Source organism: Cupressus sempervirens, chromosome 7, assembly GCF_028749045.1.
Source record: "Cupressus sempervirens isolate cs-2001-9-10 chromosome 7, ASM2874904v1, whole genome shotgun sequence".
In the NCBI taxonomy this organism is placed as follows: Eukaryota; Viridiplantae; Streptophyta; class Pinopsida; order Cupressales; family Cupressaceae; genus Cupressus; species Cupressus sempervirens.
In genome coordinates this window covers 220,130,246-220,274,424 of record NC_143124.1, presented here as the reverse complement: position 1 = coordinate 220,274,424, position 144,179 = coordinate 220,130,246, and the positions used below count along the sequence as shown (strand labels likewise).

The 144,179-nt window shown below is 35.2% G+C and overlaps 1 protein-coding gene across 2 annotated transcripts; it reads right to left on the bottom strand.

Annotated features, from left to right (window-relative positions):
* Positions 1 to 48,371: 48,371 nt before the first annotated feature.
* Positions 48,372 to 105,855, bottom strand: LOC149546288 (uncharacterized). Of its 2 annotated transcripts, none has more exons than XM_089791134.1 (4): positions 105,679 to 105,855; positions 79,005 to 79,075; positions 65,183 to 65,272; positions 48,372 to 48,783 (listed from the first exon to the last, which is right to left on the bottom strand). In XM_089791134.1, exons 1-4 carry the CDS (start codon positions 105,797 to 105,799, stop codon positions 48,763 to 48,765), a joined length of 303 nt encoding a protein of 100 aa, XP_089647260.1. In that variant the 5' UTR covers positions 105,800 to 105,855; the 3' UTR covers positions 48,372 to 48,762. The 2 variants fall into 2 exon arrangements, with proteins under 2 accessions (XP_089647260.1, XP_089647261.1); XM_089791135.1 differs by lacking the exon at positions 48,372 to 48,783 and adding an exon at positions 50,499 to 50,910.
* Positions 105,856 to 144,179: the final 38,324 nt, after the last annotated feature.

The following is a 144,179-nucleotide window of genomic DNA, read 5'->3' as shown; positions in this document are numbered from 1 at the left end:
AGGTGTTTAATCATCAATAGCTTTCATTTTATCATTCAAGTTTTTTAAGATTGGTCAACACTCTCACTTGCAGACCTCTCATGTCAAGCACTTTCTGTGTTGTTTCAAGACCATGTCCTTGCTTCTGAGCTAATAGTTCTTCAAGTGCATTATCTTGTAAAATATTAATTTATTTGAATAATTATAACCCTTAGAAAATGCATTGTTGTTTTTATGTACCTATGTATCTATGTATATATGTATATATGTATGTATGTATATATATGTATGTATGTATATATGTCTGTATGTGTATGTGTGCATGTGTGTATGTATGTATATATATGTATGTATGTATGTATGTATGTATATATACAGAGAGATCTTTTCGATTTTGGATTATGGACTATAAACAAAAATGAAAAGAAAACATAACATTAATCATTCTCCATTTGTTTGGATTGATTGTCAAGAGTTGTGTGCAAAAGAGGGCGGAGAGCTTTGAACATTGGTGGAGATGAGTGGAGATCTAGGATTTTGTTGTCATTCCCTTGTGATCATTTCTTTTCATTTCTATGCTGTGCCCTTATTATCTATGTTCCCTTGCTCTACAATTTCCTTCAAAGGAAGAAGAGGTCCCTTTGTAAATGTTTTTTTTTTCCTTCTAAACATGTACTCTTGTTCATATATAATAGCTTTGGTCAGATTCAAGGATAATTAATTATGATGATTGTATGCATATGTGCATGTATGTACATATATCAATTCACAATGTGAACTACTTTACATGTATACATACACACTTGCATAGTACATGTGCTAAATTAATTAATCATTCATGTCTTGATTCACACAAGCAATTATCCGTGCATTCAATCAAAATTATTCATACCAAACTAAGTATGTAGAAATCTGTACTTACAGATTATATTATCTCTTGGTGATTGAGTAAAGATCTCATGCATAATATCATCTAGGTAATGATCGGATGCATTCACATTAAGTCATAATAGGATTGAGTAGATGATCCATTTATGTTACTTCATACTTGTTTTATTGAACATTTTTTTAACATAATCAGTAATATTAGAATTATACAGCTATAGCTAGTACTCATGTTTATTTTATTTAATCATATACATTTAAGTCTATTATTTTTCTTAAAATTAGACTGTATGTTTTTTATCACGAAAACAAAAATATAGATATTTGTTAGTTATCTTTTTTAATTTCAAGATCTTCATATTTAATGTGAAGAGTTCCACTACTGGATAGTGGAATAGCCACAATGTGGATCCACATAGCTCATGGATTTTTTCACCAAATTATATTTTTATTATATTTTTGTCCTTCAAAAATATTATAAGTGAATGTTCTTCTAATTTTCCATACATTTAATAATTTTTCACTTATCATTTGAGGTAATGTTCTATTATGAGATAAAGACATCTATCATCAAGATGGACATGTCGATTTTGATCATCCTACTTTCAAAGTTGATTCCCTTATCAAATTAATGAAACTACTTGCAACTAACACCCTGATTTTCTACAACTTACCATATCATCCATTCACACAACCATCTTCCTCCTCCCCCACCATAGCACGCAACCCTTGTTTGAAGTTTATATCTTAGTCCCTCTTGAGTTTTCAACCTTATTGAACCTATTTCAAAATGGTTCCATTGGTTCAAGGAGGTTCATATGTTTGATAAGTTCAGTGTCCTAGGCAGTTTAGTTGTTTCAATGTTCAGAAGGCTCTTAGCTTGGATCATAGTACTCAAATTCAAAGACTATAATTTAGATTGAATGGTTCATATCACTTTGTGCAGATTCTTTCAAATGTCTCAAAGAACATTTAGGTGTATTTTGGTTCATAACAGTCCATGGTCCACAAATCAAAATCAAAGTTCACATTTCAAAGGCCAAAGGTTCTAAACATGAAACTAGTGATTCAAAGTGTTGGTTCATCAATCTGAATGTACAGTTCAACGATTCAAGTTTGACGATTCTAAGTAGCTCATATCATTTCAGTAGACCAAGTCTAGTGATTTGTATTGAGCAATTTGATGATATAGAAATTCAATATGGAGGACAATATTTTGGCATCATAAATGAATCATCCCATATCCATATACATAAAGAGAAGCTTCTATGTATATACATGCATACATAGAGACACATATGTGTGTGTGTATATATACACATACATATACATAAAGAGAAGCTTTTCTAATCACCTGGTGGGAAAAATATAAAGAGATACATGTTTAGAAAAAAAAAAAAAGAACATTTACATAGGTATCTATTCTCCCCTTGAAGAAAATCATAGAGCACTACTACATTTGGGCCCGACTATACCATAAATTACATCATCATCGTAATTTGACCTCAAATGTTGTAGTTCAAAGGGCACATAGATCACAAGGGCAAGGCATGAAAATGAAACCATGGAGCAAGGGCATGGAGATCACAAGGGCATGACAATGAAATGTAGAGGTCACAAGGGCATGGCAATGAAATGCAGCAATCATAAGGGCACAACAAAGAACTAATAGATCTCCACTATTCTCCACCAAGGGCATGGCAAAAAAATGAAGAGATCATAAGGGCATAGAAACAAAATGCAGCAATCACAAGGGCATGGCAATGAAATCTCCACCAACATTCAGAGCTCTCCACCCTTGTTCAGAGCTCTACACCCTCTTTCACATGAAACTCTCCACAATCAAGACAAATGGGGAATGATTTATGTCATATTTTATTTTTTTTGTTTATATCTAAAATCAACTTCACATTGTGTTGCTCTGGCATAGGTGTTTGATCCTCAATATCTTTCATTCAACATTTCAGCATTCAATTTTTCAAGTTTTCTCTTCATTATATAGTCCTTTCCACCCTAAAAACCACTTTGTTACTTCATTAAAAATAGGACCTAAACAAAGCCAATGATACAAAACCTATTGCCACTATGAAAAAAATGTGTCCTCCAACATTGCAACCATATGATAAATTGAAATAGCACATGCTCAATCCATAACCTAGTTAAATTGGTCTAGTTTTTTATTAGTTGGGTTGATTACAAATTCTTGTAAAATAGTTATTAGATTAGGTATGATAAAATGAACAATCAGTTGTTCCTAGCTAGCAAGATCAAATACAGTTTTCCAAGGTGATAAAATTGCATATGCAAAGAATTGAAGAATAAATTCAATGAAGAATTTAGTGTAAGGAGTTGAAGAAGCTATAAATTTAGTGAAGAATAAATTCAGTGTAAGAATTGAGTCTATGTATGTTTGTATGTATATAGAGAGAAAGAGATCTTGTGGATTGTGGAGATTAGTGGAGATCTAAGATTTTATTGTCATGCCCTTGTAGTCACTGCATTTCATTGTCGTGCTCTTGTGATCTCTGCATCTCATTGTTGTACCCTTGTGATCTTTGTATACGTATGTATGTATGTATGTATGTATGTATGTACGTGTATATATATATATATATATGTATGTGTGTATATGTATACATATGTATACATATGTATACATATGTATACATATGTATACATATGTATATATCTATATACATATGTATGTGTATATATATGTGTGTGTGTGTGTATTTATATGTATGTATGTATATAAATAGAGAGACCTTGGCACAACAGAAAAGTAATAAAATTCACTCAATAGGTAGCATGGCCACAAATGCAATGGAAATGCCTATTGGTAAGTAGATTCCTCTTTTTCTCTCTCATTTTTCATGTGTTTATTTCACTTGAATTATTATTTCTTAAAGGGTCATTTTGTAATATTAGATTCATTTTATGTAGGAGGCGATGAGGACATTCCTGGATGTACCCATGTGATGAATTTCTCATGAGCAATGAAGATGGACTTCCCCTGAGAGTAGCAGGAGGTGATGAGGACATTCTAGGTATTTTAAAGATTGATCTCATGACATTCTAGGTATCTTACCATGCTTATACACGTATGGATGTTTAGGTAATCAACCTTAGATTTAATAAAAGAAATATGTGCTTCAAAACCAACTTTTAAACATAATTATATAAGGAGTGAGTTAGGACGTATATAGGTTAACCTTACATTAACTTTAAACTACAACATAAAGGTTTCACAATGGTATTAAGGTATTGTAATTATACAAAACTACTTGATGTGTCCAAGTAGGTGCATGATGGCGAAGAGTTGTATTAGGTGAGTAAAGCTCACAAGTGCCTATAGGAATAAATCTACATCAAAACCATTAGAAACCAGAACTACATATTCATTAGAGTGAGTAGTTCAAGGGTCTTGATCCCATGGATATAGGTATGTAGGCATCTTGGTAGGCAAAGTATGCCTCCAGTGTGTAGAAACCTTGGACATAGTTGGGTAGCACTTAACTATTTTAAGACATTATATGTTAACTCATGAGGCTCACTCACTTGCAGAAGTATCTGCCATAATGACATTACCTCTAAACCATGCAAAGGATGTTGAAGTGGTTCCCAACCTTGAAACATAGTTAAGAGCATACACAAGTTCTTCAAGGTTGATTACAAATTCCTATATAACTATCATCAGATTAGGTATGATAAAATGAACAACAAGTTGTTCCTAGCTAGGTAGGATCAAATACTTTTTACAAGGTGATAAAATTACATATGAAGATGCATCACTTGAATGCCATGCATGAAGCACATTCCCTAACTTATAACGAATGGTTGGATATAATGGCTTCATATGCTATCCCAACAATGGAAGCCAATTATTTAACCGTGCATGTATTGGCATGCTCTCCCTACAAGGATCCCAAGTATCTACTATTTTTGTTAATTTTGGCATCACTATATGATCCAAAATTTTATGAAGTACTAAAGTTGGTAGTAACTTCTCCCATGTCTCCAGAAAATGTAGCATAGGTTCAGGGTCCCTTGGCTCTGCGAAATTTGTAGCAGTAATTCTCACTGCTAAAAGAATAACTTTAGTGAAGAGTTGAGTGTAAACCATGCAAAGGATGTTGAAGTGGCTCCCAACCTTGAAACATTCTTATAAGTAATGGAAAATCAAATGCATATGTAATACATATATTACTATTATTTATGTAAATATTTGTATGCATGTATACATGTATGTATGTATGTATATACATATATATACAAGACATAACCTAGTTAAATGTGTATAGTTGTTGATTAGTTGGGTTGATTAAAAATTCTTGTAGAACTATCATCACATTAGGTACAATAAAACAAACAATTAGTTGTTCCCAGCTAGTAGGATCAAATACAGTTTTTGAAGGTGATAAAATTGCATATGCAAATGCATCACTTGAATTTTAGGCATGAAGTGCATTCCCCAATTTATAATGAATGGTTTGATACAAAGGCTCCATATGTTGGCCCAACAATGGAAGCCAATGATGTAACCATGCATGTATTGGCATGCTCTCCCTACGAGGATCCCAAGTATCTACTATTGTTGCAATGGAAAAGAAAATGCAAATGCAATATATATATTGCTATAGGCCATATGGAGGACTGCATAAAATAAACAAAAAATAAAACATGACATTAATCATTCCCTATTTGTTTTGTGTAAATGTCATAATTACAAGGCTCATTCCCTTGCAAAAGCCTCTACCATAATGAAATTACCTCTAAACTATGCAAAGGATGTAGATGTATGTATGTATGTATGTATATGTATGTGTATGTATGTATGTATGTATACGAACCAGAAAAAATGGGCAAAGTTAATATCATTGTTAATGGGCATTATATTTCCCCTACATACATACATTATATATATATATATATATATATATATATATATATATATATATATATATATATATATATATATATATATATATATATATACACACACACACATATATACATATTATCCATTAACTTTGCATTATTTGTGTGCAAAATTTTGAGGTAAGTCACTTAGCACAGGTTGAGTGAGTTTTATTATTTTATTATTTGGATTCTAGAATATGTATGCACCAAGATCAATTATTCTATTGTGCTAAGATGTAATAAGCACCTTAAAAAAGATCTCTCAATATATACATACATACATACATACATGTGTATGTATGTATATATTTATTCATGTATGTATGCATGTATATGTATGTGTGTATGTATCTATATATGTATATATGTATGTATACATGTATGTATGTATCAGTGGAGATCTAGGATTTTGTTGTCGTGCCCTTGTGATCACTATATTTTGTTGTTGTGCCCTTGTGATCTCTACATTTTGTTGTTGTGCCCTTCTAATCTTTTGATCTTGTTGATTTTGTTGTACCTAATATGATGAAGGTTCTACAAGAATTTGTAATCAACCCAGCTAATCAACAACTAGACCCATTTAACTGGATTATGGCTTGTTTCTTTCTAAAAATATTTGCTATGATATGTTTCTATAAAATTTCTTACGAGCTCTTACCCATTTTTCCTAGTCTGCATTATTTTTGTAGAGGATCTTGAGGTAAGTCACTTAACACCTTTAAAAAAATCTCTTTGTATACATATGTACATGCGTACATATATTTATGTATGTATGTATGTGTGTGCCCTTGTGATCGCTACATTTTTTTGTTGTGCCCTTGTGATCTCTACCTCTCATTGTTGTGCCCTTGTGATCTCTGTATATGTATGTAGGTAGGTAGGTATGTATGTATATACATTTATTTATGTATATATGTAGGTAGGTATGTATGTATGTATATAAAAAAAGAGATTTTGGCACAACAAAATAATAATAAAACTCACTCAACACGTAGCATGGCCACAGATGAGATGGGAATGCCTATTGATAAGTATATTCCTCTTTTTCTCTCTCATTTTTCATGTGTTAATTTAACTTGAACTATTATTTCTTAGGGGGCATTTTTTAATATTGGATTCATTTTATGTAGGAGGAGAAAAGGACATTCCTAGATGTACCCTTGTTAGATATATAGGAATCAATAAAGAATTGTGATGAATTGCTTGTGAGCAATAAAGATGGACTTCCCCTAAGAGTAGTAGGAGGTGATGAGGGCATTATAGGTACTTTAAAGATTGATCTTTTGTTAAATATTTTAGATGTTAACAAGGAATTTAGATGTTAGGGGGAGATGGGGCCAAATGAGCTTTCACCTTCATGTGGTTGGCCTTACTTAGTAGAGATTATTAAACTATTCTCAAAACCAAGTGAGACTCAACATTAACCTTATATGATTGCATGACAACTAACTGTGTGAATCTCTTCATTTTAGACAATATAGAAGGAGGTCATAGTTCAATATGCAGTCTCAATTCATATGCATACGACGTCAGGTGCAACTAAAAAATGCAACCAGTTTACATTTTTTCTTAGAGGTCTTTAATTAGGTATTTTAAGTTATAGACTATCACGAACATTCTGTTGGCCATAGAAACTAGAGTTATAATGTTCATGATGGTCTATCATTATAAAAACTTACTAGATCAATTAAAGAAATGCAGCAAAAATACTTGTATAAAAGGGCTTAAGGTTAGGGACTATTTCATAATGTGTGATGCAAAAATTATTTCTTGTGGCAGTATTGAGTTGTAAGGGATTACGAATTGTAATTAGGTTGTAACCATTGGAACGTAATAATATTCAACATGTTTTTTGGTGGATGTAGCCAAGGAGTTTGGGTGAACCACATTAAATCCTGGTGTCTTGTGTTTTGTGTTCTCTTCTATGTAATCTAATATTTTCTAATAGTGTTTATATTTGCATATAATTGTTATTTATGTCCAAGGTTTAATCCTAATAAGTGGTATTAGAGAAATGTTGTTTTTTCTCAGTTATCATCTACAAGAATGTCTCACGGTTGAGTGGGAGTCTCACAGTTGAGTGGGAGCGATGCTAGATGAGGGTAAGCTACAAGTTGACAAGTTCAATAAGAAAAACTTTTAGTTAAGGAAGATGCAAATGGAGGACTATCTTTATCAGAAGGATTTATGGAAGTTGTTGGAAGGAAAAACTAAGAACTAGGGAACTATGACAAATGAGGAATGGGCAATTTGAGACATAAAGGCACTTGGAAGCATTTGATTATGCTTGGCACCATCAGTGACATTTAATATTATAAAAGTGAAGACAATGGAAGAGTTGATGGAAACCCTAGCAAAATTGTATGAAAAGCCCTCTACTTCAAATAAGGCATTTCTCATGAAGTGTTTATTTAATATAAAAATGGTAGAAGGTGGATCTATTGCAAATCATTTAGATGAGTTTAATATTGTAACTAGTTAGTTATCTTTTGTGGGTATTAATTATGATGAAGAAATTAAGGCTCTCTTGATTTTGTGTTCTTTGCCTAAAACCTGGAATGGCTTGGTAATAGATGTTAGTAATTCCATTTATACTTCTCATACCCTAAAATATGATGATGTGATTGGTGTTATTTTGAGTGGAGAAACTCATAGGAAAATCTCAGGTGGATCTACATCAAGAAGTGCCTTGAATGCACAAAGCAGAGGCAAAACAACTAAGAGAGAAAATATTTTCACAAATTATGGGAAATCAAAAGGAAAGTCAAAGGAGAAAATGTCTCAATCGAGAGGACCAAACGATTGTTGGAACTGTGAGAAACTAGGGCATAAGAAGAAAGATTGTTGGACTCACAAGAAAAATGAAGGAGATAAACCAGAAGGGAACAAGGAGGAAAATGTGGTAAGTACCAAATCTGAAGAGGATGTTTTGCTTTTATCTTTAGAAAGTGTTGATGATTCATGGGTTTTAGATTCTGGTGCTTCATTTCATGCTACACCTCATAGAGGTTATTTCATCGATTATGTCCAAGGGGATTTTGGGCTTGTTTATTTGGGAGATAATGAACCCTGTTAGATTGTTGGAAAAGGAAAAGTTAAGATTAAGTTGCAGAATGGGAATCATTGGCTACTACACAAGGTAAGACATGTTCTATGGCTAAGTAGGAATTTGATTTTAGTAGAGAAACTCGATGATGAGGGTTGTGTAGTAACTTTTAATGATAAAAATTGAAAGGTTTCAAAAGGTTTTCTTGTAGTAGCAAAAGGTGTGAAAGTAGGCACCTTATATCTTTGTACAGGTTATATTGTTCCTTCTACATTGATTGTTTCAGCAAAAAATGAATGTTCAGAAATAGTTGCTACAATTGAGCTGGGAGAACAAATAGTTGTTGTAGATTTTGATATAGCACTACAGCACAAAAAACTTGGGCACATGAGTGAGAAAGGTATAAAAGTGCTTCATTCAAAGCAAGTTTTATGAGGTATAAAATGTGTTAATATGGATTTTTGTGAAAGTTTTTGTTGACAATTGGCTAATAGTGATATGTAATTATTTTCATTTATGGAAACATATGATGTACATGTTTACAAGGAACCTCATAAATAAAGATACTTAGTGTTTGGTAATCAGAAAATTGTCTAAGTATAGAATTTGGTTTATAGCAGTGTATTATTTTTTTTATAATTTTTTGCTAACAACATATTATGACTAGCGAAGTTACATGGAGATAGTATACATGTAGGTGATGATGTGTATAACCTTAGAAGTCAATACCGACTATACGAAACATAGATATTCATGTTTTGATGAAGTAGGACAGCGGAATTGAAAGAAATAATTATTTTGTTTACAAAACAATTACTTGTCCAATTAGGGCCGACATCCTAGATATTTACTCTAACTTGGAAAAGTGAATTGTGGTCTTAGTAGACCTAGTGGTAATTTGTGTAAAGGAATGGCATTTATGCAAAGGACATTTTGTGATAAGATGAGTAAAAGTGTTATCTTGATTGGAAATACAAGTTGTGTGAATATTGTGCTATATGCAAACTTTTGTGAAAGTGATATATGTGAAGTTTTATATGAATTGTTTGGTGATCTAAGATCAAGCTAAAGATCAAAGATCAGTAAAGGAAGAAGATAACAGTAAATTATTTGTTTTAGCAATGAGCTCTTCTTGTAGTTGAAATTGCATGTTTGGGCAGTGGGTTCTTCTTGCATACATTATACCACAACTCCTAACAGGGTTAGAATCTCCTAATAGGGATTCAAAGTTTCCTAACAAGGACTACTTATACTAAATTTTCTTATTGACTCCTAACAAGGTCCATCTTCTAACAAAAATATATATATATATTAGTATATTACCTAGTGGGTATCATCCCCACCAGGGTTTTCCCTTGGTCAGGGTTTTCCTAGTTAACAAAATATGGTGTTATGATTTATCTTTGTGCATTGTTACTATTACTATTTAGATTTACTTTATTGCTTTGTTATGCATGGTTTAAAGTAAGTAATAATATCTAGTTAGCAACTAAAGTTTGTAGATTACTAATTCACCCCCTTCCCCCCTCTCAATAATCCCTATTTCTAACAATTGGTATCAGAGCATAGTTACTTTGAAGAGGCTTAACAACTTAGTAAAATCCCTATGGATATGGAACAGTTGATGAAGAACCTTGAAGAAGCTCTTGAAAAAATTGATCTTCTTACTGAAGAAAGAGATAAGCTAAAGGACATATATGAAAACTAAAAAGTATATATTGGTCAATTGAAGGAAAAGATTGAACATCTGAAATCCAAGCCTGAATCCACTAAATCTAGAACTAGTGATGATGACTATTCAAAATTGAAAATAGAGTAGAAGATCTTGAAGTATGAGTTGAAGATTATAAATCTAAAGTTGACTTTGAGAAATGATCCTAGCAAAGTTGAATCTAATTTGAAGACTAAAAATGCAGATCTGAGAGCAAGTCGAGCAAAGAGAACATCTAAGTTTGAAACATTAAAAAAAGATCATGAACTCCATAAGTACAATACTATTATGAAAGGTGAATTGACACAGTGCAAATAGTAGCTTGAGAGGCTTTATTCTAGTAGAGAAAATCTTGATGATTCTATGTCAATATAGAGACCTACTTATGATAAAATTGGCCTTGGTTATCTAGTTAACATGTCTGCAAAGAAACCTAAGATTAGATCATATTTGAAAGATAAAGACAAATTTGATGATAAGATTGAATCCAGTCAATCTTCTGAGAAACTTAAAGAAGTTAGACAAGACAAGAAAGTTGAAATCTTGGATGAACCAAAGCATGTGGAGACTCCTAAGAAAACCAGGTATGAATTTAGAGGTAAAAGATTTTTATGTAATGAAATAGGTCATATGAAAAGAGATTGTACTAATAAGTCATGTAATCATGTTAAGGACTTTTATTGTCATAATTTTCATGGTATGGGTCATAATGCAATTGATTGTAGGAAACCTAAGTATGATAATGATAGAAGAAATAGTAGAATGTCTAGAAATACTAACCCTATAGATAGAAGAAGATCTAATAAAAGGACATTGAGAGAAAGAAGATCTTATGAAGACAAAAGATAGATTTTTTTTATAAGTGTAACAACTTAGGACACATTATTTAAAATTATCATGCATCTAATGATTAGAAAAATCCTAGAAGTAGAGCACATGTATGTCAGTTATACAACAACTTCAAACACATAGTGTAGTATTGTAGAATGGATAGAAACTTGGGAGATAGAAGGAATAATGGAAGAAACTTCAAGAATAGAAGGAATGATAGAAGAAACCAGGAAAGGAAATTTGGAACTAATAGAGACAATGAAGAACAAAGAAACAATATGAGTGAACTTCAAGAAGAAATTAATGAAGCATTTGTGAAAGGAGTAGATATCTCAAAAGAAAAGTTAGATGATAATGAGACAGGAAGATCAAAGTCAATTGTTGAGTTTGATTCTATTAAGTTGAATTAAGCTTGTTCACAGCATTAAAATTTGAAAACTTTAGTTAGAGACCAAATTAGAGGTAGCAAAGTTGGAAAAAGGTTTATCCAGTTATGAGTAGATGGTACCTAAGCTTGCTTGTAATTTAGAGCTTATCTAAACAAGTTATGAAGAAATTCAGAGTTACTAGTATTATAGTAAAGGTTAATTTTGTACCATAAGATGAAAAGTATGTTTTTGCAGAGAATTTTGTGAAGCAAAGTCTTGAGGATGTTTTTCATGATGAAAGGAGGCTATAGTAAACCTCAGGTGACATCTGAAGATCAGATAGATGATTCTGAATAGTTATTTGATTACCAGAATGTGCTTGACATCTTTTTCATATTTGCAAAGTATGCAATTTATGAAAGTTCAAGTTGATGGAATAAATGGAGTATAGAATTGATTTTCACTTCATTATGAACACATCCAAAGTGGATGGCATTCAAAAGCATCTTGTCAGAGTGATTCTGAAGCAAACCCTATTTTTAGAAATGGGTACTTTATCATTTTTTGAAAAATTTGTTTGGTAAAAGTTCATAATTGATAAGAAACATGGATATGTCAATAGTACACAGTGTTGAGAATGAGGATAGACCTAAGTTAAAGATCATTTCCATAAAACCTACTGAAGGAAACCCTAACGTAGCATTATCTATCACTTTGAACAATGTAGTTTACTTTGAAGATGTAGGAAGTTATTTGAATAGCAAGTTTGAGTCTATTGGTAGTGAATTCATGAACAAAGATATGAAATTGGTTTTCAACCATGACATGACTGTGAAGCCCTGATTTGAACATATAAGGGAATTAGACTTGTTTAAGTATCACTTCTACCATGAGTTAGACATAGATGAATGGACACAAATCATATTGAGTAGGATACATGATGGTAAATTATGGATGCAAGATAATGTAGCTGACATTTTTGCCAACCTTATTCATGAGGTAACTAGTCTTAGTAAACAAGGCACTGTACCTATAGGAGAGAAAATGGTCAAGAAGAAAGTTGAAAGTTATACTAAAGCAATGTATAATGGAAAGACTATGGTGATCAACACCATTAAGCAAGATTATGTGAATTTTTTAAGTAGAATTACTACTTATTCTATTTGTGCAAGTTCTAATATCGATGAACTTTTAGTAGGATTCATTTATGCAACATATAAGATATGTATAAAGAAAGAACAAGTGAATCTTAGTAAAATACAGAGAATGCAACTCCTAGAAAGCCTAGAAAAGGTCAAGAGAACAATGAATGGTGTGTTTAGATTCCATTCATTGATCAATCACATATTCTTTCATGTACTTAAGATATTTCCTTACTTATCAATCATAGACATAATGAGTAGTGATAGATGCACAATGGAGAAGATTTCAAAGATATGTAGAAGGCACCCTTCAGACAAGATATTAGATAATGGCAACCCAATAATGAGAACATTTCAGAATGAGATGAAATAGAAATTTAGAATTGCACCTGCAATTGTGGATAGATTCAAGGAGGACATTTGTATTTTGGTTGATACAGACCATACATATATTCAAGCAATGGAACCTTGGGAGACATTTCTTGATCCCTTGAGCTATGAATTGAATGATGATATAGCAGTTGGTTGTATTGATTTGTTGTTGAATTTAGATAGAGACAAAAGTAGAGTATAGATTTAGTACTTATGATGAGATCACACAGACAACTCATTAAGTAACCTTAGAGAAGCATCACATAAGAAAGTATAATCTATAATGAAGAAGGCACTATTAGAGGCTAGAATGACAGAGAGTGAATCTAAGGCTGTTAGATAGAAAATGAAGCAAGGTATACAAAATATACAACCATTGAACAGAGCATTTTGTATGCAACAGTGTCTAATGTTCAGCCTAGTCAACCTAAAAGAAAGTCTAAGAGATTGGTGGAAGCAGTGTCTACTAAGATAAAGAGAGTCAAATGACAGGCCACTGGACTAGGTAAAAGATAGAAAATATTGTTGACAATTAATTCTAGTGATGAAGAAGATGAGGAACAAGAAACCAAGCCAGTAGAAAAGGTGACTCCTCCTAAGAAAGCAGTAGGAAAAGCATGACAACCTTGGAAACTGAAGATAGAAAAGAACAACACAACTATTGCAAATGAAGGTAACTTTGTTTAGATGAACAAGTGTAATGATTTATACAATAATTTTGAGAAGGATCAGATTGATATATCTACTGTGAGATATATTGTGGCAAACAATATGAAACTAAAGGATATTGAGAGCATTATTAACCAAAAATTCTATGAGAGACACATTAAGAAGAAGGCTCCTACAAGGGAAGAAGACCTTGAACTTTGGAAGTCTATTCTTAGGACTATTTACAAGACTGATGATGAAGATGAAATTAAAAGATTGTTGAATAACCTTGCTCCATACTTAAGAAATAAACTGAGACCATTTCTATTTATGATTGGTGAAAAGGATAAGTTAAGAAGTGAGACTGCAATAGCAATTAGTCAAATGTTGACAGAGTCATAGCTCCTAAAACCTCGAAAGTGTCAGTAAGTGGTGACACTATGCAGATTGATCAAACCAATTTTACCATTAACATTGATGATATCGATCTATTTCATGGTTCTAAACCAAATGAAGCACACATAAAAGATATTGAGGATAAGTTGAGACAAACTGAAGAAGAGAAAAGGCTATTGGAAGAAGAAAAGATAAAAATAGAGGAAGCCAAGAAGAAATTGCTTGAGGAAGATAAGAAAAGAAAGGAAGAGGAAGAAAAGAGAAGAATTGTAGAAGAAGAGAAGAAAAAGAAAACTAAGGAAGATGAAAAGAAAAGATTGGAAGAGAAGAGAGAGAGTAAAAGGAAAAGAGAGAAGAAGAAGAGAGAAGAAAAAAGAAGCAGCAAAGAAACAGAGAGACGATGGGACTAAACCATCTAGTTCATCCACTCTGCTCTCTCTTGCCAATTTATCTACTGATCATGATGATCAAACAAATCTAATCTCATTCCTAACCAAGATGATTGAGAAGAATAAGAAAGTAAAGAGTTTACAGAGAACACTAGTGGAAGTGACAGATAGACTACACAGTACATTGGTAGTTCAACACATAGAATTAGACCCTTACTAGAGAGCACAAATAGTGCTAAAATCATTTGATGAAGAGTTTACAAATTTGTTGAATGTTGCAGAGGCAAAGGTACAAATTTCCCATGATGCTAACTTGTTTAGCACCATCTGTCAGAATATCAAGAATGACTTAGTTAATCTTGATACTTGTATAAAAGAACTCTGGAAATGCTAGCAAGAAGGGAAAACTTTGTATGTTAAGTGTACCTTATCATACAAGCTAAATAAAGATATTGGTAGTTAGATAGAGATAAATATGAGTGAACTCAAGGCTTTGTCCATACAGATCTAGCATCCATCTTGTAAAGTAGATGATTTTAAAGGAAAAGTTGCTAGTATTCACAGTGACATCAGGAAACTAGAACTTCAGAAAGAATAGATTTTGAAGAGGGTATCTAATTTTAGAGAATCTATTGCTGTGAAATTATCTTTTTTTGAGAAATAGTTAGAGGAATGTGTCAAGGACAAAGACACATATTTCTCATCTCAACCGAGTCTACCAAGGAAACATGGACCAAAGGTATGGATATTCTAAAGGCTAATTTTGATGATTGTATGAAAATCATATCAGCATAAGGAAAGATGGCAGTTTTGGATAGTTTTTGGATAGAATCTTGACATTTTGACCTTTTTCATTGATGTCAAAAGGGGAGAGATACAATGCGAAAATTGAATTATCAAAAAAGGGAGTAATAGTTGGAAAGCAGAAAATTTAGATAGTAAAGGGGAGAGATACAATTGGGAGTAGAAGTTGGAAAGAAGAAAATATTCTAAAGTATATTGTAAGGGTGAGCATATGTAAAGTTGTAATAGATGTAATGTTTTATATGTTATTTATGTTTTTTTTTGTCACTTAGCCAATTTTTCCTATTTTGTTGCCACCAATGCCAAAGGGGGAGATTGTTGACAATTGGCTAATAGTGATATGTAATTGTTGTCATTTATGAAAACATGATATACATGTTCATAGGAAACAATAGAAATAAAGATACTTAGTGTTTGGTAATCAAAAAATTGTCTAAGTATAGAATTTGGTTTACAGCAGTGTATTGTTTTGTTTATAACTTGTTGTTGACATCATATTATGACTAGAAAAGTTACATGGAGATATTATACATATTGGTGATGATGTGTATAACCTTAGAAGTTAGTGTAGACTGTATAGAACATAGATATTTTTGTTTTGATAAAGTAGGACAGCGGAATTGAAGGAAATAATTAATTTTTTTTACAAAACAATTACTTGTCCAATTAGGACCGACATCTTAGATGTTTACTCTAACTTGAAAAAGTGAATTATGGTCTTAGCCACCCCATCAGTAATATTTGTAAAGGTGTGGTATATATGCAAAGGAAATTTTGTGATAAGATGAGTAAGATTGTTATCTTGATTGGAAATGCAAGTTGTGTGAATATTGTGTTATATGAAAACTTTTGTGATAGCAATATATGCGAAGTTTTATATGAGCTATTTGGTGATCCGAGATTGAGCTGAAGATTAGAGATCAATGAAGGAAGAAGATAACAGTAAATTATTATTTTGAGCAGTGAGCTCTTCTTGTAGTTGAAATTTCATGTTTGGATAGTGGGCTCTTCTTGCATACATTATACAACAACTCCTAACAGGGTTGGAATCTCCTAACATAGATTCAAAGTCTCCTAACAGGGACTACTTATATTGAATTTGATCATTGACTCCTAATAGGGTCCATCCTCTAACAAGGAACATGTATATCAGTATATTATCTAGTGGGTATCATCCCCACCGAGGTTTTCCCTTGGCCAATGTTTCCCTAGTTAACAAAATATGATGTTATGAGTTATCTTTGTGCATTGTTACTATTATTGTTTAGCATTACTTTATTGTTTTTTTATGCATGGTTTAAAGTAAGTAATAATATCCAATTGGCGACTAAAGTTTGTAGATTACTAGTTCACGCCCCCCCCCCCCCCCTTCCAGTAATCCCTATTTCTAATAGTTGTGTGTATGGAAAAAAAAAAGAGTGAGGTTTGTGAAGACTAGGAAGGAAAATAAAAGTGAAAAATTAGAGCTTGTGCATACAGATGTATGGGGACCAACTCAAGTATCTTCCCTTGGTGGCTCTCATTATTATGTTACATTTATTGATGATTCAACTAGAAAAGTATAGGCTTATTTTCTTAGACATAAATTCAATGTATTTCAAACTTTTAAGAAATGTAAATCCTTGATTGAAAATGAGACTGGTAGGAAATTAAAATGTCTCAGATCTAATAATGGTGGTGAGTATTGTAGTCATGAATTTGAAGATTATTTCTCCACTAATGCTATTCGTAGACAAAAAATTGTTCAATGACTCAACAGAAAAAGGAGTGGTTGAACGTATGAACAGGACTATAATAGACTGTGCAAGGAGCATGAGGTTGTATGCAGGGTTTCCCTTTCACATGTGGGTAGAGAATGTCAATACTAATGTATATTTGATTAATAGAGGTCCCTCTACTCCTTTGGGTTGTGGTATTCCAAAGGAAGCATGGACTAGTAAGAAGAGTTATTCTTTTCTCAAAACCTTAGGTTTTGAAGCATTTGCTCATATAAATTTTGAAAATAGAACAAAGCTGGAAGCTAAGTCAAAAAAATGTGTATTTGTTGGATATGGCATTGATGAATTTGGTTATAGGCTTTGGGATTTTGAAAATCATAAAATTGTAAGAAGCAAGGATGTCATATTCAATGAGAAAGTGTTGTACAAATATTTGTTGCAGCAACATGAGAAGAAAGAAGATGATTATGTAGTGTTGGATGATACTTCAAAAGATGATGTTCTAGCAATTCTTCATGATGTGCAACAATCGTAAAAACAAATGCCACACACAGCAGTGAATGTTAGATGATCAACAAAGCTAAGTAGACCTCCAGAAAGATTTTCTCCTTCTTTGTACTCTATTTTACTAACAGATCTAGTGAACTTAAACATTATGATGAAGTTGTGCAAGTGGATACTAAGATTCAGTGGGAGTCTGCAATGAAAGACGAAATGAACTCTTTGTTGAAAAATAAGACTTGGAATTTATTCAAGTTGCTTGTAGGTAAAAGGGCTTTACAGAATAAATGGGTTTACAGGCTTAAGGAAGAGGATGGAGGTAAGAAAAGATTTAAAGACAGGTTAGTTGTAAAAGGATTTGCACAGAAAAAGGGCATTGATTTTGATGAGATATTCTCTCATGTTGTTAAAATAACTTCTATTTGCATTGTTTTAAGTATTTTGGCTATTGAAGTTTTTCATTTGGAGCAGTTTGATGTTAAAATAGCCATCCTTCATGGTGATTTGGATGAAGAGATATATATGGCTTAGCCACAAGGATTTGAGGTCAAAGGTAAGGCAAACTTAGTGTGCAAATTAAAGAAAAGTTTAAATGGCTTGAAACAAGCACCTTGGCAATGGTATCTAAAATTTGATAGTTTTATGCATGAGAATGGATATAGTAGGTGTCATTTAGATCATTTGTTTACTTTAAGAGTTTGGATGATGATAGCTACATTATTTTATGTTTATATGTTGATAATATGCTTATAGTCGAGTCGAACATGGATCACATTAAGGGGCTGAAATGCTAGTTAGCACATGTATTTTCTATGAAGGATTTGGAGAAAGCAAAACAAATCCTTGCTATGAAGATTTTCAAAGATAGGAAGAACAAGAAATTGACATTATCTCAGGTTGATTATATTGTGAAGGTGTTATAACATTTCTCTATGGAGAATGTTAAAGTTGTCAGCACACCTTTACATAGTTATTTGAAATTGACTAAGGAGATGTGTCCCAAGACATAAGAAGAGGAGGATAAGATGTCTAAGGTACTTATGCTTCAGTTGTAGGAAGCTTGATGTATGCCATGGTCTATACTAGGCCAGATATTGCACATGCAGTAGGATTTGTTAGCATGTATATGAGTCATCCAAGAATTGAGCAATGGAATGCAGTCAAATAGATTCTTAGATATTTGAGAGGAACATCCAGTAAGTGTTTACACTTTGGGGGCTCTACTACATATTTAAAAAGATATGTTGACTTAGATTTGGTAGAGGATATTGATACTAGGCAGAGTACTACAGGTTATGTATTTATTGTTGGTGGGGCAATCGTGAGCTGGGTTTCTAGGTTACAGAAGGTTAATGCTTTATCTACTACAGAGTAGATGTTGTTGCTACAGAGGCAGCCAAGGAGATGATATGTCTTCAATTCTTCCTGAAAGAACTGGGGCACCCTTAGAAGGATAATTATTTTTTTATAGATAGTTAGAGTGTCATTCATCTTGCAAAGAATTCAGCTCTGCATTCAAAGACAAAACACATTCAATTGTAGTACCATTTTTTTTTATCTATTTTAAGTGATGGACATTTAAAGTTGGACAAGATACATACAGATGACAATCTAGTGAATATGTTTACAAAGGTAGTGATAAGGGAGAAGTTGAATTCCTCTTCAACTTCATTTGATCTTCTAGACTGAATATAAGAAAAGAACAAAATGGTTCAAGGTGGTTTGATCTAGTAGGTGACCCTCCTCACAATAGGTGTATAATAATCATGCCCAAGGCCATACTTAGGAATAGTATATTCAATCTAAGGACTATTTTCCCCACCATGAGGTGCATTTAATTTGTCAACCTAAGGATGTATACTTGAAATGGTTGGCATAGTATGTGCACTAGGGTTCTTAATGAGTGATTATGCTTATGTTGTAGGAAAGTAAAATGCAAGGAAAGAACCTACACTAGTATTGCAGGAAATTAACACACTTAAATCTTCACTAAAATGAATGTTGGAAATGCAATTGAATACTAAGTTATATTCCAACTCAAGTCATCTACTATAACTGTTCTTACAAATGCTACAAGAACACTCACAAAGTATGATGCTATAGGACGAAACTTTTAACTTCTACCTACAATATTAGAAATACTAAAAACAAATTTATACTATTCTAATCTAATCCACCTCCCAAGTGGGCCCTCTTGGTTGCCTTCTGCTAATCTACTAACATAGTGTAAGAATTTGCCTAATGGAAAAATTCACCCAGAAACTAAGAACTCAAACACAAGCACACAGTAGACCAAAGAGAGAGAGAGTATGATCAGAATGACAATGTATTCAATACGCCATAATTAAGAGTACACTAGGAGTGCCTGTATATAAAGTCCTCTCAGAAAGCACCTAGAATGTCTCTAGAAACAACTAGAAGATAAGACAACTAAGCACATTATCCAACATTCTAGATGAATGGATAAGAATGACAAAGTGTCATATGTGTGTAGAAGATTCTTGTGTTGTAGACAACATGTGCTTAAAAGAGGTGCGGACCCCTATGATGTCATCATGACAACTCACAAGAGTGCATATACTCCTAAGTGTCTCATAAAATAAAATAATGCAAAATAATTAAATAATGCATTAACCTAAGTAAACTTAAGTAAGTGTAATAAGTAAATACTTATTTACACCAACACCCCCCCTTAAGTGCAACTTGGGGGAATGCCCTTAAGCTTACAAAACTAGGATGAAGATGCATAATGGGTCCCAACTACTAGGCCATGTTAGTTACCCATGTACATAATGAAATGTGAATCTCTCATAAAGCGGGGAAAGAGGGAAAGCCTCATGGGAAACCCCCCCCCCCAAAAAAAAGAGATAAATAAGGATGCATCGATGGATGGAGTAATCAAGACCCCCCCATTATGACATACATCCAATATATACAAAAGAGAATGAGAGAAGGAAGAGAGATAGAATAGGCTCCACCACCCCCCCCCCCAAAAGAAGAATGCCTACAAGTGAAAGCCGCTCTGATGAAGAAGTTGGACCATGAATGTAGAATGGTGTTCCTCCCCTTAGGAAGAAACAAAGGCAAAGGTAGACTCCTGAAGATGTATGGTGGCCCTGAAACCTACACAAGTATCCCTGTATTGATGCTAAAGTTCACCCCTTGCAACTGTGCTGAAAAGAATGAATGCAAATCTATCAAGGATGTCTGTTGAACCTGTTCCATTGAACCATCTCTCTCCTCAACTGACAAAGAGACCTCCACTAATTATTGTTCATAAGGATCCACAATCATGCCAACCTATGAAGATTGATCATGTAGAGAATGAACATGAGGTTCAAAGTAAGCCCTCACAACAACTATAGAAGGATCACCTTCATCAATGAGAAGATGCATGTCCTCAAGTCTGTCTCCCAAGTCAACTAAAGCTGGAGCTAGAAGATGAAATGTACCATTTTGTGATGGACCTTTCACTATGGAAATATAAGCATGTGGACTAGAATGATGTGACCTCTCACTGCAACTGTCGATAGAACTCCACATGTCTGAACCTGTTGAAGCACTATCGTTGGTGTTACTATGAGTTTCCACTATGTATGAAGTGGAGAGAGGAGTAGAGGATAAATTGGGTGAACTCTCTTCAAAATGAACATCCTTCTCCACAAAGATCCCATGTGTCTCTAGATCCATAAGTCTATAAGCCTTCACATTGTCTTCATAACCGATAAAGGTACAAGGCCTAGGTCTCAGTACCTTGAAACTCCTAAAAGAAAGGTTTTTCCATGCTGGACAACTGAAGACTCTAAGGTGACTCACAACTAGTTTTCTGCCAAACCATGCCTCAAAAGGAGTCTTGCCATCTAAGGTTGGATGAGGAGACCTATTAAGTATGTGAGTAGAACTGCTAATGGCTTCAACTTCAAGTGTAGGATTGAGAGACTTGGCCTTTATCATGCAACTTTCCATGGTCTTGAGAGTCCTAATCCTCATAGCTGCAACATCTGTCTTATGTGAACTAAATTTTGGTGAGTTTTGAAGATCAATCCCCTCAATTCTACAAAAGTTCTTAAGTCTACTGTCAACATATTTGTTCTCCTTGTCCACCCTTAGTACTTTGATGGCTTTCCTTAACTTGTGTTCAACATGAGTCTTGAAATCTTGAAGCTTATGAACCAATTCATTATTATGATGAAGGAAGAAGACCCAAGTGAATCTTGAAAAGTTATCAACAAATGTGAGTATGTAGCGGCCTTAGCTAATTGAAGTCACTGCAAAGGGTCCTGCTAATACCATGTGAACTAGCTGAAGAACAACTGGAGCTCGAGAAGACTTCCTTTTATCATACTTCTCCTTGAGATTCATATCCACTAAACAAGATGAACACTCTCCCTTAGAAAAGTTGATATTAGGTAGACCTTTGACCATATGTTTGGAGCAAAGTTGCTAAAGAGAGTGAAAGTCAAGGTGACCAAACCACTCATGCCATAAGTTAATTTTTGAAGTAGAGTGAGTTAACAAGGCTTGGGAAGGAATCTTAGTCACAAAGTGGGAGAAGGAGTATAACCTCTTGTCATCACTGACTTTCCCAAATGCAACCAATGAATCATCTCTTAGACTTCGCACCATCACTGAATCTAGAAGGAACTCAACCTTATGACCATCTCCAAGGTGAGCGATTTGGTAAACTGATAGAAGATTGGAACTTAGATTTGGAATGTAGAGAACATCCTTGAATTCCCCATTTTCCATTTCCACATGTCCTTTCCCTTGAACTTCCATCTTAGTATCATCTCCCATGAACATGTGGGGTACCTTTGACTACTTCAATGAAGAAAAGTCTTCCTTTGAAGAACCCATGTGGTAAGAGGCACCTAAGTCAAGTATCCATTCCAAAGAAGAACTTGAGTTTTCCATAAGTGCTTGACCTTTACCTTTTGAAGAGGTTGGAGTAGAATCCTTGGAAGTACCTGGCACTTGAATCTTGTTCTTCTTGAGTAGATTTTCTAACTCATTGATTCTTTTTGTCTTGCAATGATGCTCATCATGATTTGGCTTTTTGCAATATGCACAAAAAAAAATTTCCTTCTTTTCATTACTTCTCTTCTTGTTTGAAAAAGAACCACCTTGTTGAGAGGAGGATTGTTGTGTCCTAGATTGTGTTTTCTGCTTCCACTACTTCTTCTTCTTGTTTATTTTCCCTCCTTGACTAGGTTTTTGATCATCACTAGCCACCAAGGCTTTGGTCTTAGATGACTTGAGAAGTCCAAAATCCACCAATTGAGATTGTTCAACAATCAACATGTCTGCAAATCCATCAAAGGAAGGCTTCTGGTAAGTAGATCCCATGGTCAACCTGTGAGTATTAAAACTTGAAACAAAATTGGCGTACGCAGAAGGTAGCCTCTTCAAGATGTGATGAATCAACCTGTCGTCCTTCATAGGATTTCCACAATCTTTAAGAAGTGTGCTATACTCATTGACTTTGATGATGTAATCTTGAATTGTGTCATAATTCTTAGGATCCAAGAGAAGTAGATCATCCTCAATCTGAAATCCCTTTTCTTCATCAACTTTACCATACAACTGTTCAAGTTTATCCCAAGCTTCTTTAGAGTTTGAACAATTTTTAATGTGAAAGAGAAGATCCCCATGTACACAACTCCTAATTACTCCTAAAGCCTATTGGTCTTGAATTTTCCAATCAATGAGTTCTTTAGCATCAGTAGGTTTGGTAATTGTACCATGAACATACAAACTATATCCTTTTTCCATTAATCTACTCCATGCAATATCTTTCCATGTAGAATAATTGCATGAAGTTAGAGGACATTTAAAACCCATGACGCAAAAATGAAAAGAGCACAAATAGAGATAGAAGGACACAGTACACGCCCCCCCTTTTCACTTAATCAAAAGACCCCCCCAAAAAAGATGTTGTTGGCACTTTATAAGTAGTGCATTTACAATGGGCCACTTGTCAAATTGAACAAAGTGGACTTTCTAATTTTGCTTTTATAACTACCTTATGAGGCTGAAATTTGTAACTTAAGCACTGTAGCTTAGTTTTACAACAATTTTGAAAAAGAACCAAAGCTTTACAATGTCGAAAAAGGCCTAATTTTGAAAGTGAGATTTTGATCCACATAACCTTAGAATCTAACTTCAGATCTTGAAAGTAGACCAAAAAAATATGCATTTTCAAAAAAAATCTGGGCCTCCAAGTTTCGATTTGCAAAAAAAAATTGCCTCAAGATCGACTTTGGGCCAAGGTAGGCATGTTTATAGTTGATTTTCACCGGTTCAGCATTCGACACGCAATGGCGAGGTCAGATTTGGCTCTAGACTCTCCCAATTTCTACAGTACTCTAGATTTGGGCTGATGTGATGAAGCAAGCGTGGTCTCGAATGGCTATGTGATGAGAAAATCTCTAAGTTGCTCTGATACCATGTAAGAATTTGTTTAAGGGAAAAATTCACCCAAGAACTAAGAACTCAAACACAAGAACACAATAGACCAAAGAGAGAGAGAGTATGATCAGAATGACAATGTATTCAATATGCCATAATTAAGAGTACATCAGAAGTGCTTGTATATAAAGGCCTCTCAAGAAGCACCTAGAATGTCTCTAGAAACAACCAGAAGATAAGACAACTAAGCACCTTATCCAACATTCTAGATGAATGGATAAAAATGGCAAAGTGTCATATGTGTGTAGAAGATTCTTATGTTGTAGACATGTGCTTAAAAGAGGTGCAGACCCCTGTGATGTCATCATGACAACTCACAAGAGTGCACATACTCCTAAGTGTCTCACAAAATAAAATAATGCAAAATAATTAAATAATGTATTAACCTAAGTAAACTTAAGTAAGTATAATAAGTAAATACTTATTTACACCAACACATAGAGTGTAAACCAAGAGCTATTTCATTATGTTCCAAAAATTTCTTACATGAGAACAATACATAAAACTGTAAAAAAAATTCACTGCAAGAGTCAACAGTTTCTTTCCGTAAACTTTCTTCTAACCCCCTAAGACCATTGATCTGATCCCTATAAATAAAGGATCGACACTTATTCAAAAAATAGGAAAGCAAACAAACTAAATAAAAAATCATATTTTTATACAAGTATTTTTTCGCTTTTGGGTTAAAATTAGTTACAACATATCTGCCATAATTTGGTAAATATTGGGTCATAAACTGTCGATTAATAGCCAAAAAAATTGGCTATTATTCTCAGTATGTATAGTATGTATGACATATTGCACATATTGTATGAAGTATGCATAGTACTTCCTAATCATTCACCACAAACTAACAATGTGCAGCTGAAAAATGCAATAGGTATGCATTTTTTCTTAGATGTCTTTAATTAGGTATTTTAAGTTATAGACTATCACAAACATACTCTTGGCCATAGAAACTAGAGTTCTAGTGTTCATGATGGTCTATAATTTTAAAAACTTAATAGACCTATTGAATAAATGTAATCATGTTGCAATTTTTCAACTACACTTGTTGTCCATGCATGTGCATTCTTGATTTAGAGTGGCAAATTCTTATTTTGGATGCGACAAAAAAATAACATGCACCAAAAGATGGAAAAATGATGTCACTTTTGTAAGTCTAGAACCCTTTTTAGAATTTAAATATTGATCATTTCTTAAATATTTTAAATTTTAATGGAAAATTTAGATGTTGGGTGGGGCCAAATAAGCTTCCACCTTCACATGGTTGGCCCTACTTAGTAGAGATTATTAAACTATTCTCGAAACCAAGTGAAGCTCAACATTAACCTATGATTGTATGACAACTAATTGTGTGAATCTATTGGTTTTAGGCAATATAGAAGGACACCATAATTCAATATGCAATATCAATTCATATGCATATGACATCAGGTGGAGCTGAAAAAACCCAATTAGTTTTCATTTTTGTTAAAAGTTTGCACAGACCTATTAAATAAATGTAAATGTGTTGGGCTTTTTCAACTCCTTCTATTGTCCATGTATACAAAATGCAATTGCACAAGCATTCTCTATTCAAAGTGGAAAAATCTTATTTTGGAAGTGATAGAAAAATGACATACACCAGAAGATGGGAAAATGATGTCACTTTTGCAAGTCTGGAACCTTTCCTTGTACTTTAAAGATTGATCATTTCTTAAATATTTTAAATGTTAATGGGGAATTTAGATGTTTGGGGGGGTGGGGCCAAATGAGCTTTCACCTTCACATGGTTGGTCATGATTAGTAGAAAATATTAAACTATTCTCGAAACAAAGTGAAGATCAATATTAACCTATGATTGTATGAAAACTAACTGTGTGAATCTCTTGCTTTCAAGCAATGCAAAAGGATGCCTTAGTCAAACTCATTGATTTATGAAATTCAGTTGTAGTGTATGAAGTTGGTAATTATTGTTTGATTAATTACTATATAGCTGAAATTATTTCAACTTTTATCAGGGCTTTAATGGAGCATATCTTCGTAACATTTGTATAGAAGTTGGTATGGCAGTCATCTGTGCACAGTGTGATCATGTAATCTGTGTAGAGCTTTTCAAATTTTAAAAAAAAATGATAATACAGCAATCTGTCACAATTGCAAAAGCTTGTCCAACGAGCAATTGTCGCTCTAACAACATTATCATTGCATGTCATCGCCACTACGATGACAACAACTAACAAATGGGCATCGCTCTAACAACGTTGTCACCATTTTTATGATGCCCCTTTGGTTGGATACCCATCAAACTTGTAGCAATGTTGCTGGACTTGCGAGGGCTGGCTGAAACTATAGGTCATCATAGTTGTGATGGTATACCATCGAACATCTGACAACGTAAAGAGGGACTCTTCACCTTATTTTTTTCCAAATTGTGATGGATTTTGTCTGTCGTAACTACAAAGGAAGCCCATGTCATTGCAATTTTTGATAGAAAAAGTCTAACTCTCATCCGACAGGGGCCAATTCCTATTACTATCACTCATCTGATGGGTGGTCATCGCAATAAGAGCCCAAATGTAGTAGAGTAAGTTAAGTATAGGAACAACTTCTTATGCTAATCTTGAGAGGAGGGTTATGCAAAACAATTATAGATCTTTGCAATACTTACAAAAACTCAACAAAAATAAAACTAAATCTGAGACATTGTGAATAATGTGGGTTGGGAGAAAAATATCACACTTTAAAAGTCACCCAATAAATTATTTTAAAATGAATAACATATTAAAATATTCCTAAAAAATAAGATTCTCTCAAGAGTATCACCTATCATGGATGTTGGATACAATTGTGTATTGTGTATTGTCTTTGATGTTACACAAATGTCATATCAGCTATCAGACAGAGTCTACCGAACTCAGATGGTTAGCAAAGCAATTTATAGTGACTACCAAGCATTCCTGAACATTACACAGGAAAGTTAACTTTTATCGAGCTCACTTGGTAAGCAAAGGCAAGTTAACTTTTACCGAGCTCACTCGGTAAGCAAAGGCAAGTTAACTTTTACCGAGCTCACTAGGTAAGCAAAGGCATGTTAGCTTTTACTGAGCTCACTCGGTAAGCAAAGGCATGTTATCTTTTACCGAGCTCACTTGATAAACAAGGGATGGTTAGTATTTACCGAATTAACTCGATCTCCGAAGGAAGTTGCAAGATTTGCAGTGTTTACCAAGTTTCACTTGGTTAACACTAGGAAACCATTTTGAAGCAGTGGTCACTGAGCTGGGTCGGGCAGTAAAGAATTTGATGATTCCAAAGAATTAAGTTTAATTGTTTTGTGTAGCCGACTGATTTATTTAGTTTTGTGTTGTTGTAAACTTGTAATTAAGCCAACTTAAACAATCTGTAAGGTACATATGAAAAGTCAAGTTGTGAATTCAAATGAAAGGAAGTGAATGGATGCAAAAAGTGTGAATGTATAAGCAAATACATGAGCGAATGTTGAGGAAGAATTTGTCATCCCTATGAAGCTGCAAAGTTGCATTTGATCAATGAGGATTTAATGAAGCAGAACATAGATCTGTATTCAGCAAAGATAAGTTGCATATATCTCAGATCACTTCATTGTTATTTTCTAATCATTGTAACATTGATTCAAAATCTCTTAACAGAGTTGGTTTGACATCCATTTTGTAAATCCTCTAACAAGGTGACAATTCAGTTGAATTGTTTTAAAGACCTCTCACAAGGCCACTTCTAACAAGGTGATCAAATCCTCTAACAGGATCACACCTAACAGTGTGTTTTATAACCTTTAACAGGGTTGGCTCCTAACAGGGCTCACTTCAGAAGAGTGAAAATTGGTAACTAGTTACTTGGTGGTTTTTCCCAAATTGGGTTTCCACGTTAAATCTGGTGTCTCTTGTGTTCATGTTATTTCTTTATGCATGCATGTTAATCACTTTAAATGCTTAATAAAGTTAACAGAACATCTATCAAGTTTCAGCATTTATTTGTGTGGTTACCAAGTGTCAGCAGCAGCTGTATTTTAAGACATCCAAGGATCTATAGAAATAATTTTTGAAGTAACTAATTCACCCCTCCCATCTCAGTTACTCCATCTCTATTTCCAACAATGGATTCATATGTAATAGAATGGCTATATGGATCTTACACCTTACCTTCCATATCACACTTCTAAAATATATGAGATACAATATATGAAACTGTCAAATAATATTATGAAACTATAGGTTAAACCCCACCTATAAAGTGACACTCATCTCTAATGAAAGATGTTGTATGATGTGTAAAATCACACACCAAAACATGTAATTCCCTTTCATGATCATTTGTGTGTTAAACATGTTTTTGCATATCATATTTCAAGAAATGCCACTTTTGAAGGTCATAAATTTTGAACTATTTGTTCAATTAACAAATTATTTGAAATGATAAAAATATCATAATGTACTTTATCACCATGTAACTCTTCTACACTAGTTATTGATATTTTTAGGCCACTGCATAACTAAATTCATAAAATTTCTTTGACAACTTCAAAAAAAAAAAAACTTTGAAACAAGGCATAAGATTGCAACAAAGTTTTTTGGTATTTTCTTATCCAACCAATTCAAAGATTTTGGGAAAATCCAGGGAAAATTTGTTGTCTAATTAAAATTTACTATAAATAAAAAGTATATGTAAATACAAGGTTGAAACATATTTTCCTAACAATCTCCGTTTTTTGAACATCTTGCAAGAGAAAAAGAAGTATATATGTAATACTTTAGTTGCTAGGGATCATCATGCCCATTGACTCTTAAAACTATCTAAACTTCTCTTTGTTCATAACCTTAATTAAAAAATCTGCATTGTCATTCATCAAAATCTCTACCTTGACCAACTTAACCTTGTCATCCTCAACCACATATCTGACAAAACAACACAAAACATATGTGTTTGGTCCTAGAAGTATCTTAAGTCAAATGGATTTTTTACAAGATTAAGTAGCTACCATATACTCATCTTTAGTAGTAGAAAAAGAAACTATAGGGTTTCACTTCCTCATCCAATCGATTACACCATTAAATAATGTAGACCCATAAGCACAATCTCATGTTATCCATATCACCTTCCCAATACGAATCTACATAATAATGAATATCAAGGGTAATTTTGTTTCCATAATATTAACATGATATTACGAAGAATACTTTGAGATACCCTTCAAATATGGGAAGACTCTTTTAAATGTGTCTCATTAAACTTAACCAAGTTCAGACGTATATCTTAAAAGAATTCATTTCTTGGGCAATGTCTGGTTAAGTACAAATTGTAGCGTACATCAAACTTCCAACTTCATTCTAGTAAAGGTACTTTGGTCATGCATTCCATCTTTGATGGGAATGTAGGACAACATGAAATAGATAACTTTGTTTCAACTATAAAAGGAACACATAATGGTCTACAATCCTAGATGTTGAACCTATATAAAATTGAGTTCACATACATACTTTGGCCTACCCATAGCTTTAAGTTCAATATATCTCTTCTAATTTCTATCCCGAGATTGAGAAAAGTTTTTCTACCATTCATATAATTCAATAGACACCAAATAATGAAAACATTACCTCCCCTATCAGGAGATAAAAATAGGATCTATTTGTGTCATATATCTCAATAAGAATCATAAGCATAGTTATATATAACTAAATATTTGGCATCTCATAAACCTGCCAAATTTTAACATTATGTAGTGTTGGTAAATAGATTTGTCACTGTAAAAATTGTCCAACGGAGCATATGTGGAAAACCGTTCACAATAGTTGGATAGGCCCTTGGTATGTGGCCTTCCTCTGCATTTAGAGGGGCAGCTCCCTTATATGATATATTTTTTAAAGATTTTCAAATAAGGAATCTAAAATTATAAAGATCGAGAGAAAGTCGCTCAGAATGAATGCACCACATGAACTCACAACTTTCTTGAGTCAACATAGAATGATAACAAAGGCAATCAAGAACTACGCTTGAAAATGACCATTATTACCATGTTTATTCATGATTCATAAACATTCGCACAATACCGTGAGAATGCTCACTACAAAAGAATCAGTAGTTTATCCTGCAACAATCTTGATTTTAGAACAAGAAACCAAAAGCGTATCTCATTTCATTTTCTTGCACCAAGAACATAATAGAGATTTTCAATATTAGAGACAAAAGTTGTACATACTTTCCAAAATTTGTCTCTTGATCAAAATTTCAGCATAGTGTTCCCTTATTCTAAAATCCAAAAAGTCCCCCTTTACAAAGCCAAAAAGAGCCCTTATATAGATACAGAGGTTAATAACTACCTCTTCATGGTTAATAACCACCTCCAAAATATGTAATTTTGGAGAGGTTAATTAACCTCAATAAAATTAACCTATACAAGGAAAAATTTCAAAAATAAAACTTTAGCTAGAATTTCTAAGGGTGTATACATATCCAATCGCTGGTCTTTTAGCTATGAACTCTATCTATCTAGACATGACTGACTTATCCCAGGAAAGCCCTATAAGCATCAAGGATGATCATCATTGAATCATAATTTGGAATGAACATGTTCTCCATCCTAAGTTTGGTTGTGAAGTATTTATCTTGGATCTCTTCTAACTCTTGTCGATAGGCTGAAATGTTGCAATCTTCTAGAGTGACTATGACTAGACTGAGCTTCATCATAGTTTCGGCATCTGATACTCGATTCTCTATTTTTGAATGAATTTGGATACCAAAAGAATCAAGAAGAAATTGGTAATTAATATGTTGAAGATCACCTACTGTTGCGACTAATTCATCTGTAACTTTCATTTTCAACTAGTCCCAAGAAGCTATTAGTTTTTCAAACTTAGTGATCCCTTTACTGATATTTATCATTTTCCAATTAACACTTTTACTCCAGATACGTGTCTGATTCTCACTTGGATCAGCAATAATTTTCTCAAGAACTAGGGTGCTTGTGTCTAACTTGGCCATTTCTTGTAATTCATCAGCTATTTTTTTTGGTTGGTGACTTTTTGTTCTTTGCTACTTTCTAGCTCTTTAGAAATTTCATGTATTTGTTCGATGGCTTTTCCATATATTTCCTTCACTCCAATTATTAGTTTTGAAGCATCTTCTATCATTCTTTTTATCCAAGCTTCGATCATCATACTATGTGACTTGTGTTTGTTTACTTTTTTTAACAATAGCATGATCAAGAATGCCATCAGGACCTACGCATTAAAGGAATTGCTAATCGAATTGATGTAAGACACCAGCATCTAAACTTGCTCTTTGAGTTGCTCCTTGGATATGTTCTCTTTCTTTGCTCTTTGTAACATTTGGGCAGCAATCACTTCAAAATTTTGAAAGTCTCTTTTTGCAGTAGATGGACCAAGATCAACCTTATCCAAAATGAAATCTAACTCGGATGCTTCATCAACATTCTTTTCAATTATGGGCTTGGCTATTTCTATGCATAGATTGCCTGAATTTTTATCAATAGCTAACCTAGACATCACTTTAGTCTTTTTCACTTTAGGAGGCTTCTGAAAGAAACTAGAGATCACATCAAATAAAGGCAGGATCATTTGAACAACTTTCTTCTTCTTCTGAAGACTGGTCTGGAACCATGAATGCGTAGTATCTAAAACTTTCATGTCACCTATTATATTTTCAGAAATCATCATTAAATATTCTAAATTAGATAATTGATTATCCAACTGTGTAATGTCTATTAATGATATCTCAAGAGGAGAGAGGCTCGAATGAGGAATTACTACATCATGAGAGGATGTAATGGGAATGTGTGGTTCAAAATTTTGAGGAGTTCTTTGATTCTTCTCATTAGGTTCATTTCCTTTTTTATTCACTCTAGTAGATTTGCCTTTCATTTTTGTCCTTCTTCTTTTGACTATAAACTTAGCCGGCTAATTTAGATCTTCATCTTGATCTAGAACACTTGTATCTAATTGTTGTATTTTCTCACTAGAAGTTGCTTTTAATGCCATTCGAGATGATTCTCCTTGATTACCTCTCCTCTCTTTACTTTGAAATTCACCAGTCACTTTTTCTACTCCAATTTTACTGACCTAATCTCTTGTTCTTTTAAGGACACAGGCAGTTCTTTCTTTCAAGCTTTTTAACTCCTGAACTGACCAATTGATAGGAGGAAGATCTAGTAATTTGCTTTTCTCATAGCAGAAGGGATCGACCAAGGAAATTTCATCATCATCTACATCTGTCACATCAATATCCACCTTGAAGTCTATTACCTGCCTTACTGTAAGCCGCATCCAATCTCTCTTCCTGACTTCGAAATCATTTTCACAATCCTCCTAGAAGTCCTCTAGAGTCGAAAAGTGACCGAAGCTGGGGTTTTGCTTTAAGTCATTAACTGCATAGCCTTTACTAAATTCATAGTATAAGGATGCAAATTTATTGTGGCAATGGATCTCTCTATATTCCTCACATCTGATGTTGTATCACAGCTATAATATCTGATGCCAATAGAAAAAGGTATTTCATCTATCCTCCTGTTCTTGCAAAGTTTATTGATTTGACTAATCTACCTGCACATTTCAATCAAGAGCAATTTATCATCAATGAATCTACGTAGCATTACGGGACACCCATCATAGGCAACTAACCTAATATTAGTGAACTTTGGGAGCTATATGAAAACACTTCCATATTTTTGTACTTTCATCATTGCTTCTGGTGAAATTATGAGTCCCATGTTTCCCTGAATTTCTCTTACAGTCAACATTGTGAATGCATCATTCACTCTTCTAAAATGGTGCAAGCTATTGTCATATTGTAGCTAAGGAAGGTGATTGTAAATAATAGTCATATCATCATATATACCCTGTCAGTTAAGCCCTGGACAACTTTTGGTACTTGCAATATCATAGAAAACGTATGAAGTCATGTAGAAGCAATCATTTTCCTGAAGTTCCATGAGTTGCGTATGCAATGAATCATTGATAATTTCCACCCAATCAATGTGTTGCTTCCCTTTGTAGACCATGTTAATAAATAGGAACATCCAACCTTCGAACTCATGTGAATCCCGAAGTCCTATTAACCTACTTAATAGAGTTACCATGTTTGCTACATCTTCCTTTAACAATGATTTGTGGATGGATTTGGCTAGTTGAGATTTCCCTTTCCTTGGTTGCAAGAGCCATGACTTAGAAACAGTGTTTAAACACTGAGTTTGATTCACCATATAGTACTCCTTAGCAGTTCTTAGATTGATGTTGACATATTGCACTTTGGTAGATAGTCGAAAGGTAATGGCAATAGAAACAAGGTCCAAATGGACAATAACATTATCATTTGATGAAATGACTTCCTTGGTATTCAGATGATAGGCTTTCATGCATTCCAATACTAGATCGAGGTACTATGCCAAAATGGGATGCCCTCCTACTTGAGCTAGGTTGCTTTCCAATATCTTTCCAGCCAAAGGGGTCCTCTCCTCACTCTCAAGAGATGACCAAAAATCTTGAAGGAAAAAACTTCCTAAAATGGTATCACCAATGTCTAGAAGTGTACTTTTTAAAATGGAACCATAGTCTAGCCTTTGATATTTGTATTTCATGGTTTGATTATTGATCTTTTTCTCAATTACACCAAATGTCTTCAACCTCGCATTGCCTCTTTATTTTCGGCTTCAAAGTGATAAACCAGACATTCTATCAAATAGATGTGTCAACATTATTGCATAATATCTTAATTAATCCTTGACTATCATTTGATCAAACAATTTGGTGACATTCTCTACAGTTCCACATTTTGCATATATGCAGCTTGCCACTATGCATTTGACTGAGAATCACCATGTTTTGGAGCTCGTATTAGGCATTCATATGGTTATCGATGAAGATCATTCAGTCACATCCACTAGTTGTATAGGACTTGGTTCACATTCCAATAGTGCATTTCATCAAACAGGTCAAGTTCAGTCCCATGTATTGCCTATGCTCTCCATTACATGTCATGGATTAGAAAATGAATCCCTTTCTGCGCATGGAGTTGAAGAGGTTGTTCTTAATGCATTTGCATTAACTATTGCAAGCTGGAAAATGCAAGAAGACTGCAGGTAAGAGTAAAGGCATTTATCCAAAATGTTTACATGCTAGTTTCTTCACTCCACGTCTGTCCAAACTCAAGGAGTAGGTGTTTGGATGACTCAAGACTTGAACTTTGATGGCGCAGAGTTGCAATATCTCTAATTTTTATTGGGAGTTACGGGCCTTCCAAACAGTTTGCATGTAGTGCCTTGCTTACAAATCTGATTCGCTTGCTTTATGCTGCTCCTCTGCACTCCATAAAACTTGAGTTATTTTGCATATTATAGGGCTCCTTTATTATGTTTATGCCCACATTTAAATCGACTTCTTTCTCTTCAAAACCTGAGCAAGCTTCAAGAGAAAACTCTAGTCCATAATACAGCTCCAATGGGACCACTTGTCTCCACGACACTTTGAAATTTCATCATCACAACCAAACTGCAATACATTATTACATAAATTGTGTACATACACCAAACGTGTGTTGCACAGCTTTGACTGTATGAAGGAATTCTTATAGACTTCTTAAATTATTGCCTTGGAAATTTTCACTAGCGTTCTTTGATTCCCACGTTCATGCAAATGGTGAATTTGATTCATGTGGAGAGTTGGTGATTGTTGGTAAGTTTCCTTTAGGCACAAAAAATCCTCTATCAATCTATAACATCTGTTGCTTTACTGGATTTGAAAACCCCATGTTGCTACAAATAAACTATTAGAGTGTTATTCCCATGTAGAGCTATGACAACGTATTGGTCAATCACCTTATTATTTCAGGTTGCATCTCTAGATTGAGTATCCTATAAATTTATGAGTTTTCATTATGAATGATCATGGACCACCCATATACCCAATCCTTCATCAAGAAATTCAAGACGTTAATAACCACCTCAAAAATGCATATTTTGAACTTGAATATTAACCTCTTTTTAAGAGGTTAATGGTTAATGATTTGTTTCAAAATACGTGTTTTGACCCATGAACCTTAACCTTTTGAGAGGTTAAAGATGGGGGAGAGAATACGTAATTTTGGAGAGGTTAATTAACCACTTCCAAAATACGTAATTTGAAGCTTAACCTTAACCTTTTGAGAGGTTAATGGTTAATGATAAAATTGAAAATACATATTTTTGGGTCTCTCCATTAACCTGTGATAACTTTGGACTTAGAAGCTGGATTTTAAAAATTCAAAGTGTTGGGCGGAGCTGGGAACAAGCTGGAGATATTGAAAGGCATAGTTTCTTAAAAACTCTAAGAGTAAGTGACCAATTTAATGCTTTAAATGAGGCAAATTTAAAAAACAACCATAGCTCAGAAATTGAGACAATTTTGATAACTGGGCAACATGTAGGAATCCATACTTAGCATCTATGCTCTCATATCTACAACTTTGCAACAAAGATAACTTACCTAAACTAGCATGCTTGCAAATATCTAAAAAGTCTTACAAAAATCGATCTCTTCCATGAAAATGGATCTAGATATTAAATTATATATTTTCCACTAACTACATGTTTGTGTGAAACTAAAAACACCAATGCATCCAATAGATACTAGCAGACTTATTGGATGACAATGTGCATGATAGAAACTAGGGTATCAACTAGACACTTAAATAAAACATATCCATCTAACCTAAAAAATGTACAAAATGAACACAAAATTAAATTATTTGTGGTATACTTGTTCTAGTGCCTCAGGATTCTCTATTGGAGATCATAGCTCCTCCATTTGTAATAGATGAAAATCTTTTCTATGAGATATATTTGTTTCTCTTTGTGACAAACACAACAAATACCCTCATCCCGAATAGGCTTATTTTTTAAGTATAAAGTCAATATTTCTCCCATTTTTCAAATGATTTGTGGAAAACTTATTTTAAACTCTTGTACCTTTCTATTTTAAACCTAGGAGAAAACTCATGATACCAGCAGGCTTATTAGATTACAATGTGCATGATAGATACTAGTGTATCAACTAGACACTTAAACAAAACATATAGGCCTAACCTAAAAAAATGTAAAAAATGAACACAAAATCAAATAATTTGTGTTGTACCTATTCTAGTGGTTCATAATTATCTATTGGAGATCATAGCTCCTCCATTTATAGTGGATTCAAATCTTGTCTATGAGGCATATTCATTTATCTTTGTGATAAACACAATAAATACCCTCATCGTGAATAGGCTTATTTTTTAAGTGTAAAGTCAATCTTTGCCCATTTTTAAAGTTGTGATGTGCATGAATTTGTGTAGCATGCTAACATCCCAATATCTTGTGAGATTCAAACAAGAATTGCTCATAAAATGTTCACTTGCTATGCACCTTGTGGCCAATAGTGTTTTTAACATATCTTTTCACCCATTCCAAGTAGCAAGAACCTTTTCCTTACTCATCTTTTGAATTCAAGGAGAATCTCTCTCTCTCTCTCTCTCTCTCTCTCGCTCTCTCTCTCTCTCTCTCTCTCACACACACACACACACACATGGTAATACTCTCCTGCACTGCATATCACTAAATGATCATGTCATGATAAGGGTTCTCATCCACCTAGTTTGTGACTATCTATGGAAGTGGGAACACCATAACAATGTTTTGACGAAGGCAAGACCCTTTGGAGCCCCCCAGCACTTTTATGTCTTTTTATGTCTCTATGTGTGCAGAAAAACTAGTTGAGCGAACTATAATCTTCGATATGGAAATTTGCTACATCTTTCTATAAAGACAAAAATATAGACATGCAAATTTCCTTGCAATTTGTTTGCATTTTGGGCTATAGGTAAGTTGTCTAGTATAATAATGTTTTTTTTTTTTAACTTTTTCATTTTCCTAATCTCAACCATTTTAATTGTATTGTATTTCTATATTCTAAAGCATTTTCAATTTTATGCTATATTAATTTTAGTATAAAATCAAGTTTTTAGCATTTCGTTACTAACTCACTTGTGCATTTTAACATTGAGATAATAAAGGGCTATTTGTGTTAGAAATATTTAGAATAATTAAGGGGGGTTGAATCAGTTATTCTAAACATTTCTAACAATTGGTATCAGAGTTGAATGAAGGAGAGTAGGCAAGAATGTGTGTGAGGTGCGTACAGAAGAAGGTTGATCAAAAATGCACAAGTGTGAGAGAGTGAATGCAAAGCTAAAGGAGATTGCTTATGTAGATGTTATTGATATTAATAAGTGAAATCTGAGAAGATGGAAAAAGTGTTGTTAAAAGGAGAGGATTGATTACTTAAAGGGTTGTCAAGCTAATCAGAAACAAAGATGACTATGGAGAGCTTATCAGTGAATCAGCACATGAACCGAACAGAGATCTAAACTTGCAAAGTGAGTTGTAATCATACAGATCAAAACCCTATTGTTTTCTTTCTAATCATTGTAAACAGTTTATATTGAAGTCCTTTTAAAAGAGGTTGACCTAAAAGCCATTTGAAGGACTTAACAATCTTTGTAAATCCTTGAACAAGGTGACATTCTAAATGGAATGATCAAAGTCCTCTGACAAGGCCACTCCTAACATGGTGATTAAATCATCTAACCCAAGTCACATTTCACATTGTGTATTGTAAGCCTTTAATGGGGTTGGCTCCTAACAGAGCTCACTTCGAAAGAGTGAAAATTGGTGACATGATGCTGGCGATTTTTCCCAAATTGGGTTTCCACATAAAATCCTAGTGTCAAACTTGTGTTGAATTCTTTAAATGTTTTACATTTGGTAAAGTTTATATTCAACAAAGTATGTTATGTTTGAGACAGTAATTTTGTTTATCAATACAGTAAGACCAAGCAACAGCAAGATAAGTAGAACAATGAGTATTTTATATTTAATTGTTCAAATGGTACTTTTGGACATTGAGTAACTAAGGGCTGACACAAATACTCGTACCTTGCTTATCATTCCTTTTTGGACATTACCAACTTGGCAAGGATGACTAAGGTTCGTTCCTGGTATACCCAAGCCACTATCTTACTGAGCCTGATCGAGATTGACATCGATCATCTTCCGCCATAACAATTCTCCTTGGATGCTCCCTCTCATCTCCTCCCTTCTTGACAAGAGTTGAATGGACACGTTAGACTCAACATTTACCAACAATACATCTCCATGACTTGGATCAACCCTCCTGGTGGTTTACGCCCTCATATGGCCTTCTACACACGGCACTTTCTAGAGACACATGATGGTATTATTGTTCGTCCCTCATACTTGAGTCAAAATTTGTGTCATGCCCTCTACATAGCCCTAAGGTCTTTTAGAGTTGGATCACACCGACTTCGTTGCCAGACTGATCACTAGCTGACCAGAGAGGAATGAGTGTGTGGCCTTTGCACCATATTTGAGACTGAGACTGAGACCCACTTTATCTTCTAGTGCCCCATCTACTATGAGATCAGAAGTAGGTTCCACTTCCTATTCAGAGATTGCATATCCCTATCAGTTTTTTTTAGCTACTCTAACCAATAGTGCTTAGCACTCTACCTCCGGGAGACCTCCTAGCTCAAAGAACACACTTTACAGATCTTGTTTCCTCAGGGCCAAAACTCGAATCAGCTCATCACTTACTTCTTTCCTTCCATCCCACTTCCAGGGACATGAAATGACCACATACACTCATCTCTGAACACACCAGATCAATCAGACCACAGCGTGGGATCCTCAGACAACAACACCCTATCCCCTCTACTACATAGAGATAGAGACGAAGTCAAGCCTTGACCCTTGGTCATCTTGGGCCTTATCCCTTTGTGTGATATTTCTTTGTATTAAGAAAGGATTGATGATCTTTCTCTCTCTCTTCTTGTTGTTTCCTTTTTTCTTGCTTTCCTATTTGGTGTTATTTCTCTGGATGCCTTTTGGCGCTCCTACTGTTTCATTCTTCTATGCATTTTTGTATCTTTTAGTCCCTTAGACCCGTGTTGGTCTCTTGCTGGATATTAATATCATTATCTTATCTTATTTTAATAAGGGAATTGCTTCTAAAGACTTCTCCATATAAATATTCTCTTCTGAGATGACCTAGTAGAGTTTCTTGTACTCTTATGTTGTAGATTTGTGCCTCTTTGTAATAGCTAGTTTAAGCTCATGGAGAGGTTGAATCTTCACATGAAAAATCCACATTAAGGCAATTCACTTTCATAGCTCCATACAATTTTCATACTCTATATTTTAGAGGTCTACACCTTGTATCTTACTAATTACCATCATAAAATTAATGAAACTTAGATTATTAAAAACTAGATTTAAGTTTTTATCTTTTTTAACAGCATTTGGTGCTAGACTTAGGTTTGTTTAAAAAGTTTTTGGAGGCTTGCGAATTGTGGATGTTGTCTATTAACACGGTTTTACAAATGTGCAAGATGTTTTGTGTTAATATTTTGCAAACTTGTGAGATTGAAAGCAATATCTACTAATTCTCATATGGACATTATCTATGAGATTTATAGTTCACTCTAAAAGCTTGTGGTACAAATATTTTATTTTGTGGAGTCATTCATGTGTTTATTCCTTGCATGCTAGTGACTAGAGCTACAATTTGGTATGTGTATGTTGATGAATAGGTGTTCATGGTGGGTGGGTGATTTATTCTCCTTTACATGGGGAAACACATTGTTTGAATTGTTAAGTTTGTGACTTCAATATCTAGTTATGTGAAAGAGTGAGATGACTCATATGGGTTTCTTATTGATTGTGAAGCTTAGTATGGTTTATACTATGTAAGATTGTAGACAACATCTTTCCTCTATTTCATTGCGAGTTGTAGAATGTCATATAACCTAAATGCTCTTGGAAAAATCAATAACATTATTGGTTTTGTTATTTTCCTTTTTTTTAAATTAGTGACTCATAGATCTATGAAAATATTGTGTTTACAATCCTAAAGCTTTTTGGCCAAAAGAAATTATAGATATTTTAAATTTTATTAGTGGGATCTTATTGATCTCTTAGTAGTTTTATACATATTTAGGCAAATTAGATATAGTGTTGATGGTAGTGCTCAAGTCTTTTATTGCTTGGTGTTATATACACCTGACAATCTTGCTTCTAACCATTCATCTACTTAGCAAGTAAATGATCATAGAGCCTCTATCAACTTGAATATTAACTGTGTTTTTTAAATAGTATCGAGTTATCATTTGTATTACTCTTGAATATTGAAGGCTTAAAGTCTTGAGAAGTGGATGCATCATTTTTATCCCCTACATGAATGTAACCAAAATAATTATTTTGCAGCAAATAGTTATAGGAGCAAGAAAAATATCAATTTAATAAGATAAGATATGATATGATAAGATATCAATTTACCAAACCATGGACTACATCATGACATTACAAGCTATTATTGAGGAGGGTCGGCACCGCTCTGCGAAAATTTGTTGTTGTTTCATAGACATTCGTAAGGCCTTTGACACCATCCCGCTAGGGGCTCTTTTCCAGTAGCTTAGAGACATCAGGATTTCAAAGATCTTATTGACGGTTATTATTAGGTTATATGAGAACGTTTTGGGTAGATTCAAGACCCCTGAGGGTTTCTCAGCTCCTATCTAGAGCACTATTGGGGTGACACAGGGATGCCCTCTTTCCCCCACACTGTTTGGCATTTATGTTGATGAGCTCAAGACTTTCCTTAGAGAGGCTTTGCTCCCAAGTGATGGTTGCTACTTACACCAGGTATTGATCTGTATTCTCCTTTATGCTGACGATGTGGTCCTTTTAGCATCTTCTCTCGAGAGTCTTCAGAGGCTCCTTGATGGCCTGGGCTCCTTTTGTGACTTACGACAACTGACTGTGAACCTAAGTAAGACCCAAGTTATGGTATTCAACCGTTTGAAGAGCTCTAATGTGCACTTTTATTTTCAGGAACAAGAGATTGAGATCGCCTCTTCTTACACATATCTCAGTGTCAAGTTTTCGGCACATCACTTCAGTATGAGACCGGTCATCCAACCTAGAGTTAACAAGGGGATGTGCTCCCTAGCTATGCTAGAAAGACAACGGTTCAAACACCACTTTCAAAACATGATGTCCAAGTTGTCCCTTCTAGGCTCCTTGGTTAGGTTGACAGTGCTTTATGGTTCAATGGTTTGGGGACCATCTCTTCTTGACTCAAATTGGGCCTCTATTGAGTGTTTTTAGACCTTGCTTCTCAGACACATTATCAGATGTCATAGATTCATTCCTCATGACATTATTTTGACAGAATTTGGAGCTCATCCTTTTAGACTTAGTGCCATTTTTAATCTAGTCTGGTTTCTTCATCGTCTTCGTGGCTTTGTGAACTCAGTGGCTGGTTGTCACTAATATTCTTACTTGGCCTATTACTCCTCTGTTGTTAATTGCTACCTCGGATCCCTCCCCTAGGGGTCGATGTTGGTACGCTTGAGCAAGCTCTTTGTTGAGCTCTATTGGGATTTATATTGACCACCTCCCTCCCTTCCAATTTTCATTAGATGCTCATACCCATCTCCTCCCATCACCACAAGAGTTGAATGGGCATGTCAAGACAGATATTTATAGACAGTATATCACCATGACCTCGAATAACCTAGTTGGGGGGTTATGTTTGAGAATGGCCTTCTATGCTGAGCACTTCTTGGGTATCACTGATGGGGTTATTACATGACCTAGCTACTTATCGCGGCATGGGTGCCATGCCTTACACATCTCCCTTGGATCTTTCAAAGTCGGCTCCCACTAGTTACGGATACATACTAATCATCATATGAGCATAGAGGACCGAATCTGGCATTTATGCTCCTTGTCTGAGGCAGAGACAGAGACACATTTCATCTTCCGCTGCCCATCATACTATGAGATCAGGGAAAGGTTCTATTGCCTATTTAGAGAGTGTAATTCCCTCACAGCTTTCTTCATGTATATGGATCAAAGATGCCTGGCACTCTTCTCAGGGAGGCGATGCAGCTCCAGGACTCCACTTTGTAGCAATTGACCCCCCAAAAGGTCACAGATCAACCCCTCATCACCACCTTGTTCTTCTCCCCCTTGTCTTTGACAAGGTGGGTGAAGCGGACCTCCAACACCAACAATACCCCTGTGGCTGGCCACTCTCGATCTATGAGACCCCAGACCAAATTTAGTACTGCTACTACTCACTCCTCAGCAGCACCACTCCAGCAAGTCACAACGACAAACCAGAGGTCCTTTATGCCCAAATTCATCTCGTTCGGTGTTGGAGTTCTTTCAGCGGAAGAAGGGTCCCTAGTTCTTGCCTCCTTGTTGGTCCCTTTGTTGTTTTACTTATTTTAATCTCACTTGCTCTTTCCCAAACACCATGTCTTGTAGTCTGCTACTTCCTTGCTTGTATGCTTTCAATCCCTTAGACCCTTGGTGATCTTTTGTTGGACATTAATAGATTTATCTTTTCTATTTTATTTGTTTTGGTCTTGATCTAAGGAGCTCATTTGAACACATTTTTCAAGATACAAGAAATAGTATGTGGCTTGTGGCAATGATTGGTTATCATATCAATTTGGGTATGTTGGAGGAGATCTTATTTTGCACATTTGGCACATATGAATGTGTTTGAATGATATTCATTGAGTTGCATGTTCTCCCTTTGCTAATATAGTGTTTAATTCCTAGAGTTTGTGGTGTCTAAAAAGTAAGAGCTTTGTATAGATCTAACATTGATGTGTACATCATCATTGGCTACAATTTGGTCAATTCTTGATATTGTTCTTCATTTTATTAGAAGGATTCAAAGTTTTATTTGGAGATTGGATATTAGAGATGATGTATGTATATCATTATATGTTTACTCAACATTATGGGATAAAAGACTTGATTGGATCCTCTTCTTATAAGTAGACTTCATTAGCCTTTATTCAATTTTGGAATTGACAATACCCATATAGTGCCCTTGAATATGTATGCTCATAAAAAAGTATAATTTTGGTTATCTATACATTACGAAAGTGATGATAAGCTTCTACTTTAATTGTTAGGGATTTAGAGATGTGTAATTTACTAGATTGTCTTTTACCTGTTGATTGTAATGACTCGAGCAAAGACTATTAATATTTGACAAATTAGTTTTTTTATCAAGTGTCTTTTATATGAGCAAGGACACAAGTTTGTATGATTATTTTGGTTCTTACTGCATCTATTTTTAAAAAATAGAAGAGCATATTGAAGAACCAAGCAATATAAGGTTGGCTAGATGGGATGTTTATGGATCTACATGATGTAAAGTAGAAGAAATATATGATTGAAGTGACATCAACCGTCTAAATCAAATATATTTAAACATTATATTATTTAAAATAAGGGATTGAGTTTTTTGAACGATGATAAACTTTTAATAAGAAGATTATAATTAAGTGATAATTTTATATTCTACAACAACAAAAATCAATTCTTAACAATTATTTAAAAGTCCTTAATATCCTCAGAACTAATAACAAAGTAGATGCCCAAATGAAGTTAGTTAATAATGTCATTGCAACCTATATCAACTTAAGATAGGCAAATGTGTGGATTTCTAATGAAGGTTCTAAGAAACTTGAAATTACAATTGCCTAAGCAATTTTGTGATACCCAATAAAGAATTTTCTACATGTCTTCAAAATGAAGAAACAAAACAACAAAACTTATTGTTGTGAAATAAAGATTTCTCCATTGCAACCCCATGTTGGGAGATGATCTAAAGTTCCTTGCAATCTTATAGTGCTAATTTGTGCCTTGATATATTATGTTGTTTTTTATTAAGGAAAACAGATTTTGGAGGGTGCCTGAAACCCTTTACACAAAAGATTTTCAATGGAGCCCTAACAAAGAGACTGCGAACAAAAGAAGAAACAAGTCCCCAACCAATAAAGGGGGACAAGGCAACCCTACAAATAACACAGTGCATTTCTGCCACCAATTACAACTTAACACAGTTAAGATCCCCTACCCCTAAAAGAGTGGGATCTAAGAAGATAGTCTGAGGAATGTTGGCAATGTTTGTATTTCTTTCCTTTAACCTTGTCCAACCTTCCTCCACCCGAGAAGCCTCCTTCTCCCAAACCAAAGCCTCACCAACTGACCCAACCGAAGAAACAGGTGAGATCTCATCTGAACTATTGACCAACGGAACCCAAACCATAGAGGAAGGGGAGCCCGCTACCACCATATCCCCCAACGAATCAAGACCTGGACCAGCCAAAGCAGGGCAACTATCACCTGTTGCCGCCTAGTCCTCCAATGAATCAAGATCTGGACCAACCAAAGTTGGGCAACTATAGCCCTCAGCACCCACAGACTGGGTAACATCCTTAAGGGCAACATCTTTAAGGACTGAGTAATGTTGAACCAAAGCCCCAGACCACCAAGACAGTATTTTCTTTGATTTCCTAACGTTCACAAGGCAACACGCTGCAACATGACCAGTCCCAGAGCAAACCCTACAACGGAAAGGAATTCCTTCATAGTCTAGGGTCTAAATCCAAGAACCATTAGGGACCTCAAGTTTGATCTTCTCAGGTAATCCATGTGACATATCCACCACCACAAGGATGTGAGCGTAAGTAGAATGCAGGATATCAAAAGGTGGAACATACCCACCACCACAAGGATGCAAGCGTAAGTAGAATGCAAGATATCGACAGATTTGGAGTCCACCATTTGGCAATCACCAATGGCATCTCCCACAACTTCAAGAACCAAATCTAGCCACAGGTGAAGGGGGAGATTAGGGAGTCTAACCCAAAGAGGCATATGAGCAAAAGATTATGTTGCAGGATCGAAACACTCATACTAGGGTTTGGCCAACAGAGGGTAACGATCCCCCCAACTGAAGTGGCTGCATAAAATAGACCTCCTCTCCTCAGCATCATTGAATTTAACGATGAAGAAACCCCTGGCCGCAAGGAAAATATGGACAGATCCCGAAATCAAAGGGTTCCCAATGCTTGGAAATCCAAGTGTGAAGCACCGAAAGTGAAGGCCAAAATCTTATGTTGTTGTTATCTTAATTGTGTAGTCACTTTAAATTCATCTAAAATGATCATATTAAGCATTATGCTACATATTTTGGAATCCATTGTGTAATTTTTATTTGCATCAACGTTTTAGATCGTAAAGATTCATCTTCATACAATTCTCTTACATCTTGATGATCATTGAGTATGATCTGAAACATTGATGCAAATAAAAATCAGCACAATAGAATCCAAAATTGCTCATTAAGCATATTAAATTGGCTAATTTAAACATTAGCATCACCTAGGTCCAATGAGTGCTAAGTGTTCCATTTATTCTCATGAGAGATGGACTCCTGTGTTAATCACTACTCATCAAACATGGATAAATGAGTTTGATGCAAAAACTACAAAGTTCAATCCTGAGAGCAATATCATCATAACATATTAAGCATGTTAAATTAGCTAATTCTTAAATTGTGGTAGCCTAAGCCTTAGATCTCACTAGTTGGTATCACGAAATGAATGTAGCTTTTACTATTGGCAATCACATTAAAGATTGTTCTTTTCACCGACAACAAAAACATTAAACCCCTGAAAGCCCGTCAAAGAAGCCATGACAATCCAACTACGACTTCATATCCAACTTAATAATATTCAACTTGTGCCAAGAAAACATAAAGATAACCATGTAAAATGCCAACCGATCATATCTCTAAAAACTACACATCGCCCAAAAAAGTTGGATTACAAAATTCAGCGTGTGAAACCCTTTCCCATATTTCTACCAAACAGTAGTTTTCTTCTTACCTCAATGACTCCTCTTCCTTTCTCAATAACTCCTCTTCCTCGGGTGACGGTTGTCATCTACACCAAGTATTGATTTCCGTCCTTTTTGTTGATGATGTGGCTCTTTTAGCTTCTTCTCTTGAGGGGCTTCAAAGGCTCCTTGATAGACTTGCATCTTTTTGTGACTTGAGACAAACGATTGTGAACCTTGAGAAGACCCGTGTTATGGTCTTCAACGATCTGAAGACCTCACATCTCCATTTCCACTTCCAAGGTCAGGAAGTTGAGATTGCTTCATCTTACACATGCCTTGGGGTTAAGTTTTTTGGGCCATGTTTCAGCTTGCGACCAACCATTTAGCCTTGAATTTGTAGAGCGTTGGGTTCCCTTGCCATGCTTGAGAAACAGTGCTTTACACATCACTTCCAGGACACCTCGACTAAGTTATCCCTTCTGCATTCCTTAGTCAAACCCATAGTGCTCTATGGTACGATGGTATGGGGGCCTTCCCTTTTGGACTTGGATTGGGCCTCGATTGAGTGTATCTAGATTTTGCTCCTCTATCGAATTATCAGATGCTAGAGATCCACCCCCCACAATGTTATTTTGGCTGAGTTTGGTGCCCACCCTTTTAGACTAGCGGCCATTTTTGACCTGATATGATTCTTCCACCACCTTCATGGCTTTGCCGACTCTGCTGAAGGCTAACACAAATACCCTCACTTGTCATATTGCTCTTCAGTTGCTATTACAGACTCTGATCCTGCCTCTAGTGTCGATTGTTGGTACACTCAAGCTACTATCCTACTAAGATCAATCGAGATAGACATCAACCTTCTCCCTCCCTACCAATTTTCATTAGACGCTCTGGCTCACCTCCTCCCCTCTCGGCAGGAGCTGAACAGATATGTCAAACTTGACATCTACAAACAGTATATTATACGAACTTGGGTTGATCCTCCAAGGGGTTCACACCCGAGGATGGCATTCTATGCCAAACACTTCTTGGATATTCAAGATGGGATCATTTGGCACCCAAACTACTTAAATAGACAGTGGACCCATGCCCTAGGTATCTCTCTTGGCTCCTTCAAGGTGGGCTCTCACCAACTCTAGATTCAGATCGACCACCATATTGATAGACAAGTTCTGATTTGTAGACTTTGTACCATGTCAGAGGCAGAATTTAAGACCCATTTCATTTTTCAGATGCCCCATAAACTGCGAGATCAAAGGGAGATTTTATTGCTTGTTTAGAGCATGTAGATCCCTCTCAGACTTCCAAGTCCATAGATCCGTGTTGCCTTGCGCTTTATCTTCATGAAGCCATACAGCTTCGCGACCACACTTTGCAGCTATCTTTTCCCACGAGTCAAACCCAAGAACAGTGTATCACATCCTCCTCGCCCTCATCCCCTGCCCGAGGTATGAAGCGATCATATAGTTTCCCCGACACCGGCCACTCCAAATCAGTGAAACCTCGTAGTGTTCCTCTCCAACAATGACACTCCTCTTGCAACACTCGACACAAAACAGAGCCCTTGGTCGCCCCCAACCTCCTCATTCATTGTTGTCCTTCCCTTTGAAGAAGGATCCCTAAACCCTAATCGTGTTCAAGATTACTCTTGCTCTCTTCTTCATCTTCTATTTTAAGTTTTGTGTTTGCTCTTTTATCGACACCATTTGGTGTTCCGTTTGGTGCTATCTTCTTGGTTGTAATCTTTCAATCCCATAGACCTCTTTTTGGTCTTTTGTTGGACATTAATATCATTATCTTATCTTATCTTACTAGCTAAATAACAAATATTTTATTAACATCTCGTTACATTCAATATCATTAGGCAAATAAAACTAATGATGTCATATGATTGCTAGCTTTTTAAAGATTTAATTTAACAATTCTCTTCTACTATTTGTACTTACCCATCTAGTAATCCACGTTGTCTCTTCTATTATAAAAAGGAAATTGAAATATGATGTACACACGCATCCATGGTTCTTGGACCAAAAAAACAATCATATTTTATGTTTATTGCCTACACAAGTTGTGACTTGTAAATTGTCTACACCCTAGATCCAATGTCTTTTGGGTCTCAATTTCATGGTTTAAATCCATTCTATCACAAAATTCATGAACTTGCAATTTACAGGCTTGAATCTATTTCAAAAGGGTTGAAGTCAAGGTTTTTTTTTATAAGCATTAAACTTGCTGTAGAAAATTATCCGAAAGATTTTGAATGACACCCTCCAAATGAAGTGTATTTTCCCATTTCTTCTAAATTCTCCTCGAGCCGTAACAAATTTTACAACATGCATGATTTAGAATATTTCATTTTCTTGATTTTTATCCCCTACATGAATGTAACCAAAATAATTATTTTGCAGTAAACAGTTATAGGAGCAAGAAAATATCAATTTAATAACAGAAATCAAATAATGAAATGTATCCACTGGCAAATCACAGAGGCAACTTGAATCATGGAAGTTTGATGCGAAAATCAACCTAACTCCCTCATCACTGTTCCAACAATGCGCCTCATAAATACAAGCATGCATTTAACATCCAACAGTCTAATTTAATTGAAGCTGAATTGATAACTCATCAAGGGAAAATACCATTCCAAAAGTCAAATATTATCAATAACATATGAGAAACAAAAATGCGAAATGGCTATCCCTCAAGGACATGAAGATCTATAAAAGAAATGTATTCTAGTTTGTCATCATCACGACATTTATTTCCACTTGCTTGCCTGCACGTCCCCCTCATAAACATATGAAATTCAGTGAGATCCTTCTTGTTTCTGTAGAGAATTAAAGAAACAAAATTTAGATCCCCTCAACAGTGATCAAATAAAATATGAAGCTACACAGACTTGTACACCAATAAATGATCCTTCTAAAAAGGTAAATTTGCCCTCAAACTAGCTGTCAACAAGAAAATGTGCCCAAAGCAAGATACGTTCATCATATTTCACGAATTAAAGATCGCTAACAGTCAAAACATCACTCAACATTTTAATAACATGGGGTAGTTCAGACCCCAGTTTCCAAGATTTTGTGTTGACAGGTTATGCTCTTAATCATCTTTTCGCGTGGATTACCTTCAAGGTTAAGAGTTGAGAAATTAAAGTTCAAATTAAGAAAGCAATTGGAAATTATGCAGAGGTTCAAGTTAAAAGAGCTTTGTCCAGAAACATAAAAAGGATTTAATAAAATAATACAATTCTTCAAGACGAAGGAATTAGGCTATAAGCAGACCTGCAAGCACCAAACACCACTCTAATGAAGCTCATAAGATGCATTACTATTGACAGATAGTTACAAGAGGATTTTTTAAACACTAAGACAACCAAAGTCCAAAGAATACAGGTGTAACATATTGCTCATTATATTAGGCTGCTAACAAATTTGGGTCTAATTGATCATTCCAAACCAATGCTCATTATGTTTTGAATGTCTTAAAAACAATTCTCTCTCTGGGTTTTGAAACTTCAGAATCCTACTGCACTTTGATATCAGGGCTTGTAGAATGCAATACTCAAAAAACCTCAGCCTAACCTAGAAATAACGGCATCATACTCAATCCCATAACAATACAGCAGTCCAAGCAAGCTACACAAAAATGGCAGCACTAAATATGTTGACCAAATCAAGCATTTAGAACTCACTAATTTACTCAGACATTCATTCAACCTTGCTTCTTTCCGGATAACGTGCATAGCAGCCAAGTAAATTTCAGTACTCGAACAATATGTAAACCACCTTGTTGATGTCACTATGTTTCATTGATATCACAGCTCAGTTTTCCCATGCATATACATTTTCCTCATGCCCTTCACAATCTAGCAAGTGCATTAAAAGAAGCTTGACTGGCAGATAGCCTAACCAACAGAAATTATTTGTTATATGCTGAATTTAATTAACCAAATTCCGTCTTTACAGAAGTGTTAATATTTTGTAAACATAATATCAAATATTGATGCTTTAAAAAGATTTGGTGACATCCTTATTGATAATTAGGTTCATCGTGGCATCTTCCCTTGTATCTGGTTTTAAGCTGTCCATAATCTTTAAAATGCAAGTCATGGCTTCTCAATGAACTATAGGCTTGGTTTGGGATGACAAATAGGCGAATAATCCATGTCTGCATAAGTAAAACCCCAGTATTAACCAGGGGCAAATTTCTCTTATTCTTAACTGGCATTCAAGGAAGAAATTTGATGGCAGTAAGGGCATACCTTATATACCCATAATGTTATGTTCAGCTACAAACTTACAAAGTGAATTGCTTTGTGAAGTTTGTGTCAGATATTACTCTTACCCACAACTGGTTTAGCAGGCATGTTAATTTACACAGACTAGGTTTAGCTTTATATTTTACAAAATACTTTTATATTATAACATTATGATGTAAAGCATTTCATTGTACTATGGCTTCAATTTACCAGCCCTCAAATATGAAGTTATGGAAAATTAGCATGGAAAATAATGCAAAAAACTTAATCAAACAAGAAAATTTCAGTGAAATCTAAGCACATTCATTAGGTGCCATAATTATAGTCCAACTTGTTTCAATTTTGAGGGACCACCAATAATACACTAGCCTCCTTGGATTCAATCTCAATATTTCATGCTGCTTGAGTATGAATGAAAACATCAAGACCCATATCATTAAAGCAATGCCACAAAAACTTGTCAAACTACGTTGTTATGATGTTATTTCTTATTGAAGCAATTCTCGTGGAAGCACCATAGTGGAAGAGATTTAAAACATAGTTTCTCTATAATAAATGTCAAAGCTTCATTAAACTCAAGGACCAGACTTCGAATGTAAGAGGTGGATTTGCAATAGTTTCATCATCATCCCCACTGATGAATTTGCAAAAAATTGTGATCCATTGCATACTCAGCCATTAACGCAAAAGCACCTACAAAAGTAACTCAGTAAGTGTTAATATTCTTTAAGTGCAGCAGTAACATAGCACAACTGAAGCATTCAAGAGATATTGTGGAATATTGGAAATAAACATTATTTATGCAACACAAACATAAATGGGCAGGACCGGGGTCATTAATGTAAGGTAGTTCTAACTTCTGAATACATTGGTTGTGATCGCTTGTAACATACGAGGGAGTCATCTTACAATTTCTCTTCTATAATACAATATAGCATCTAGGAGATTTATAGCGACAAGTGACTCTACATACTTAGCTGCTACTATGCGAAGGAACAAAGGGTAAGCAGAGTTAGGTTTATCCCTGATAAGGCAGGCACAAGACAAAGTTATCTCTGTGGGTTTAACACTAACTGAATCCTGTTGTCTCCTATGCTTTAAATCCAACAATACTCTATATATCAAATTTTGAGGTACTTACCTTCAAGGTGCTAACTTACAGCACTTACAAGTTGCACCATTACCTGCAGATGAGAATTCCAATTCCCTACAGAGCAACACACGTCATACCTGGCACTCAATCCCAGTATAGCTGGATACACAAACCAATGTTATCAGTGCATGGGTACTACAGCACATCCATAAGCTCAAGCAAGGGCCGCATCACCAAGCTGCTTTTTGTGCACCCATGCATAAATTTCTCATAGAACTGGGTGCAACAACTAATACCTCAGATGCAGCTTTAGTTGGCATCAGAAATGTCCCCACTGCATTACATACAATTAACCTCTACCACCAGTAATGCCTCCTGAGGATCCTTCGGTGTAAGACCCTCTGACATACTCCCTTTATATTTTCATTGCTAATGCGACCCTGTATGGATTACCAAGACAGATTTGCCTAACCCAGAGACTTCTCAGAAGGACAGACTTTAGCCAAATTCCTTGGAGCAAGAGATGGCATACCCCTTGAGAACCATAGAGCTGGTTTTGCTATTGAACTTAGAAGTGCTGCATACTTTAAATAAGTCAAGCCTTCGAGTCACAAAAACGTAAAAATAGTAAATAGGTCTTTTAGTCAGAACTGCATTACAATGCTTTTAGAGCCTGAAAAAGTAAAAATAAAAATACAACTCAAAGGTGAAAACCTCCTTCAGGTGCTTAGACCACATGTAATGAGAGATCACCTGTGGTACCTGAGAAAACAAGATGAATTATATTGGGCACCAAATATCATTATCTTGGTACAGTTCTTGACAGGAGAGATCCACAATTATCCAGAATGACAAATCAAGTTTGCTTGGTCCTACAGACATGCCTTGGTTCAATCCTGACCGTGTTATGCATCATTTGAGCATCACACGAGGAGCTAAGCCGCTAAAACAGAAATTAAGAAAGATGCATCCACAGATTGCACTTTTGGTAAAAGTTGGGCTTCGGAGACTTTTGGTTGCAGGTTTCATAAGACCTGTTGTCTATGCCATTTGCATCCCCAACCTTGTCTTAGTTAGAAAACACATGTGCATACTTCAAAAACTTAAACAAAGTTAGCCCCATTGATGACTTTCCTTTGTTGAACATTGATATAAAGGTTACAAGAAATGCTCTCTCATAGATCAATTTTCTGGATACAATTTGTGGCAAAGGACCAACACAAAACAGCTTTTGCTGTCCTTGAAGTACGAATGACATGTCCTTTGCTCTAAAGAGTGAAAGAGCAACTTATCAAGAAGCAATGACCACTGCACTCCATAACATAATGTTGATGACCTTATGAGAAAATCATTTTCTAGAGGACACCTAGAAGTTTTCAGCAACATTTTAACAACTTGAAAAGTATGAAAGTAAGGCTAAATCCAAAGAAATGTGTCTCTGGAGTAACCTCAGGGAAGCTCTTGTGATACATTGTCTCTCACAAAGGACTTTAAGCAAACCCCACGAAAAATAAAGGATTTACTTGAAATGCCGCCTCCCAAGAATATCAGTCAACTGCAGTCTATACAGACAAGTTACAGTAAATACACAAATTCAGCCCTTTTTCATAGAAATTGGATATTCACCTTTCTAATCTATAAGTTGCCAAGGTGCAGGATACACAACCTGCAATGAGATACATTGAATTTGATATGCTTTGATTCCAAGGAGCATTGGGAACTGACACAGAACTGCTTGGGGAAACAGCAAGTACATATGATAGAGTACTCTAATGATGTGAGAGAGCTTGAATTACCTATAAAGGCACTGTAAGTCAGCTGACCTTTTTTTTCACCTTATTTTGTATTGCTTGATGGCAAGCAGATTTAATCAAGAACTTTTAATTCCTCCCTTGCATGATTTGTCTTGCAGACGTAGCATAGATGGGTGTGTTTCTAGTTAATGTTAGATGGTTGAGGCTGAAATAAAATATTAAAATGGGTACACGATCCATTAATTATGTCTGCAGTGACTTGGGAAAAGGTGGTTTAACTGTTTGGTTCCTACATTGATTGAGGTGTGGCTTTGACAGTTGTCTGTTTAGAAATTAAAATAGATTAAGGAACTAAGTGCTGAAATTGAGCAAAGGATTCTGCTCGTTTAGTAACTAACATCAATTGAGGAGAACGCTCCATCAAGTGCTGAAATAGACAAAAAGAACTGCTATATTAACCTCTGAAATTGAGGAAAGCAGTTCTTAGCTAAGAGCTGAAATTGCTTTTGATTTGTGAGTGCAAAGAGGGCATGGGTTATTAGAGGCATTTAGGAAATACTACTACGATAATAGATAATTGTCTATTATTAGTTAATGGTTATCTATTGTAAATATTTAGTTACCTTTAGTTTGCTTTCGTTTTTTAGCTTTCTCTGTTAGAATAGAATGTTTCTATTCTTTATGATCGTTTCCTTAGGAAACATCATTTTATTCTTTTGTATAAATTGACCTTTGGTCTTTGATAATAACAAACAAGCATTTAACCAATTACTTGCATAATATGGTATCAAAGGCAATACTTCAATTTTTTCGACAAAATTTATAATTTCTTCTTGATATTATTTGTTTAAATTTTTTGAAATTATTTGAGTCAATTTCTCTACAACCCACCTAGGGTTTCTGCTTTGAGAAATTTGAATGCTAAGAAACACATCTACATTTTCGGATGTGCTTTCCTCTTCTACAGTATGCGGTTTTCTCTTCTGTATGGTCTGACCAGGTCTGCAAACCACTGGCAGCATTCAAACACAGAAAAAAACCTGCGTTTTGCTCTCCAAATTTGCGATTTTCGGAGGTCCAACATTCACTGTTTCATGATGTTTTCTGGGTGTAGAAACCTGTCTCTGTGCATCATTTCCTGCAGCCTCAAATAGATGCCTCTCTCTGCCAAGAAAAGCGTCCAGTTTTTTTGCCTCCAAAACTCCATTTTTCTGCAAATCTGAGCTTTCATGGCTGCCAACTGTTTTTTTTCGAAACCCTAGTTTTTGACCTTGGAAAAAAAATTTGATCACAGATTCTTGGTGAGTTTTTCAAGAGCTCAACTGGGTTGTAAAAAAAATTTGGGTGCCTCGAGTTTCAAGCCAGTGGATCCAGAAAACAACATATTCCTTCTGGGTTTTTCAAGCTCTCTTTTGGGTCACTCTTCATTTTTTCTAAGTCTTCCATTTTGTTGCTTTGAAGAATATGCCTTCACAGATTTTCACAATTTTTCATTGAAAAATGTGCCATGGCATCTCTGAAAAACATTCTGCTCGACCACAACTCCAAATTCAATGGGCAAATTTATGGCACTTGGAAGCAACGGATCATCGCAATTTTTTAATATCGGAACACCGATCAACTTGTTCTAGGTGTTACGAAACGTCCCACTACTCCTAGTTCTAATCAAGATACATGTGATCTAAATAATCGGGAGGCAGTGATGCTTCTTAAATTATCCGTGGCTAATGATCACCTTTCTTAGATTCCATCCGACAAGACAGCTACCGAGATCTAGACACATCTCAAAAGTCTTCATGAGACTTCTAACAAAAGCAAAGCCTTCTTTCAAAAAAAACACTCTATTTTCTATTGTCATGGAAGAGCGCACCTCGTTCTAGGCACACCTGAATCGGATTCAGGAAATCCGTGATCAGTTACTTACCATCGGTCGCAAGATGGAGGAAGAGGATATTGTGGTAATCACTATTCGAAGTTTACCAAAGTCTTATGAGTATATTATCGAGACTCTCAACATCACATCTTCTAGTGTTGATTTGAAGTTCACTGATCTCTACACCCTGCTGCTTCAACAAGATCGGTGGAAACAACAATTTGGTAGTAGCTCCAGTTCCACCTCCACAGAGCAAGCCTTTGCTACAAAATCCTTTCCAAAGGATAAAGGCAAGTTTTAGCAGCCTTCTCAACAAAAGTTTTCTGCTCTAGCATCAGATGGAGCTTGAAAGAACATTCAATGCAACTACTGCCACAAGTTTGGACACATGAAGGTTGAATGTCAAAAACACTTAGTTGCACAGTCTAAGCAATTAGGTTCACAGCACAAAGCGAAATCTTCCTTTTACGCCTTCATGGCTAAAAGACCTGCAGATCATGTCATCTGCCTAGTACATTGATTCAGGTGCCTCTCGTCATTTCACTCACCGCAGGGACTGGTTTACTGACTACCAGCCTTATTTAGACTGTTCTTTTTGGTGGCGGAGAAGAGTACACAGCTGTTGGCAAAGGCAACATTCAAATTCAATCTGTTGGGAGGAATCTCATATTCCTTGATGTGTACTACGTTTCAAGGATGGAACTAAATCTACTCTCAGTCAGTTAGTTGTTGCGACATTCTCCACACTTGGCAGTCACCTTCGGTTCACATCAGTGCACCATCACTGATCATGCGACTAAGTCTACTGTTGTAGTGGGTCTTGAGGATCATGGTCTTTTCAAACTTACTAATTCTGATGATTCCCAGGACTTACTATGGCTGCTCAGCGGTATTCTATTAGCACACTTTGGCATCAGTGATATGGGCACTTAACTATGCATTATCTCTCATAGCTTGCTCGGAATGCGCTTATTCTTGGATTGCCAAAGATTCAAACTCAATAGCTTGGAGTTTGTGACACATGCTAAGTTGGGAAGCAACATCGCACACTTTTCACCAGTGGCGATTCATGGCGAGCTTCTCAGATACTTCAACTTATTCATGCCGGTATCTGTGGCCCTATGGCAACTCCTATTCTTGGGTCCAAGTATTTCCTACTGTTTGTTGATGATTTCAGTAGAAAAATGTGGGTGTATTTCCTTGAAAAGAAATCAGATGCATTACCTATATTTCAGAAGTTTAAACCTTTAGTTGAAAAGGAGTCTAGGAAATTTAGATCAAAATCAGTCACCTGAAGGTTTTTGGCTCCCCTGCTTTTGTTTGGATCCTTGATGCGTCACGCACCAAGTTGAATGCCAAGAGTCAAAAACTCATGCTTACTAGATATAGCAGTCTTCACAAAGCCTACCGCCTGATCGATGTTGAGACATCTTGTCTTATCTACAGTCCAGATGTAGTCTTTGATAAGCAACGAGGACCATTCATGTCTATTTCTCTAATTCCTGATCCAACAGACCAACCTATGACGGCTCATGATTTGGGAGTTCGCCTTCCATTAGGTCTACCTGATAAGAGGGCTCCAGTAGCTCCTGTAGCTCCAATTATACCAGTGATATTTGTACAGACACCTCCGGCTTTTCCTGTAGGATCACCTCGTTTTGTACATGCTTCACCTGAGTTTGATCTAGATTCTTCTAATGAAAAACTTGATCACCATGCATCTCCCGATACTCATGTTGGGCGTTCTCCTACCCAACCCAAGTGGTGGGCTAAGACACTTGCTGATCTTCCTGATGATGAGCTCATTGATGGGAGAACTACTCAGAAAAAGGGAAAAACTACAGATTTTGTTAACTTTGCTCTCTTGGCCAACATTCACAGTGTGTTTGAACCTCAAAACATATTTTGATGCTAAAGGAATTCCAGAGTGGGAATAGGCCATGACATTTGAGCACCAGAGCCTGCTGAAGAATAACACCTGTGTCTTTTCTGATCTTCCACCAAGAAGAAACCCATTGGCTACAAATGGGTTTACAAAATCAGATACAAATTGGATGGTACTTTGGACAAGTACAAAGCTCGTTTAGTGGTGAAGGGCTTTTCTCAACGTCAGGGCATTGATTATGAGGAGACTTTTGCTCCTAGCGCAAAGATGAGCACCATCAGATTAGTCCTAGCCATGGCAGCACAATTTGGCTGGAAAATCTATCAGATGGACATCAAGAGTGCTTTCCTGAATAGTGATCTCCATGAAGAGGTCTACATGACACAACCTCTGGGTTTCAAGGTTGCTAGTAAAGACCATCAAGTTCTCAGATTGGTGTTGATGCGAGTTTTGTATCACTTACATAACATATTAGTAATTGGATATCCGATATAAAGTTTCAAACATACAATTCCTCTCTTGAAAAGTCATTGCTCATGGGATATGAGAATAATTCCAATGTTCCTTACACTTGTGGATACTCAGTTTTATCGATGTGATTCGCTGGTAATCACGTAGGCAGCCTTACGCTATTCATTCGAGGATGACTTGGACTTTGGTGGAATGATGGTGATGGTGATGTGTTTGTGAAATATGCAGGTGGCAGATAATGTTGATGGTGGTGATGATGGAGGATGTGTCTACTGATGATGATGTTGATGGGAAAGCGATGGTGGTGGAAGGTGAATGGATGTGTTCTGATACCTGACTTACTTCTCTAACTTCCTTATCTAAACTTCGACTATCTCGCTACTCACTACTCTACTTCTACTCCTATGAATGGAAGGTTAGCAAATGGATGGGGATCAAACCTAATGATGCCTAACCAGCGGCCTCACCTTCACAGATGCAATGATTCAAAGGAAAATGCACTAGTTTACCACACAAGGCTTCCCAACTAGCCGCTAGGATGCTAGTGGTCTAGTATTGATCTCTATCAAACATCTACCAATGCTACCATACAGCTATCCATCTACTTTACTCTTGCTTAAACAACTTGAAAAGAAATTTAACTATGTGGAAGTAGAAACCATGCAATAACACCCAATGTTCTTAATCACCATGCAAGTCACACCAATGAAAAAGAGAGTTATTTTGGTATTATCTTAGCAACAATTCCTCCGACCCTTTACAAATGAGAGCAAATGGCCTTATATAGGGGCCAAAAATACAACGGATGGTGGAGATCAAAATAAGATCAACGATCCAGATTGGATACTACAAACCCTAATTAGGGTTGCCACCCCATTGGCCAATGAAAAGCTGCCACCTCATCAATGGACCAATGAAAAAAGTGCAAAAAGTGGCAACCAATGAGAAGGCACCAAAATGGTGACCAATCAAAAATAGACACTTGTCCTATTCTAGAAGAAAGAGAAATTTGCCACTTGGGCTTACATTAAATGATCTTCTAATATAACTCTTCCCTTTTCTTTCATTTTCTTAACTAAGGCAATGAAGTTAGCTAGCCTTTCGTTAACTTCTTCCATAGGAGGACAAGGTGTGTGCTTCGCCTTGAGTTCCGCTGACTAACCACGCTACTTGCTGCTTGTAGTATCCTTTCATGGTCCTTCTCATATTCCTTCACAAATCCAATAAAAGCATTGAGAGAGGAAAGGGTGCCCAAATGCCTCTTCTTGATTGCAACCTTCCCTAACTCATCCAACCTCAATCCAAAATCTGTCTCGTTGATATCCTCTTCTCTGTTATCCTCAAAATCAAGTGCCATCCCAACGTCGCTAATCATGGTTGAAATAGAAGTGTCAACGCTTGGACTGTGCCATGCAATCTCATTATGTATTTCTTCAAGTGTTCTAAATCTGGTAGTTAATGCAACAAACTAAGATTCAACTGTACTCAATCCTTTCTCATCACCCAACTTGGCCCTCTCCAAATATACTTCTGGTAGCCCAATGAATGCCTCTAGCCTAGAAATAGCCAAATCTTTGATAGGAAGGAAACCTTTCCACTCCTCTTCGAATAATCTGATCTTGTCTCTAACAGTCACTAATCACTGGAATGTCGAGATGAAGGAAGGCAAGAAATTTTGCCCATGTTGGATTGTATCATGGATCCAATCCCTGACTTCATGTAGCTGAGTTGATCTCTTCTGAATTGCTCCCGCTATCTTGAGGAAGGGTCACTAGGTGCAACCGTTAGATGGACTGGCAATCTCTCCAATATTTGTTCTTGGCCTCCAACTTTACTATTCTTTCATTTGCCTTCCTCAAACTTTCTCTGATTGATGCTATACTTTCCTGGATCTCCTCACATTCCATATCGTTTGTATTCCTTCCCAAGTTATGTTCTACTATCTCATATTCGTGGGCCGCAATCTCATCCACTGCCTTATTAACTGTTGGTATAACAATCTGAACCTTTCGGTGACCATCATTGACATTCCTAATTACCTTTGTCACCGTTTTTGCCATTTGTTTTTGGTTCTCACTATCACCTTTTTCTATTAATCCTTGGATGTCTTCAACTGTATGGGCAATTACCACCTCGCTTCTTGGCATAAGTATTTGCCTTAACCATAGTGGTGCAGTGCGTCTCCCCAAATCTGTATTCGGTTCGACTAACAAAGCATCACCAACAGCCTCGGGTGCCTGACTTGTTGCCTCAATGTCAATTGGCCCATCTTCTTCTCTACTAGTTTATGCCATATCATTTCCTTGTTGGTTTTCTAAGAGGGGAGTATTCGGCGCTTTCACTATAACCACTTGATTCTAAATCAAAGCTCACCTCTATCGCGACCCCTGTATAACTTGAATTGACCTCTTGGCTTCTAGCCTCAATTATGCTCCCTCTTGATGGCGTTGCGTGTTGTTTCTTGGTTGGAAGTTCCGAATGTTCTTTGCCCTTCTCTACCTCCAAAACATTCTTCTTGCCGTTTCTAACCATTTCCTATTGCTGGCTACTTCCTTCATTCCTCTATCCAACCGATTTTGTTCATCTCTCCCTTGGCTTCATCATCTCATAGGTGAGGGGAATCCTTTACCTTTGCAACTTCCTTAGTCTTTCATTATACCACGACTCAGTATGTAAATCTATTGCCCTTGTCACTGCTTCCAAGGAAGGATCCTGATGGTCATCCCAATCCACTAGATTCAATTTTGTTCCTTCTACTGTAGCATAATCTTCTCTCAGCACATTTCCATCATCCTCCAGTTGATCCGGAGTATCGAGGGCTCTCTGTTTGATAGCTCTCATCATGTTCACCAACACCCTTGAGAAAGCTAGCATTCTCACATGAAAGTCATCCCTGGCATTGGCCCAAAAATCTTCTATAGTGGGAAGATGCTTGAATTCATTTCCACGAGATACCTTGATAAAACCATTAGGATCAAATCCTTGCCTTGCTTTGTACCATCCTAGATGATACCATTCCAATTCCTTCTCCGCAGCTTCAAAGGAGGCCCGATTTGGGCAACTATCATTGCCAATTATGATTGAGAATGTAACGCCTGTTCTTCCTTCATTTCTCATTATTCTATCATAGTGCTCAAGTTGCCTAGCCAATTCCATTAAAACTACCTTGTCAGGAGGGTACCTTGGAAGTCTCTTGGGACAAACTGTGCTTCCTGCCACTCTAATGTATGTAAATTGCAGAAATTAGATGAACCAACTCCCATACTTCCTAATTCTTGCTTCTGCTTCCGATGAAAGTCTCTTAGCAGGTGTCCCTTGTAATACCCCTACTGTCTTCATGGTGAAGGCATCACAAAATGTCTTGTAATCCTTGTTGTTGTGCAAACGGAGCTGCAGATAGCATTCCTGTACCAAATATTGCCCCGGCCCACAACCAATTTCTCCTAAAGCCTTAAGTCCCAGATTTTTATACAATCTAACAATCAAGTAAAACAGATAGGATCCCATGTAGAATTGTCTTTGATTTTGTACCGTTCTAAGTTGCAATTATAAGTTCTCGCTTATGATCCTAGCCCAATTAAATCTTTCTTTTCCCTTTTCAATTTCATCAATGAAGAAGTACATCTAGTTTTCGAATTGCATACCTTGAGCTAGGCCCATGATCCGGCTGAGAAGAATGACGAGATCACCATATTCCGGTTTGAAATCTGCCATTGTGAACCTTGATGATCGGTTAACTCCCTTCTTTCCTTCGTGAATCCAATTCCGCTTTAGGTGCGTAAAATAGGCCTCTTGGTTATCTTCACTGCTTGTTTGCCAATGTTGGCCAACACTCTCTTCCCTTCATCAAAAATGATGGATTTACTGTTTAGATCAAATCTGGATGCACATTCCATAATCAATTTCGGACACAGCAATGTAGGAGAAAAAGTTGTTGCGTGTACAATCCCGCTTTTGTAAATCTTCTTTGCCAAGGGGGATTGTCCTTTAGTCTATCCTTCATCCGTATCATGTCCACTGTACTAATATTGGTGTCGGTTATTCACTTCATTTTTAAGAAGAAAGGTGTTTTGGGCATCATATCCTCTTTGTCTTTCTTAGTGTTTGTCCGCTTGGGATTCTTACTTGCACTAACATCCTCCATCTCGTCACCCTATTACCAGATGGTAGAGTGGTGGACCAAAAGACAAGTAGAACCAAGGGAAACAATCCTTAGACTAGAACGAAAAAAGGATGTTAGCTTAAGGACCCCTTTCAACTCTAAATGATTAAAATTCACCTTAACCAATAACCGGACAATGACTTTTCGGAATTTAGGATCAGACCTCAAGAACTTCAAATCCTTTGCAAATCAAAATTTTATCATGTAATTCACCTCCAAATAAAATACCCAACCTAAGGCCAAAATCGCATCTCCTTGCACAAATCAGAATTTGCATAAAATCGCCAACACCATGAAAAATCTGCCTTCCAATAAAAATTGCCAACAAGGAAGGGCCAAATCTGCCCAATGAAGAAATCTTAATGGAAGAGAAATCTGCCCTCAAGACAAAATCGCCCAAAATGGAGGAAAATCTGCCATGCAAGGAAAATTGCCCAACACTAAACGCTGCTCCAAGAAGAAAATTCGCCCAACAATGGAGAAATCTGCCCTCAAATAAAAATCACCCAAAAGCAAGGAGGAGAAAATGTGAAGTGAGGAAAGAAGAGGAAGGAGTTTCCTCTTATAGCCAACTCCACAAACCCTCCCTAGCTGGCCGACTTGGACCCTAGGAGAAAGAAAAACAAATAATTAATGCAAAATTATGGCCCACAATTAAATACTTAAACCAAAATTAATTTTGCCATGATGAAAATTAACTTTTTTAATTGCCATTTGGACCAAAATTGCAAAAAGAAAATAAATAATGCTTTAGAGGTGTTAAATATTTCCATTTAATGAAGATTTAGTAATTAATACGTCATTAAAATTAGATTTTGGCTAGCCAAAAGCCATTTTCAATATTAAATTACTAAATTCATTAAAAGGCTAAAAAGTTTTCAAGGCAATTTAATCCATTTAAAACCAAATTTTGCAATTTAAATCCCAATCAATTTAGCTAAGCAATTTTAGCATTTTAACACAAAATTATTTCTCTAGAGCCTAAAAATCGATTTTGCAATTTGACTTCACCATCACAAAAATTAATTTTCTTCACCAAAAAATAATTAAGATTTTCCAAAAGACCAAATTTAACAAAAAATTTATTTTTTGAAAATTATCCAAATTTATACAATTATATCCAAATTTTCAAAAATGTCTAAATAAAAAATTTACAATTTTATCCTGCCAAGTTGAAATTAACTTTGAAATTTGTTCGGCCTTAGGATAGAATTGGTGGCTCTGGAAAATCAAGTTAAAAAACCGAGTGAAAAAAAGCTGAATCTCTCCCACTGGCCTAAAGGTGTCCAAGGCTCAAAATTTTCAAAACTCAAAAAAACTTTTGGACAACTTCAAAAACTATTGCCGAGGCGATCAAAGAAGGGGGTCCCCAAAAAATTTTGGGGCGATGGTGTGAAAACCTCACAACAATTGGTAAAAGCCCTCTATGGCTTGAAGCAGGCCCCTCGGGCATGGGACATAAAAATTGATAAAGTACCTCAGTGATCAAGGCTTCAAGAGGAGTTCTTTAGACTCAAATCTGTACATCAAGACTACTAATAGTGACATCATCCTTTTGGTTATTTGTGGATGATTTGATCATCACTGGCAGTTCAGCATCTTTGATTCAAGGAATCAATCAGAATTTATGCCAGTCTTTTGATATGACTGACCTTGGGCACATGCATTATTGCCTAGGTGTTGAAGTTTGGCAACAGTCTTCTGGTATATTCATCTCTCAGTCCAAATATGCCAAGGCCCTATTAGACAAATTCCGTATGCAAGATTGCAAGCCTGCATCTACACCTATGGAGAAAGGTCTCAAGTTATCCGCAAAGTCTGATTCTCCTTCCGTTGATGATACTACATACAGGCAACTGGTAAACAACCTTATCTACCTCTTTGCTACTAGGCCTGATATCAGCTTCGTCGTCAGCTATATCTCATACTTTATGATAGCTCCTAAGGTTGATCTTTAGATGGCAGCAAAGCGTGTGCTTCATTATATGAAGGGCACTTCCGATTATGGACTTTTGTACTCTTGAAGTTCTAATCCTAAACTCAGTGGGTTCACAGATTCAGATTGGGCATGCTATGTTGATGATAAAAAGTCAACTTCTGGATGTGCTCAATTTGGAATCTGGTGCAATCAAATGGACCAATAAGAAGCAGGAGATAGTTTCTCTCTCCTCTACAAAGGCTGAACACAAAGGGACTGTTAAGGCAAAATGTGAAGCTGTTTGGCTTCGTTGGATGCTTGGGGATATGCAGATGTCACCAGCAGGACCAACTACTCTATTTGTTGATAACGAAGTCGTTATCAAGTTAGCACAAAATCCAATCTTCCATGAACAAACCAAGCATGTAGATGTTCACAGTCATTACATACGACAGCTGGTTGAAGACGGAACTATAGATTTGCAATATGTTCCTACGACCGATCAAACTGCAGACATTCTCACCAAGCCTCTTGGTCCTGATAAGTTTGTCAAATCAGAGGACAGTGTGGTGTTCTAGATAGATTAACCATTACGGGAGGGTATTACGATAATAGATAATTGTCTATTATTAGTTAATGGTTATCTATTGTAAATATCTAATTAGCTTTAGTTTGCTTTCGTTTTTTTAGCTTTCTTTGTTAGAATAGAATGTTTTTGTTCTTTAGATCGTTTCCCAAGAAAACATCATTTTATTCTTTTGTATAAATTGACCTTTCGGTCTTTGTTAATAACAAGCAAGTATTTTACCAATTATTTCCGTAATAAAAACAAGGATGCTTTTGAAACATCAAATAAAAAATACACTGCACTTTCAGGCCATAAAGCTATTTGCAGCAGCTTTCTGACATTTGGAGATGGAACCCTTAAAAAAACATGATGGTTAGATTTTCTTGTAGGCAGAAACCTTCAAGCAGTAGATTGAGTTTAAGAGTGTTACCAGGTTCTTCAGAGATGTTTAGATTCGCATGTTAAGTGGGTTCGGTAAACTACTAAACTTCAATTTGATCACGGGTTTGAGTCTAATAAAAATTACAAAAGGAGAAGCATAGTGTTCCTTATTTTCATGTATGAAAGAAACCCCAAAAACAATCTTCTAGCTTTCACTGGATTATTTTGCACATACCTTAGCATCCAAAGGAGTATTAAACCCAAGAAGCTTCCCCTTATAATTTGACAATAAAATTTATATCACATACATACTATGCCTTTCTTATTATGGAAGTGCATGTATTACTTGCATCCATTCTTGGCACTCCTTTTTAGCTCAACCAATGCAGAATTCTGTTGGCAGGTGTCATAACACATCCCAAAACAGGCATGAGGAATGTTGGTATATTGCTATACTCCATCCAGGCATGAACCATATGAGTAAGGCACTGAAGATGTATCTATAGGCGTTGATGTAGCTGTACTCAAAATTGAAGATATTCAACAGCACATAGCCGACTTCATTATTATAATGTAAACTATCCAAACCGTTGATGTAGCTGTACTCAAAATTGAAGATATTCAACAGCACATAGCCGACTTCATTATTATAATGTAAACTATCCAAACAATTAACTACCTGCTACTTGTCTTAGAATGAAAAATGTATACAAATATTGAGCAATAGAAAAGGACTCGGTAATACAAAATAGAGAGCAATTACAAAATAACTAGGAGATGGCTCATAAAGGGGAAAAAGACTATGCAATTAGTAAATATACAGTCAAATAAGAAAGACAAATTGAAGAATAAGCTGTTACCTCATCAGTTTTGTCCTTTTTGCCGCCAGTAAAAAATTTGTAGCTGCCATATATAAGTGTACCCCATCCTGCCAGCGAGATAAGAACAAACTGCAAAAATATTCACAAGATAGATGGATTAGCTTCTATAAATATTGTATGCCAACAACTAAATTGAATAGAACAAAGATGACAATTGCTTCAAAGTAGAGCATAATGCACTTGCAGGTACCCAAAGAAGTCACATGATCCAGTCTAAACAAAACAGCATCAAGTCAGAATCTCAAATGTAAAAACAAGTTACGCGAGACCCGATTTGAGACTAAATTATGAAGGGACTAAGAATAGACCCAAGTTTGCAATTTAATTCATAAGACCTGTAGGCCCATTTCCAAGTTATGAATTTGTGATTACAAAGCATAAATATTGATGAAATTATGAAGGGACTAAGAATAGACCCAAGTTTGCAATTTAATTCATAAGACCTGTAGGCCCATTTCCAAGTTATGAATTTGTGATTACAAAGCATAAATATTGATGAAGTGACCAACCTATTTTTTAAATCAGATGTAATTTGATTCACAGGCTGTATATCACTTACTAAATTTTATGCAAAGCTCTATAACACTTAGTAGCTGTAAAATATAAATTTATTTTCCTTCATAACCATCCTCCGAATTTTACTGTGAATGTTAATTACATTGTCACCAGGAGACAGGACTCTGGAGATGCCAGAAACTGGCACTAGTACCAGTACAGCTAATATTCAAAAATAGGAGAAACCATTTTTTATATAATTTAATAATTTTTGAGAACTATGAAAACAAGAATAACAAATAGTAATGGCAAAATTTCTCTTTAGACCATTACAATAACAGGAAATCAGTCGTGCAAGTGTTAGCTATATCAGTTACCAACAGAAAGAGCCTTTGAAAATCAACAATGAGCTATCAATTGTACCCCACTGTTTCAACTGCACTAACTCCTTGAAGTGACCAACCTATTTTTTAAATCAGATGTAATTTGATTCACAGGCTGTATATGACTTACTAAATTTTATGCAAAGCTCTATAATACTTAGTAGCTGTAAAATATAAATTTATTTTCCTTCATAACCATCCTCCGAATTTTACTGTGAATGTTAATTACATTGTCACCAGGAGACAGGACTCTAGAGATGCCATAAACTGGCACTGGTACCAGTACAGCTAATATTCAAAAATAGGAGAAACCATTTTTTATATAATTTAATAATATTTTTGAGAACTATCAAAACAAGAATAACAAATAGTAATGGCAAAATTTCTCTTTAGACCATTAAAATGACAGGAAATGAGTCATGCAAGTGTTAGCTATATCAGTTACCAACAGAAAGAGCCCTTGAAAATCAACAATGAGCTATCAATTGTACCCCACTGTTTCAACTGCACTAACTCCTTGAAATGGAGTTCCAGGTCTTCCTTGTCAAAATTCTCTATCTCTAAGTCTCACTGTAAAATCAGCCTTTAACATGATCCAATCATGGCCCATGATGATCACACCAAGATGCCACCATTCCTAATCAACTCCATCAAAATGTATAAAGCAGCATATTTGATAGCTTCATCCAGCATATTTGATAGCTTCATCTTCGAGCATAAAATTAAGCTGAAAATATGTGAGATCCTAATGAACCCAAGCATGCACTGGCATCTTTCCTAGACCATCAGAGAAAGGCAAACTAAGCTAGCCAATCTTCCTCCTAAGATCATTATTGTGATCTCTGTTACCCCTGTTGTGCAAATGTCTTGTTCTGAGATCCATATTATCCTTAAAAGGACATATCCTATTGCAAATTTAGATCAACCCAATCCTATCTGGAATGTTCCTGTAATTCTATCAGTGTGGATCCATTGCCATCCTGAGGCTCAACTCTAGGAGGAAAAATAAGCATCGTTTGCCTAGAACTGGCTTCAGTGGCTCGTTGATTCAGAGTCCTGCCATTAACTGAATTATCACCATGGTCATTATTACCATTGTTGCCTCTATTATTGTATACATCAATATTCATTTCTGTTAATAGATCCTGAAATTCATTCTGTTTTTATGCCCTTTGTTCAGCAGCTTGTGGCCCCTAGAGCAGTGTCTCCAGCAACTCAAAAACTAGTATTACCCCCCTGATCTCCTTCACTCCAGTCACCCATATTTATTTCCCTTTGTTCGCCATAAATAATTTTCAGGTTTGCTTCCAATATTATCTGACTGTGAACTCATGTGTATAACCAAAATATCGGAGGCTGTCTCACCTTCCAGAACCTGTGTGGACTGCCACTTTCTCCTCAAATCTCTATTGTAGTGTAGGGTATTTTTTAGTGGTGAATATTCATGATTTTGCAAATTTTAGAATTTTTTTGCCAGTAATTTGGCTAATAATTTAAGATTTAATGCAACTTGAATCGCCACATTTTTATTAAATTTAGTTCTAAAATATTTAAAATCACTTAATTATTTATTTTATTAAAAAATTTAAACTCAAAGAGTTGCCACAATAATGGATACATGATTAGGTTTGATTCACCTAAATATTATATATTATCAAAGAAATTAAAAGTAATTCACCAATAATTATCATAATTATTAGTTACTTTAGGGATATATTAACAATATTTAGCCTTCACTATTGATTTAAAATATAATATAATTATCCTCACAATTTCCATGAGATAAAACATGTTCAATTTTGATTTGTAATATTCCATGACGATTAGTGAACTTCCTATTATTATTGAGATTCACCAATAGTTTCTACTAAAAAATTATGATTCCAAAATAATTGCCAATGTAAATAATATTTAAAATAAAAAAATTAAGAGATTCACCAATAAAAATAATTTGGTTTTTCAAAATAATGAAAGATTGGCCAATAATTTATATCTTTTTCTGGAGGGTGGTATCTTAAATTTTACCCTGTTGTAGTGCCTCTTTTCTCTTTCACTCATGAAAGGCACAAGTTGGCAGGAAAACAAGCTGTAATACCACCATAATAACCTGTGTCAAATTCTCCCAATATGCCTTAGACATCAAAAGGCTCATATCTCCTTGGCATGTTCTTGCCCCAGAACTAATCTCAACCACCTAGGAATCAGTAAGATCAACATCATGTGCCACTTCCCCTTGAGAGGAATAGTTGTTTCCAAAGACCAACCATCTGTATTCTTTTATGCCCTTGAGTGTTTGTTTGGTATCTTGGGCTCCAGCAATGAGAAGTACAAACTAATCTCCTAGTAGCTAAAACTTCCCTTTTTTTCTGTTCACCACTGACTTCACCCTTTTCAGTGCTTCTTTCTCATTCTCAAACATCCTAGGCTACATTACCGGATTCCTCTGGCAACTCCCGGAACCTGGTTATGGTACAATTCAGATAATGCCTCCACCGATTCCGGAAGAGATTCCAGCAAGATCAGGAATGGAATCCAGATTCTTATGGATTCTGCAGTGCACAACATGCACAAGTCTCTGTGAATGATTAAAAGGCAACTTTTTCACATTGCATGGGCATAGCTAGTGCCACAGCTGTTGGTTCAAATGAAGTTGAAGAGGAAGCCAATGCTGACCTTAATTTCGATGAAGATGATGGAGGATATGGAATGGATTGAAGTTTACTGTTTTAAATATGAAATATGCTTGTGATTTAAATTTTCAGCATGTAATGCCATTTTGAGACTCTTGAAAAGTATGACTATGTCATATACTGACAATTATAAATTTATTATTTTATGATAATCACACTTCTGATTATTATTATTATATGTTTCAAACTTTGAAGTTTTAAACCAATGAGGAATAAACATTGACATGTATGAATCTATGAAAATACATACGTACATACATTTCTGAATCTTTATATTTTTTTAAATGCCTATATATATAAATATATATATACCTGTGGTACCAGAATCCAACCCAAAAAAAATTACCAAATCCCCAACCTAAAATCCAAATCGGAACCAGAATCAGGATCAGCAACTTTGATTCTTATTGGTTAATTAACAGGTCACTTTGCTTTATTTTATATACATGCTGCCTTTTATCTGACTAAGTCAATGGTAGACCATCAATTTCTTTGTCAATATTTGTTAATGTGCTTCACCAATGATTATATAATTTCCAATTTCCTAACAGAACATTTATCGATAAATTTTTACTCTGTATATAATTTATAATGAATGTTTACTATGATTTTTAATAATATATCTCTAGTGTTATTTAGTATTAATAATATATTTACTATCAAGGAGTATTGTATATATAACCAATATTTAATTATATTAATTATTTACTACCAAAATTAATTAAGTAAATCTAATTTTGTATTTCTCAATAATGATCTATAATGAGGAAATTTTCTGAATATTGACCCACGTTATGAACTTACACAATCATCATGCATATTTATTTATAAACTTTTCTCGACATAGTCCTATTCACCTTTTAGGATTGTTCAATTTTCTACTTATTTTTAATAAAAAAAAAATTCTAACATTGTTCTAAGCCAAAGGATGAGGACTGCAGGAGGATATGAAATATCATAAACTAAAGGGCAAGCTCAAAAAGACATGAATCAAAGCGAATGTAATTAAACAACATTTGTAAGAGAAGGTATGCCTTCTCAAAGTTCGCATTTTAAAAAGGGGCAATTTACTGCGATCAAAACTCAAATAAAATTTGTTCTAAAAATTAATACATGTAAGGGAAGGTATGCCTTCTTAAAGTCCACTTCTATAACAGGGACAATTAAACTTACCAAAGTTTACCAAGCACTTGAGTTCCAAGCCATACTAGGGGTTTTCTTCCCTAAACCTTTTTACCCCAGAGTTTGAATGCGGCCAAAAATACATTTGTAATATTTTTCAAGATAAATAAAATATTTTGGCAATAAGCCTTTTATCGATCAAAAAATAATCATCATTATTCATTATTTTATGTGGTTAACATATTACTTTTATTGAGAAATTAATCATATATAGGGTGTGATGTATATTTTGCCATAATTATATCTATTCATGGAAGACAAACTGCCACTCTCAAAATTGCTTGTTCTGAAGCAATTGTCATCATAATTTTCCCTATGAGCTATGATCATTTTTAAACTATTCCATGACGGTGTCTAACAAAGTTAATATTTGGGAGACAACCCCATTGTTACAAAAAGTTGTTTTAGATCAATCAAAATTAAGGTCACATACATGCATGAAAACACAAAGCATACAGTTTAATGTATGAGGACATAGAGTGCACACAAGAATATATATAATACATATAGCTCTTCTTGTTGCCCATAATACATTCATTGATTCATCGTATAACAATTAAACTGTGGAGGTGTCAAGGCTCTATTATAGTACAGAATCATTGTTCTTCCATAAAGCTCCATTTATCTGTCATCTCTTTTTCTTTTGATTGAATGCTCTTAATATCTGCTCTATCATACCTTGTTTTCTCACTTGGGTTTCCTTTTGTATCTTTGTCAAGTGTTGCTTCTATTTCGTGGTCTTTCTCCTTCCCTTCCACATCTATGCTCTGGTTATTCTCTTCTAAGGGAAATGTGCCCTTGTCCCCAAGGTTCTTGGCATTTGAAGCATATATTATTTTACTTAAGTTCGTCCTTGAACGTCAAAACCTTGCCATGCCTATCTTCCTTATGGAAAGTTTTTGTGTGTTCGTTTGCAACTTTGATATTTGTAGATGATGTTTCCAAACATAAGGCTATTTTGATAGCTTCATCTAAGGTAGATGGTTTAAAGGCAGCCACCAATCCCCAATCGATAAGTTTATTTTTCCTGATCTAGCTCTATGACTCCTCTCGAAATTATTTTAAACTTGTCGGTGTAACCATTCACCATCCTTATTTGCTTTTGCCAAGTTAATTATTTGAAATCGTTTTGGGGATGTTACGGTCAAATCATTTGATCAGTTTCTGTGAGAATTCTTCATAAGAGTATTTTTTCGTACCCTGGGGTGCAGACACCATAGTACCACCAATCCTGGGCTGCATCTTCCAAGTGTAGGCTGGCAAATTGAATTGAATCTTCTTCTATCATGGGATTGAGGGTCAAGTAGGTGTTTAATTTTTCCAACCATCCATGGGCTGTGATTTTTCCAAATCCGTCAAAATTTGGAATGGTGACCATATTTGCCTTGTGTTTCAAGTCCTTATTAGGTTGTTCACTTTCTTTCCTAGGAGCCTTTGATATCTTTACCTCACAATAATCTCTAAAAGATACACTTTCCTTATTTCAGGACTAAACGTCAAAACCTTGCCATGCCTATCTTCCTTATGGAAAGTTTTTGTGTGTTCGTTTGCAACTTTGATATTTGTAGATGATGTTTCCAAACATAAGGCTATTTTGATAGCTTCATCTAAGGTAGATAGTTTAAAGGCAGCCACCAATCCCCAATCGATAAGTTTATTTTTCCTGATCTAGCTCTATGACTCCTCTCGAAATTATTTTAAACTTGTCGGTGTAACCATTCACCATCCTTATTTGCTTTTGCCAAGTTAATTATTTGAAATCGTTTTGGGGGTGTTACGGTCAAATCATTTGATCAGTTTCTGTGAGAATTCTTCATAAGAGTATTTTTTCGTACCCTGGGGTGCGGACACCATAGTACCACCAATCCTGGGCTGCATCTTCCAAGTGTAGGATGGCAATTTGAATTGAATCTTCTTCTATCATGGGATTGAGGGTCAAGTAGGTGTTTAATTTTTCCAACCATCCATGGGCTGTGATTTTTCCAAATCCGTCAAAATTTGGAATGGTGACCATATTTGCCTTGTGTTTCAAGTCCTTATTAGGTTGTTCACTTTCTTTCCTAGGAGCCTTTGATATCTTTACCTCACAATAATCTCTAAAAGATACACTTTCCTTATTTCAGGACTAAATTTTGAGCAAGCCGCTGCCAAAACTTGTGTACTGCTAGGGAGGTGATTGTTCCCCTTGTCCTCCCTTAGTGTATTCCTTCTTGGTAGGAAGGATGGGTTTTTTTATTCTTGGTGTGGATGTCCTACTATTATTTTCCAAAAGATTTGTATTAATGTTCCTTCCACTAGGATGTGATCTAGATCATTAATTGAAGCATTCACGTTTTTTGAGGATTTCATGAAGGCTTGAGCTCTTTCATTTTGTTCCAATAGTGTCTTGGTTGTTATTTCCATGAATAACCTCATCTCTTCACCGATTGGTTCACCTATTGTGTTGTTTAATTTTGGGTTAGTTTTGATACTTGTTTCCTCCTTTCTCTTTCCAATGCCTTTTGAGCCCTTTGGCTGGTTTGCATTAACCATATTTTCCACAGGGCCACAAGAAAGATGCCCTAATACCACTTGTAATGTCCCTCACTCGGATGTTGTCAATTTTCAATGATTCACATACATTATTATGCATCTAAATTGAATTCATTTATAAAGAAACAATGAATAACTACTAATAAATTTTACAACAAACATATTTAAGCCCAATTCCTTCCTCTTTCTTGAACATGCCAACCTTAAGTGTAACACACGATTTTTACTAAGCTGAAAGTAAAGAACATATTCTAGAATTATAATCGAATATCATAACGGAATGACATGACGAAATTTAGAAACAATACATCATACAGAAATGAAACTATTTTTTGAATTATACAAATTATAATTCCAAAATTAAATAATGACAATATCCATTTCAGATGAAAGACAACTAAATTAACTTCCATAACTGAATTTTGTGATTACATTTTAAAAGAAACAAATCAATTTAACCATATCTACAATTATACATTTCCAAGTAATATAAAGGTACTTACAAGTAAAAGGTTTAGGATTTCATACATGAACTGAAATAACTAACAGTTGTGTTGTGCAAGCCTCGGCGTCTAGCAAAGAGGAGAAGCATTGACATAGGCTTAACCTCCCAACCGCCAACCTTAACATATCCCCACACAATCTCTTACGAGAAATGCCCTCCCTACCTCGGGTTAGGCTTGGGACACCATAGTCCTGCCATCCTGAGCATATCGATGAGTGTCAGCTAAGCAGCAGAAAAGGCTAAGGAATTCCTCCATCAACCTTCCCTCTATCACCTAGCACTCTCAACCTCTAGTGATAATTTATGGCAAGCATGCCTCTATTCTACCTTGACCAAGGATTTAGGTGGGTATTAAACAACCCGAGCACTACCGCTCGACTTGACAACCGATTATATCCTGGATAACCATGACCTGACTTGGACTTAAGCAATTCCTTCCTTAAATTGATCATATAATTAAGTCACTGAAAAATAGTTTTATTTTTCTCTTGCAAGATTCCTCTCCTCTTCACCCATTTCCACTTGACTCTATCGGCCTTGGGTGCATCCTCGGAGACTGCTGATAATCATGAGATTCTTATCAATCAGAATAGTTTGTGAGAGCCATTTTGAATTTAATCACAGCTGGTAGATGTCAAATACCAAAGAAAATCAGAAGATGCATCAAAGATATGGCAGATTTTACACATTATAAAAGTACTATGCATTAACATTGGCTGAGCATTCCTTTCCAAGCATTATAGCAGTTTCGTCCCTACATGCATACACCCGATGCATATGGATAGGGACTTGTCATAACATAGAGAAAAGATAGCAGAGCCTATGCTTCTTAGATACGAAATCAAGCTCAAGCTAATACTGCATTTGGAAATGATGGATATAAAAAGGAACTTTCTTAAATTGTAAAGGCATTGCATACAGTGCGAATAATTTGCGAAAAGATACATGACCTAAGAAAAGAGAGAAACAATGCAAATCGCTGATACAGTAACAACCACTCTACACGTATGGCTTCACCCGTGTGGCTAAGTATTGCAGTAATAGTGTGGTATTATACTCCAGATCTCAGACGGAGGGATAAGAGGATACTTGGTTCATAGAGACATCGTAAACAGAAATGAGAAAGAGAGAGCATGAGTATGCTACTTCCGCCGCAGGGAATAAAAATATAGCCTCCCACTTCCGATTACAAGGAGCTTGATTATCAATTACAAGAACTCCTTAAGTTCAAATTTAAAAATCGATGTCGATAAAAGGTGGCAATGCTCATGTTTTGGAATCATAATAAAGTATATGGTACATATTTTCTCCATGGTTTTAAACAAATGTATATCTGTGTGTGTGCGTGTGTATGCATACATATAAATATTATGTCATCGTGCTATTGAATTCTGTCTATCACTGTACCTACATATACATATATCTATACACGTGTAATTTTGATTGTACGTATAATTTCTTTTTATAGATACACACATATATTTATATATGCATATAAGTGCAATTCATAGACATTATCAGAGTATCATGGTGGCATTATATATATAGTTTATAATGTTGAGCACATCCACAATCTCAAAAAATGAACAAGAGGTAATAGTTCTTTTCATGATATTAAAGGTTTAATATTTATCTTGTTATAAAATTTGACCAAGTAGCTCATGACAGTCCAAGGTATACTCCGTTGCCTAGTCGTTAAATCTCTCATCAAGGTAGTTAGAGCCCATACCTAATGGTCTGACGATGCACTAAATTGGTGCCCCATTCCTTGAATCTCGTTCAGCAATGCTTCCGCCCTTCGTCTACTCCTACAAATCAAAAATGCATATTCCACAAGGTAAAATTTACGATACCACCCTCCAGAAAAAGATATAAATTATTGGCGAATCTTTCATTATTTTGAAAAACCAAATTATTTTTATCAATGAATCTCTTAATTTTTTTATTTTAAATATTATTTACATTGGCGATTATTTTGGAATCATAATTTTTTAGTAGAAACTATTGGTGAATCTCAATAATAATAGGAAGTTCACTAATCGTCATGGAATATTACAAATCAAAATTGAACATGTTTTATCTCATGGAAATTGTGAGGATAATTATATTATATTTTAAATCAGTAGTGAAAACTAAATATTGTTAATATATCCCTAAAATAACTAATAATTATGATAATTATTGGTGAATTAATTTTAATTTCTTTGATAATATATTATATTTAGGTGAATCAAATCTAATCATCTATCAAATATTGTAGCGACTCTTTGAGTTTAAGATTTTTTAATAAAATAAATAATTGAGCGATTTTAAATATTTTAGAACTAAATTTAATAAAAATGTGGCGATTCAAGTTGCATTAAATCTTAATTTAATAGCCAAATTACTAGTAAAAAAATTCTACAATTTGCAAAATCACGAATATTCACCACTAAGAAAATACCCTATTCCACAATAATAACATGTTCCTCCCATTTAAATTTAAATATCAAGAAAACGAAATAATTGATAACTGTCATAACGGCTAACCACCACTAACCTTTATCTTAAAATATAAGCATTCATTTTTGTCAAAATAACAGTAATCAACTAACAAGTCATTTTCACATGAATCAATTCAGTTATTCATAACTTCCATTTCATAAGATCATGATATCCAAGAGTTTCTAACTAAATTGGCTATAATATTGTTTTTAAAGATCAAAAATTTGGGATGTAACATTAAGGAGGATAGGAATTTTCATGCCGCAGGGCTTGACACCAATCTTCTAGTAGGCTTCCTCAAGGCATTCGACATACATATTTACCCATGTTGGAATTCACCTATCTTGCAAGGATTTACTCCACCTCTCCTTGACGAAAACCTATCCCCTTGAGGAGCTACAGTAGGTGATTATGGAATAGGCTATATATATTTCGTGCATTATTCTTATATTTATTTTTATATATAAAACATAACATAAATTATATTTAATATTCATATTTCATTATTATTCTCATATATTTATATAAGCAAAATATAGCACAACTTCTTGTTATAATCATCGTATATACTTCAGACCACATTGTGAGCATCCATATGTTACCTTCTGAGATATTCAACTCCTCTTGGTGAAGTTCTGACATTCTTGTCCAGGATGACATCTTCTGGCAACTCTAACATATACTCTAGTGGAAGATCATCAACTGATGGAACCCAAATGTCAATGTCTTCATCCAGTATCATTGGAGGTTTATCTTATCTCTAATCACATAATTCTCAACATTCTTAATAGTTATGGCTGCTCCCATGCAATGCTTACCAATGAGTTTACATATGAATATTCTGGGTTTACTTTTGGGTTCTCTCTTATCATCAGTCCCATTCATACATGAAAGATAGTTTCCTTATACCTAGTGATGCCTGATTTTATCTTTTTTGCTGCAATGCTCTGTTTGCTGACGGTATTCCTTTTTCCTTCCTTGGTCACTATTTTAACATGACTGATATTGATTTGCTGACTGCCATTTCCCTCTCTACGCTGACTTGTATTACCTTAGAGGGCCACAATTTATTCTTCACTGTGCTGTGCTGCCAATTCAGTGCCGACGATGCTTCCCTTCCCTCTTCCTTCTCCTCAAACACCTTCCATGCCCTATTTATAACCCATTGAATGAGTAAAACATCAGCGACTGCGACAATTGGCTAGTAAGTAATGAAACAATGTAGTAAATTAGTGATATCGATGAATATTATATGTTCCTTTATTTAATTAATAGGTGGCTTTAGCTTTATTTTATATACATGCTGCTTTTTATCTGACTAAGTCAACGGTGGACATTCAATTTCTTTGTCTAAATTTGTTAATGTGCTTCAATTTTGATTAAATTATTTTTAATTTCTAGCTAGAACATTTATCAACAAATATTTAGTATGTATATTTAATAATGAATATCTATAGTGTTATTTATTATTAAGAATATATATACTATCTAAGAGTATTGTATATATAATAAATATTTACTAATCTTAATTATTTCACTAATAACATCAATTATGTAAGTATTAATATTTATTATTTTATATATGATTAACATATTATTTATTATTGAGAAATTAATCATACATAGGATGTGATGTGTATTTTGCCATAAATATATCAATTCATGGTTCATGAGTCCATGACATTGCATACCAAAGTGAATTTACTTACTGTAACCTTGTTTGCTGGCATGGGAAATTAGCAGTTTGATTCTGATGTCTGATTATTATATGGCAGTGCCTCAAACCTCCTCTTGGTAGTGCTTGTAATGCCAGTATTGCCCCAGAGACTAATAATCCTGCCTTGCAATCTACAAACTACTTGTACTTTTTCATTCTTCTCCTAGCTAATGTGTTGTTTCTATCTGATTACTAATAATGTACCTTTCTTCTTTTATCATACATACCTCCCTATCTGTCTAGGGACGAGGATTCCTCCTTTCTTCTTCTATCATATGTAGTTTCCTGACAGATTAGGAGTAAGCACCACAATGGAACCCCCATTTTTGCTATCAAAAAATGCATAGGAGTGACAAAAAGATTATAAAAACAAATTGGTTGTGGCAATCATTAGTTGCAAATGGGTGGGTGGGTTAGTTATTAGATGGTTTTGGGATTTTAATAATTCTTTTTATTTCTTTTTTAATCAAAACATCAAAACTGTGTTTTCATTAAGGCAAAGACAAGAGGATGTCAATGTATCCTCCAGATGAGCAATAAACATTACAGCCATTCCTGACACTTCCCAAGATGATCAATGCACATCACAGTCATTCATGGCTGTCCCTAGGATGGCCCAAAAGTTAAAACATCCAAAGACATCATGTCTCATCAAGGACCATTTAAAGGACATGCACCCAAAATCACTGGGGACAGAATGTTTGTGGCTTTCCCATGCAACCAAACAAAATAAAAAATATTTTAAAATGTTTACCATTTTTGTTTTCTAGAAATAGATTATTGGATGTAACTGATGCACATTGACATCACAAACATCCTTGGTCATCCTCAGGATAGCAAAATGTACCCTATGATCTGGGGACATTTAAAGGACATCCACCAAAATCTGTGGGAACAGTGGGCAGCCCAGTGACAGATTTTAGGAAACCCTGTAAAAGTAATAAAAAAATAACGATCATTGTTTTTTTCATTTTTGCTTACTAGAAGATGAAACAATAGGTTAGAAACTTATGCACCCAAAATTTATGGGGACGGAATGTTTGTGGCTTTCCCATGCAACCATATAAAATTTTAAAATATTAAAAATATATTTATCATTTTTTTTGTTTTCTAGAAATTGATTATTGGATGTAAACTAGTACACATTGGCATCACAAACATCCTTGGTTATCCTCAGGATAGCAAAATGTCCCTATGACCTGAGCCCGTTTAAAGGACATCCACAAAATATGTGAGAACAGTGGGCAGCTCAGTGCACAAATTTTAGGGAACCCTGTAAAAGTACTAAAATAATTAAATAACCATCAATGCTTTTTGTTTACTAGAAAATGAAACAATAGGTTAGCAACTTATACACCTAAAATCTATGGGGACAGAATGTTTGTGGCTTTCCCATGCAACCATAAAAAATTTAAAAGTTTCAAAAATAAATTATTATTATTTTTCTGTTTTCTAGAAATAGATTATTAGATGTAAACTCATGCACATTGGTGTCACAAGCATTGTTGGTCATCCTTGGGGTAGCAAAATCTCCCTATCACTTGAGGCCATTTAAAGGACATTCACCATAATCTGTGGGAATAGAGAGCAGCCCAGTGACAAATTTTATGGAACCCTGTAAAGTACTAAAAAATGGCAATCATTGTTTTTCATTTCCTAGAAAATGAAACAATAGGTTGGCAAATTATGCACATTAATCAAAGAAATAAGTAAGTCTAGAAGCACAAAACTCCTTCAAATCACCGAATTAAGAAATAAAGCAAATTTTTTAGGAAATTAGTGAACTAAATCAAAAATTGCATAAGAAACTCACATGCTCTTCCTTCCATTTGGAAGGGCTCATTGGATCTTCCCAAAAATTAACCTTGGCTGGTCCATGATGCTCTGCAAAGACATACAAGCAAGCAAGGGGATCATTTCTCGAGACAACAAGAATCAAGATATTGTGACAGGCCCCTGCCACCTATACAGTTCTTTGCAATATTGAGGTCGCAAAATAATTCCCTACCACTTTCATAATTCTTACTAATAGAAATATGAATATCAAAGTTGTTGATTTACATATTTCCCATAGATTAAACATTTGAACAAATAAGTACAAGTTCCAAAACTAGACCAAAAACTTATCACCAGCGTTTACTATCTTTGCCTTCATTAATAATAAACCAAGTGCCTAGTTTAACCCCTCAACTTCTAAAACAAAATCAACAGTTAATTTATTAAAGTTTGAACTATACAGTAAATAAATATATAATGAAAGAATGTGATGCACTATTTAAATTTCTACTTTGAAAAGATTAAAATGAGAAAAAAAAATAATGCGAATAAACATCCTTTATTACCATTTAGCATTCACAAGTGTATTATTATTGTTAAAAAATAGCAAAACAGTACATGTAAAATAGTAAATAAAAAAATTGATATGGTGAAAAATGTTGAAACTTAGCTATAGGACTACACAAAATTAAGGGTTGCAACAAGAAAACAGATTAGAACAAAGAGATGCCAAACTATATAGATGGTGATATAAAAAAGTTTAAAACTATTTGTTGGTGCATAACAGCTAAAATTCAGCTTATACTGAAAGGAAAATATTAAATAAATGCATAACAGTCAATTTTGAAATGTAAGAAGTGCACAGTACACATTATACAGTGCAGATTACAAACACTGTAAATTGATCTTTCTTAACTTTACAATTATATTTGGTCTAATGGCCAAAGTCATGTAGTAAGCAGCTAGATGGTGCTTAGTTCAAATCTTTTCAATAAAAAAACAAAAACTTTACATTCAAACCTGGACAAAATAGAGTACATCATATATCAACTGAGTGAAAACTTACAGTAACCCTGTTCAATGACAGTAGTATTATCAATTAGTATGAGACATGCAAAATGAATGGTACCAAGGAGTAGAGTAAACTAAATTTAAATGCCACCACAAAAAGAAAACCAAGTATTGTGGTTTCTGTTGGAAAGATAGGAACTGAGGGGGGTGGGGGATGAATCAGTACTACTAATTATTTCACCAATTCAGACTTATAATCTTAAACTTTGAACTGATATTCTAACTGTTAGCTTGCTGCAATCTAAAGACGGTTTACCTATTTGCTAAAATGTAAAACTGTAAAGTAATAATCATCAACACAAATCCTTAACACGTGACACCAGATTTTTGGTCTCGCAGAAACCGTTCGTTGGGGAAAACTGTGGTGGGGACGATACCCCCAACTCATCAGTGCAATAGATAATGTTGCCCTGTTAGGAGCTACAACATCATCACCTTCTAAGTGACTCACCCTGTTAGGGGTGTATGATACCTTGTTAAAAGTATCTAACAATCCTATTACAGACTACTCCGCTAAGAGATTTTATCCCACTATAACAGTGTTCACCTTGTTAGAGGATTTACAATTAGTCTTGCCGAAGACTTTCAATCCTGATAGTAACTACCCGGTTAAAGGATTTTTACAAACTTGTTGCAAACTGTCAAGTAAAAAACAACAAGAGCTTGACCTATAAATGCTTCCTCCAAAAGCTTGACAAATCCTTTATGCTTTGTTTCTGTCTTTCCAATCCTCCGGTTTTCTTTGTGATTGCTCATTGGTTCTGCATCTAATTCCTTTTGTTATCACTTCTCCAACTACGTGTTCTTCTTCATACTTGATTCCTTTTAATCTCTCCTTGCCTTCAGAATCAAAACCTAATTAAGGTTTTGGAATCAAAACCTAATTAAAGTTTTGGAATCTCTTGTAGCTTCCATTAAAATCTTCCTCATTTTTGAACTTTCCTAAATTCCTGACCGCATCGGCTATATCTAATCTATTCTATCATTCCCGAGTTGGTAGATGACTTTATTTTCATTCGCTAAAGTTTCCTCGAATTCATCACTAAAATCTGTAATTTCATCTAAATTGTTAATATCTCTACCTGTTCACTTCATTCTCTATTTGTCAATAATACTTTGGTTCACCGATAGGTCTTCTATTACAATTTACAAATAATACTTTGCATGTTTGCCTTTACCTATTTATCCTTTTTACTGATAGTTCTTAGTATACTTGTTTGCTACTTTACACTGATAAGGGATCGGTTTACCTATTGTCTCTTGCTATTTACCTATTGATATAACTTCTCAATAATGATTGTACCCCTTCTATGTTTTGCCAGCAATGACAACCATGCTCGAAAATCTTCATTAATAACCATAATTAAGAATTTCCAAACAACATTCTCCCCCTTTGGCATTGATGGTAATAACTCCAAAATTTGTTGCTCCTTCACCGATTGTTGTATATGATACTTAGACAAAATACATTACTCCCCCAAAGCTCATGCTTACCTTGTTTACTTTTCTCCCTTTTTGATAAAGGGTATTCTTCCCCTTTTTGTTAGTTATCTATAATACTTCTCCCCTTTTTTTGGCAACAATTCCAAAGATTATAGCAAAAATAGTATATACAAGGGTGCTTACCTTTTCATGATTTATCAAAAACAAACTTAACCTTTGCATTTGTCAATAGTTGTGTCCAACATTCCTCGAGTCCAATAAGTGCAATGATGTGACTATTAAGATCTGATGCAAGTTCTTCTAGGTTGTCTATAGAAGTCAGCTCTGATCTGCCGATAAGCTCTTCAGCCTTCTTCAATTGTGCCTGCATTATGTCCATAAATGGTGTTGACATGCCTTGCAATTCAAGTAATTGCATTCTGATCCGTCTTCTGCTTTCAACTCCCGTATTTTGTAGGATAATCCCCTCACTTTGACTGTGTGCTCCATGATAGGTGTAGTGATAGGGTCCAACTGATTTACAAGGGTGGCCATTTCAGTATTAACCTTTTCTATCTTGGCATTAATTTCCAAAGTGAAATGTGAAAGAATCCATGTTGTGCAGTATATCTTGCTTGCTTCTATTAGGATCTCCTTTGTTTCTTTAATCAGTTCAGACAATGAAACTTTAATCAATGTTATCTTCTGCATTAGTTTTTCAATTAAGTCTCCTTTTAGTTTCTTCTTGGCCTTCTTGCTTAGTTCAGTTCCCAGATCTTGTCCTGAGTTCTTTATTGTTTCAACAAATGTTTTCAGTTCATCTATCAATAGTTCATCTTCATCGATAGATGTTAGTAATAATTCTGAAAATATCTCAACTGTTTTTCTCAAGATTCTCTTATTTTACTTCTTTCTCTTCAATCTATAATTTTCTGCTTGCTCAGCAAACTTCTGTGCATATAGGAGTCTGTCTTTATATTTCAGATTTTTAGGATTCTTTTTCAAAATCTCATATTCCAGGTTGTCTTCATCAGTTTTGTCATCTTCTTCATCATCATCATCTTTATCACTTCTCTTCCTCTTCTTCATGTCATCTGTAACTACAATTATTGCTCTTGTGAGTTGCTAGTTATTTCAGCTCCTCTTCAGATTTTAGGATTCTTTTTCAAAATCTCATATTCCAGGTTGTCTTCATCAGTTTTGTCATCTTCTTCTTCATCATCATCTTTATCACTTCTCTTCCTCTTCTTCTTGTCATCTGTAGCTACAATTATTGCTCTAGTGAGTTGCTAGTTATTTCAGCTTCTCCTCTGAAGGTCACTTGTTCTCCTTCTACTTCCTAAGGTTCGTTGTTCTCCTTCTACTGCCTTTTTCTCTCCCTTGTTTCCTTCACGGGGTTTGTAAAGGCCTTCCAATATTTCTCATTCAAAATCGGTTAGACATTGCACCAGTCTCTCCAGGGAGCGACAGTCCTACAGCGGTTCTACACGGCATTCTAAGACTTTGGATTGTTCACGGGTTTACCCCTCTATTACTGATTTCTTTGTGACAAAAAAGGACCCTTAGTCCTTATCTTGTCTTCTCTCTTATTTTGTTTCTTGCTTTTGTTTTTTCTCAGTCACCGCTTGGTGCTTCTACTTTGGCCAGCTCTCCTGTTTGTATGCTCAATCCCATAAACCTTATTGGTTTTTCGTGGACATTAATATTATTATCTTATCTTATCTACGCACCCGGGACAAGGGGACGACGTCTTGATGTTTCGGGCAACACCACTTTGAGTGCCACCTCCGCCAGAGACAACAAGATGTCTCCGAGATGGCTCGACATCCCCTGCGTGGGTGGAGGGGGACGTGACCGAGTCTTCTTTAATGCGGGGGGGCTCTAGGACATCTCCCGCAGCCAGCAAAAGAGGCACATGAAAAAAAAAAAGTTTAAGGCATTTTTTTAATGTTTTACTGTTTCTATTTTTATCATATTGGGTTGTGGGGCCCACTCCTTCCTCCTCCTTTGTTCAAAAGCCTTCTATTCTTTATTTTTATTCACATTTGCATTTCTCATTGTTTGCAACAGCAAGAAGAAGAGTGAAGAGCTGAGATAAGGGTTTGTGAAAGAGTGAAGAAAGCTTTTGCAAGTGAAAAAGGAGAGCCTAGGAGCAAGAAGAAAAAAAGGCGGAGGATTTACCATCTTGTTGAAGGAGTTTTTCAAGCAAAAGGTAGGGTTTTTCACTTGTTTTTCTGATTTTCAAATGCATGTTTATAAATTATTGCTCAATGTTTCTAGTTCTAAATGTGTGTTGTTTCATTTTGTTATAGTTATGATTATCATTCATTCATTAAATCATTTATAAATATTAAATAATAGATTAAGATTCTTGATGTTTCATTTTGCAAATTCTTGTTATTTAATTTTAAATTTTAGAAAATTTAAAGTGGGTCATAGGCTGAAAATTTGTTTATTTAACTTTATTAATTTTTTTTTCATTTTGTGAAATGCAGTGTCCAGATGAGCTCCATTGATACTCATAGTGATGATGAGATGGAATTTCATTCAAATGGTGGCAGTGAATCAGAACATGAACCTGAGCTTGAGGTTGGGGCTAAGGATGATGATGATACCGTTGAGAGGGCTAAGCATGAGAGTGACATTGGGGCTTGGTCAAATCAGCAAGGGGCCCAAACTAGTTTCACTTCCATGGGTATTGATTTTATACTACCTGGTACTCCATCTACTTATTGCCCCTCCCCATCTTTGGCAGAGTGGGCTAGGGGTAAGTTTGATCCACAATCTCCTTTAGAACAATTTGCCACTAGAATAACAAGTAGATCAGGAACAAGTGGCACAAGAAAGTGGAGATGCAATATTTGTGGTGATGTATAGTATGGTAGCATCACTAAAGTGAATGCACAACTCCTCTTTTAGACAGGTAAAAGTGTCTTACCATGTAAGTTTTTCACTGAAACCAGTTTAGAATTGAATTCAACAAGCTTTGGGGAGTTCCGGAGGACTTGGGCCTTCCAATGCCTACTACCTTGGCTGGTAGGCAGCAGATTTAGACTACTCAGGAGGTGCATGAGCAACAAATACAAGGGCAACAACACCGACACATGTCTTCTTCTAGACCATGGTATAGAGCTTCAACTACTACATTGTCAGGGGCAGCCTCCACACCTTCCTCTACTTATAGCTCTATGGGTGTAGCAACAGCCCTGACGAGCAAGGGGAAATGCAGGGCACAGTCTAGTGACAACAACCCTATAGCAGATTTGTTTGCAGCCCAAATGGGAGAGAAGTTAGATGCATGCATTGGGAGAATGTTATTTGCCAATGGCGTTCCACTTCATATTGCTCGATCTCCTTATTTTAAGGAGGCATTTCAGAATTTAGCGAAGGTGGGTTACCACCATATGTACCACTAGGTGAGCACAAATTAAGGAGTAAAATCTTGGATGATGAGTATTCCAAGATTAGTGAGTTCATGGAGACCATGGGGGCTATTTGGGAGGAATCAGAGTGCAGCATTATCATGGATGGGTGGACGGACATTAGACACCATCCACTCATCAATATCATAGTCACATGTACAGATGGCCCATTTTTTCTTAAGGCGGTTGATTGTTTAGGGCATCGAAAAGATGTTGATGCCCTGAAAAGATTCTTCGGGAAACCATTGAGGAGATTGGGCCACAAAATGTGGTCCAAGTAGTGACAGATGCAGCTCATGTGTGCAAAGCTGCAAGGAGGCTTACTGAGGCCTCATATCGGCATATTTGATGGACTCCTTGTTGTGTGCATGCTATTAACAATGCTCTAAAGGACATGGGGAATATTAGTTGGATAAAGGGAGTGGTAAGTGATGCTCGAAATGTGCAGATGTATATCAGCAACCACCACACCTCACATGCACTATTTAGGAGCTTCACTAGGAAGGAGTTCCTAAAGCCAGTTGAGACACAGTATGCATCCTATTTCATTCTCTTGAAGAGAACGCTTGAGTTGCAGGAGCCACTACAACTAATGGTTATGACGAATTGATGGAATAGGTGGGATGGTGCCAAGTCAAAGCAAGGAATGAGGATGAAGGATATAGTTAAGAGTGATGTATTTTGGAGCAATGCAAAATACATTGTCTCTATCATTAGGCCAGTCTTCGAAGTGATCACGTATGGAGATGGGGATGCGTCTACACTTGGAGAGGTGTACGAGTGCATTGATTTTATGCTTGGACAAATGAGGGCAGTTGTGCGAAATAAGTACCCCACATTAGCCTTCTACAATGATCACATTCAGCCTATTATTTAGCGTAGATGGGACAAACTTAACACACCCTTACACATGGTTTCATATGCATTGAATCCGAAGTGGTACATGACTAAGCCTGGTTAAGTTACACCACCTCACGATGATGAGGTGATTTATATTATATAACACTTTAAGACTGTGTCCTAAGACTTAGATTCTTATCATTTTATAAATTAAAATCATTTGCATTAGTAGCATCTTGATTCTTCTATTTGCTAATAATTTGTACTTTTTTATTTTTTCAAGTGAAGGAAAGGTTCTTCAAGTGCATAGATAGGGCGTAAGACCTTGAGACAGCAGCTAAGGTTCGCATTGAGTGGACCAAATTTGCTACTTCTAGAGGTTGCAATCAAGCGGCAAAGGCGGATATCAAGACTATGGCACAAGAGGATCCCATTTTGTGGTAGTCAACTTATGGAGCGAAATCTACAACCACCACACTAGCTATTTGTTTGCTGTCCCCGGTACTTAGTTCCTCAACTTGAGCCTATTTAAGTTTTCACTGTTCATTGTTCAACTTCTAATTCCCGAGTCTCACATTGGCCAATTATTTTTCATCTCAAGTTTCTAGTTCCTCAGTTTCTGAGAGGAATTGGTCTACATATAGCTTCATTCACTCTCTTAATAGGAATAGACTTACCTCTTAGAGAGCAAAGAAGGTAGTGGCTTTACACAATGTGTTGTGTATCGATGACCGCAAGACACGTGTGTACAAGGAGAGCCCAGCATCACGATGGGATGTGGAGCCTAAAGAGCCATCGCAGATTGATGAGGAGGAGGATACTTTAGATCCAACCAGAGGGCTAGTTCGTGTTCCCTTTTCGGCTCTTGATCTTGGAGAGACTGATAGTTCCAATGGCAATGAGTTTCAACTTCCTGCCTCTAGGGGATGATCATCGATCATTGATGTGGCATTTTGATTTGCACTCTTGGAGACTTGTAGTTTTTGTTTGCATTATATACTTATTTTGATATCATGATTCATGGCACATGATACTTATTGTAATCATCATAGTCATAACTCATATGATCATTGACTACTATTAGATAGTAGAATCTAGATACTCATACTAATACTACTGATCTAAAGACTGATATATAGACTAATATTTATTATTTGTTGATGTTCAATGTTCAATGTTCATTGTTTGTTTGTCATTTGATCATGAATCATGATGTTCCAGTTGAAAACTTCGATACAATGTTCAATGTTCAAGTTTTTTCTTTTTTAGTTTTACATCTTTGTATCTTCTATTGTATAATCGTAGTACATCTATTCATAACTAGCATTTTAAGTACCATATATATAGTATATACACCCCTGCTGCCCCCGCCACCGCCACCCCCCCACCCCCCCCCCCCCCCCCCCCCGTCCCTCACCGCCGTCCTCAAATCAAGGCCCCTCTATCCCCCCGTCTCACAGGGCGGTGTAACTATGCATCTAACTGATATCAGAGTACAAAGGAATGAATGTGCGATGATGAGAAATCAATATAAACGCATAGGATAATTAGTAAATATTAATGAGGCAGAAATATTAATGATTTATTGGAGTGAAGGATGACAAGCGATGGCTTACGTAGCATAAAAGGAACATAGGAATGATGATCAAATTAGACCTAATTAACAGGATTGTTAGATGATGAGACTTTCAATTTAGGCAACTTCTTACATACAATTATTGTGATTGATCAAGTGGATCTTGGTAATCGTGCTTCAAGATCCAGCATTCTGAAGCGAGTGAGAGGGCATGTCTAATCATGCTTTTTCATGGTAAATGCAGAAGGAATGGTGAGATGTAAATGCAGTAGTGCAATTGAGTCACATCCCATGAATTGCAATCATGAGAGGAGGATTTAAAGCAAAATAAATTCTATTTAAGGATGGATGAATTGGGTCGGCATATTATCTAATTTGAAGTGTTGAGTTATAGGTGATATTCTTGTATGTGCATTTAAAATGGAAGCAAACTTCACAGTCACCACCAAAACAAAGCAGCAGAAGGGTTTTGAAGGGCCTGCAAGTCATGAAAGGGTTGTAGCTGCCTAAAATGAAGTCAGACAGGATGGCACAGTTGATGATTGGAGTTTTGGGACCAAGATTCCCAGAAAACTTATGCAGTTGGCAGGTCAATTTGGATACCATATCAATGGTGATTGCTTGGGGACTGGTTATGTAGTAACATTATATTAACATATGGTATCCCTTGGTGAAAGTGCGCAACCAATATGTAAAAGAAAAAGTAATTCTTCCTTTCTTGATAATCATCCAGCACATGTACAATCTGCAAAATAATATACACATTCCAAAATCAATCCAATATACTCACAATGGGAAAAACAACAAAAAAGGTGGAATCAGCCGTAAGGGAAATTTTTGGCCATAGAAAGGGGTGGTTGGCCAAGTGGCTGGGTTGCAAAGAGCTGTAGCTTTCGGTCAATAGAAAAGGAAGTGGATTAAAAAAACATGGTAACAGAGGTTGCTAGTTGAATGCATTGAGCAGAAGCTGAGGTGTGCAAAAGTGAGAGTTAGGATAGACAGAATTTTGGAGATTGTAAGGACATTGAGAGGCAATAATCATTGATATTGTGTTGCAGATTTAAAGTAAATAAAATCATATTTCTTTGTTGCAATTAAAAACAGATTGTTGTTTGTAAGTTTTGATATCGCAGGCAAGTTTTGTTCTTGCATAATATGGCATCAGAACCAGAATCTGAGAGCAAAGGTAAAGCACCAAACATGAGTCAGCCTATGCCAGGACCTTCGGAAGGAGGTTGTGTGAACAGACAGCCAACCATGAGGCTAATCACACTCAAGAGTGTAAAGTCCTTCTGGAAGGCTCAAAGGGTTGAGAGCTTAAAGCTGAAAAGTAGAAAGTATGAGAAAGATTCCGACAGAGGAAATGAGAAACTGGTGAAGAGGAGGTGGGCCATGAGGAGGCCCATGTTGATTTCAATTTTGGAGGTATACTAGGAAGGTAGCTTGCAATGTGGAAATTCCCATTAGAGAAGGAGAGTTGCAGCCTGAAAGTGAAAGAAGTATGAAAAGTCCTAATTGGTTGAGAGCTTAAAGCTGCAAAGTAGAAAGTATGAGAAAGATTTCGACAGAGGAAATGAGAAACTGGAGAAGAGGAGGTGGGCCATGAGGAGGCCCATGTTGATTTCAATTTTGGAGGTATACTAGGTGTTGGTTCCCAAAACCGCAGGTTGGAATCCTACAAGCCTTGCCTACTCGATGCTGGGATATCCAACCGGTTAAGGCCAACTTGACGGAACTGAACAATACGGTTCGAGTTCTCTTCACTTCCGGCTCTGCAAAAGCGAGGCGGGTGTACCTAATCCTGGATGAAACACTTATATCCAAGATATTTAAATCAAATCAATTAGAATGCGATTGTGACAAAAGCTTTCAAAATGGCAAGAATTATAGAAAACTTCAAACTTTGTGATTTGTGAATAAATGATTGTATAAATGTGATAATGTTTTAAATAAAGAATAATTAAAGATTAATGCAACAGATGAATATATTATTTCTTCAAATGGAAAGAAATGAAACAATTGCCAGCATATAGATTATGAATTAGGAGTAAAAGACCAGTGCTTAAGTAAATGGGCAATCAGAGTCGATATTATAAGTTGAAATGTACAACTTTATAAAGTTTAATAAATTTAAACTATAAACAACTTTTAATAATTCAGATGTGACAGATCAATTATATAAACGCATTTTAAACTAGTCTAAAATGCACTTTAACTCCTGTGGAGACAAATTAGACATAAATACGGAAACAATAAAATATTTCACAATATCTATGTTTATCAAATTTAAAATGCAATAACGACCTAGTCCACTTATCTGAATATTAAAATATTTATAGAAAATAATTTTAAAACATTTATAAAGGACACAACTTAATAATAATTTAAAACTCCGAAATATAAAATAAATAATTATGCCAAAAATAAAATTGCAATAAAGGCACTCCTTACAGATGATCTATTTACTGCATTTCGATTCCGGAATCGCATATGAATTTGCTCCATAATACAATCCACGGACTTGGTTCAAAAACTTCATTTCTCCGTCAATAAAAGAATACAATACATCATTGAGCATGGTATAGGTAAAAAAAAAAAAAATTAAATATGAATAATGAATTCTATCTCCCCTTTGTACATTACATTACATATATTTATAGATGAAAATGAGGCACCGGTTATATCTTCAAACATCGCACCTCTTCAATATTTTAACAAATTGCTTTTATTAATACTTTTCTAATCTTTCAGGGGCATAAAATATTTCATTAATTCTTCAAAACTGGAAACTTCCCGACTTCAAAACTGAAGAATTCCCAAAGGCATCGCGCAAGAGAAATGGTTCCCTAGGTAATACGATACATGAATCCCGATTCACTCAATATCTTTGAAAAACATTTCCGCCATATATCTTGCTTCATTTTGAATTTCTGCTTCAAAGACCTGCACGACAACTATATTTAACTGTTCCAAATTCTCCCGTGTATGAGTTAGTGATTGAATTCTTCCTTCGGCATTAAGGTCTGCTTCCAGCCATTTCCTCTGGAGAATATCAGACCTGCGATAAACATTAAACACCATTGGAAAAATGGTTAATTATCAAAAATCATGCGCTCAGAGGGCCCTTCCATATGTCTATTCTGCTGACGGCTCTTCCGGCAAACAAATAATTTTGTTAATTCCTTCCGTGTTCGCTGAATATCAGCAAAAGATTATTTCACGTAAATCTCTGTGTGAACCATGCATGCGAAAATCTGAACATTCTCCCTTTATGGCACAGCAATAGGGCACTTTCATTTTGTTTTTTAAAACCGACTTCTGGCTTTTCTCTTCTTCTTTTTTATTATAATAAAATTGTGAATATTGGATACTCGACAATTCCATGGTGACGATCAAATCAGGTTTGATGCTGACATACGATGCAACTTAAATACTGCTGTTTATCTATCCGTAGTTTTCTTTCCGGTGCGATCTTCAAGCCTTTGAATGACAGTGAATTCTAAAGACTTCCAATATTAACTCATTGTTGCTACATATGCGTGTCGCATGACTTCAGCATTTTTGCATCATGACCGCTTTACGTGCCTGACTCTATATTGCTTCCATTGTTTGGATGAGTGCAATGCTTTTGTAATTATTTTATTTTTCTTTTATCAGACCGGGTCCCTGAGGAGTGTGTTGCTGCTCATCATATTGAGCTATCCTTGTTCTGTCTCTGGTTCATAATGGCAATATTCTCTGCAGTTTTTCTTGTATTTACGTTCGAGTTAAAGATGACCAGATTGTTTTACAGCATTCATCCTGAGCCTTAAGGGATTCATTTAGATCACCAGCATAGGATCAGCTTAGATAACCATGCATAATATGTTCAAGCCAATATTTATCTTCTTCTAAAGCCTCTCGATGTATGCTTTCCTCACTTTTAAGAATTGGTGACACATCCTCATCGGAAGGCCCTTCTTCTTGCAAATATAATATCTCATCCAAAGAAAGATCAACCAGTTTCTGAATATTTTCCCTCTGTTCCTTTACTACCTCCATAAATTCTTTTAGACCATTAACAAGTTTTATTCCTTCTTCTTCACCTTTCAACAAGGATGCAGCCTTAACAAAATGAATAAAAGTATGTTCCGTAAATGATCTTAAATCCGAGCATAAAACAGCTTGTTTGTCTAACTGGACCACCATTTTATCAGCATCAACTCTCTGTTGTTCAGTATTATATTCATAATCTCCTCTCTGTATTAATGGAATGATAGTCAAAACCAATTTCTCAAATGATAACAAATCTGATATGCCTTTGATATATGCAAACCTTTTAACATTGCGAGAATGAATTATTATTTTGACCAGTACTTTCTCGTGTTTAAATAGACTATCATCATCATATTTTTCAGAGCTGTTGAATGTGGTCTTGAATCAACTTCAGATAAGGTAGATAATCACTGCTCGTTCACTGACTTATAACACCATCTTAATACTTAGCTTCGTATGTTGCTGTAGGCTTTTATGTCACTGCTACTTATTTCTTTATTCTTTAACAGGCACGCATATTAATTTAATCTCCAGTCAATACTGCATAATGTATAAATTCAGTATTCTGTGCTCACATATTTGCATGCAAACTTCACATCTGCAAAGTATTCAAATAGGAATCTGTAAACAAGCCCTTGTTTGCAGTGAATAATCCTTGTTATGATCTGAAAATAGAATATTGATCTCCAACATGCTTCACGAATGGAAGCTCTAACTTCTGTGAAAATCTAGGCTCCAGATTTCATATTGCTCAGTCTTCAAGATCAAAAATGGAAGCTAGAATTTTGGGCTCCATCACTAGGAAGGTAGCTTGCAATGTGGAAATTCCCATTAGAGAAGGAGAGTTGCAGCCTGAAAGTGAAAGAAGTATGAAGACAAGAGAGGACATGGTCACAATGAATCATCAATAGGTGAATGAAAGTAATGAAGAAGAAATCAGAGATTGAGGTAGTGATAGAAGAGGTAGATTGGAAGGAAGAGATTGGTGAGTGTCTGATACTTGACGATTGTGTGTTGCTTGGAGAGGAGATTGAGAGAATCAAAGAGCTGTTAAGGGCAGCGGCGAAGAAAGTTGCAAGTGGGCGCCGAAGACGACAAAGAAGATGTGAATGCAATCATGGAATTTGAAAGGTTGCAAATGATGAAGATGAGCATAAAGTGGATGTTGGAGACTAGAATTTGTGGTTAAATTTGAAAATGTTGAGTTCAATTTGCCTTTATTTGCAAGGTTGAAAGTAATAGAGAACGCAATTGCAAATTTACATATGGGTATTTAGCATTTGTGTATAGAAAATGTCAAGGATGTTGTGAGATATTTGTGGAGGTGGTTGGTTTGCAGTGGCCAAAATTCCACAAGGAAGGAAAGGAGAACAGACAGTATTCGGACAAGAAGAAGAGAGAACCTTTGGCAGAGGAGGATGGTCTATGATGAACAGAAGTCCACAAGAGGGAAGAGGAAAAGAGAGAGTTTTTGGTTGAAGAGTTTGGGCTATGGTGGGCATGAGTCAACACAAGGGGACAAGAGACTAGGACACACTTGGTGGAGGAGATTAGCAAGTATTCCAGATTAATGTTGGAAGAGGCATGAGCATCCATCAAATCAAAAAGGATAAAATTTTGTTGTATGTTGTACTCATATTTTAGACTCATTGGAAAAGCATTAAATTTTTCAAATGAGTTTACTGTTTTAAAATATTAAAGCAATGACCATCCAGCTCCCACTTGACATGAACCAGAAAATTTAGAATGACAGAAGACATCACAGATGTGACTGAGTAAAGTTTAGGAGGATCGCTGCCATGTGGGGAGAAGTGCAATAGACAAACTGGGAAACGAATGGTTGGGAAGGAGAAAATGGAATGCAGGAATAATTGCATAATAATGAGCAGACAAAGCATGGTAGATTAATAAAATCCAATCAAATGGAAGCAAAAGAGGCATCAGCTTGAATGCACATTATAGAGTGTGGCTGCATAGCCTGAAAAAGGTGAAATCAACCAAAAGGCAAACTTGTGGCCATAGAGAGGGTGGGTTACAAAAAGCTGTCACTTTCGGGGATAGAATAGAGGACGTGGATTAAAAAATGGCAACACAGGTTGCAAGCTGAATGCATTGAGTAGAAATGAGGTGTTCAGAAATGAAAATTAAGATGGATAGAATTTTGAAAAGAGGCCATAATTGTTGATATCATGTTACAGATTTAAAGTAAACAAATCATATTTCTTTGTTGCAATTAAAAAACTCAAAGGGAGAGATTTTGGTGCTCGAAAAGTGTTGACCTTCCAGGCAAGGTCTGTTCTTGGATCAGCCTTCATAATCTATAAACAAGGTGGGTGGATGTCATTGTCATTATGAAAAATATTGTGCATAGGCAAATTGAAACCCAGATAAAATGTGCAGAATTCCTTTTGCATATATAGTACAATAGTGCATGGGATGGAGTGAAAGCAAGAAGTCATCAATAACAGTAATAAGCACTAATACCAGTGGAGAATAATGGATTTAAAAAGGCACTGTGTTGGTTTATAGTTGCAGTGCCATCTGTCTGGGTGATTTGGATACAACTGTCAGAAGCTGCTAATGCATGTAAGGATCCTTTTCACGATGGTTGCGATACAGAATATCATTTGGAAAAAATATTCAATTGCTGCAATGCCAGAAATTTAAAGGTGATACAAAGAAATTCTGGGTGCAGAAGGTACTAAGGATATAAAAGGGTAAAAAAACAAGCTTTAACTGAGAAGAATTCAAAATTAAACTGAAATGGTGGTTAGAACAAGCCTACATGATACACAGTGGCAATATGTATGAGGTTGTTGAATGAAACGATCTTATACAGGGATACAACAGCTTTCGGATATAATTCTGTGCATTTCTAATTTAGTTGGCTTCATATCTACTGAAGTGCAGATGTGTGGTCAACTGCCGGTAGGCTTCTGGTTCAAGCATACAACAGAGTGTTATCTAATTTCTGCATGGTGTCTACTGTGCCGTGTGTATTTTGAATGGTTTTATTGAGTTTTGCATTTAAAAGTATGATGCACCTTTAAAATAGAAGTTAATAATATAAATATCATTTGAAACAGAATATCATTTGGAAAAAATATTCAATTGCTGCAATGCCAGAAATTTAAAGGTGATACAAAGAAATTCCGGGTGCAGAAGGTATTAAGCCTACATGATACGGAGTGGCAATATGTATGAGGTTGTTGAATGAAACGATCTTATACAGAGATACAACAGCTTTCGGATATAATTCTGTGCATTTCTAATTTAGTTGGCTTCATATCTACTGAAATGCAGATGTGTGGTCAACTGCCGGGAGGCTTCTAGTTCAAGCATACAACAGAGTGTTATGTAATTTCTGCGTGGTGTCTACTGTGCCGTGTGTATTTTGAATGGTTTTATTGAGTTTTGCATTTAAAAGTATGATGCACCTTTAAAATATAAGTTAATAATATATAATTAAATAAGAATAATTTTATAAATACAAAATATCTATTCAAGGATAAACAAATATAATTACAACGAGACCAATTGGGAAGATAATCCTGATGTAATTCAGAAGATTAATATAGTCAATATTATAATTATAATAATCAATGCTAACAGAATTGTTAATAAATGATAATGTAAAATGTAACTAGTATTCTTTGTAAACTAATAGTTATGGAGGAGTGTCTTATCAATTATCAAAGGATGCCATGCTAGAAAGTAAAGTCTACCCAAATAACTGAGATGAAGGGGTTGAATCAGTTATGCAATTAAAACAATTCAATATCTTAAATTTGAAACATGTAAACAATAGATGCAACAACCATAGAAAGAGAACCATTCACAATAATACTAGATCTGTTAACTAGGGAAACCCTTCATCAGAGGGAAAACCCCAGTGGGATTATGCCCACAAGATGATGTACTAATATAAAAGCTGCTTGTGAAAGGATGGACCCTGTTAGGATTCAATGAAATACAATCAATACATATGAGTCCCTGTTAAGAGACTTTGAATCCCTGTTAGGAAAATTCCAACCCTGTTAAGAGTCAAAGGGAAGTAAGCTGGACCCACTGTCTAAACAGCTTTTGTACTATCGTCACAAAATAATACAAGTGTGAATCAACAACTGTCCAACAGCAACTCATCTTGCCAAACATAGTCCCTTGTACGCTCACCGTGGCTCAACTGCACCAATCTCTATTCTGATCCAAAAGATATTTGCATTCAAGCTCGCACAATATACATCACATAGATATGGCCGCATATCACCGCTTACAACCAAGGAAAACATCTTTCCTTTATACCAAGTCCTAGAACAAATTATTGAGTCGGCCTAGAGGCTTTCCTAGTTTACAATAATAATTAAGATATTACAATACACATTACATTACAATATTACATCTTTTCAACATTACAATCAATTTGTAGGCTCACAATCTTCATGACTTTTCATACAATGAAGATCTAATTATTTCTTCTTAACCAAGGCATCTCCAACATGTCTTCAACCTTTGTCTCAGCTCGCTCAACCAAATTCCATCTTTGTTAGGAGATAAAATCCAAACAACAATACCCGCTTTCCAGAAATGTTGTCTAAAAGCTGCCTTCACTAAAATCTTCATAACTTTGTTCAATCTTCATATTTTCATACATGCGCTTAACTGTAGCATCTAGACATACTGTAGAACATCTCCTCAAGTGCACATAAGCTGATCTTTAATCCTCAAACCGCATGAAGCCAATCTCTCTCTGTTGTTCTGTCAATCTTCACAAAATAACAAGAGTATTGATATCAATCACAAACTCCGTCATGAATGCAACACATAACCATTGAATCATGTCTCCAGCACTGCTAGGATACTTCCCCACAATAATCCCATCAGCATTCATGCTAACATGTCATCCATTCAATTTTCAAGATATAAAAGTAAGATCTCTCTCAACCCATTCAGCATCATTAGACATTTCTTTTTATTCACATATTCAATATTGCATCTGCTCTTTTGAGCACACTGCCTCTTGACAAACCAATGGCATATGTCACTTACATTGTAATCAAACATTGCCATCATATTTCACATCCTTCAAGACTAGATCAGACACAGCAATACTCTTGCTATAACCAATAATTGAAGACATTGTCGACACATAGCATATTAATCAGATATAGCAATATGAAAGAAATACAAAAGGAAGATGATCATATTACGATATTAGATAGTTTCTATATACTCTCTCTTCTGTCTTTTTCAAATGGTCACTCGTTTTGTAATGTTTTCATAAACTCCTTTTGTTCGTTATGAAAACTCTCTCTCTCTTCAACATGTTTCTATTTCTCTTTGTTCGTTATAGAAACATTATTGAGTGTACTTGTATGTATAGATCATTTATGATCTTTGTTTAATAACACATTCATTCTTTTTTTAATAACACATTCATTATTTTACCATAATATGGTATCAAACCAAATTCTTGGCCTCTTCGAAAAAAATAATTTATTTTTTAAATTATTAGTTTATAAATTTTGAAATATTTGCCTGAGTGTGTTCACAATTTGCATCTTTTTTTCCTCAATTTTTTGCACATCCCTAGTGGGCTTTTGCAGATCTCAACTAGGTTAGTCTTACTTTTTTATGGGTACATTGTTTTTTGTGCCTCAATTTTTGAGCCAATGGAATCAAAATATGACAACAAATTCTATCTGGGTTTTTAAAGCTCTTATCTAGGTGTCTTCAATTTTCTATGTCTTCCATCAATCTGTCTCGAAGTTCATGCCATCTTAGTTTTTTCAAGCTTTTTCATTCAAAACATATCACGTCGTGGCATCTATCACCAATCTTCTCTTGGAAGGTAGTCTCAACGATTCAACAAAAAGAACTACAACACTAGGAAGCAGAGAATGCTGACGATCTTTGAGTATCATTGCCTTGAGGCGCTTGTTCTAGGTACCGAAACTCATTCTGCCATAGTCAATGCTACTCAAGAGTAATTTGATGAGCATAATCGTGAAGCAATTATGCTTATTAAAGCTTTAAGTTATTGATGATCAGCTGCCTCAAGTGTTGTCTGGCAAGACAGTTGCAAAGATCTGAACAACATTGAAGGATCTCCACAAGACATCAGATAAAAGTAGAGCCTTCTTTCTAATAAACATGCCAACATTGCAAAACATGCAGACCTCTCTGATCAACCCGAGGCTGCCTTTTATGCTTTTTGAGGACATTCAAATTTATGTTTTTTGATGATAGATTGACCATTAAGGGAAGGTATTACAATATTAGATAGTTTCTATTTACTCTCTCTTCCATCTTTTTCTAATGGTCACTCTTCTCGTAATGTTTCCTTAAATTCCTTCTGTTCGTTATGGAAACTCTCTCTCTTCATAATGTTTCTATTTCTCTCTTGTTCTTCATTATAGAAACATTCGTGTCTATACTTGTATACATAGATCGTTAATGATCTTTGTTTAATAACAAATTTATTATTTTTCCATAATAGATCTAATATCTTTAGACTATCAATTTAGAAATGATAAATATATCTGTTACTCTTCATAAGGAAGGGGTAAGGAAAGAAAAAAATCAATTGCAATGTTGTTAAGCATTGTGTGACAGCAAACTTTGTTTTAAAACATCTATGAGATTATTATTGATTCACAGAAGGATATATCTTGATCCTACTAATGGTAAGGAGCCTGTGAGTCTAATATATATCATATTTGTATCTATTAATAAGAATAATATTAGAATTATATCAGCTATATTATACACTCAAGACCCATTTACTATTTGGCTTAAGCAAGGATGGTTATAATGTTTCAAAGGAGGGACTTTTATAAATCTAAGCAATGGCTATTTGTCCAAAGATAGGGTATGGATCAATGACCTTAAGCGCCTTGTGGGCATATTCCAAAGAAAGGCAAAAGGGCTTGGATCTGTATACTTTGACAAGGCCGATTGTTGTTGGTATATAGGCAACTTGGATAATACCTACTCTTGTCTTTGAGCTGGAATAATAATAATGTTGGATGAGTATTAATGAATATACAAATAACTTAAACTCATTAAATAAATGAATATTTCTTTTAACTTCAAATATTTGATATTCCTTAATGTGGGATATCAAATTTATGTTAATTTGGTAATAACTGAAACTAAACCCAATTAGGGGACATTATAGAGGGATTGTTATGTAACCCAGGTTGGTGTCCATTTCGTCAATAAAAGCACTTAATGTACTATGTTTTTTTTGCCCAAAAAGTTTTTCTATGCGAAGCTCAGTGTTTGTGACTTGATATTTGCTCTCTCTATGTCTTATGTGGTTTCACGCATCTAAAAGATTAAAATACTGATTTAGAGCTCCCCCCTCCTATCTTAGCATTTTTTGTGTGCTCTTCAGGCTTTACATGTTTGATAGAGGATATTATGAATATAATTTTGTTTTTAATAAGAACTGCCAGTTCTCCCATTTATTGGATACAATTCTTTAGTATATATTAAGTTGCTTAATTCATTCTCTAAATTTGCTTTTAAATGGAATAGCTTGTGTGGATGTATTTCTTTAATATGCAAATGAAGTTACCTATTCACCACACATAGGCCCAACCTAGTTTGCTAATCCAAACACCAATCTAATAGTTATTAAATAGAGTCTGATGGAGTTCTTCAACCCTTGATGACATGGTGTCAATCACAAAAGACCGGCGCATTAGAATGTCGCCCAAACTAGGTGACAAAACAAGCCCAAGTGTTGGGAAGTCAAGCGTCTAAAATTGTGTCACTCAATCACAGAATACGAGTGCGCCAATTACAAGAGAAGAAGGCGCTCACTACCATATAATTATACACCAATTCATAATGCAAAGATTAGCGCCTAGGGCAAGATTCTGGGCGGCTGATTCAGAGGCAAAATACACAATTCAAACAAGCAATTCAATGCCTAAATTTGCAGGTTAAATATTCACAATATTGTAGATAAAAATGTGTCTAGCCAAAAATAATTTGGGCACTCACAGACTATATTCACAACACCAAATTTTGTAACAAGTTGCACACAGCAACAATCCAATTCAATGCCTTTTCCCTTCACAATCTAAATCATTCCAGTACCACAAGTTGTATGCTAGCATGGAGCGTAAATAACATTCCAAATTCAGATATGGAAATCACCAATTTCCTTACATACATACATTAATGTATACACATACATACATATACGCATCCATATGTATCTGCGTCACCCAAAAAAGAAATCTCGCATCCCGCACCCACTTCCCACATCCGCATCCAAATCTATAAATTAGTTAAAAAGTATAAACTTTAGAGGTAATAAATTCTTAAAAACCTCAGTAGGCTCAAACTTAACACGGTATTAATATATTATTACTTATTTAAAGCCTAATCTACTTTTAATAAAAATGTTATTATTTAAATAACTTGCTGAAAAGCAAGAGCAAACTCTATATTTAATACTATTATTTTTTAATATATTAAATTTAATTAGAAATATATAAGATATAGTTTTTATACACTATATTATAAAATAGTTATTTATATATTTTTCTTAATATAATATATATATATATATATATATATATATATATATATATATATATATATATATATATATATATATATTAAATAGGTAATTTTTTTTTATATTTTACTCGTATGGTCACATATTATAGGCTATTGAACTTTTCAATATGGCAGGTGACCATATATTCATTCTCTGCAGATGTCACTGCATGGATTTGATACCTAGAGCTAGTTTGCCTAATAAAGCACCGCATAGACTAACACCTGCAGAGAAAGAAGAATCGAATAAACAAGTGCAAGAATTGCTTGAGAAGGGTTTAATCACAGAAAGTGAGTCCAAACTTAACACAATATTAATATATTATTACTTATTTAAAGCCTAATCTATTTTTAATCAAAATGTTATTTTTTATATAACTTACTGATAAGCAAGAGCAAACTCTATATTTAATACTACTGATTTATTAATCTATTAAATTTATGATATTGCTATCAGGATTTAACTGTGTGATTTTGAGTCAAACTCATTGACCCATGTTTCATGAGTAGTGATTCAACATGAATCCATTTCTCATGAGAATAAATGGAACACTTAGCACTAATTGGATCTAGGTGATGCTCACAGGGGTGAAGCACCGGGACTTCCCAGAAGGTCACCCATCCCAGTACTACTCCAGCATGAGCACGCTTAACTACGGAGTTTCCTCCATGGTTAAACCCAAAGCTTGCAACCCCATTTAATCACTATTAAATTTAATCAGACATATATAAGATATAGTTTTTATACACTACTATAAAATAGTTATTTATATAATTTTCTTAATATAATATAAAATTTATTAAATAGTTAATTTGTTTTTGATATTTTAGTCATATGATCACATATTCTAGGCCATTGAACTTTTCAAAATGGCAGGTGACCACATATTCATCCTATGTAGGTGTCATTGTATGGATTTGATACTTGGAGCTAGTTTGCCTAATAAAGCACCGCATAGACTAGCACCTACAAAGAATGAAGAATTGAATAGAAAGTGCAAGAATTGCTTGAGAAGGGTTTAATCAATAAAATTTTGAGTCCTTGTGTAGTACTTGTTGTATTAGCGCATAAGAAGACTAGGGAGTGGTACTCAAAGGCAATGTTTCTATCTTTGTAGTGGTGGACAGATTTTCTAAAATGGCACACTTCATACCTTGTAAGAAGACATCAAATGCAATACGCATAGCTGATTTAATTTTCAAAGAGATTATGAGACTTCATGGATTGCCTAAGACTATTGTTTCAGACAGAGATACTAAGTTTACTGGTTATTTTTGGAGGACACTTTGGAAGAAGTTGAATACCAAGCTTAAGTTTAGTTCTACATTTCATCCACAGACTGATGGACAAACTAAAGTTGTAAACATAAGTTTGGGTAACCTTTTGAGATGTTTGAATGGAGATAAACCTCCTAATTGGGACTTGGTTTTAGCCAAGCAGAGTTTGCATATAACAATTTAGTGATAAGAAGAACTAAGATTGTTCACCCTTTGAGACTGTGAATGGCATGAGTCTTCGAGGAACTACTAATTTTTTAGCCAAATAGAGTTTGCATATAACAACTTAGTGATAAGAAGAACTAAGATGACACCCTTTGAGATTGTGAATGGCATGAGTCTTGGAGGAACTACTAAGTTAAGGAAATTGGATACTAAAATACAAAATAGTGTTGAGGGTGAAGAATGTGGACTTTATGAAGCATTTGCATGAAGAAGTGAAGAGTAATATGAATGACAATAATCAAGGATAAAAAAAAAGAGTGGATAAGAAGAGAAGACATAACACTTCTGAAGTTGGCAATGAGGTAATGGTACATTTGAAAAAGAACAAATTTCCAGTTGGGACATACAGCAAGTTGAAGATGAAGAAGTTTGGACCTTGTAAGATCTTGAAGAAACATGACAATGGCAATGCCTTTGAAGTTGAATTGACTGATGATATGGATATTTCACCCATGTTCAATTTATTATCTTTGAATACTATGAATATGATGAAGAGCGTCTAATAAGCCTAATTGTCCTAAGAAGAAGATAGAGGGAATTGACAGAATTTTGGATACCAGAGTGTAAAAGTACCAGAGGAAAGGATTACAAAGAGTACTTGGTTCAATGGAAGAATAACCCTATTGAAGATAGTTCTTGGATATCTCAAGCTAAGTTGGATCTTTATTGTACTTCTCAAATCATCATGGCTTCCTAATACATACATCAGTCCTTATTTACCCTAGGAGTCTAATGCAGGAGCATCTTGGATACTTTGGCAATCTTGCATCAACTAATAAGATTTCATTTTTATTGTTACTATCTGTTGTTCGAGGAACAATCTTTGTTGTCATGTTTTCTCTTTCTACGCAGTTGGCTCATTAATGTGAACCTATCGTAAATCTTGTACCTAAGCTCGCAAAAACTCATTCCACCATATGTAGGAGTTATCCTTCTCTATGTTCAAGGCATGCTTGTTTCCTAGCAGCTCAAGTAGCGTCCAAGTTTGGCTTTGACAAGGTTTCGTGTGGCATCAAGGCTTTCTGCGGCCTTGGGGTTTGCTTCTTGGATCACGTGTGGGCCCATCTTTCTCGTCATGGAAGTTAATTTGCTAAGTTGTAAGGTTGCTAATTTCTCCTTTGGGGCAAGACGTATATTTTGTAATAAACTGCTTGACAAGTCGACTTGTGGTCTTGCTAGCTATGCAATTAGAGATATAGGATTAGGACAAGTAGAATGGAGTTAGATAGAAGGAAATAATAAAAGATTTGACTCTGCAAGCCCGAGCTTCTAAGCTCCCAGATTGTAATTTGAATGTATATAGCTGCAACCAAGTAGACCTTATGCCTAGCATGTTGAATGAAGATTGTCTCATCATATTTGCATTGGATTCTTTATAAATTCTTTTGGATTCTCCTATATTGTTGGCTTCCGTGTGTAACACTAGCAAGGGTAGCTTAGGAGTGGTTTTATACCCTCTTGCCTTACGTCAACAAAAGATAACTAAAAGGTAAGGGCGGCTATCAAGCAAGGATAAGAAATGAAATAAGAGTAGGTAATGTGATATATAGAAAGGCATTTCTTTGCTATGCATTTTAATTTACAAAATGAAAAAATAATTAGAATGAAGAAAGAAACAATTCGTTAACAAAATAGACAACAGCAGCACATCACCAATAGATGCTTGATCTAGCCTACATATCGAGCAAACTGAAAAATATTGAAATAAATTTTTGTAAGTCCAAATTTAATGCAGCATTATAATAACCAAGGACAGAGAAGCACTGCTTGTAATTGTTTATTAACTATACCCTATGGCTTTTTTGATGTAGAAAACTTTAAAGTTCACGGCACTGTCAATGATACACCGGTGCAGAAGAATGCAAACATGAAATATATGTGATTGCTCTACCACAAAATATACTACTAATCAATCCATAGTAATTCCAACCATAGAGGGAAGTTCATCTGCGAATGCCAAAATCCTGTGGCTAGGTAAGGATTCTGCATAATACAACACCAGCAGTGAACAAAGAATAAGAACCAGTGAAAGCAGAGTGTTATACAGGGACACGCACCCCCCTCCAAAACCTCGGAGTACCCGTCCCCGAGACATCCCCACACCAGGTACTCAAGTACCCAAGTACCCCCACCTCCGCCATTCGCAACCATGCTGCCGCTAGTATGGGGACTTGGATTTCTATTTGACTTTTTTTTTTAATGTTAATATTTGGTATGTAATATGTTACTATGTTGAATGTCCAATGGTTTTAGTTCATGTTGCAATTTGGCTATGTTCAAGTATTTTAATTTGGTATGTTCTACTGAAACATCATTTCATAACAAGCATTTCAAGTTTTATATGTATACTATACAATACTCCTCCCTGCCCCATCCTCCCCTTGCCACTGTCCCCTGGCCGTCCCCCTGCCGCCCCGAAAATGAGGCCCATTTTCCCCCGTCCCAAAAACTCATTCCAACGTCCTGTCGTACCCCAATACTAGGGTAACATTGAGTGAAAGTTTAAATTTGACCATAAGACATAAAATGACAATACTCCTCTCTGAAATATTTTCAGCATCAAACGTTTCAACCAAGATCAGCAAACAATAATCGGCAGCTGCATGAAAAAACAATAATCAAAAAAGTTGATGCAGCAGGCAAGCTTGATTGGTGGCAAAGACAAAGGCAATACCATAATGATTACTCAGATTCGTTCAACTGCAAACTGCAGGCAAACTCTTGCATTAATTTTGATAATTTTTATTTGCAGATTGGAATCATCAGTTTGTATCCAAAGGGCTTATGGTACTTCAATCCTCAAATTCAGTATTTAGAAAAATAAGCAAAAAGGAAAAGAAGTTGCAGGCTAACAAACAGAAATCTAGGACTTCCATGTGCATGCTAAGGCTCTCTACCATTGAGCTACCAGTCATTTTATTGACCAGGCGCTTTTAGCTATCTTCCTTACTATAGTTGGGGTATGGCTCATCTCTCCAATGCCCCACCTTTTTCCAAACTTTGGCGCTTGGGGCTCTTTGTCTGTCTTGGGGGCCATGTTACTTTTATGACTTGGTCAAAACCCGAAACTAAGAGCTCCCATGCACATTCTAGAATGCTCTACCAGTAAGCTACCAAACCTGTTTGGACCGAAGCTTTTAGGTAGGCTCCTATTTATGGTTTGGATGCAACAAATTTCTCCAAGTGATAAGAGCTCACTAAAACCAATTAGTGATGCTAATGAACTGTTGATATTTAAGCACATTAAGTAAAAAGGTGAGAAACTGAGAATCACTTTGGAAACTAGGGCTTCAATTATCCTAAGCTCTGTTATACATGTGATTTAGCTAAAAATGAAATAATACAGGGTCTGTTCAATTCTCAAAATAAATGGTGTTACTAAACATTACCAGAGTGCACTACAGTGATCAAGTGACAAATAGAAATCAAAGCCCTCTGAGATCCTTAATATGTAGATGAAAACCTAAGGTTTCCTTGCCCACTTGTTAAAGCTTCATTTGATTGAAACTGTGCTTTGAGCCACAAAAAATCCTAACTGCATGTTTCGCAATGACTTTAGTCTTTAATTATTCGACAATTTCTTTAAAATGGATTTATAATCCCCTAAGTGGAAAATACATTACATCCGATATGAGTTTTGGCACCTTTATTTCTTCCACGCAACCCTCAACCCATCATGTCTCCAATTACCATTACATTGCTATAATTATAGAAAAATACCATACTGAAACCAAATTTCTTAAAACTTCTAAGGTGCGCAACATTGTGTAATCAGTTCGCGTCCTAATAATTGATTTCGGGAGAGTAAAAGCGACAGAAAAAATATGTTTGAAGTTACAGAATAGAGTCTAAATGTTTGACAAATGCTCAGATAAACCGATCCAATTAAGCGACAAAAAATGCCATGACCCTTAGGTACAAAATACAAGAACATATTTCGCAAAAAATTTAAAACATCGATATAGACAGTACAATGCCATAGGAGAACCCGTTTTCTAAAATCTCGTAACCTACGAAATAATTCATTCAATATGCACGGCACTGTATGATCAGGTCCATGCCCTAGTAATTGATTCAAATCAAGATCTCCAAAAACTGAAGAAGAGGACAATAGACTGTAATACATTTCAGATGATAGTTAATATAGTGAGAAAATAGCGTAAAATTTATCAACCGCCTAAAATAGAATAAACCTGGGGGAAAAATGCAGAAAAGCATTTCTACCAAAATCCAAAACCCTAACTAGAAAATACGAAGAAATGTCTAACCTGATGCAAATCCTCGACTGGCATTTAGATGGGAAACGCGGTGAGAAACGCATTGACTAAGAGGCGAAGAAAGGCGTAGGGCCTGACCAATGGATCGAAGTTGTGGCGCCGCCATTGACATTGCTCTTTTTCTCTACTGATGAGCATTCACAGTTTATTAAAACCAAGATCGCTCTTATGTAATGTTTTTGAAAGGTAGTTAAATATTTTGACGAGTTTGGGGAGAGCATACCCACTAAGGGCCCCTTTGGTGAGCGGTATTTTGGAATTTGCTGATCTGAAAATTTATGTTTTCTAAAATTTAAAAAAATGGAATAGGAATACGTATTTCAATAACACCTATTGCAAAATTCCATTTTTGGGCCAAAAATGGAATACGTATTCCATTTTTACTTCATCTTCCAATCCCGTTTTGGTGCATCCAAACAAGGAATTCAAACTTTTTGGAATACGTATTTCTATTCCGCTCACCAAACGGGCCCTAAATTTCGAAATGGATAATTACGATGGAGAGAATTTCCATGTGGTAGGTACTAATTATATATTAACTAGCACTTCCATCTAAAGGAGGTGCAAGGGATATGTTGTTTTGTGTTTTTTTGGAAGTCACTATTAAAAAAAATTACCGTTAAGTCAAAAAAAATTGCAATCATATTTGCAAATTTTTTTGTAATCACATTTGTAAAATGTTTCTTATGAACAATTCATTAGAAAGCCTCTTAAGGTCATCAATTGATAAGTAGGACATATGTTTCATAGCAAGTCAAATTGTTATATTGTTATCAAGATTCAACCATGGAGTTTTTTGAGTAAATCTCGTTGACCCATGTTTCATGAGTAGTAACTCACAAGAACTCATTTATCATGTGAATGAATAGACTACTTATCACTCATTGCATCTATGCGATGCTCACAAAGGCGAACTACAAAAATTTCCCATAAGGTCACCCATCTAGTATTACTCCAAGTAAAGCATGTTTAACATGTAAACCTTCCTTAGTCAATCCATGCCAAGGAGCTGAAGTATCTCATGACATAATGAAAATTGTGTGTTGTCAAGTCGATGACGATCATGGACGCAAGTTTAAGGAGAACATGATCAAGTTATGGACTCTTTTGTTGAAGGGGGGAAGTTTGGTGGACTAAAAACTCGAAGAAGTAGGGGATGCCTTTGTAGATGCCCCTCTTGATAATTATATGGAGAGGGTTTATAGTGCTTTAAAATTATCTTCCAAGCATAATGGTTCTAATTATGAGCACAATAACAATTGGAATGGTTGTACATCATTCTCTAGCAATAGAGCCGATTAAACTACTATTGTTTATAATAATGGTGCAAACATTGAAGTAGTAACTCTCAAACTAGGACATTATGTCCAATGTCATGAGTTTTCTAAACAATTATTTGTCTCCCGAGATCGTGATATTGAAAGGGATCTAGTGGCCTCCTCACTAGGAGAATTTTTTCTCTTTGAGCTACCCAAAATGGTGGAAAAAAATTCAATGCAATCTTAGATGCTGAGAAATGGGATGTCATTACTTTTATCTAGATTGTTATGAGGGTGAGAATTTAATTGTTATAGAAGGTGATGGTAACTATGAAAGTGGTTTAAATCAAAGAAGAGGTACTATATTATAGGTTGGAGAAAGGGATCTTGGATTCAATTTTACTGATGGTGTCCATGTTGGGAATAAAGGAAATAGGAAAGACTGAGAGATATGTTTTCTAGTCTAGCCTCTGAATTGGAACATATAATTAGAAGATCTCAACTAGAAATGGGTAGAGCACTTGTTGTGACAAAGAAAATGTAAGGAGAGGAGAATGGCCCTCAAAAGAATTTGCCATAAAATATTTTGTTGAGAAGCAGAAAACTAGAGGCAGTTGGGTTGATTTAGCTCACAAAGTGTATTACCATATACGCAATTTCAAAACATATGTACTTTTATGTCCAAACTAAGTATTTTAATAGTATGTCATAATGGATTCGGTATTGGATTTGATCTATTTCAAAATATTTGGTATTTCTTATTAGAAATGCATCAAATGTAATGCTTTTTGTGGGATCCTTTACTTGACAGGGAGACTCAAAACTATTGGAATCTAATCAAAGCCAGCAATTAGTCCCAAATGAATGTTGCAAGACTGTCCATGTGTTTATTGTTTTTTATAATTACAAGACTTGCCCAAATTAGTGCTAAATGTATCACATTTCTACCCATTAGATAAGAAGCTAATGTTGTATAGGTCTTGAAGTATAAGAATATGTAGGTTGCAAAGAAACATAGTGGGCTTTAGATGCAATGCCTACAACAATGTATGTGTACTTTATGTTTGCAAATTTGCATAATGTCTACTCAATATGGTAATAAATGGATCTTAACCCTACAAGCCTGGATGCAAGACACCTCCTCTTACACACTTAATTAAACCTTAACTTTACAAACATGTCCCTTTGACAGGGGATTAGATTGGGTTAGAAGAGTAAGATGAGGTGTTTGAATGGGTATATTGTTATAGTTTTTCCTTGTCGGGAATTATGCTTACATGTGTATCTTCCTCCTTGGGAAATTATGTTGATAATGCATTTTAACACGGTATCTAATAAGGGTGTGAGAAATGTTTATGTTGACATTATGTATTTGTTTTATGGATCAATGTGTACAAGGCCCTATTTCATGTTGTTGTAACATTTCAGTTACTCTCATATAGATCTCCTATTAGGCGCCTTGTGTTGATTTTAGAACCTATGTCGAAAACATCACAATATTTCATGCTTACTTAGAGATGATCAATTCATATAGATATTATGGTAGTATTATTCGATATTTACCTTTATGTGAAATGTTGGAAGTTGTAGATGCAATTTATCTTATAATGAGAGGTGTGTATATGGTAACTTAATGATAGATGTTAAATGTGGACTATTGCCCAAGTAGTATTATAAGGGTATTATGTTGTGAGATGTTAATTTTTTATATTGTGATGAGCTTGGATCGATTATGAAGAAATATGAGTTAGATGTTAAATGTTTGATTAAGGTTACTTTTGTATACTTTATATGTTTTATGATCGACATATTAAGATGATTAGGATGATGAAAATTGAGTAAAAGATTTTACAGTTAATTGACATAAGAATTGTAAAGTGGAAATTGATGTCAATGGGATATTGTATAATATGTTTTATATGAAATTAAATTGTGAATATTGCTTGGATAAGTGATGGGTTATGTGAATAAAAATTATGCATTTTTAATGTTGATTAATTAGTTGTATTGATTATATGTATGTTTTCTTGGACTACTGATGTTTAGATTTAGTGTGCAGGGAATTAACCATGGAAATAAAATCGAAGAACTAAGGTTAAACCTATATGAAGCAATGAAACCAAGATCTAGTCTAATAAAGAGATTAAAACTTCAGTATGTCGTATTTTATTCATAAATATAATGTTAATGGTTGTTACTAGAATAAATTGTATTATGTGTGTGGACATGTCATGTGCATTTGTGAGGTATATTTTGTAGTGTCATTTAACACTTTTACTATGTTTATGTGGCAATGACATGTCCACTTGTGGTTCAACAAATAGTAACCTAACTTATTGCAGGACCTATAGGCTACCTAAGAAACCCACTTGATTAGAGAACCGTGAGCCCATCATGTGGAGCCCATATGTCAATTTTAAGTGAACTTTGTAGGGGTTAAAATTGACCCTAGGGAGTTGTTTAAGTTTAAATTAAATAACATAATGGGTGTACTATGGATTGGGGGTTAAATGTTGACCATTTAAGTGTCTAAATCACATTTATGACCCTCCAAAAGTGTCACTTTTCAAAAGTGGCAAAATTAGGAAGAGGTCAAGTCCATTCCCTTTCTCTTCACTTTTGGATTACCGCGCATTTGTGAGGGGGAAATATGTGTAAGAGGAAAGGACTTGAAGTCTTTTCCCATTAGGTAAAGTTTTTGGGTAGTGAGTGTAGACACTTAAAATCGTCTCAAATGTTATATTAATTCATTTAATATTTTCTTTGACATTATAATTAATTAATTATATTTGTCATATTCTTCTACTTATTTAATTAAATAGGTTTTTTTCCCTAATGTATTTAAATTCAATTTGAATACTTTCCCTCTAATGTATTAAACTCATTTAATGCATAGTGCTTCATAAATCTCCTTTTAAATAAATTCTAATTTATTTAATCTCCCTCCACTTTATTAAATTCTTTGATCATGTGATTAAATTAAATCTTATTTAATTTAATCCTAATCCCATCCTAAAACCTAGTCTACACCCATCACTCTCATCCTTCTAAGCCTATCCATTAATTAATCTCACTTTATTATCCTAAACCCATTTTAATCACCTCTTTAGCAACCAAGTGGTTACTCACACATGTGTGAGCAACACAAGACTCAAGGAGTCTCCTTTCATTAAACTCTCCAAAAGGGTACTCTCACACCTTTGTCCTCGACTCCTTTCCCCAAGGTTCCTCAGATATGCTTGAGCCTCTCAACCATAAAGGCTCTTTTTGACTTTTGCATGGATTTTCCTTTAGCCCATGTGTATCCCTTGTTACACCTATGTGGATGCCACATAAATGCCACCTCCCCAAGGCCTCTCTCCAACCTATAAATAGAGACCTTGTCTCAAGCATTTGACATCTCCCTCATTTGCATTGTTATCATGCTAATATAGTTCTAAAGCTTTTAGAGATTTTATGAATTGTTACTAACCCTTGGTAGTTGCTAACTTAGTTCATTTCTTGCATCCACATTCACCTTCCTTGAGTGTTTTGAACATGGTTGTATCCATAGCCATTGTTTAAAACACTCTCCTCATATCTAGTTAGTTCATACACTTTGCATTTCATTTTTTAACATATTGGGATTCAATAGTTGTGTTTGGGAGAGCACATTCACATCCCTCCAATCTAAAGCACACCAACAAGGCTTCTTATGGGTGCCCTTGTTGAGTTTCTTTGAGATTGCATGAGGACGGTTCTTTTCGGTTGCATTAAGTTGCAAAACTCAAGCATAGTGTTAGTTGTATTTTGCTTTCTTTTTTCGATATTTGATATACATGTGCAACTAACGTTTGCTTGTTTATGTGTGCTCCCAACAGGTTAGGTTTCCATCCATACATTTTGGCACGCCCAATGGGACCCATGTCCCTTTTCCATTTTAAAAAATTGATCAAAAACTTGGAGTTTTCCGTAGAAACTATGCACTATCATCTCCGTTAGGATGCAGTGTCATCTGCGAAGATGTTTGTCATCTCTGTAGATTTGTGTCTTCGTGTTTTGGCATCTTCACTTGTAACATTATTTTAAAACCACTACATATCACAAACCACAACTATTCTGTCATCTCTATTTCATCCTATCGTCTGTGTAGTTTATATTATCATCTACATTGTTTTACCTATTTTGTCATCTCTATTGTGGGCGGCCTTATATCTATGAAATCTTAAACTATTGTCTGCAAAATTTAGTAGTATACTATCATTTGTGTTGTGGGCAGACTTTAGCCTATCATTTCTTTAGATTGTCGTCTTCAATTTTAGTGTTTTGTTGTCTACACTCTAGTGGTGAAAATGTTAATGTTGTCAGTATTTTGTCATCTGTGAAATTATGTCATCTCTAAGGTTTTTTTGTCTATGATATTCTGTCGTCTCGAAGTTTTGTCGTCTACGCTTGCATTCTGAGGTCAATTTTTTTTATTTAAAAAAAAAAAAAATATAAAACAAAAATTGACTTTTAGTGGTTCCATAGGATATGAAATATTTAAAGTTCATTTACATATATAATTTTTTTTAAAAGTTAAAATAAATTTTCCTATAGTAAAGCGTTCATTTTGGAGATTTTTTGTGAGGCTAATCAAGTTGTTTATTGTAGCTTTTGCATATTGGAGCATCCTAGAAATAACTAATCATGTTTCTTGCAGGTTTTCCTTAATGTTTTATTGCTCTTGGGAATAAACTTGTATGAATTAATCACTTATCCTTGGCATGTATGTTGTAGCTAATACCAAAAAATCAAACAAACTCTTGAATGCATTGAGGTAACATTACACATACACTCTTGAATGTTTTGAGAAAATTTACACACATTTCATTGGAATGAATGTTGTTCAAATACACTCTTGAATGCCTTAAGGAATGAACAAGCTTTTCATTGGAATGGATGTGTAGAGTAGAAAAATGCAATCTTGAGTGCCTTAAGGAATTTGCACACTTTTCATTAGAATGAATGGTTAGATAACAAATACACTCTTGAATGCCTAAGGTCAAAGAAGAATGTTATGATACACATTTCAATTTGGGCTTGAAAGAAACACTCACTCAATCTTGAGTGCATGAAGGAATTTTTTCTATCCCTATCAAATTTATTATGTTGATGACAGTCGATTTCCTTATGTTGGCAAACCCTTGATTTATTATGTTGACAACGTTGTCAAGTTGGAAAGAACATTGTATGTTATAAACACAAGTGTCTTCAAAAATAGATTACAAAATCTAAGCTTCAATTGGCAAAGAGCAAGTGTCTTTTAAACCTAAGACCACTTACATATTCACTCCTCTCATGCCTTTGGGTAATCTTGAGTGCACAAGAAATAAGTGGCCTTATTTTTTACACTTTTTAGGAGGCCTTCTTGGGGATTTCATCACCCCTTGGGATTACCTCAACTCTAGCGCTCTGGGGGAGTATAAATATTAGGAGGTGAATTGAAAGACACCTCTCTTGGAAGCATAATCTTGTTACTCTTGGTTAAGCCCCAAAGAACTTTATACCTTTGGGAAGTGAAGGTGGAGATTTGAGTTACCGTCTCCTCCCGACTGTGTGGCATTATTTTCTTTCATCTATAGATTTGGGCCTTGTGTACCTTGTATATATTGAGGACACCCCTAGCTAAGCTAGTACATCCTAGTCAAAACCTTATAGGATTGTTGGCGTGTTCAATGTGCTAAGTGTTCAAAAACCTCCCCATTTGAAGGGGACACACCATCTAAAATTCTGTTGTATATATTTTGTTGTGTGCTTTGCATGTTATGTTTCAAAAAATCCAAAAACATCATAAAAGTTCAAAAGCCAAAAATATTTCAAAATAACAAAATAACAAAAAGAAGCTCTTATTTTCCACATCACTTATTTTATCCATCAAATTCATTGCAATCATACCTATCATGTCTTAGTCATTCAAATCATTCCTCAAATTCTCAAATCCTCTTAATCATTTCCTCATTTTCTTAATCATTCAATCAAATCCCTAATCGTCATGCTAATCATGACTCATAATCCACATCGGGATCCAATTCCCTCATCCAATGCTTCATACTCATGATTCTTAATCCAATCTCTTTTCAAATTCATTTATTTCTAATCAATTACTAATTCAATTCATTTACATCTTCATCCAAAATTAATCTTTCTAATTTCATCTATTCAAATCTTCTTCTAATTCATTTTTTCGTAAAATCTTCTACTTTGGACTTAGGAGCACCATCATAATCCTTGGATTTTAATCCTAGTTATCTTGAATGACCCAAATGTTATCAAAGTTATATCAAACCTTCATCCAAGATCAAATCAAATCAAATCAAATCCAATCCAATCCAAATCAAATTAAAGCAAAGTCCAAAATTGCTCCTAGTCCTAAGGTCATATTTCATACACCATCAAATCTTTCACCACTCCTCATCTAAGTTCCATGGATAAAAATTGGCTTAACTAAATGGTTGGGGACCTTCAAAGGCAATATGGAGTCACACCTCCAGCACAAACCCCATATCAAATCAATCCTCAAAACTTAATATCTAACTCTAATCCATCTCATGTTCATTATTTTTCTACCTTTAACAAGGGAAATCCACCTCATTATCATTCAACCACATATGATTTCATTCATAACCCACACAATTCCTCAAATAGAAATGTCATTGCTAATGAAATTGAGGAACTCAAGAATTCTATCTTGAGCCTAGCAAATCAAAAGTAAAAATCTACCTTCCAAGACATATTTCCTCTTCCCCCATGTTTTGAAGACCATAATCCTCATGTCCAAAAACATCATCTCAATCCCCTACCCATGCCTCAACCTCCAGACAATCCTAATCTGCCAAAATCAACATCATCCCCACCTTTTAATAGGTTTATCTCACGAGAAACCTTCTCCAAGTACAAAACTAAAGTGATCGAATCACCCAAAGTCATACACCCAATTTCATCTCAAGACCTTCCTCCAAAGCATGTCATTATAGATTCCTCTTCTCCTCTAGATCTGAGCATTTCTCCATCCCATTATTCTCTTATCCCTTAAGATCCATTCATCCCTCATAATCCATCTCATGATCCCCTTCCTGATCAAGATCAAGACATTCCATGTACCACACACATTACTAATTCCATTCCATCTCAAGAGTTAGTATCCATAGATTCTCCACCTCATGAAGATGTTCCTTCTATAGAATCCACTAGCTCTCCCCCTTGTCAAGATCAAAATGTTTCATCTCATAATTTCATTCCATCCACTCCATTATATGATCCTATCCCATTAGATGATCCAATCATTCCTTCCATTCCACTACATGATCCTCTTTTAAGTCAAGATCAAAGTACCGCTTCATGTACATCTCAAGATCCTATTATCCCACATAATCCCCCTCGTGATCCTAATCCTCTACATGATCCTATCACACCTATCCAATCCACTCATGAAGCCCATATACTTGGACTCGCATCTTGTATTGAAAATGATAAGTATCTCATTGAAAAAATAATGTGTCAAGATGTTGGTACACCTTCCACTCCTTGCAAATCCAAAATTCCTCCATCCAAACCTAAATGTTCCAAACATCCATATTCCAAGTTCATTTTGGGCCCTTATATCCATATTCCCATTCCTTCCTAGTTTCCATCCATTTTGGGTCCTTATGTTCCAAATCCAAACCCTTCATCCCTTCCATCCATTTTGGGTCTTGTCATACATCCATTTACCATATCCAATTCTTCCACTTCATCCCCTCATGCTCCTAGTAAAGATCAACAAAGACACACATCCTTGAATTCCATCCAATTTTTACCATCCATAAGCTCTCCATCCCATTTTTCCTCATACTGTCGTACCATGGCCAATGGAAGCGAATTGGATGCCAAAGATAAAGTGAATGAAGTCATAAATCTGCAAAAATTCAAGGATCAACATGTCCCCTCTAAAAGACATGTTCAAGATAAGAAAAATATGATCCAAAACAAAATTTGAAGGCCACAAAAGCTAAAAATAAAAAGTGAAAAAATTATGTGGATTCCAAAGCTACTTAACGAAGTAATGAATCTAAAAGAAAGATTCAAAATGGCATCCAATGTTGCTAACTCAAAGGCTTCCTTCATCTATAAATCCTCGAAACTTCCATTTTCCAACTCCATTTTGGGTCCTTATGCCCCAAAATCCACCATCTTATTTCCATCATCTCCTTCATCCATTTTGGGTCCCTATATCCCAAAATTCAAACTTTCTCCTACATATCCTCTGAAATTCCCACCTTTTCATCACCCTTCAAGGTGTGTATCAATGACGATATTTCCACTTCCTTCATCCACTCATTCATAAGTCTTCCAACCTAGCATCCATAAACCATGTCTTCCTCTCAACCATTCCACCCCTTTAATCCAAACCTTTTCATAAGTCCTTGACATTGATTTCCCACTCCATTTCACACTTCTTTTCATTACCCTACGTAAATATCAAGGGATACCATCCACGTAAATAGATTCTTGAGTCCTCCCTCCATTTCCCTATCATATATCCACCATCTTTTGAATTCATAAATCTAGCCATTCACTTATCCTTCCACTTGCATTCTACACTAGGGGCAAGCTCCATCCATACTGCATTGTCTTATATATCTTCCATGTTCCTATCTACCTTTCATCATCTTTTCCATATTTGATCTTGACTATCCTATTCCTTTCATCCATTCATGCTCACTTTTTATATTCATTCATTATCCTACACACTTCCATAATCCTTTCATATATTTGATCTTGACATTCTATCCATATCTTGCATTCCATAGTCCTTGTCATGTTCATTTATTCCATCCTCCATCCATACTCCTACATAACTCCATCATTATTTCATATGTCCTAATCTTGGTTATCCCATCCATTTCATATCCCACATTTCATCCATACTCTTCATATCATTATCCCTATTTCATACTTCCCTCCCATATCCCTTATTCATTCCACTTTCATTCCTATGCTCGTGATCAAAACTAGAGACACAACAAAAAAATGTTATACCATGCTTTGGACATCCCCATGCCTTCACTTCCTCCATACAATAGCCTTCACACCATCTTTCCATTTCCATCCATCCTTTCCCACCATATTTCCTTCCATTTTCATATCCTAGGTATGGGGCATTTTCACTCCTTTGAAACATGGTCTTTGGCTCCCCATTGTCATATATCGGACCCTTTGGTCTCCCATATCATCCCATCCATCAAAGTCTCCCCACCCTTCTCATTCATTTACTATTCCTTGGTTCTTCCTTGTCAATGGTCCCAATCTAGTCCTTTTTATCAATTTAATCAATTCAATTTTTCTCTGACCTAATCATATCCCCTTCTTCTAATCATTTCATCCAAATCAATTTCCATCATCAATTCCTTCATTTTTCCATCTATTTGCATATACCTTGATCAAATTTCTAGTCTTCCATTATGTAGACTCCTCTAGAGAACATTTATCACTTGCTCTCTCGCATTCCCCTTCCATTCCATCATAGTCATCCATCATCTTATCATATCTTATCCAGATTCTTATATTCATCATCTAAACTCATGACACTAAGCTTCAACCCATCAAACAGAGCTTATCAAAATAGTGATTGCAAACAAAATTACATAAATTCACATTAAGACTAAATGATTTAAGAACCTTGTTCCTTTCACACAATTGCCAGTGAACAATCACAAACATTTCAATACAATTCAATCAAATAGTCAATTTTTGCCTTACATGATGAATCCTTCCTACACAGGCTTAACAAATTTCACTATCAAAATCAAGTTCATGGCAAGAACTATGGATTGAATGACTACTTGGTCATAAGATTTTTTATTTTTTATTTTTGTTTTTTTAAATCTTTGTGTGTCAATGATAGCTTTCTCGAGTGTGCCTTGATCTTCAATATCTTGGTATCATTTGAACGGCTTAACCTGATTACATAGGCCATTTTGTGATATGATCTATTTTCATGATTCTTTAGCACATCTCTGTCAGTTTTTGAGTTATGGCTATGCATTGCTCATTGAGGGCAATAGGTTAGTACACTTTCCACCAAGATCCCTAAGAAGAATTTGGGTGTGCCTAGACCTTTCTAGTGCGTATATGTCATTTGTTCCATCATGACTATGAAACCTACACATATGTTCCTAAAGTCTCTATTTTTTTGAGAGTCTAGTCCATGCAAAGGAACCTTACTATCTATGTTACTATAGGATTTGATGCATAGCTCCTCTTGCAATATCAAACTAGGGTGTGCTCTCCTATATGAACACAACTGAATCCCACACATCCATGTAGTTAGGATGCATTTAGATTAATCATTACCCAATTCACTCTGCTTCATTATGATCTTACCAACAAGTCATGCAAGGCCTTCTTTTAAGCCTTTTTTTCTTTCCCTTTTCCTTCCTGTGCCTATTTTCGAGAAAATGGGGCAATTTTTCTTTTTTCTTTTTTCACCCCATTTCCTTGAGGGGCACCATCGTCCTTTGTCATCGCTATGACACAACTTCTAAGACTCCTATGCTCTCTGGGGCAACCTATATTTTCTTTTCTTTGATATAATGTCATTTCGACATCACATCAAAGAGAGGCAAAATGTAGACACTTAAAATTGTCCCAAACTCTATATTAATTTGTTTAATATTTTCTTTGACATTATAATTATTTATTTATTAATTAATTATATTTGTCATATTCTTCTACTTATTTAATTAAATAGGTTCATTTCCCTAATGTATTTAAATTTAATTTGAATACTTCCCCTCTAATGTATTAAATTTATTTAATGCACAGTGCTTCATAAATCTTCTTTTAAATAAATTCTAATTTATTTAATTTCCCTCCACTTTATTAAATTCTTTAATCATGTGATTAAGTTAAATCTTATTTAATTTAATCCTAATCCCATCCTAAAACCTAGTCTACACCCATTACTCTCATCCTTTTAAGCCTATCCATTAATTAATCCACCTTATTATCCTAAACCCATTTTAATCACCTCTTTAGCAACCAAGTGGTTGCTCACACATTTGTGAGCAACACAAGGCTCAAGGAGCTTCCTTTCATTAAACTCTCCAAAAAGGTACTCTTACACCTTTGTCCCCCACTCCTTTCCCCAAGGTTGCTCACACGTGTGCAAGCACACCTTGAGCCTCTCAACCATAAAGGCTCTTTTTTACTCTTACATGGCTTTTCCTTTAGCCCATGTGTCTCTCTTGTGGCACCTATGTGGATGCCACATAGATGCCACCTCCCCAAGGCCTCTCTCCAACCTATAAATAGAGACCTTGTTTCAAGCATTTGACATCTCTCTCATTTGCATTGTTATCATGCTAGTATAGTTCTAGAGCTTTTAGAGATTTTATGCATTGCTACTAAACCTTGGTAGTTGCTAGTTCATTTGCATTTGCATTGTTAACTTATTTTATTTCTTGCATCCACATTCACCTTCCTCGAGTGTTTTGAACATGGTTGTATCCATAGCCATTGTTTGAAACACTCTCTTCATATCTAGTTAGTTCATACACTTTACATTTCATTTTTGAACATATTGGGATTCAATAATTGTGTTTGGAAGAGCACATTCACATCCCTCCAATCTAAAGCACACTAACAAGGTCTCTTATGGGCACCCTTGTTGAGTTGCTTTGAGGTTGCATGAGGATGTTTTTTTCAGTTGCATTGAGTTGCAAAACTCAAGCATAGTGTTAGTTGTATTTTCTTTTCTTTTCGACATTTGATATACATGTGCAACTAACATCTAATTGTTTACATGTGCTCCTGACAGGTTAGGTTTTCATGCATATAGTGAGTTAGAGATCTTTTTAGAGGGACTTGGTAAGACTTAGAGGTTGTTCACCCACTCTCTATTCTCAAAGACACTTTGGTTTTTGGAGGAGTTTTTTTGGGGAGTAGGCTTGGGGAGGAAAACTCTTCAATGACCCTCTCATTACCTTGTTTATTTTAATTCAAGGTTTGTCCTCTTGCCATGAAGAAAATTTTGTTCTTATTTTATATGTTGTAGGATATAATTATTTGTATGTTGTATGCAATTTGTATTGTGTTTTGCATTATTTTTCCTGTATGTTGTTGATAGGAGTTAAAGGTATCACTCACCCTTGGGAGGGAAGTAATGGCCTTGTGGGTGAAGGGGTTATTTTGGCATGCCCTTGTAGTGTAGAGTCTCTTCTCATGGAGAAGAGGGATATGGCATGGAGTATGGGCTCCATGTTGCCATCTTTTTTGGGATTACACTTAGGGGTTATAAGGGGATATTTATGTGTGAATGAATAAGTATGTGTTTATCATAAGCCTTACGAAGGCATGTATTCTTGGTTATTTTTCATGGCATCTCCTCTTGAGTTTGGTCTACCTTCACCCCATTAATAGATACTTGGATGACCTATTTATGCAAGCTTGGAAATGATGTTTATTGTGGTATGTTGTATAGTTTTGTTTTGTTTTGTTTTGTGAATATGGGTGAAACTCATTTAGCCTTGGTTATCCAAGCTTTGGGGTGGTCTCATGAAGGCCTAGGTTAGGTGGTGGGATTTTCATGGTTATCTTGTGTCTATTTGTAGCTTAGTTGTTTTGGAAGCTCAAGTTGGAAAATGGAAAACAATGGTCCTTTCTTCATACTCAAAAAAGCTATGTAATGAAAGGATTATTTCACGTAATATGTTATTTAATTGTTGTTCGAAAAGATAGTATTGTAATAAAATTTGTAAACTTTGTATAACAAAATTGAAAGAATAATTTTTGTATTGTAATCTTAGAATGTATTTTTTGTTTAAACAGGTTTAAAATGCAAGTCATTCAATGTGTTGTTTTTCAATAAGAAGACGAGTTTATAAATGGTTACAAACTACAAAGTAGGTTACTTATAAAATATTGCTCCATTGACACGTGATATTCTTGTATGTTTAGTTTCCTTATTTTATAATAAGACAAATATATATCTAAAATATTGGCATGACATTGGACCAAACTCATATTCTTAAGCTCTTCATTGTGATTTTTACTTTGTGTTGAATGAATTTTTAAAAAAATGTATCTTATCTCTTCAGTAAAGGGAAAGGAAAATACTTTTGAATCCTATGTGACATGATAAAATGTTCACAATAGATACAATAATACAAGCTAGGAAGTGAGAAAATAATTATTGGAATTTAGCACACAAAATTGTTGATATGAGATTGTTTTGAAGTAACTATAATAGAACAATCATTGTTTTGTCACTGATGTCAATCCTACTACTTGCTGGTAAGACAACTGCTTAGTTGATTTGAGTTCTATCATTTGTTTGATTGATGAAGAGGATTTGATTAAATATGTTAACAAGAGCACCTAGAGGAAAGGTTCAGTTATGGTATGAAAAAGGATTACAAAGATCAGTTAAGATAGTAATGACATAGTGTATTGATTATCTACTTAAGGTTGCAAAGGTTGGATACATTGATTAAGTCTAGAAGAACAAGTAAGAAGAATTGAGTCTACCAAGCTTGACCAAGTGCACAGTAGGTGCGGAGCAAAATTAGTGCAAGCCGAGAAGAAATTCAGTTGGAGTCAAGTAAAATGAAAATTTAGTGTATGTTGAGTGAACTTAGCGTAAGCCAGGTAAAGTTTAGTTGATGCCAAGCACCGGTAAACTTTCGTGTTTGTCGAGTAAACTAGCGGAAGATGAGTGAAAGAATAGTATGGAAGTTGAGTAACAACATATTGATGCCGAGTGCCAGTATTCGTGTGAAATCATAGATTTGACAAATCTAAGCCAACTATTTTGTTTTCTTGAACTATGTAAAGCATGTAGAAGATAACTATGATGAGTTGGTGGCATAGAATTCAAGGTAAATCATTTTGAGGTGAATTCAAGCAAGAAGTTTCTAGAGGAACCAAATGGAAAAGTGGATAGATTCATTGTATCCTACCTAATCCTACCTAAGCCTAAAATGGAGGATGTGGTTGAGCGGAAAAAGATCTTAAATCTCTATTTATAGAGAGAGTTGGTCAGAAGCAAAGGTTGTCATGTGTAAGAACCTAAGGAAGACAAGGAGTCTAGGGTATTGCTTCATTCAGTGGCCGAATAGAAGAGACTACTATTGGCTGTTGAGCAGTCATTTTGCATGATGCTTAACGATAGGAATCCTTTCGAACTCGTCTCTTGAAAAGCTGATCTGGGATCAACTCCAAGGTTCCAGGTGATCTTGCGATCTACTAGAACCTGCTTAGTTAAAGATAAATGTATTTGTTCACAAGGAGGCCTTTGCTAGTTTGAACAATTCGGATAAGATGTAGAATTTGTTTGCTATCTCAAAAGAATAAAATACACAAAAAGTTTTTTTTTTTTTTTGTTTTGTTGTATTTTTGTATTTTTTAATGAATGTGTAAGAATTTGGTATAGCTCTAATACAATGTAAGAATTTTCCTAAGGCAAGAATGAAATGCCAAGATCTAGAAGCTCAGTAGATAGCACAAGAGACAAATGATGATCAAATGAAAATGGATTAATCAGATAATTGGATGAATACATCATAGAAGTGCCTTGTATATAAAGGCAATCAAGATGACTAGGAGTCATGCAAAGAGATAAGAAATAACTAAACACATATACACCAAGAGTGGATTATTCTTTATTGTGAATGAATGCATATGCAACAATGTGAGGATAAGAATGTAAAGGTGTATCTCATAAAGAGATGTAGCAGACAATATGTGCTCAATTGGAGTACAAACTACTATGTTATCAACATAACAACTCATATGAATATGCAAACTCCTAGGTGCCTATATGACAACTAATATGAAAATACATTAACCTAAGTAAATTTAAGTAAAGTGTAAATAGTAAATATTTATTTACACCAACACCTCCCCTTAAGTGCAACTTAGGAGAATGTACTTAAGCTCACAAAATCTAGATAATAATTTAAGATGGGTCCTGACTACTAGGCCATCTTAGGTACCCATGTACAAGATGCAAGTGCAAAAGATATGCAATGCAATCTCTCATAAAGCGGAGAAAGAGGGAAAACCACATGAGAAAACCCCCTCCAAAAAGAGAGATAAGTACAATAAAAGAAAATAAGAGAGAAGACCTCATGTGAGGAAAAAATCCCCCCCCACAATAAGAGAGAAGAGGAGGAAGATAAATCAAGTAACCTCCCCTCAACGTAGAATGTACACCTATGGTAGATGTGCAAGGCTAAATGTAGAAACTCATCCATGAGTGTAGAAAAACATTCCTCCCCTTAAGAAGAAACAAAACCAAATGTGTATCAATGAAGCTTCTCCCATCTGTAGGAAGAAACCTCAAAATGTATGAAATCTCTGAAACCTGCTCAAGTGTCCCCATGTCAATACTGAAAGGTGCCTTCTCCAAATCATGTGTACTATGCCACTCTACTAAAAATGACAAACCAGGCTCAATGGAGGATGAATGTAGAACATGTATCAAAGACTCAAATATCTCCTTTGAAAATAAAGTGACCTCCTCCAACTGCTGTATCAAAGGATCTACCATCATGTCAACCACAAAAGACTAATCAAGTAGAGAATGGAGATGAGGGTTAGCATGCTTCCTCACAACATCTGAAGAAGGACCATCTTCACCAAAGAGAAGATGAATGTCATTAATAGTGTCTCCCAAATCTGTAATGTAGGACTCCACAAACAAACTGGAAATGTTTGTCAAGTAGTCATCCCATGGAATTGAGCCTGGAAGACAATGAGTGTCTTGCTACACTGAATCACTTGAATCTATGGCTATGTGAATACAAATATCATCAGGAACAACAATAGATGGAATATCAGTAGGAGGAGAAGTAATGGATGGCTCAAGAACTTGATCACATGTGAGAATACCCAAGGTCAAGTAGCTAAAGTCCTCCTCAAAGTATGAATTAACACTAGAAGCATGATCAAAATTTGCTAAAGAATCATTGTCATCATCATGACCAAAGTCTGAGAAATAGTATAGCCGAGATGCATGATCAACCATCCCTATAGCAATGATCTGTCTAGTCTCCAAGTCTCTGATAAAAATTGAATCAGGTGTGAATTCCATAGTCCTTCTATCTCCACGAGTGAGCTGATAGATGGAAAGAAGATTATGACTTAGGTGAGGTACACACAACACATATTTGAACTATCCCTCCCCCTTATCAATAGTTCCTTTCCCAATCAAATTCATGTAAGTATGATTGCCAATCAAAATAGGTGGAGTATGACAAGGATCAAATGATGAAAACATAGACTGTAAAGATGCCATATGATGAGAAGCTCTTGAATCTAGAAGCCATCTCCTTGAATCTTGACTTAAAGTAGCTACCAAGGCTTGACCTTTGCCCATGTGATCCTTTCCTTTATTAAAATCTGAATGTGAAGAAGAGAATGAAGTGGTCATTCTTGATGGTAGACCAATTTGATTCTTCTTAAGAATATTCTTGAGTTCATCTATCTCCATCTTATAACATTGATGTTCTTCATGTGCATTCTTCTTGCAATATGCACAAGTAAGAAACTCCCTCTTGGATGATTTACCCTTATTGTTCAAGTTTCCTTGTGGTGAGGAGGTTGAGTGTTCTTTCTCTTCTTGTGAATTTTTTTGCCATGATTTCTACTTCTTGTTAGACCCTTTTCCTTGATTCCCTTTACTAGCCACCAATTCTTTGGACTTTGATGACTTGAGAATCCCCATGCTCATCAAATTTGATTGTTCTACCATCAACATATTTGTGAAGGAATCAAATGAAGGCATGGTGTAGGAAGAACCTAAGGTTAACTTATGAGTGTTGAAGCTCGAAACAAATGATGCATATTCTGGAGGAAGTTTTCTCATCAAATTGTAGATCAATTTTTCATCCTCTATGGTAATTCCACAATCTTTAACCTTTGACCTTAGCTCATGTGCCTTGGTGATATGGTCTTGAGTTGTGTCAAAATCCTTTGGATCTAATGACATGATATTTTCATCAAGTTAAAACCACTAGCTTTGTCTACTTTTGCATACAAGCTAGCAAACTTATCCCATGCTTCCTTTCATATTTTACAGTTATCAATATGGAAGATAAGATCTTCATGTACACACTTCCTCAAAGTACCAACAGCAACCTTATTGTTATGATTCCATTCATTTAGTTTATCAGGATTAGATGGTGCAACCATGGTTCCATCAACATAATCAATTAAACCTTTTTCCATCATTTTACTCCATGCTCTAATTTTCCATGTAGCATAATTATGTGGAGTTAAAAGTGGAAACCTAGGAGAACCCATGATGCAAAATCAAAGAACACAAGATAAAGAGAAGTACAAACACTCAAGACACCCCCCCAAATCACTCAATCAAAGAACCCCCCAAAATGGATGATTTTGGCACTTTATACTTAGTGTATGTACAATTGCTGCTTGTTAAAATGAACCAAAGTGGACTTCTGATTTTGATGGTTACAACAACAAATATGAAGCTATATTGGACTCAATAAGATAAGACACAAGATCTCTCAAGTATCTAATTAATTTCAAGTGTTGGATGAGGCTACAAATGACTAAATGTTGAAAGTACTATGTCTACTCAGAATTACTCCAAACTGATACCAGATCTGGAAAGTAGACAAAAACTTATGTACTTTCAAAAAAAATAGCACTTGAATATGTGTAAATATGAACCTGAACGAAGCCTTTGAAGTTGCAAAAATTGGAATTTGCAATTTTCAAAAAAATTCAGGAACAGGGATTGCAAACAACCTATAGCAATGTGTAGATCATGAAATTCTACCACAAAAAAAAAATGCTCGAAAAAAGGAGTCCGTATGAGGGAGATATCATTGTTTGAAAATCACCTCTATAATTATTTTTCCTGAATCGCTGCCATCACACCTCCAAAAAAAAGACTCTAGATTTCACCTCAGATGTCCAATTTTGATGAAACAAGAGTTGATTTAGGGGTTTTTTGATCTTCTGAATGTGATACCAATATTTGATTTGCACATGTAAACTCCAATCTTGACTTGCCAAAAAAAAAAAAAAAATCTCTCCAATGGTTGTGTAATGAAACTTCTATGGCTTTGATACCATGTAAGAATTTGGTATAGCTCTAATACCATGTAAAGATTATCCAAAGGCAAGAATGAAATGCCAAGATGTAGAAGCCCAGTAGATAGCACAAGAGAGACAGATGATGATCAAATGAAAATGGATTAATCAGATAATTGGATGAATACATCATAGAAGTGCCTTGTATATAAAGGCAATCAAGATGACTAGGAGTCATGTAAAGAGATAAGAAACAACTAAGCACATGTCCACCAAGAGTGAACTATCCTCTATTGTGCATGAATGTATGTGCAACAATGTGAGGATAAGAATGTAAAGGTGTATCACATAAAGAGATTTAGTATACAACATGTGCTCAATTGGAGTACAAACTACTGTTATCAACATGAAAACTCGTATGAATATGCAAACTCCTAGGTGTCTATATGACAACTAATATGAAAATGCATTAACCTAAGTAAACTAAAGTAAAGTGTAAAGTTTAAATAGAAAGTATTTATTTACACCAACATAATGCAATCTAACAATGCAACTATATGAATTCCTAAATTAACCAAGTGTTTGTAAAATAAAATAACAAAGATAGGGTAATAAGAAGTTTAAGTAAATAACATGAAAAGTAAAATCCTAATAGACATAAGCCATAGAAACAACGTGCTTATGAGTTAAGCCTTTGGAAAGATCGGTGGGTAACCAAAGAAAATAGGAGCAACGCTTCCTTAATTCCACTGATGCAATCATTGATGGGAATTTAGTAACCGTAAGATGTTTCACTTTTCATCAAATCGCAAGGCCACAAAAAGTGTGCTCATGCAAGACAAAAAGCTATGTAGGAACAATGAGGGTGATCTCTTTTCGAACTAAGTACGTCAGCAAAATTTGTAGAACTATAACAAACACTAGAATTAAAAGATCGCACAAATAGAACAACACAATAAAACTATTGGCTCAATTACACTCCATGAACATACATTCACAAAATATAACACACTTAGGCAAGAATCAGTACACTCCAAATGCGAGCACCAAAATCATATATTATTGCATCAAAATAATGACCACCCTAAATACATATTACATTCCTAAATTTATAAGAAATCTTCTCCTCAATTTTTGTTGAGAGTGAGAGATCTCTTTGTGGAAACATATGCTTCGAAACTAAGAAAACAAATCTATTTATGTACAAACTAACTCTCTAACTAGAGCTAAGTAGGAATCCATCCATATTTATATCATTAAACAAATGCATGAGGCTTTACATGTCTTAAAACAAAGAAAGCGTGAGAAAATAAGAAGAAGAAAGCCCTTAGATGATGTAGGAGTGTTTGGAAGTGCCAAAAATAGAAGCTCCATGTTCACTAGGTGTCTATAGGAGTTAAACTGTCGTTAGAAAGTGTTTTTGATGCATGGAAAGTTCTAAATTTAGAACTGGCAGTTAATTATTGACACACCTTTGACTTGCTCAAAAACTTTCAGTGCACCTCTAAAAAAGTGCACCTTAAAAGTAGTGCACCTAGCGCACTTGTGTACCTGGCGCACCTCAAAAGCATCTTAAAAAAATGCAAAATTTCACCAAGTGTCAAAACTGAAATTTTGGCTTCTAGATTTTGTTCAACTTTATACCAGAGCTATGTCTAGGTATTTTCCCTTGAATTTCTCAATAATCTCAGTGACTTGAGCTACATCTGGCAAATTCAAGACTTCATACTTGTCCTTCACTTTCTACCTATAGTTGCCCACCTCGATCCGAGTCTCTGCAAAATCTCCCAGTTTCACATCTAAATCTCATAATGCATCTTCCATTCTAAATGCTTGCCTAGTATCATCATCATTCGAAGCTTCTTCAAAAAATTTCTAGAACTATTCAACAACTACTTCTACAACTATTAATTCATCCCCTGAATCATCTTCAAAAATATCTAAACACACATCACTATAATGTTTCTTTACCTCCAAAATTTGCTCTTGAGCTTATGAATATTTGCATGTAATGTCTCCATTACTTTATTGCCATCCACAATCTTCCCTATCTAATCACCAATCTTATCTAACTCTTTTGCTATGAATACCTCCATTGGCATTTGATAACTTTGACCCTTAATCGATTATAGTGCTTGCAGGTCCTTGCCTCAAGTATGTACTTCGTCCATCAAACTAAAATCTTGATTCAAAATGGCCACTAACTTATCTACATTATTCTACATATGGTGTGGCAACTTAAGATTCCCTTGTCTAATCTGTACACCTTTTTCTTCAAAACTTTCTTGCCATTGTTGACAAGCTTTCAAAAATGGATCTAGTTGTATTGTCTCCTTATCCCTTTTCTCCATTGTCGCATTCAAAGTTTCCTCAGGATCTAGGGGACCAACAACTTCATTTAGATATCCTTTTAGAATTTCATTCTATTTTTGAAGTGTTATCAATTCTGCCTCATTCTATTCTAAGTGCCTAAACACTTCGTTAATCCCAGTTGTCACCATTAACTTGGCAGTGTCCATCATGGGTTTCCCAAGCAGAACCTCCCTTATCTGATAATCTCTTGGAATCAATTCCCCAAAATCTACATGTAGAGGAGGGATAGCAACATGAGTAAATAAATCCTAGTTTTAATCACTCGTAATGAAGGCCAATGCTCGTGCATCTTTTGGTGGTGACTCAGGTTTTTTGAGAACTTCAATCAATTCTATCATATCCTCTTCCTTAGTAGTGAATTGCTATCTTTTGTTTCTAATCACTTCTTTTCTCAACTAGCTTGGAACATGCTCCATCAGAGATTTGCCTTTTGAAGACGAAGGAGTTTGCTCTTGTATGCTCTTCCCCTTATCACTCCTCTCTGGAGTCTTCTTCTTTTGTGAGAGATCCACATCATGAGTCTCTGTATCCGTGGAGTCCATGGTTCTCACCTCTATGTCTTGGGAAGTTTTCTGAAGATATTCACATATTTTCCCTTCCTCTGACACTTCATTGACGGGTATTTGTTGTGGCTCTTCCTCTTGTTCTACTTGGATTTGTTCTTCTTCATTGTTTGGTGGAAGAGGAGTAGCCGAACCTTTATCCACACAAAATGTAACTTGAATTGGTGACAGTGGAGCTACTTCGGGTCCTTGTGGCTCAAGTGGAAACTAAATCCAATCTTTTTGTTGAGGTTGATTAGTTGGAGTATCCCTTATTTTATCTCCCACCATTTCAGTGCCAACCGACATAAAATCAAAATCTAACATCTTGAAGACATTAGTCCCTTCACCCTCCTACTTATCAATCCATTGTTGCAGTTCATCTTCTGATGTAGTAGACTAAATAGGCTACTCAGGAATGGATGGTGGCGTAATTGTGGAGCTTTTTCTCCATTCTAACTTTGTAGCTCTAGCTAGACAAGTCCTCCAACTCAAAGGAATATTATCTTCTTCATCCTCATCATCCTTTTTTTCCTCTCCTTTTGGGATAACCTCTATGAATGATGGGAAAGGAATAACTCTCCTAATCATCTTTTGTCTCCTTTTGACTAAAGTCTTGATCTTTCTTCTCTTACGAGCAGATGGGGAGGCTTGTATTTCTTATTGCAATGGAGACACTTCTTGTACTTCTATTTCAGCTTCTCCTTGCCCTTGTTCAGTTGGTGGCACTTAAGGATTATCCTAGGGTTGTGTAGCTTCAACATTCTTTGACCCTTGTACATTCTTTGCCCCAGGCTATGGTAGTGCTTGAGTTGGTTCCTCTTCTAACTCGACTTGTTGGGGAGAAGTTCTCTTCTGCTTGCCTTTACCTTTCTAAGCCTTATAATATCCAACTTCTCTATCAAGTTGGTGCACTATTTCAAGCCTCACTGGGGATTGAGTTGTAAAAGTAGGTACTGCTACCTTAGCTCCTCGACCTCTTGCTGGGCAGGCTGTAGCGTGGAAGATTATCGCTTGAGGAATTGGATCTAATTTGAAAGGTCTCTTAATCCAATCCTTGGTCAATTTGATGACATGCCTGGCCTTGTGATTAATATTTGAGTTTTCTTCCTTATCAACCTCAGCATTCATAATGGGTCGATCACCAATCTTATTGTAGTGCCCACCCATAGTTTATTTTTCCATTATATTTACCAAACTCTTTTATGCTTATTTCATGAATGTGTTAGTTTCAAGGATATTATTCCATAACTTGGACTAGAGATATATCAATGATGATTACTTAGTTGACAATATTTCATATGTTGTTTAGTGATTATGGTTACTAGTGCATTAATGATGCTTTAATGATGATTACTTCATATTCATAACGATGCATTATTTTATTTGAGCATTTGATGTTTGACTTATAATTATTATGGTACTAACCCCATACTTGCATGTGTATGGTGTGTGTGTCTGTTTTATCTTTCTATTTGTTGTGTTTGATGTGTTTAAGGGAGGGAGTCATAGTCACCTACTAGTCAAGATCTACACGATATACCACTCCCTGCCATTACTTGTTTAGTTTAGATATATTTATATACATGTACATGCTCATCTTTTATGCAACATTTAGGTACCGGGCATTGACTTCCTTGAATTATCAAGATGAGTGTGCCCTATCATAATAACTCGATGGTAAGAATGGGGAGATAATGTTCAGGTCCAATCCTAGTCATAGCCTAAAAACTTGTCTTGTAAGGAGGACTCGTAACTAACTTTCCACCCTTTTTAAAACCCGTGAGTTTTTCTTTGTCTGTGTTGTTTGATTTTGAGTTTTAGTCTGTTTTGGTAATGTTTCTTTTATGTGGATTTCACTATGTGATTTATTTGGTAAATAATTTAATTATAGTATTTGGGTTAATCATATAATGAAAAATTATTTGATTAAAAAAATAATATTAAAGCATGAGAATATTTAATTAATTAAATATGTGCTTTAATCTACAAGTCTTGATTTAGAAGTCTAAATTTAGAAAATTGGTTAAAGAGAAATTAGAATATGATGATATTTAATTAATTATAAATTAATTAAATATGTACTTCAATTTAAAGGATTTAATTAAAAAGTCTAATTTAAGAAGTTGGACAAAAGGAGAATTAAAATATTTAATATTTAATATTGCTTTATTATAATTATTTATTTAATAATAATTAAATTAGAGTTGCATTTAAATAATGAGTTTTGATTATTATTATTATTTTCGATCGGTAAGAGGCCGAAGCCAAGATTAATTATTATGTGTTGTGATTAATTATTATTATTTATTAAGTGTGAGTAGATTCGAACCCAAGACCTTTTCAATAAGAGGCTCACAATTTACTGTTGTGTTGTAGGCTTTTGCCTAGTTTTGATTATATTATTAATTTAAATAATAAACTATGCTTTAATTAGTGCTTGCACTAATTAATAAACTAGAGGAAAATAAAATATAAAAGAATATTTTAATTCAAAAGTTCTTTAAGTGTGCATGAAAAGAATTAATTAATAAAAGTTTATTTTAAGGAGAGCCCTTTGCATGTTCGAAAACTAAAAACTCTAGGTAAAGTTAAACTCTTTAGTAAAAGATTCCAACTCATTTCTACACAAAGGTTTTGAGGAGTAAAATTCAGAATTGGATCAAAAGAATTATTGAGAGTTTTAGAGGGTTTGGATTTGCATGCATTCACAGATTGTCTCAGATTTTAGTTGTGGTTTTGAGGTAGGGTTTGAAAACTCATTGTAGAATTTTATTAAAAGATTTGTCTACTTCGTGTCTTCTTAGATGTTTGCATATTGCTTATCAATTTACTGCATTGATTGTTGAATAAATCATTATGTTGTAGATTTTGAAAAAGAAAAACTTATTAATCAAGAAAACTTGACTGAGGAAAATTATACAAAAACTGTAGAAAATTATTGTGATTGTATTCTTATAAACCCCCTTTTTAATATAACAAAATTTTGATTATTGAAAATTGGAAGAAAATAATAAATTAAACAGTTAGGGTTTTAACTTTAAATTTGTCATTAGAACTATGTGATTATCATGAATTTTCTAAATATAGATGAATATTCTTCTTACATCAAGTAAAAGATTAAATGAGAGGAAAACATGTTGTAACTAAACATATGCATGCATGTGAAAACAAAAATTCTAAAAATAGAAACTAAGTATGGTAAGGTTACATACATGTGAAAACAAATATGCTAAAAATAGAAAGCTAAGTATATTAAGGTTACATGCATGTGAAAACAAATATGATAAAAATAGAAAAAAGAATATAGAATGCTTGCATGATTTGAGAGATCAAAGACATATGAAAATACTAATTGAATGTTATAATTTTATTATAAAGTGAATGTTAGTATTAGTGATTGTTTAAGTTTAATTAAACTCTTAGTTGCATATAAATAATTTTATAATTATTAATGCAAGAAAGAAGTTAATAAATAAATATTTATAATTTTATTATATTTTAAGAGAAGTTGTGGTAGAGTTCATTTTGTAATTATTTAGTTAATAACTATTTGACTTCATGAGAGAAATTATAAATAATTAAGTTAAATCTATAATTTTATCTCTAATTGCATTATGAATTAAAGAAAAAGTAAATATTAATATTAGACTTAAATAGAAGTCATATTAATATTTTAAAAATTGAAATTAATATCAATATTAAAATATAATAATATACATTTATGTTATTGATTTAAGATTATTTAAATTAATAACATGATAATATTGCATTATATTTTATGTGCACAAAAAGATTGGATATTTAAATACTTATTGTCTTTAATAAGTATATTACCATAACAATTTATATTAACATATCTATTCTTAACACATCCTTATGACCCAAACTAAACAAAAGAAATTGATGGAATTAAATCATGTGGCTGAAAACTATGTGTTTTTTAATATTCTATTTATAGTCTTGTGATGTTTATTTTCTTAATAGTTTTTCTTTGTGAGTTGTTTAGTTGGCCAAGTTAAGATGTGCACCAGAGACATTTTTGAGATTTCTTTTATGATTATTTGACTAGATGTCATGATGAACTTTATGATTTGAATTGAGATTTATGTTTTATGAGCTTTATGCTATTGAACATTTATGAGAACTTGGGTTTCGAGAACCAATGTTATTTTTTGGGTTGCCTGTTAAGGAATCGAATTTGATCAATATTACTTTCGTGGTGTGGGACACTATTGTGGTTTGTGATTTTTGGGAAGGTAGTCTAGGTGCATGTCTATGGGAGTGGCTTGCAATGGGGATCAGGGCCCAAAGTGGCTGCTAGGGTAACTCATTGTAAGTTGTGCAACAAGTGATAATATAGTAATTAAAATATCTTTCCTAACCCTTTTCCTTAAGATACACTAAAAAGATAAGTTAGAGATTTTTTCTCGTCCATGCCTTGAGTGCTTGTATAGACTAAGCATGAGATGAAGATGAGACTTTCAGAGGTATGACTAGTTTTCTCATCATCATGAGAGAGTATTCTAGTTTCACATAGAGTCACTAGGGGGTCAGGGTCTTGAGAGACTGCCAGAGTAACCGTAGAGTTGGCTCATGTGATGACACTCCATACTATGTAGCCTGAGTCTCCTTCATGATTTTTTTAATATTTGCCTCTAGTAGTGTACTTGTTGGATATTACTTTTGATGATGCATTTATTGTGATTTGTTACTCATTAATTGGATGCCATTTATTATTGATAGTTGACTTTTATTAATGAATGATCAGTTATTCATTCGTGATATTTTTATTGTTGGAGTTAGTGATTGGTAGTTTACTTTTATTGATGACCATTGTTATCTGTTGGTCATTGTGCTTGTGACACTTGACTTTGATTTCCAGGTGGTTGTGTATTCTTAGTCTTGGTATTTATATGTTGACTTGGTATGAGATGTTAATATTGGAATGAGTGTCCTTTTAATTTTGATTGTCTTTTCTTCTTAAGTAGTTTGTGTTACCCTTGAGGTAGTTTTGGCTATTAGGATTCGTTGCTTAGAATTATTTTATGATTTGATTATCTATGTGTGGATTGTACATTATCTCTCTTGCACGGTGGGAGTGGGAGCCTAATTAGGTGACCACGTGGTCAAGAGGTAGTGTATTCTTATCATTTGGGTCTCCCTTAGATTGACAGATGTTAGATACTCCTTGATACAATGGTACCATTATCATTCTTCCTCTTATCTTGAAGACTTCTTTTCATTTGATGTATCTATGTATCATGTGTTTTGAGATCCTATGAGATATTGTATTGTATATTGATGTACTTGTATCTATTTTCACATACCCTATGACATGTGCAATGGATGTTATTCATTAGATGTGCTTTCATATTGTTAGTTGTACTTATGCATTTGCTTATATGACTATGTATGTGTTTATTCATTTTATGATTATGGGCGTTGTAATTAAGACTTAAAATTATTAATAAAACTTTCTTAAATGTGACTCAATGTGAAGGAACCCTTGAGGAATTGAAATTGCATTTGTAATTGATTACGTGTTCTTAATATGTATGTATATATTGCTTTCACATTATTGTTACTTTGATGTTGTTTAAACTTTAAAAAAAATAGTTCAATAAATTTTGTAACATATTAGGTTTATTTCTTTTGGGTTCCCGAGCGGGTCGTTACACTTGTCCTTATTGAACAATGGATCAAGGACATCTTCAGTATCCTATTGCATAACCTTCAAAGGAACCTTTATCTTCAAAGCACTGGTTGCTAGATAGAGAGTCATACTACAATAATCCCTTATTTGGATATCGTAGTCATCTACTATGTTCATCCAATTATCCTTGATTGCATCTTCACGTTCAAATGATGTCTTGCCAGCTAAGTATTGTACTCTTCTGATGTTATCAAAATAAGGGCGAGGAGAATTATATTCCTCCAAGGGATAGTGATCTCACTCAAGCTCAAAATATGGAATATCTTGTCTCCAAACCACACTAAATGGTCCTATAGTAATAGGCCACACCTAGGTTATTTTATGTTGCTTCCTTACTCTGTCGTAGGCAAAAAAGAGTTGTCAAGCAATTTCAAGCAATATAAGTCTATCACTTGGATATCTAGGGAGCTTCTTGGGATTGATAGTGGTACCTGCTACCCTCAAATATGTGAATGTTCGATATTGGATGTAGTAGGCTCCGACTTTTAAAATCTTTGTTGCTACCTCCTCTAACAGCCTCTTCGCATAATCCCCTTCAATGAAGTGGATAATTGTGAATACAAATGCATCATTCACTATCATGTATTCCTTGTTATGCTTTGGAAGCCTTTTCTTCACCTGCTGGGGATAAACTATATATGGCCATGCATTTGCATCTTGCATACTACCCTTTTTGAAGAGTCCTAGATAATCTATTGCCCTTGCAGCTAACAAGTATACCAAATATGATGTCATGTAAAACTTATGGTTATTCTTAACTGCCACTAGCTACTCACCCAAATTCTCACTAAGAATTGAAGCCTAATCAATTAGCATCTTCACTATCTTGATAGTCTCAATAAAGTGTACCATCCATATATTCAGGTGTCTCGATGCTGGTAACCCCATGAATCTACTCAAGAGTATTATAAAATATTTGATATCCTCTTTCATATAACCTCTTGTCATGTCCACTTTGCCTACTTTACACCCTAGAGGAGTCTTCTTAATGAGGTACGTATGAAGATTGGATGATTTCAGATGCTTCCTCTACATGTTCTTTGTACCATCTTTTTGCCTGATGATAGGTAAACTTGATAAATTGATTTGCCCTTAGAAAATGGAACACTTTCTCTATGTTCTTAGGTTAGAGATCTAGTATGATCTCTCTAGTTATACTCTTCACAACCCTTTCTTCAAAAACATAATTCTCAACAAGTGTCATGATCAACTCTGAGGATTGTACCAATCCTGGATGTGATGCGACGTTGACCAGTCCTGACCAGATCAGAGCGAATATCAATGGGGACCTCTCCATAGGCTTGTTGCATAATACCAAGAATGCGTTCCAATCTGTATGACCAAGTTCAATGTCTTGGACCTCTGAATAATCATCTTGGAAGCGTGACTTTGCCAAAACACCTTCAAACTTGAACACCATTGGCTTAGGGACCATCTTTGTAGCAAGGGAAGACAATGAAGAAGACATTGAATCTGCACAAAAAATAACATCTATTAGTCCGGAGTCAAAGAAAAATTAATTAATTCAAACCCTAATGATGACACAGAAAAAACTAGAAAACCCTATTGACGAAAACATCCAAAAACCTAATTTTTAACCCTAGAGTGCAAAAAAAAGGGCACACCTAATGCACCTTAGAGGTGTGCCTTTATCCTTATAAAACTCTAATGTATGAGAGTGTGAACCAATGCACCTTATGGGGTGTGCTTGGTGCACACCCTTTTCATTTTAAATGCATAAGTAGGGGTGCACATTTAGCACACCTCATGGGGTGCGCTAAATGTACACCCTTTAATTCTGATAAGGATACTTAGCTATGTAAAGGTGCATAGTTGCGCACCTTTCTAGGGTGTTAGCTTGGTAATGTTTTTGTTTAAGGTTTTTTTATGTTTATTTCGAAAAGGAGATGTGCAACTACGCACCTAGGTAGGTGCACAAATGCACACCCTTTTGTGATGTTTAAAGTTGTTTTATTTTTGTGTGAGTGCAGGTGTGAGGCACATCAATGCACCTCTTTAGCTGCACTAGTGTGGAAGATTGGAGCTTGGAGAAAAAAAAAGAAGGTGAGAAGGGGTGGAGTGTCCTGAATTTTATAGACCTAGGACCCAACGCAACTCTTGGAGGTGTGCAGTTGTGCTTTTGTGCACTAAGTGTGCTATTTTCTTTGCAAAAATGACTTATCCCCTCAGATGATGATTTTCAATATTTGGGTTTTCTATCCAAGACCTAGATCTCACCAAAGGCACTAGGCAAAACCCTGAAAAAGACTCAGATCTCGAATTAGGGATCCAAAAAGTCAAAAAATAAAGTAGGAGGTCCCCATTTTTAGGTGAAATGGGGCATGCGTTGTGAAACTACAACAAATAGCCCCAATAAAAAGGAAGAAATGACAAAGGCATTTCTTCACCAGCAAACATTCCTTCAACATATGTCCAACACCAACTGAATCCTGAATACTCGAAGTATATTTTGAATCACTTTACAGTTAAAACCTTAGAATCTCGAACCTCCAAGATCAGTGTGTGTCAAGTGTATCCATTTCCTTCGACATCTTAGAATGCAGTCTATCAATTTTTTTTGACAACTTGGAAGCAATCTGCCACCCCTTTCGGTCCATTTTTTGTAATGCATAAAAATGTAATAAATGAAATAAACATTAAGCAACTAACATCTATTCCTACATGATTATGCAAACCTCAAAATATGTAAGAGAACATGCAAAATAAAGATAACATGAACATCAAAATAGCACCATGCAAACCTCAAAAATCACCAAGTGGTTGATGAATTCCTTGCTCATGGGATGTGGTTGCTCACAATTCCTGCAACATAACAATGAGGTAGATAGTGCTTGATGAAATGAGGAGAGGGCTCTCCTTTTATAGGAAAAAGGATGCAATGGACGACTGAGATTGAATGTGAGATGAAGGGCTAGGATCTCTCAAGATCGATGAGGTGTCAATGAGGTGGAGGCCAAGTAGACTCCATGTGGATTAGGATTTTGACCATTCAAATGGGGCAATATGCTCACACGTGTTTGAGCAACCTTTGATGGTGATATGATCAAGAGGTGTGACAAGCATGGCTTCTCACACATGTGTGAGACGCATGGCTTCTTACACATGTGTGAGATAACTTGATTCTCATGCAAGAGGACAAGTGTGAAAGAGGTGTGAGAAGTCATGGCTTCTCACACATGTGTGAGACACCTTGACTCTCATGCAAGAGGACAAGTGTGCAAGAGGTGTGAGAAGCATGGCTTCTCACACATGTGTGAGACACCTTGACTCTCATGCAAGAGGAAAAGTGTGCAAGAGGCATGAAAGGTATGAGGGGTGTGGAAGTGTGAGTGTCCCTCACACATGTGTGAGCACACACTTAGGATTAAAAGGTAATTACCTAGGTGATTAGGAAAAGCAAGCATGGTTAAGGGAGTGACTAGGCTTAGAATGATGGGTTAGGTTAGGAAAGTAAGGTTGAGGGTTAAAGGTAGGAGCCATGTCCTCAAATAGGATTAAATTTAATATTTAATTCCAAGTGGGTTTAGGAAAGGGATTAATTAAGTAAACGAAGTACTTAATTAAAGGGAATGGGTTAGGATGCAAGGGGAATAGGTTAGGATTTAAATAAACCTTAGTTTATTTAAATCAAGGAAAGGCAAATATAATTAAATAAATGTGAATTTATTTAATTAATGGTAAGGTAATTAAATAAATAATAAATATTTATTTAATTGGTCAGGAAATGGGTTTTTGGACAATTTTAGGTGTCTACATTTTGCCCCTCTTTGATATAGCATTAGTAATGTTATATCAAAGAAGAATAAAATATGGCGGATGGAAGGATAAGACTAGTAGCATGATGCCCCAGTCATGGAAGGATGAGGAAGGATGATGAGGGTGGAAAGGTATGCCCCCTCAAGAGGACATGTGGGTTAGGAGAACACGGATGTTCTCTCGAAATGGATGGGAGGATGGAAGAGAGTGGAAAAGTTATGTTGCAATGGTATGAACAACCTAAGTTTGATATTTTATTCAACACTATGCAGCAAGGTATGAGGAACCAAGATGATAATGTGTCAAGTATGTGATAAAAAGGGGTCTAATACAACCATATGCCTTATGAAACCATGATATGGCAGACCATGATTCCTGGGGACAATAGGATGCAAAGACCATAATAAATGTAAAAAACACTAATGCATACAAGTAACAAGCAATCATGCACGAAAAACCAAAAGCAAACCAACATTTTGCCCCTAGTCAAGCTGAAAACCTATTAATGGATTGATTGATAATGATTGATTAAGGATCACAAAGCTAACGATAAGTGTAATGCACATCCAAGGATTGGGAAGAATTCATCCCATGATAATGTCTGAATATGGTTAATGGATTATTAGCTGATTGGGTCAAATTGATGAATTGATTAGGGATTGATGTACACGATTACAAGATTAGATTGATTGGATTAATATTGATTGCACAGTGATTTTTTTTTTTTTTTTGATTTTATGGTGGATAGAAGAATGAACGTGGATGAGATTGGAAGAATGATGTTTATAAGATGAAGAATGAACGTGGATGAGATTGGAAGAATGATGTTTATAAGATGAAGAATGATGAAAGTAGAATTGATTTGATGTGAAAGAATTAGAAGAAGGGAAATTGATGGAAATAGAGGATGAATGAAGTTGATTGAAGATAGAATGGATTGAGACCAATGACAAGGGAGAGCCAAGGCATGGTAAATGGAGGAAAAGCAATGTGAGTCGGTGGATGAAAGGAGTGGTGAAAGGATATGAGGGGCCAAAGGACATAGGATTGAAAAATGTGGAGCCAAGGATCATGTTTCGAAGGAGTCCCAATGCCCCATACCAAGGATAGGAAAATGGAAGGAGATATGGTGGGAAAGGATGTATGAAAAAAGAAAGATGGTGCAAAGGCTAGCGTATGGAGGAAAAGAAGGCATGGGATCTTCCAAAGCATGTATAAACCTTTTGTTATTGTGCCCCAAGTATGGATCATGAGCATGGATATGAAAATGGAAGGAAATAAGGGATATGGGAGGGAGGGTATGAAAAAGGGATAATGATATGAAGGGTATGGATGAAATGTAGGATATGAAATGGATGGGATGGATGAGATAACCAAGATCAAGGACACATGAAAGGGGGATGGAAGTATATAGGAGTATGGATGGAAAATGGATGAACATGACAAAGACGATGGGATGAAAGATATGGATAGGATGTCAAGATCAAAGATGTGAAAGTGAATGGAAATATGTGGAATAATGGATGGAGGATACGCAAGGGATATGGAAAGTGCATATGGATGAATGAAAGGAAAGTGAAAGTCAAGATCAAAGATGGAAAATGATAATGCATGGTGGATGGAAGGAAGGAAGAGATGTAAGGCGGTATGGTATGGATGGAGTTTGCCCCCAGTGTAGAGTGCAAGTGGAAGAGGAAAAGTGAATGGATGGATAAGTGGAATTGGAAGAGGAAGGGAGGACTCAAGCATCTATGGATGGTATCCCTTGATATTTTTTCTTTTTCTTTTTTATTTTCAAGGAATTTTTACTATTTGCTCATAAATGTTGGTAGGATAGTGAAAATAAGGATAAAGTGGATTGGGGAATGGAGGAAAATGACCTATGAAAAAGTTTGGATTAAGGAGGTGGAATGGGTGGGAGGAAGACATGGTTGATGGATGCTAGGTTGGAAGACTTGTGAGAGAAGGGATGAAGGAGGTAGAAAGATTGTCATTGGCACACACCTTGAAGGGTGATTGAAAGGAGGAAATTGTGGAGGATATGTAGGTTTGGATTTAAATTTTGGGATATAGGGACCCAAAATGGAGGAAGGAAATGATGGATTTGGGTATATAAGGACCCAAAACATATTTGGAAAATGGAAGCTTGAATGGATTATGCATGAGGGAAGCCTTTGGATTAGCAGAATTGGATGTCATTTGGAATCTTTCTTTGTGATTCATTGCTACATTAAGTAGCTATGGGATCCACAAAATTTTTGTATTTTTGATTTTCAGCCTTTGTGGCCTCTTAATTTTGTTTTGGATCATATTTTTATTTTCTTGAACATGTCTTTTAGAGGGGACATGTTGATCCTTAGGCTTTTGTGGATTTTTAGCTTTATTCACCTTTTCTTTGGCATCCAATTTGCTTCCATTAGCCATGGTATGGGTGGATGAAGGAGAGTGTATGGATGGTGAACATTGGAAGGAATTCAAGGATGTGTGCCTTTTTTGATATTGACTAGAACCTAGAGGGAATGAAGTGGAAAACATGGATACGGTGGATGGATGTATGTAAGGACCTAAAATGGAAGGAAGGGATGAAGGGTTTGGATGTGGAACATAAGGACCTGGAATGGATGGAAGTGAGGAAGGAAAGGGAATATGAATATAAGGTCCCAAAATGGACTTTGAAGGTGAATGATGGGAAGCTTTGGGTGTGGATGGAGGAACTTTTGAGTTGGAAGAAGTGGAAGGTATACCAACATCTTGAGACATTATTTCTTCAAGGGGATACTTATCATTTTCAATACAAGACGTGAGTCTAGGTAGATGGGGTTAGTGAGTGGATTGGATAGGTGTGATAGGGTCATCCGAAGGATTAGGATCATGAAGGGGATTATGAGGGATAATGGTATCTTGAGATGGAGTGGGATCATGAAAAAGGAAAATGAAGGGGAGCTTTGATCTTGACTTAAAAGAGGATCATGTAGCAGAACAAGTGGATCATGAGATGGAATGATTTGATCTTGACATGGAGGGGTATTACTGGATGGAGTGGAAGGAATCTCTTCATGAAGGGGAGGATCTATGGATGCTAACTTGTGAGATGGAATGGAATCAGTAAGGGGTGTGCTAGATGAAATGCCTTGATCTTGATTAGGAAGGGGATCATGAGATGGACTAGGAGGGATAAATTGATCTTGAGGGATAGGTGAATGATGGGATGAAGAAATGCTTAGATCTAGATGAGAAGAGGCATCTATAATGTCATGCTTTGGAGGAAGAACTTTGGGTGATTGGCTCTCTTCATTTTGAATTGTACATTTAGCCAAGAATTTGCATGAGAAAAAGCTATTATGAGGTGGGGATGATGTTTTTGGAGGATTAGGATTGTGGATGGAATTGCATGGAGGATTGGGATTGGATGGGACACGAGGACTAGGATCTTCGAAACATGGGGGAAGAGGACACATGGCATGGAAGGTAGACTCCTTCTGTTGACTTGCTAAGAGATAATTCTTTAGTTGCTCCATTTCCATGGCAAGGGTATTTGTGTTGGAGGAATTGTATGGGCTATGAATGATATTGTATGTAATGGAAGGGTAATGTGGTGGATTTCCCTTGTCAAAGGTAGAAGAATAATGGACATGAGGTGGATGAGATTTGAATATGAAATGTTGAGGATGAATTTGATATGCAGGTTGAACGGGAGGTATAACTCCATATTGTCTTTGAAGATTGTCAACCATTTGATTAAGCAAATTTGGATCCATAGATGTTAGACAAAGAGTGATGAAAGATTTGATGATGGATGGAATATGAGCTTAGGACTAGGAGCAATTTTGGACTTTGACTTGATTCGAATTGGATTTGACTTGATATTTGATTTGATTGAACTTGATTTGATATTGATTGGATTAGGGTTTGATTTGATGTGATAAAAACCCTATGATATTCCAAACAAGTGAATGTGGGATTTGAATGAAAGTCCGATGTTGATGACAATGCTCCTATGTCCAAAGTGAAAAATTGAATTAGAAGAAGATTTGGATAGATGAAGAAAGATTGATTGATTTTGGATGAAGATGTAAATGGATCAAATTAAGAATTGATTAGAAAAGAATGAATTTGACAAGGGATTGGATTAAGAATCATGAGGATGAATCATTAAATGAAGGAATTGGATCTTGATGTGGATTATGAACCATGATTAGAATGGAGGTTATGGATTTGATTGAATGATGAGGAAATGATTTGGATGAATAGAGATGGTTAAGATTTTGAGGAATGATTTGAATGATTAAGAAGGTGATTAAGACAAGATATGCATGGTGATGATAGAATTGATGGATAGAAGAAGTGATGGAGAAAACAAGAGCTTCTTTTTTGTTGTTTTTGAAATTTTTTGATTTTTTTTTTGGATTTTTGAACTTTTATTATTTTTTTGGATTTTTATGTTTTATGATTTTTTTGGATTTTTAGGCTTAAGATGCAAAATCAAACAAGGAAATATGTATAAGGAAAGTGTGTTTCAAACACTCAAGAACATCAAACACACCAACAATCCTATAAGGTTTGCAACTAGGATGTACAAGGATCAACTAGAGGGTGTCCTCGATATACACAAGGTACGTGAGGTCCAAATCTATAGATGAAAAAAATACTACCACACAGCCAGGGGGAGACAATAACCCAAATCTCCTCCTTCACTTCCTAAAGGTATAAAGTTCTTTGGGGCTTAGCCAAGAGTGACAATATTATGCTTCCAAGAGAGATGTCTTTCGATTCACCTCCCAATTTTTATACTCTGCTAGAACACTGGAGTTGAGGTTGTCCCAAGGGGTGATGAAATTCTCAAGCAGGCCTCCTAAAAAAGAAAAACAAGACCACTTATTTCTTGTGCACCCAAGATCACCTGAAGGCGTGAGGGGAGAGAATACGTAAGTGGCCTTGGGGTTCAAAAGACACGCGTTCTTTCCTAATGAAACGTTGGATTTTGTAATCTACTTGAAGACACACGTGATTAAAACATGCAAGGTTCTTTCCAACTTGAAATATCATCAATGCAAATGAAAATGCAGATTCATCAACAAGAAAGTAAAGTGAGTGCGTGAAAATAAAATGTTGAAAATAAAAATGCAAAAAATAAAATCAATTTACTTTAGGGCATTCGAGAGTGTGTGATTTCATTTTAAGCACCAAATCCAAATGTGATCTAGCCTAGGCATACATGTCCATTGTCCCTTAATGTATTCAAGATAGTGTGAGTTCTTTTTATACACCAAATCTAAATGTTTGCTACCTTAAACATGCATTCCAACAAAAGTGCGAGCATTCACAAAAGTTTTCCTTTAGGCTTTCAAGAGTGTGTTTAGGGTTTACTTATTAACTTGCATCATACATTCAAATGAAAGTGATTAAACATACAAGTTCATTAACCACTAAGTTTAAAGTGATAAGAATCACTACAAACTTTCTTAGTGATAAAAATCACTATTGTTTTTATTTTAAGTCTTTCAAGGTTAATTCCCAAGAGCAATAAAATATTAAGATAAACCTGTAAAAAAATATGGTTAGGTGTTTAAAATGCTCCCATCTGTAATGCTACAATAAACAAATTAATTAGCTTCAACAAAATCTCAAAAATTAAGGCTAACTATGAGAAAAAATTATTTTAACATTTTTTGTAATTTTTTAAATATGTAAATATGCTTAGAATGACCCAATTCCTATGGAACCACCAAAAGTCAAAATTTGATTTATACTTCAAAAAAATAAAAATAAAAATTGCAGACGACAGAATGCAGGCAGAGACGATAGAATGCGCACATGATAGAATACGCAGACGACAAAACACACAAATGATAGAATAGAAAGTTATCGAAAAAGTGCAGACGACAAAACATAAGGTCACTGAAAAATCACAGACGACAGAATAGAAGGTCATTGAAAAAGCGTAGACGACAAAATAGAAAGTTGTCGAAAAAGCGTAGATGACAATACAGGTCACAAAAAAGTGCAGATGACAGTTTACTAGGCGCAGACGACAGTTTATAAAAATGACTAATTTTTTAGCCCACCCACAACGTAGATGACAAAGTAATAATTGCGAAAAAATGCGGAGACGCCAATATCCAGATGCCGATCTGCAGAGATGACAGAGCAAATTTAATGTGAAAATAGGTTGATTATAAAATGACAGTGGCAGAGACGCCAAAATGCAAAGATGCTGGTCTGCGTAGACACTAATCTGCGAAGACGACAAAACGCAGATGACACTGTGTTCAACGTAAATGACAATACAAATTTTTTTGGCAATAGACTGCAAATTTTTGACGAATTTTTGAGATGAAAATAGGGACGTGGGTCCCACTGAACGTGCCAAAATGTATTACATAAGAATGTAATAAACGAAATAAACATTAAGCAACTAACATCTATTCCTACATGATTATGCAAACCTCAAAATATGTAAGAGAACATGCAAAATAAAGATAACATGAACATCAAAGTAGCACTATGCAAACCTCACAAATCACAAAGAAATACCTCTTCCCAAAAAGTCAAAACCAAAAGAGTGATTAGTAAGATACACCAAGATAAAATCTTAAATGGACCTAACTGATGCAACTTTGAAAACAAATAACTAAAAGCAAACATGCAACCAAAAAGAAACACTTGCAAAAATAAACACACCTGCAATTTTTTTTTAAAGTTTTTATTTTTATTTTTAAATCTATCTTTTAGGCTTCAAATTAATGCTTCATAAATTTCCCA

Excerpts from the sequence above, each read along its gene's own strand:
- LOC149546288 (XM_089791134.1), bottom strand. The coding sequence starts at position 105,799 with ATGTCAATGGCGGCGCCACAACTTCGATCCATTGGTCAGGCCCTACGC. Across the intron at positions 79,076-105,678 it reads CAGTCGAGGATTTGCATCAG|AGCATCATGGACCAGCCAAG; the intron begins GTTAGACATTTC and ends ATGTCTTTGCAG. Across the intron at positions 65,273-79,004 it reads CCAAATGGAAGGAAGAGCAT|TTTGTTCTTATCTCGCTGGC; the intron begins GTGAGTTTCTTA and ends ATATTTTTGCAG.